The 144179-nt window shown below is 38.7% G+C and overlaps 5 protein-coding genes and 3 long non-coding RNA genes across 11 annotated transcripts in view; 4 read left to right on the forward strand and 4 right to left on the reverse strand.

The window, feature by feature from the left end:
- Positions 1-6840: 6840 nt before the first annotated feature.
- asip1 (agouti signaling protein 1) lies at positions 6841-37369 on the reverse strand. Its single transcript, XM_023286976.3, has 4 exons — positions 37029-37369; positions 8852-9026; positions 8695-8744; positions 6841-8000 (listed from the first exon to the last, which is right to left on the reverse strand). Exons 2-4 carry the CDS (start codon positions 9018-9020, stop codon positions 7836-7838), a joined length of 384 nt encoding a protein of 127 aa, XP_023142744.1. The 5' UTR covers positions 9021-9026; positions 37029-37369; the 3' UTR covers positions 6841-7835.
- A 6853-nt stretch (positions 37370-44222) lies between these two features.
- Positions 44223-73731, reverse strand: LOC111579631 (uncharacterized). 3 transcript variants are annotated; one of them, XR_008601575.1, is made up of 7 exons: positions 73608-73731; positions 71410-71518; positions 70855-70942; positions 58904-58959; positions 58349-58548; positions 46526-46662; positions 44223-45509 (listed from the first exon to the last, which is right to left on the reverse strand). It is a non-coding gene; the product is annotated as an uncharacterized LOC111579631 (long non-coding RNA). The 3 variants fall into 3 exon arrangements; XR_008601576.1 differs by lacking the exons at positions 44223-45509; positions 46526-46662 and adding an exon at positions 52266-57602; XR_008601574.1 differs by lacking the exons at positions 44223-45509; positions 46526-46662 and having other exon boundaries at positions 52264-58548.
- Positions 58843-59850, forward strand: LOC129348854 (uncharacterized). The gene is made up of 2 exons (XR_008601577.1): positions 58843-59506; positions 59621-59850. It is a non-coding gene; the product is annotated as an uncharacterized LOC129348854 (long non-coding RNA).
- LOC129348855 (uncharacterized) lies at positions 60142-69687 on the reverse strand. The gene is made up of 2 exons (XR_008601578.1): positions 63674-69687; positions 60142-63493 (listed from the first exon to the last, which is right to left on the reverse strand). It is a non-coding gene; the product is annotated as an uncharacterized LOC129348855 (long non-coding RNA).
- A 13485-nt stretch (positions 73732-87216) lies between the features above and the next one.
- Positions 87217-92999, forward strand: ap5b1 (adaptor related protein complex 5 subunit beta 1). The gene is made up of 3 exons (XM_023284861.3): positions 87217-87567; positions 89308-90102; positions 90922-92999. The coding sequence occupies exons 1-3, from the start codon at positions 87430-87432 to the stop codon at positions 92824-92826; spliced, it is 2838 nt and encodes a 945-aa protein (XP_023140629.2). The 5' UTR covers positions 87217-87429; the 3' UTR covers positions 92827-92999.
- A 66-nt stretch (positions 93000-93065) lies between these two features.
- Positions 93066-97527, reverse strand: c5h1orf50 (chromosome 5 C1orf50 homolog). The gene is made up of 5 exons (XM_023278556.3): positions 97368-97527; positions 95513-95628; positions 95342-95428; positions 95099-95230; positions 93066-93849 (listed from the first exon to the last, which is right to left on the reverse strand). The coding sequence occupies exons 1-5, from the start codon at positions 97414-97416 to the stop codon at positions 93664-93666; spliced, it is 570 nt and encodes a 189-aa protein (XP_023134324.2). The 5' UTR covers positions 97417-97527; the 3' UTR covers positions 93066-93663.
- Positions 97528-101196: 3669 nt separating this feature from the next.
- On the forward strand, positions 101197-115421 carry p3h1 (prolyl 3-hydroxylase 1). Its single transcript, XM_023278524.3, has 15 exons — positions 101197-101757; positions 103111-103263; positions 103946-104135; positions 104253-104384; positions 106228-106367; positions 108067-108156; positions 108274-108326; positions 108436-108563; positions 109226-109353; positions 109455-109550; positions 110607-110757; positions 112436-112553; positions 112645-112720; positions 113548-113688; positions 114561-115421. The coding sequence occupies exons 1-15, from the start codon at positions 101296-101298 to the stop codon at positions 115053-115055; spliced, it is 2553 nt and encodes an 850-aa protein (XP_023134292.2). The 5' UTR covers positions 101197-101295; the 3' UTR covers positions 115056-115421.
- Positions 115422-134804: 19383 nt separating this feature from the next.
- cldn19 (claudin 19) overlaps positions 134805-144179 on the forward strand; it is a 14277-nt gene continuing 4902 nt past the window's right edge. Inside the window, exons 1-3 of one of the 2 annotated variants that reach the window (XM_023278544.3) lie at positions 134805-135543; positions 141377-141541; positions 141870-141954. In XM_023278544.3, coding sequence (XP_023134312.1) covers positions 135321-135543; positions 141377-141541; positions 141870-141954 — 473 coding nt within the window. In that variant the 5' untranslated portion in view covers positions 134805-135320. The remainder of the gene's footprint in view (positions 135544-141376; positions 141542-141869; positions 141955-144179) is intronic. The other variant, XM_023278536.3, reaches the window with a different exon arrangement.

A 144179-nucleotide genomic window follows, 5' to 3' on the forward strand; every position in this document is an offset into this window, starting at 1 on the left:
GACACCTGTGGCTTATAGACAGGTGCGGCTTATATATGTACAAAAATGTTTTTCTTTTTAAATGTAGTGGGTGCGGCTTATATCCAGGTGCACTCAATAGTCTGGAAATGATGGTATTTCAGTGTCTCTTTCAGGCCTGTCAGAACTCTGTTTTCCAGCTGTGAGTGACTTCTTTCCCAGCCAGATGCCTCAAAGAAGCCTCAGGGAAGCACATGTGGAGTGTTTTACTGCCGCTTTTGTGGTAGTTGTAAATAGCAATTGCAGATTGATTTATGTATGGGTCGATTTAGTACTGCTCCATTAGTGATGCCTGAAATAATGGCCGCTTGTGATACAAGTCAGCGCTGATAGAGTTGAAATGTGCATCAATCTACTAGGGCTCCAGCAGGGTGTGAGTGCGCACTTTTTCCCTCACTTAATACAGACGAATGAGTGGATGAACAGCGTGCTGTGTTCAATAACATATTTCGCTCGCTACCTCCCTCTTTAAGGGCGCAACACTTTTACCCACTGAAGTTTATCTGAGTCATGTACCTATGTGTAAATTTTTATTTTTTTGCAATTATTAAAAAATGTGACTACATATGAAAACATGCACCATGCGTCTTTTAAAATTAATTTATTGTGCTTTCTAGGAATATTACCTGATGAAAGTCCTGTGTTCTTATCATAAGCGCATCTGTTTGAATTACAAGCCATTAGAGCATAAATGAAATTCAAATAAATAAGCTTTTCAGTAAATATGATTGAATTACAGGAATAAACAACGTTTTGGGAGTAAAATTTTTTTAAAAAGAGCAAATCTCCACATAGACAGACAAATCTACAATATTCATATGCATGCAAATGACTTCCAACACTATTAAAAGCAAGAACATATAATTAGAAACTCTATGACAGGCCTAAAGCTTACATAAATAATAAAACTCTCCAGAACAAAAAGAGTTCATGTGAAACAAGATTTTATAGTTTATGAGTTATTTCAAATCATTAAATTAGCAATAATAATGTCAGAGTTATATGTTTTTGTGTATTATGACAGATGTTCGGGCAAAATATATTTGACTACTCCACTTGTATGAACTGTTAATTTGTGTTTTTTTCCCTCAAACTTTAGCTGTTTTCTTAAATTACTTAAAGCTGCAATATGTAAATTTTTGACTGGAAAACAAAAATCATAGTCATCAAAGTACAGAAACAGCACTGGTTAGAGTCACCAGTGATCCTTGGACTAGTTTCTGTACTTGTTCTGCTGCATCTCAGTTTTGGATTTGACACAGTTGATCTCAGCAATTTTTTACAAAGCCTGGGACACGCCATTGGCAGTAAAGGAACCACACTAAACTGGATTAAATCATATTCATCAGACAGATTTCAGTTTATTCATATTAATGATGATTCTTCAACCCACACCACAGTTAGTCATGGAGTTCCACAGGGTTCTGTGTCAGGACCAATATTATTTACATTGTACGGGCAATATTATTAGGAAACACTGTGTTAGGATCCTGCTCTAGCCCTGCCCTTCTTTCCCTTTTTCCTCTTTTTCTTCCTTTCTCCCTTGAGTCCTGATTTGTTTCTGTGTTGACCTGTCTCTCTTTGGCTCCCTCTGTCTGTCACCTCTCCTTCATGTCTCTCTCTCTCTCCCTGTCTCTCACCCTCCTGCTTCACCTGCTTCACCTGCCTGCACTCTGGTTTGCTGATTGCTACAATGAGTTTCAGCTGCAGCAATCAGGTCACACCATTCACCTGTTCTCCACCTCACCTCCACTATTTAAACCCTGCTCATTCATTCACTCCCTGCCGGATCATCGACCCACATACCCTCAAAGATTCACATTCCCTTCTAGATTCTGTTGCCCTCTGAGATTGAGTAACCCACATGCATTCATGGACTCTGTTTTTGGACTCAGTTTTTCCTTCCCCTGGATTTCCCTCACTCGGACTCAGTTCTTCTTTTGGATTCTCGCTAGCCCTGCTTCAGTCTCCAGCCTGTGTTTCCTGTCATGTCTCAGTCTGCCCCCTGGATTCCCTAAGCTTGTCTCTCCCCCCCCCCGTTGTTCGTTCCTCCATCTTGTGAGTACCCCTCTTAGACTAGTTTGTTAATTCACTTTAGTTTTGTAGACTTCCGTTTTGTAATCTTGGTGTTGGTTTTAGTACTGTGACTTATTTAGCATAGATTTGGTTTAGTTTCCCCCCTGCTCGGTTCCCCATTTTCTGTACAGGTTTAGTTCCTGTTTTGTTAAATAAAAACCTCTTTCCCTTGAACCTCCTGCTGGCCACTATCTGTGTCTGCACCTGGGTTCTCTGACTCCTTCCTCGTAACACACTGCATTAATGTACATTGTTACGCAGACAACTCTCAGCTATATTAATCTATGAAGCCAGGTGAAACTAATCAGTTAGCCAAACTCCAGCCATGTCTTAGAGACATAAATGCCTGGATGACTTATAGACAAAACTGAAGTTATTGCATTTGACCTAATCACCTCAGAAAAACATTATCTATTCAGATAGTTACTCTTGATGGCATTTCTGTGGCCTCCAGTTCTGTTGGAAACTTAGAGTTATTTTTGACCAGGATATGTCCTTCAACTCGCACAGAAATCTCTTGGGCGACTTTCTTTCGGCTACACATTACTGTCAAAATCGGGAACATCCTTTTTCAGTGTGATACTATAAAACTAGTCCACGCATTTGTAACCTCGAGGCTGAACTATTGTAATTTTTTTATTGTAAACAATTAATTTCTTATCAGGATGTCCCAATGATTGTGTTGATCTAAAATGCTGCAGCCAGAATTCTGACAGAAACCTATTTCTCCCATATTAGATTCTCTTCATTAAAATCCAGATGCAAAACTATTAATGACCAAGCTCAGTCATATCTCAAAGACCTCATTACACCACATTATCCTAACAGAACACTTTGTCCTGAGACTGCAGGTTTTCCTGTGGTTCCCAGAAATTCCAGAAGCAGAATGGGAGGCAAGGCCTTCAGTTATTGGACTCTTCTTAAAACTTTCCTCTTTGATAAAGCTTCAAGGTGCTCAGAATCACCTGAACCATCCCTTAGTTATGCTGCTATAGATTTTAGACTGTTCGGGGATTCCGATGATGCAATGACAGCCTCTCCCCTACTCTCCTCTCTCTCTTTCATTTAGTAATACATCATCGTTGCATGACACTGGCTTCTCTTCTGTCTCCTGCAGTTTCTGTTTTGTCCTCCCAGCAGGTGTCTCTGGATCTGGAGCTACACGTCTCTGATCTACAACCACTGGCCTCATCGACCTCCAAAGTCTTTTATTGGCCTTTTATGCATTCTTCGTCTGGTCTAAATCTGCTAACCTCCCTGAGCCTGCTTCTGTAAGATTTTTCATTTTTTTGTACTTCCTGATAAAGGGAAGATTTTTGGTTCTTTCCATCTGTCGCTTAATGATTGGATCATTTGGATTAGAAGAGAATATGTAAGAAACTTTAGATATGTTGGGTTTCTCTGTATTGAATGTGTAAGGTTTTCACCTTACAATGTGAAGTACTATGAGATGACATATGCTGTGAACTGGCGCTATATAAATACAGTTGTAATGAATGTTAAGGTGTTTTTCTGAGCAATATCTGGCACAAGAATTTCCTTCGGGGTTAATAAAATTATGTCTCATCCTTAAACTTTTAAATTCTTATTGCTATTGGGCATCTGACCTTTGACTCTGCTACATGGTCTTTGCTGTTATCATGTATTATAAATGATGTTTACTGAAATGTGTTTGTCATAACGCTGCGATTTTCATTACGTACTGGAATATATGTCCTGTTTCTAGACTTCTAACATTGCTCCCTTTGGAATAACTATATTTTTCTGTTTTTTAACTGAACTGACTTAAATGGATTTTATGTCAACCAGGATTAACACTGCCAGCAAAAACTATGACTATATGTATAAACTATATTAAAAACTGTATTTCTGGATATGTCATTTTTAAAAAAGAAATCAGTGAACATTTTAAATACAACCAAATACACTATTGTTCAAAAGTTTGGGGTCACTTAGAAATGTCCTTATTTTTGAAAGAAAGGCATTTTTTAAGAATGGCCCCAAACTTTTGAATGCTAGTGTGCGTCCTGAATGAAAACTATAAAATATTAATAAACAGTAAAGTAAAATAATATATTTCACCTGTAGAATCAAACACTGCATATTCCCATTGTCTAATAATCATCATTTTGCACTTATCACTTGCAGTGCATTATGTCTCTTTTTAGTGATTGAAGGGTGAATATAAAAACAGTTCTACCTGCAATCAAATACAATAAATACGAACAACAAAACCATTGTGACAAACCACCAAAACAGATAATAAAAATCACGATGAATTACAGCGATGCTCCGATCAAATACTAATTAAAACATTTTCAGGCTAATAAAAGACAGAAAAACTAAACCAAAATGAAAACCGGGTGATGCAGTTACCACCAGAAATGTCAAGAACTGAGGAGCTGCAGGAAAAGCCTGGATCAACGTCGCTTCGTTGGTGGTTGTTCAGGGATGAAAGGCTTTGTTTCTATCATTTAAAGGCCACGGTTGTCGCTAATGTCTCATTTTTCAATATTATTGATATTCTGCTGGAATGTGGAAATTCATATGTTTATCATAACGCATCGATGGCTTACTGGAATGTTGAGGCTCAAATGTCCCAGTAAATGTGTCGGCTACCTGCCCAAAGAGTCAAGGGAGTGATTTAAAATCAAAGGAAAAGAGCTGAATTTACTTTCCACAGTAACAAAAGACAGATGGTGAGAAAAGAATCAAGAACAGATTAAGCAAGATAATAAATGATGTGTAGGTTGAAAGAAAAATGCTTCCTGGACATCCAGACTCTTTATTGTCCACTTTGTTTTTATTAAGAGGAGGTTCAATGACGTGTTTTTGCAAGGTGAATATCCAGCACATTTTTCTTCTTCATCTTGAGAGGAATCTACCAAGATACTAATAACTCTATTCCACTGCACCATTGAGCTCTAGTGACTAAAAATAATTTAAAAACTAATTAATAAACCATGCTGTTGCACTGGGTGACATGCATAGTCAAAAAAATAACATTTTTCTTTGACTTTGATGAAAAACATCATGAAGTTAAGCGAAGATGTGAAGACGAGTTCATAAGGACATAAAAGACATACACCAGCAGTCAAAAGTTTCAACACATCTTCTCATTCAATGGTTTTTATTTAATTATTTTATACATTGTTGATTAATACTGAAGACATCAAAACTATAAAAGAATGCATATGGAATTATGTTGTAAACACAAGTTGTAACCTTCAGTATGAATCTACAATGTGGAAAATTATGCAAATACATAAAAAGCATTGAATGAGAAGATGTGTCCATACATTTGATTGGTAGTGTAAGTCACAACATGTTTTATATTTTAGATTCTTCAAAAAATCCCCCCTTTGCTTTGATTACTGCTTTGCACGCTCTTGGCATTCTCTTGATGAGTTTCATGAGGCAGTCCTCTGAAATGGTTTTCCAACAGTCTTGAAGGAGTTCCCAGAGACGCTGAGCACCTGTTAGCTCTTTTGTCTTCACTCTGCGGTCCATCTCATCCCAAATCATCTCAATTAGGATTAGGTCAGGGAACTGTGTCATCTGACACAGCACTTCATCACTCTCCCTCTTGGTCAAATAGCCCTTGCACAGCCTGGAGGTGTGTTTTGGGTCATTGTCCTGTTGAAAAATAAATGATGGTCCAACTAAAAACCAAAGCACAGATTTCCACTGGTCTAATGTCCATTCCTTGTGTTTCTTGGCCCAAACAAATCTCTTCTGCATGTTGCTTTTCTTTAGTAGTGGTTTCTTAGCAGCTATTTGACCGTAAAGGCCTGATTGGTTCAGTCTCCTCTGAACAGTTGATGTAAAGATGTGTCTGCTACTAGATTCTGTGTGGCATTTATCTGGGTTCTAATCTGAGGTGCTGTTAAGTTGCCATTTCTGAGGCTGGTGACTCGGATGAACTTATCCTCAGCAGCAGAGGAGACTCTTGGTCTTCCTTTCCTGGGGCAGTCCTCATGTGAGAAAGTTTCATCGTAGCGCTTGATGATTTACCAACTGCACTTGGGGATACATTCAAAGTTTTTGTAATTTTTCGGACTGACTGACCTTCAGTTCTTAAAGTAATGATGGACTGTTGTTTCTCTTTACTTAGCTGACTGGTTCTTGCCATAATATGGATTGTTGTCAAATAGGTCTGTCAACTGTGTACCAACCTGATTTCTGCACATTACTGATGGTCCCAACCCAATTAAAAAGGCAAGAAATTCCACAAATGAACCTTGACAAGGCACATCTGTGCAGTGAAAACCGTTTCAGGTGACTACCTCATGAAGCTCATGGAGAGAATGCCAAGAGTGTGCAAAGCAGTAACCAAAGCAAAGGGTGGCTACTCTGAGGAATCTAAAATATATTTAGAGTTGTTTCACAATTGTTTCTTTCTGCTACATAATTCCATATGTGTTCATTCGTAGTTTTGATGCCTTCAGTGAGACTCTACAATGTAAATAGTCATGAAAATAAAAAAAAACCATCAAATGAGAAGGTGTGTCCAAATTTTTAACTGGTAGTGCATGTATGACGAAGCTTTTTATGCATCTGTGCATCACTTATTGGAAATGTGGGATGACATGATTTCCTTTCCTCTCATAAAAGATGGTCCAGCTAAAGGTGAAAACAAAGGACGTGTCCAAGCAGCTTTTCTTAGCATTGAGAGAATTTGACCAACTCTTATTATGCTGCTGCTTTGATAACTCCACATCATTTCATTCATTTATGTCCACTGGATTTGTCTTTTTTTTTTTTTTTTTAACCATTTCCCATTTATTGTCTATGCATGCAGATGTGGAATACATTCTGGAGTTACACTAGCTGCATCTTATTTGCATATAATTGTGAATTGTAATTTCAGGCTACTTTTTGCAAATCAGGGACATGGAGCCCAAATCGCCGCCTCTGGAAACTCCTGAAAAACTAGCTGTTGTCCATCTATAATGACAACATAGCCACATAGTTTTGGTGCTTAAACCTACCAGAAAGCGAATGAAAACTGAAAATGAACAAGAGAAAATGGAGACAGATGGTCTATCATCAATCACAGAACGAGTCCCAGTTTTCTGGGTGAAAGTCTGGTCACTTGTTTAAGCTTCCATATTCTAAACTGGCTTCCTTTTCTATGATGTTATTAGTGACAAAGTATGCTTTTTTTCAAAGCGAAGTTACATTGTCCTCAAAATGAAACAGAAAATGAAGTTGGAACATAATTTTGAATGGGTCGTTTGGTGAGAGGGACTTAGTCCTAATTGTGGTGATTTTGTTTGTTTTTTGTCTTCTCCAGATTCCTGCCTATCCCAGACTTAAAGTATCTAAATGCTTGATACTTGCTCTGCTGACGACACAAAGAATACCACAAAAACAGTCATATAAGACAAAGTGCAAGCGTTTTATTCTTACAGTGCTTTAAAAAATTTTGAATACCTACTGTATTTAAAATACAAATTTTCAGATGTATTTGTGTAAAAAATAAAGCAATATATAAAATTGCTTGAGCGAAGATATTCTGTTTATTTGTGCTAAAAGAGCAAAGGAAAATTAAACCTTGTTTTAAAACTTATTAAGCTTTCAGAAAGTTCACTGCTTTGCAGTCCTCTGCCATAAAGTGCTTCCATGCAGTGAATTTTAGGCAAAATAATGAACCACGGTCGAGGAGAGATCCACCTCTCTCAGTGCTCCCCGCAAGTGGTTTGGCTTAACATGAAGTCTTGTTCTGGTGAGCTGGTGGTTCAGCAGTGGGGGTTTCCCATTCGGCAGTAGCAGACAGTTCTGAAGAGCCGACACTGGCAGTGAGCACAGTAATCACAGCAAACATTGCCTGGAGATTTGCAGCTTTCCCAAAGGGCAATGCAGTTAGCAGGAGGAGGAGGACGCTTCCTTGCAGCAGATTTGTTCTGAGAGAAAGATGGAGAGAGAAGATCTTAAAATTACTGGTGGGACGTGATTTAAAAAATGTATCTAATTAATTAGAGGCTTTGTAATTAATTAATCATGATTAATCACAGTTTTGACGAATAGCAATATTTGACACAAAAAGCAAAATTTTTCAGTTCAAATAAATATTGGTTGACAACTGAATTGGTGAATAGACATATATGTGAACCTATACAGCAAAAAATGTTTCATTTTTTATTCATCTGTGCATTTTTTTCATATGTCTGCTACATTCAAAGATTACTGCAAACTCAAAGTGCAATTATAGCAATTATATTCAACATTTTAAGACTTCGCAATATGGAACCTTTAATATGGGATCCATTTGTTGTTGGTTAGTTTAGACCCCAAACCTATGTGATTAGATTTAGGAAAATAGCATGGCTTGAGTTAAAATGTGACTCTTTCACAATATGTTTGAAGCTTCTCCTCCACTTTCTGGGGTACCAGGATGAAAATCCTGCCAAATTCACTGTATGATTGTTTGACAAAGATATCTTGATTTAAAATGTATTTGTGATCTGTCAGAAACAGTCGTAATCCGGGAGAATAAATGGTTCTCTCAAAAATCTAATTGAGAACACAGTTTAGTTTTGTAGAAAGACAACTTTTAAAAAAACAGCTGCACTTTCAGAAACCTTCCATCAGGCCAACCTTTTTTTGTTTGTTTGTTTTCTTGTTCTTCTTTGTTGATTTCGGTAGCGCTGAAAGAGAACATTAGAAAAATAGATAATAAAGCACTGAACAGATACAGATAACCTGGCTTTACAAAATAAGGTGCACATGCTTCAGTTCATCCTTGCAAACGCACCTACAATAACAACAGGGGGTGAGGCTACATCGAGGTCTTGAGATAAAGCTGTAGTTGTGGTGATGACCTTCTTGTCGTACAGACTGTCATCAGGGATCATGTAGGCCGAGCTGAGGAAGTATTCTGTTGCGGCGAGGACAAAGCAGCCGAGCAGCATCGAGGCCTGCATCTTTCTCTGGAACAAAAGTAACAACAACGAATGCATGTTATAATAAAGTTCACCAAAAGCTCAATTATCACAGGGAAAAAATTCTAAAACACAACATCTAGAAGACTTTTCTATCTTAAAATCATCAGCTGGTTTCCATTCGGCTGCTGTAGGCACCATATGAATTAAAGGAATTTCTTGCAACATTGCTAACAGTCCTGCAATGCATTTTTCCATATAGGTTTCATTCTCGCAAGCATCCATCCATCCATTATCTATACACCGCTCAGTCCTCACTAGGGTCGCAGGGGGGCTGGAGTCTATCCCAGCTGACTTGGAGTGAAGGCAGGGGACACCCTAGACAGGTCACCAGTCTGTCACAGGGCTACACATAGACAAACAATCACACTCGCACCTACAGGCAATTTATAATAATCAATTAACCTCAGCATATTTTTGGACTGTGGGAGGAAGCCGGAGTACCCAGAGAGAACTCACGCATGCACAGGGAGAACATGCAAACTCTATGCAGGAAGATGCCAGGAAGGCCAGGACGCGAACCAGGGATCTTCTAGCTGCAAGACAGAAGTGCTAACCATCACACCACTTTGCAGCCCTTCTTGCAAATGTATTTTTTCCAAATTTTGTCACAAAGTACAGCTGAGACTGTGGGGATGCCTTTAGGTTTGGAGACATTTGTTCACAAACAAGTATGCAGATACAAATTCTGATCTGGTAATGGCACTATAGATCTCCCAAGTCATTAGGACTCATCCTCTGGTGAACTTGAGTGATTCAAAATACCAGTAATCTACTTAATTCATATTCTAGTCGAGACAAATAGGTCAGTAAATATTCTCAGGGAACCAAAATAATCCTCATTGTGACTTTGTAGAAAGATTTTTTTGTTGTTGCTGGCAGCTGCTTGCCACCTCCGTTTAAACCTGTTTGATTCTTTTTTTCAAGGTCATGCTCTGTCGCAGACTACCAAGGTAAGACTTCGTCTTTGAGTCCCTCGGTGGGATAAAGCTATGAAAGAACAATAAACACTTGAATGTTTTGCTCGGGTTTCAGAAATTCACCTACACGTCTCTCCGATCATTCGCATTATACCAGCCATGTGTCTGATTGGAATTTCGGAGGCAGATTTGCAGCGAGTTGAGTCCTGATCCGTTTGAACTGTTCCAATATGAGCTGCCATCCACTGAATCCCCATAATGAATGCCAGGTGGAGGTTTGCTGAAAAAAAAAAAAACTAGTTCCTGATGCTTCTCAATTTTTGTTGCCGCTAACTGTGTGCTTTACTTTGCTGTGAAGCTTCTCTGTCTTTGACATTTGTTGTTGTACACTGGTGCTACCATTAACACTGGCTTCAACAATGCTGCTGCCTGCAGGCTGACGTCTGCTCTGCTCCGGCAATAGCAACTGTCTCCTTGTAGATAATGATCTTGTTCTTTGGTGCAGCTGCTGAAAACATGCAGCTTACAAATAGTTCCTGCTTTGGTGGTCTTGTACTTCCAAAAACTATTGTTAAATCACTCATCATGTGGCTTTTTTTCTTTAAGACTGCAACATCCATCAAACAATACCCCCTTTTTTTAAACTATAGCTTCAGAACTAAACATCTGATGGTATGATGTGTTTTGTACGAAAAGTGCATAAAAGTGCTTGTGTCCTTTACACTTTAGCACTGTTCCACCAGTCCTGTGAGAGACCTTTTCGAAGCGGACATCCACGGTTTAATTTTTCTTTTTTTCTCTCTCTTTTTTTTTTTTTGTAAAAGGAAAGATACCACATTTAACCCTCCTGTTAGGTTCATTTCTCAGGAACAGCAAAAATGTTCCTGGGTCATGTTAAATTGTCCAAAAGTGTCCAAAACCAAAAAATCCTAACAAACATTATTTATATCTCATTGTTAACTCCATCACCAATTATTTCTTTCAATATTTTGTGCAATAGTGATCTTTACCTCTCAAAGTTCATGGTTCAGTGAGGATAATTCACTCATTTTTTGTAAAAAAAAAAATGCATGCCGAAACTTTTTTCTTAATGTGTATTGAAAAGATCTACATATAGAATACAATAGTTTTAGATCACACTTTTTTAAAAAGTTTTATTTTACATTTTGAGTTTTTTTTTCTTGTCATGGAATTGATAAATTAACACATTAAGACATCTCTTCTGTTCAGGATGAGTTTGCAAATATGTAAAATAAACTTTAAAATGGGTCGATTTGAATTGCAACAAAACAGGAGGGTTAAAATGAAAATGAATAATTAAATTAATTCCTTAACCAGAACACACTGGAGGAATCTGAGAAGGATTCCCCAGGAAGTGCAGGAAGGCACTATAATGATGAATCTGGTGATCCTGCTGTCACAGACAGTGACTTTGAATGAACTGTGTTGTGACAGTGCTTCGTGCATGATATCAAGCACACAAACACTGATACATTATGTTTTGGACCTGGATTTAACAAAGCAAATAGGTAAGAGCCTTCCATTGGATAATGCAGATGGAAACAACTTATTTAACCCCAGCTGATGCAGTGAGGAGCTTCTCATTTCTTACACAACCATGTTGGAAGACAGATCCTGTGGTCATGGAAAGGATGTTAATCTGTTTCAGAAGAGTTAAATTATTGGCCTGCATCAAGCAAAGAAAAAAACTAAGGAGATTTCTGAAACTATTAAAACCAGGTTAAGAACCGTCCAACGCATTATTAAAATCTGAAGGATAGTGGTGAACCATTGTCTTCAAGGAACAAATGTGGTCTGACGAATCCAGATTTACCCTGTTCCAAAGCATCAGGGTAAGAAGAGAGGTGGATGAAGTGATGCACTCATCATGGCTAGTACCTACCAGCCTGTGGGGGTTTGGGTTATGATCTGGGGTTGGTCAGGTTCAGCAACGTTATGTTTCCAAAGAATGAGGTCAGCTGACTACCTGAATATACTGAATGACCAGGTCTTTCCATTAGTGGAGTTTTTCTTCCCTGATGGCATGGACATGTTCCAAGATGATGATGCCAGGATTCATGGGGCTCACATTGAGAATACGTGGTTCAAGGAGCATTTTCATACATGGATTGACCTCCACAGAGTCCAGACCTCAGCCCCACTGAGAATCTTCGGGATGTGCTGGAGAAGACTTTGCACAGCGGTTCGGCTCTTCCATCATCAATACAAGATATTGGTAAAAAAAATTAATGCATCTCTGGACAGAAATAAATGCTGTGACACTGCAGAAGCTTATTGAAACAATGCCACATTGAATGAGTGCCATACTCAAAGCTAAAGGCAGTCCAACAAAATATTAGGGTGTGCGACTTTTTTTTGGGCTAGGCATGGTAAGCTATCTGGGCTCCTGCACTATTGGGGAAAGGAACATCTGGACTATGTGGATGAATACATGGAAAAGGTGCACTACCAATATGAGATCTGCTCATATCCACTTGGATATCAGATCTAACATACAAACCTATGATCTGTGGCAAAATGAAATGCCATTTGACTTTAACAGACTGAAAATCTTCTGATAAAAGGAAGTGATCAGATTATTGAAGAGCTCGACTCCAAAGAAAGCCTTGGTTTCTGTTGAATTATTAAGGTTTTTCCTTCTATTTAAATTGAATTATGATTGTTTAGTATGTATTTAAGAGGAAGGAGCTGATTTGGGGTTTTTCAGTCATGTGTGACTTTCGCACAGAGTGTTATTTCCACAATGTAAATGAAATGTTTGCTGCACGTAAGATGTACATATGTCATTTTTTAGGCAGATGTTCATACTATAGTTTGAAAGTCCAGCAGTCTGAAAAAAACACACTAAAATAAAATACTGGAGGCTTGATAGGATGAAAACCTGACAAAATAATGATGTAATTTCAGCTTCACACTTATAGATAATGTGTTTTTGTACGACAGATGTGAAAACACCCCTGTGCAATATCACCTAGATTGTCTCACCTCTCATTTCTAAGTTGACAAGTAGAGTAGTTATTCTTGTGAACAATCACAAACAAATACTGTGGTAGGATTATATGAAAACACAAGCCTGAAAATAATAACTCAGTGCAATGAAAGTGACTATATCAGTGGTCGCTGACATCAGCTGGAAAACCATTAGACCATTGGTCAAAGTGTAGGAAAATGATCACAAAGTGAGCTGTGAACAGCAGAACTTTCTTAATGCTGGACCTGGGCTGCATCTATCTACCACAGGTGCACATGGAAAACAATTACTAGAGGATTGGAAAAATCCTATTTTGAGACTTCAGAAAGATGGAAACAGATATAGGAAGTCGACCAAATAAATATCAGCTGAAACACAATTGCAGTAGTAATCAGGAGGTACAAAACACGTCACAGTACAACTAATCAGAGCTGCAGTGGCCCTTATTTTAAAACGTGCTATCTTTTCTCAATCCAGATCTTTAAAAATAGCTTCAGACTTGGCACCTCATAGCAACGAAAACTAAAGTTTCTGTCAAACCTCAGTCAGAACAAAGGACATCATATCAGCCTCTGTGGAAGGTCTCTGAGAATAAAACACTTGAATGCTCTTCAACAAAGTTTATACTTACATTTTAAGACTGAAAAGAATCATGACGAATATTTAAAGCACACACTTTGGCCAGATCAGATCAGGATAAATTTGTTCAGATGCGATCCAGCATGTTTGCTGGGAACCTGGCCAGGACTGCCACAGTGACTGCACAGTCCTGACAGTGAAGCATGGTGGTGAGAGTGTGCTGATATCTGGCTGATGGCGTTTATAGATAGCCCTATGAACACCTGTGGATGCACCAAAACACTTGCTGACAGGATGACTGCTAGTCTGCAGATGCTCAGCAGAAGAGAAACAATGCCGCATCATGAGTTTCCGAAGAAGCGAAAAGTCAAAACCATGTCCTGTCCAGGCCCTTTAATAAGCAACCGTCTGGGTATTTTAAAGAGAGATGTAAAACAACTTCTTGTCTCTGAAAATTAATGCATCACTGATATCCTCGATGCTGAGGACTGAGTCCGCCATCAAAAGCAAAGGTGCTCATTAAAGTATTTAATAAATAAAAGATTTCATAGCCAGGTGACCTCAGTGTTTTTCCTTAATGCATTCAACTGGCAAATCTCATACAAAGTGCTCTATTTAAGCTACCCTCACTGATTCCTCTGCACCCTAGCTCCTCCTTTTCATGCTGATTTAAACAACACCATGTCTGTCGTCATTGCTGCCAGCTTTGCTCTGCAACCTGGGAGGACTTCACTGATGCTCTCCCTGCATGTGGATAGGCAGAGAGGTTCTCGACCACAGCAATGCCATCAAATAGAATTACTGCAGATACAATGATACATTTCTCTCACTGAAGTTGTCCTGACTTTTGTTGCATTGAGTTCAAACTGTGGAGCCTGTACGTACAACACAGCAAATCTACACTGTCAGTTTTTAGTATTACATAGGAGCAAATACCCTCCTGTTGTATGCGATTACTTTAATACAATTGCACGACCTGTTTCATACTGTAATGTAACTAAAACACTGCAAAGATGGATTTCCAGCTCACTCTTTAATACCCATTTATACCATTTAACAACAACAGCACATTCACATACATGCAGTATATTGAAAGGCATAACATCACATTGTGTTTGTTCTGTGTTCTGAAATGCATAAAGAAAAGATTTGAATTTGTTTTGCATATCAAAATTGACTTTCAACATTTTCTAGTTGACAGTACAGGAGGTACTCAACAAACTTCAGTCACTTTTTGGGAATAATTTCACATGAAATTGTTCATCAGTTGGGTTTTAGGGTTGCTTATGAAAGTCTGGTTCACAACTGATGTCACAGTGCTGGTGGTGCACTGGACTGCATTATACTGAAATATTTTGAATAACTTGAACATACATGAGAGGGCTACCGCCCACTGCGACCATGGACATAAAGTAGAATTATCACCTTTCTGCTGTCAGCAAAAAATGAAAATGTGTAAATGTAATTTTTCCCAGAAGTGCGTAGAAAATTGCACATGTGGAAAAGTTTGAAACATGATTCCCTTTGATCTCCTTCATGTGGAATCCCCTGTTTTTATGAGTTTGTTTTGCAGAATATGAATACTCTGCCCGTGTGTGGACTTAACTGTGAGTCATAAATCTGGGTCAGCACTCCCCTACCTGTTTCCGTTGTTGTTGTCATGATTCCTGCTCCACCTCCTGTTTCTCTCCTTCATTCTCCCTCCTGGTCTCTCCTTCTTCCTCCTGTTCTCTCTGTATCTGTCTGTCTCTTTTGATCTGTCTCTCTTTGGCTCCCTCTGTCTGTCTGTTATCTCTCCCTCTGTCTCTCGCTCCCTGTCACTCGTCCTCTTGCTCTCCCTGCTTCACCTGCCTGCACTCAGCTGATTACTGCAGGTGACACGCATTGCAGTAATGAGCTCACCTGCCCACGATATCACCTGCTCACTATTTAAGCCTCGTTCATTCACATACTCTCTGCCGGATCATAAAGACTCACATCCCCACTTTTGGACTTCGTTTTTCCCCCCTGGATTACCCCACAGAGACTCTGATCTTCTCCCTCATTCTTGCCCGCTTTAATTCTGTCTCCAGCCTGTTTGTCCTGTCTCGTCTCCGTCTGCCCCTGGATTCCCTCAGCCTGTTTTCCCCCTCTGTGTTCAGTTTCCCCCATCTTGTGAATACCCCTACGGTGGCCGAGAGGTGCAAACCAAATTTACATAATGCAAAACACTTTTACAACCTCCAAGACAAATTTACAAGTGACAAAACACTTTTACAAGTCCAAAAACACTTTTACAAGTCCAAATTTAACCGGAAAGGGAATGTCCCAACTCCAGGGTTGAACCGGATGTGACAATGAGGGGCAGCTAATGCTACTTTTGGTGGTTGTTAATGGTGAACCAAGCGAGCGGGTGATGTTTTGCCCGTTTTGTGGGGAACATATGAACCGATTGACGTGGTTTTGTTTTTCGTGGGGTTGGTCTTTAGAGTGTTTAAATAGCGCAGATCAGACCGACAGAGTGCATTAGCCACTCCTCGTTGTCACTTCCAGTTCAACCCCGGAGTTGGAACATTCCCTTTCCGGTTAAATTTGGACTTGTAAAAGTGTTTTGTCGCTTGTAAATTTGTCTTGGAGGTTGTAAAAGTGTTTTGCATTATGTAAATTTGGTTTGCACCTCTCGGCCACCGTATACCCCTCCTGAGCTTGGTTTTGTTGGTTCAGTTTAGTTTTGCAGACTTCTGTTTTTTGTATTCGTAGTATTGGTAGTATTCGTAGTATTGGTTTGTTGAGTAGTTTGGTTTTGTTCTGTCCCTGTAGTTCAGTTCTCCATTTATGTATTGCTTTGGTTATCTGGGTAAATAAAACTCATTCATTTATTCACTTGTCTGCCAGTTTTCTCTGTGTCTGCACTTGGGTTCTCCAGCTCCCCCCGTAACAGTTGTATTTCAGGGTTATCATACACGAGTCAAAGTTTTCTCTCTTAATACCAACATTCAGAAATAATGTTGGCATTTTTCGGTCCAACTGAACTGAAAAATAAATTGGTCACACAAGGTCGGTGCTGCAGACAGCAACATAAGTAAACCTCTCACACTGGTTAAATGCTCGCAATAGTAAAAATACTGTAGGATTAGCTGTTCCAAACCACCGGAACATGAGTCTGTCAAGTCTATCTGTACTGTTTTCTTGTCTTCCAGCAAGAATTGTGGCTCTCACAGACCTATTAGTTTGTCTTTAAGAAGTCCTCCTATTCTCCACTCATTACCTGTGCTAACTGCACCTGTTTGAAGTTGTTACCGATATAAAAGACACCTGCCCACACACTCAATCAATCGGACTTCAACCTGTCCACCATGGGCAAGACCAAAGAGCTGTCTAAGCACACCAGAGACAAAATTGTAGACTTGCACAAGGCTGAGATGGGCTACAGGACAATAGGCAAGCAACTTGATGAGAAGGCAACAATTTTTATTATTAGAAAATGGAAGAAACTCAAGATAACCGTCAATCTTCCTCGGTCTGGAGCTCCATGTAAGATCTCACCTCGTGGAGTATCAATGATAATGAGAAAGTTGAGGGATCAGCCCAGAACTACACAGGAGGACCTGGTCAATGACCTGAAGAGAGCTTCGTCCACAGTCTCAAAGATTACACACTACGCCGTCAGGGATTAAAATCCTGCAGCGTGTGCAAGGTCAATCTGCTCAAGCCAGCGTATGTCCAGGTCCATCTGAGGTTTGCCAGTGACCATCTGGATGATCCAGAGGAGGTATGGGAGAAGGTCATTTGGTCAGGTGAGACCAAAATAGAACTTTTTGGTATAAAGTCCACTCACCGTGTTTGGAGGAAGAAGAAGGAAGAGTACCATCCCAACAGTGAAGCATGGGAGTGGAAACATCATGGGACAGGACGACTGCATCTTACTGAGAGGGGGATGGATGGGGCCATGTGCTGCAAGATTTTGGACAACAACCTCCTCACCTCAGTAAGAGCATTGAAGATGGGTCTTCTAGCACGACAATGACCCAAAACACACAATCAGGGCAACTAAGGAGTAGCTCCGTAAGAAGCATTTCAAGGTCCTGGAATGGCCTAGCCAGTCTCCAGACCTGTACCCAATAGAAAATCTTTGGAGGGAGCTGAAACTCCACGTTGCCCAGCTACAGCCCCGGAACCTGAAAGATCTGGAGAAGATCTGTATGGAGGAGTGGGCCAAAATCCCTGCTACAGTGTGTGCAAAAGTGATCAAGAACTACAGGAAACGTCTGACTTCTGTAATTGTAAACAAAGGTTTCTCTACCAAATATTAACTTCTATTTTTCTATTCTATCAAATACTTATTTCATGTGATAAAATGCAAATTAATTATTTAAAAACCATACAATGTGATTTTCTGGATGTTTTTGTTTAGATTCTATCTCTCTCAGTTAAAGTGCACCTACGATAAAAATTACAGACCTCTCCATTCTTTGTAAGTGAGAAAACTCGCAAAATCTGCAGTGTATCAGATATTTATTTTCCCCACTGTATCTAGTTTTTAAATGGTAAGTTTTATCTCTTATTTATTCTTGGGTTACGAGACTATGTGTAATATAGTTTTGCTCCTGGCTTGTTGGATGCAACTCTTTAGGACAAGAATGGGCAAAAATAATGAAAAAAACTTCTGCTTTAAATGGATTTACATGTTCCAGAAGTACTGTTGCTCATTCGGTGGCAGCAATAAGTACTCATTAGTAGATTTTTAATTTAGAAAATAAAAAGCAGGAGATCTTGTAACCCTTGTTGCTTCAGGGCCCTCAGTATAAATCTGACAATTTAGAATTTAACTTCTGATGAGTGGTAAACACACAGCTGTGAAAGCTATTATTCTATGAAAATGTTTGGAGTTGATCCATTAATGGGTCTATTTATTAAAAAAAAAAAAATGGTCATTTACTGTTAAGCCCTGCAACTGAAAATGCACCACATCATCCCTTTTCTGCTGTGTTTGTGTTGTTTTTTTTCATTTCCATCTGTCGATTTATCACTAAAGTTCACTAAAGCATGTAAACAGTAAACTACTAATAAAGGCAGTTAGCAAAACTGAAAAGAACCTGGACTGAATTCTGGATTGTACTCGTTGTGAAAACAATTTGTACATTTATATTTATTGTGCATTTGAATCATGTTGAGAAATTGAGTGGAAGGTTTGGGTCTGGCTTTGTTTAACCTGTAAGTACAGCTAGTGTTGTCCTTAAACATACTGGGACACATCCTTCAAGTCAGTATTCAGTAGATGCGATTTTGGCCTGTGTCATTAACTCTCAATCAGCTTTGCGCATCTGGAAGCTGTAGTTTTAGCCCATTCTTCTTTGCGCAAGCTCTGTGGTTTACACATGGATCATGAGGGAAGAGCCCTTTTCATGTCCAGCCACAAATTCTCAGATGGATTGAGGTCTGGGCTCTGACTTAGCCACTGCTCTTACTTTGTTGTTTTTATCTTTAAGCCCTTTTTCTGTAGCTTTGGCTGTACTCCTTCAGTTATTGTCTTGCAAAAATCTAATCTTTTCCTGCGGACTTCATCGGGTTGTCCTCCAGGATTTTCGGGCAGTTTGCTGCATTCATTTTCCCCTTTAGTTTTACAGGCCCTTCAGGTCCTATTGCTGAGAAACATCCCCACATTATGATGCTACCACCACCATGCTTCACATCATGCTACCACCACTGTGCTTCACATCATGATGCTGCCACCACCGTGCTTCACATTATGATGTGTAGCTGAACATGTAGAAATGGTAGAAACTACACTTTATGATCAAAATTGCACTCGTTAATTTAGGGATATCAATTTAAGCTAAGTCTCAAAGAGACTTTGATTAAAATTAAGTTGATCAGTCTCATTCTGAAAGTCAGAAACTCTGATTTCATTGACCTCCAGTTCCCAAAACAAATAAATACACGGTAGAACCGATGATAATTATATACAAACATTTATTAACTAATTCTATGAACAAACAACAAACAACAATGACATGAAAACAACAGTGAATAAATGAATGAATAAATGCAGATAAATAAACTAATGAACTGTGATCGTCACTGGAAGCAGTTGGTAGAAAAGATCATGAATTTAGAATGACTTTGAAAATTGGAAAAATTTTGTAATTCACCCGTTTAGCAGAAGGAAAGTGATACTTGCGTAGCCTTTGTAGTAGTGAGAGGGAGGCAGCTGCAGGATGTGGAGCTGTGATGATCTGCTGGATGAGTCAGTTCAGGAACGCAGAGACAAGAAGGCACTTTGCCAGGTTTGGATTGCAAAAGTGTGCTGAAGTAAAAACACTTAGAGTCAAAGCTCATAGTTATCAAGAAAATATTTGCGCTGTGGCAGTTCCTAAGTAACTTCTTAAGCCCAGTTGCATTCTTCTAAGAGTCACCTTTTCTAAGATCCTTTGTTACAAGCCCATTCTTACAAGCCCAGTTACAAACCTAAGTTGAATTTTTCTAAAAGCCCAAGTTACATTCTTCATAAAGCCAAGTTTTCAAAAGCCCTCAAAAAGCCCCAAAACAAAAATAAAACTAAACCAAAAAAACTAAACCAAAACTAAGTTGCATTCCAGTTATTTTCCTCTATATAGAAAACTTTGGAGCCAAATGCAAATCAGCATCATGGAGGAACAATCATGGATGTGTTCCTCCCAGTGGGTGGTGTTGAGCTTCACTGTCCAGGAGAGGTCAGAGGCCAAATACCTTCAGAACTTATTTTCAGTTAATTTCTTAAATGTAGAATTCCAATTGTTCAATATTTATGGTGATCACAGATCTGAAATAACATTGACTAAATGATTAAAATGACACCAAACACAACATGTTTATCTCCTATGGTTCCTGAGATAATAAGAAAATGTGTAAACTTAAGAATAAACTTACAAATTGTAGACTTTAGGCTACATAAAGGTAAACTTATAACATGGTTAAACATAAAAGCATTATACATTAACAATAAGAAAAAGAAGACATAGGGAGAATATATTCTTAGAGTAAAAAGTCTCTCTGTGTCTTTTATGGCTGTGGTCTGTGACAGAGAGAGGAGAAGGTGTTTGTGTATCATATGTGTGCATCTTCCACAGACACTTCAGATTTGATGTGTTCTTTTTCCATCCTGGTCCTGATCAACCTGGTATCAGAGACTGAGTCCAGATTGTCATTCCGATGATGGTGCATTTCTTTAATGTTCTGATTTAAACTGTTCTATTCACTCCTGTGTAGAAAGTTCTGTGTGTTATGCTGGGAGATCAGAAGGTCAGAATGCCAATCCTGCAGAGGTGTGGTTTTTCTCACAGCTGACACTTTATGACCCTCATCAGATTCTAGTGGAGGTAGGATTCATCCTGTTGTCTCCAAAAGAGCCCTTAGTGGTCCTTTAGTAGTAAACATCCGATCAGCAGATGTTCCATTTGGAGGTGAATTTTAGGTTAGCTGTCTCCTGAAATGGTGTCTTAGCAAATTTACAGCTTTGAGGGAGGGTCTTTGGATCTTTGTGTGGTGCTCTGGAATGTTCTGCTCCTTAGTACGCTACAGATGCTGCCACCACCATGCTTCACATTGTGATGCTGCCACCACCATGCTTCACAGTGGGGATGGTGGTGTCTGCCAAAATGCAGTGTCTAGTCAGATGGCCAAATAGATCAACACTGGTCTCATCAGATTAAAGAATGGTTGGCTTAAGAGTCTCTCCCATGTCTTCCGGTGAACTCTAGACTTAATCTGAGCTTTAAACAACAGACCATTTCTCTTTGTAACTCTCCCAAAAAGCATTGGCTTATGAAGAACAGTTGTAGGCACAATTTGTCCAATCTCAGCCACTAAAGTTTGTAAGTCCTTCAGAGTAGTCACAGGTGTCTTGGTGGCCTCTCTCATTCGTCTCTTTCTTGTACAGCTGGTCATTTTTTGAGGACGACCTCATCTAGGCAGATATACACATGTGCCATAGTCCTGTTTCTTATTGATGGATTTGACAATGTCATTTGAAGTATTACTTTGTCTTCATGGTGGAGTTATATCCAGAAACACTGGTTCACCAATGACTGGACCTTCCAGATACAGGTGTCTTCATACTATAATAACCTGAGACACTTTCACTGCACTCAGATAATCCTCATTTCATTAACTGTGTGGCTTCTAGCACCAACTGGCTGCACCTGTGATGAATTAAGTGAGTTACTATAAAGGGGTGAATATTTATGCAATAACTTATTTTACATTCTATGTTGTCATTAATTAATATTACTGTTTTTGACATTAATATTTAAATAATTTTTCATTTTTGCACAGACGTCTTAAATTTTTGTGAAAAAAATGCCCACGATTCAATAGTTTAACAGTAAATTTCAATAGGAAGTCGGTCCTAATTATATAAAATTATATATCACTCATTTATGCATTTTTGAAATGACCAAATTAATGCTTAGGGCAAAATAAAATTTGGTGAAGTTTCTCCTCAATCTTGATTTATGTATGATATTTTGGAATTGGTTTTGAGTTCAGCCCTGACCTTGATAAATGGACCGATAAAATGAGTGAAAGTCACACCAGATGCAAAGAATTTCACACTTCACTGGGGCTCCGAGGTTCATAAAAATGTGACCTCTCCATTTTCTGCTGCTTTGGAAAACATTTCCTGGTACAAGTACACACAGATTTCACAACCACAATGGATTCCATTATGACAAGCAGATTTAACCATAAATGAATGCATCAAGGACATGACAGCCAAGAGTCTGTTTGTGTGATATATTTGCACTATCATATGTCAGGGCAAACCGGCTGACTAGCAACTGCAAAGAAGACTCTAGAGAGGCCCCATGAAAATTAATACTTTCGACATTTCACTAAAGATGTGGAGTAAAAATAGGGAGCGCTGCCTTGGAAAGATGATAGATAACAGATAGACAATAAGACAAGGTCAGGAGAATCAGGTTATTCTGTTAATAAAAATAATACACACACACACACACACACACACACACACACACACATATATATATAAAAACTCCTGCCTCTGTCTCTCCTGGTTTATTTGCTATATATGCTGAATGGAGAGCTCCTGTTGGGCCCAGTTTACACACATTCTCGTCTGAAGCAGTTAATATATTGATATAGTGTTAATATACAGCTGTTACATATGTGTTATTAATTTTACCGAAAAAAAAATGGCACATATTATTGCTATATATTTAGCCTAAATTGTATTTTATACTGTCGATTCACAATTTTCTTAAATAAAAGCTCAGAATTCCCTAACATTGTCCTAATATTTCCTTTTCTTGGCAGTTTTTTTTTTCTTCTGATTTTGGGTCCCATCTAAATGTAAAAAAAACTTCAGATTCCAAGCTGAAGACAACTGAAAATGTGTTGCTTGAGTATTAAATAATTTTTCAAAAAATGTAATTCCCTGTTGAATATTTGTTAATAAATATGTTACATGGGCAGTGACTGGATTTAAACATGTCAAATACTTGACACATGCACATTTTTCAAGTTTTAAGGATTTATATTATCTATCTGACACTGGAGAATGGTCTGACTGCACTTCACCATAATTGCTACAGGAGAAAAAAAATTCTATTTGTATTTTTTCAAACCAATCAGAATCATCTTGAAAGCCCAGAATGCAGTGATAGTGTCCCTGCAAATTAATGAAAATGTGTTTTGGTGGAATATTTGCATGCAAAGAGGTGAAAAATGCCATATGTCAAATGATAGAAATCAAAGGAACCAAGAAAGCCTATCTTATTGCATCATCCAAATCCCTGCAATTAAGTGTGTAAATTGTTGCTTGGAGGTTGTTGTAGGTCATTACAAAGAGGGTTTTGTCAATGGTAAATGGCACAGATAGCAGAGTGGTTTAACCCACTTTCTGTAGTTTTTGAGAAAAATGGGCTCAAAGTTTTGTGCTTTCAAGAATGGTCGAACATTTGATTTTTTGTGGGTTAGATCGGTCTGCTTATAATCTCCTCAACTAATCTGTCCAATACTCATATGATGTTTTAAAGGCAAAAACAAAAACATAATTCTAGAAAACTTCAATGACGCAAGAATGTGATTTTACTGTCAGTCTGTGGCGCTGTGGAAAACAACTGACACTAAACAGAATTCTAGTCTTTTTCAACAGCCTTTCTTTTGGCTCCCTAACTTTACGATTCTGACATGTACTGCCTATATGTATAAATTATCAGCTTTTACTATCAAACTGAATCTTAAACATGCATTTAATTAGCTGATCCTCATCTGTGTAGAAAATGTGGTTTAATTACACTTTGTGATTAAAATTGCATTTATTTGTCAAAGACGCCACTGAATGTAGCATTTGGAAAGTAATTACTAATAATTAAGAACAACAACAGAAATACGCGGTAAAACTTGCGATAATTATACACAGAACATTTATTATTCTGCCAAGGAACAGTGGAGTTATGTCACGATAGTCGTATGTTTGTCCGTTTGTCTGTCTGTCTGTCTGTGCACAAAATTACTCAAAAATGGAATAACTGATTTGGATGAAATTTTCAGGGAAGGTCAGAAATGACACAAGGACTAAGTGATTAGATTTTGACAGTGATGCTGAGTCGAAGCTCATAGTTGCAAAGAAAACAATGGAGAAGCTTAAAAACCTCAACTTTAAGAAAAATAGATAAAGAAGCCTGAGAAAAACAGGAGGTAAGAACCCTTAATAAGCTGTTGTTACATAGAACAAAAGCCCAAACTAAGTTACAAAGAAAAACACATTAAAAAGCCCTGACAAAGTCAAAAAATATAAAAAGCACAGGAAGAATAGTAAAATATTAAAAGGGACACCCGTTGCATTTCAGACTTTCTTTTCTATGGAATGCTTTGGAGCCAAATTCAAATCCGCATCTAATTAATCATGAATGCTTTCATCCCAAGGGTTGGCCTTTAATACTTTAACATATCATTTCAGTTTTTTAAATATCTACAGTGATCAAAGATCTAAAATTCCACTAAACGATTAAAATGACTTCAAACATGGTATGTTGAACTCAATCGGTTCCTGAGTAAACAAAAAGGTGTAAACATGCAAACAAAATGTATAATTACAGGATGCATTACAGTCAACTTGCAATATAACAAAGAATAATATACTTTCAATAGTAAGAAGAATGAGACTTAAGAATTATGCATGTTTCGGATTAAATGTCCCTCTGCCTTGGATGGTGGTGACAGAGAGAAGTGAGATGTTTGCATCTTAATCGGTCCCAATGTTGGGATCATTACTGATGATGATGATGTTGGATTTCCTTAATTTTCGGATTTACCACTGTTCAGTTCATTCCTGTATGTAAAGTTCTGGGTGTTAGGGAGGAGAAAGGTCAGGAGGTCATAGTGAAGAATGCGACCTCCTCTTCTCCAGAGGTGTGGTTATGTTCAGGATCGACATTTTCTCTCCAAGATGGCCGTAAATGGTTGTTCTGCATTAAACATCCGATATGCAGATGTTCCATTTGGATGTGAGTTTTGGGTCACTCCAATGGTTTCACACCAAATTTACAGCCGTGAGGAAGGTCTCTCTGGATTCTCGGTGTTGTTTTGGGATGTGCCTGGCAGCAAACTGTTGTTCTGCTACTGCAGTTATTAGAAAAAAAATATTTTTTTAAAAACATTCATTCTTTGTTGACTATGGCAATTAAAAACACAAAGAAAAATCCAACATTCTTTTACCCATAAAACCTGATAAACCGCAGCTCTTAAATCAAAGATTATTGGGGTTTCCAAGGCCACACAAGAGAAAACATCTGTCCAACAACCTGTGTGCTTTGTCTGTTTGGACAGACACGCACACATATTTCCTCAAGAAACATGTCTGGAAAAGCGGAGGAACAAAAACATTGGAGCGCCTCAGGGTCCTGGTTCTCATTTCACAATAATTTTCAGTAATTTCCATCCCTGTGGAAGTTTTAAAAAACAAGGTTATTTTGCAAAATTGATCGGTTCGTTGTGCTGCTGGCTCCACTTCCACACACGGGCCTGCATCATTTTTATGTCTTCTTTAAAAAAAAAATAAAAAAATCAGGTTTTATAAAGAAATCAGAAACAGCAGGAAAATACTCAGCGACCTGCAATACATCATCTAAAGTTTGGTTCTGTGTTTGTGACAGCAGGAATGCAGTGCAGTAGAGCTAAAAAGATTTTTTTGTATTTATCTGAGCAAATAAAACACATCAAAACTAAACCGTTCACTCTGAAGTTTTTATGTCATAATCATAACTTCATTTTTATTCACTTTATAAATAAAAAAGCGCTACACTTGTATGACTAATAACTGCTTATCCTTTAAGGGTGTAAAATGTGTAACAAATAATGACATTAATCTACAGTTAGAAGCTAATAATGTATTTTAATTTGTTTGATTTAGGACCTGCAAAGACATAAAAGTTTTATCAAGTTATTGGGTTTCTTAGCAGGAAATAAACACGCACTTTGGCTCAACATCTGCCGGTTTAAATGTTGTACATAAACCAAGGGTATTCAACTAAAATTTAAAGAGGTTCAGTCAGAGAGAATTTATTAAAGCAAAGGTCTGGAACATCATGATGTCTAACTTGAGTGTGATATATGTTGATGTAACCTAGTAGTTTTATTTGCGTCTGTATGTAATCAGTAACTGACCGTCAAATCAAATGAATTCAGTTCAGTTCAACACTGCTGTAAATAGTGGCCAAAGCACTTTATGTTTATGTTATTAAGTGTTTATGTTATTAAACGAAGAAAAATTAAATCTGTTCATGTTTCGCTAGTTTTCCTGTGATTGTAGGTGCTCCGTTTATGCTTCAGTTGTTTATTTTTCATGGATGGACGCATTCATGTTGACTCACGTACATCGTAGGCTGCGATTCAGCTGCGTTTTCATCGTACAATATGCACAGAGCAAACTTCACGTCGTGGCCAAAGATTATTAGATTCATGTCGTACAGTGTAGCACGCTGTGAACTTAAAAGATTGTTAAAATCACACAGTGTATCCCTGCTGCTTAATGGGAGAACTGAGCTGCAGCTTGTCCTGCCAGTATTTTGAATCGTGGCCTGAATGGTGTCAGGTTCATTCTCAAACACATTTTCAGCTCATTGGTGAGTCTGCAACGATATTTAGTTTTGATTATGTTCATAGTTGTGAAACCTTCTTCCTCTCGTCTTCCTCTCGGTGTTGCTTTACTTATTTTTCTTTTTTTGTCTGTTCACTCGTCTGTCTCTCGCCTCTCAACTGTTTTCTGAACGCAGAGCTTTAGCTTTAGCGTCTGCCTCGCAGAGACTTCAGTGGCTGACTAGTGTACTCGTACGTAATTTGTCTCCATGTTTCCTGAGCTGATAACCAACACTGTAAACACTGGAAATGCTACGGCCAGTTAGTGACCCCTGACATAAACTGTGGAGGCTGGACTTAGCCGAACTAGAAAGGAATTTGTCAAGCTTCACACTCCACAGAGGACGATGTTGTGGCTCAGAGTTTTTACAGGAACTTTTTTTTTCCTTCTGTCCACGCTCCACCTCTCCTCTCAGGTTTATGAAATTCAGCCACTAGTTTCCTTGGTGATGCAATAAGAACACACTCATTACATTTTAAAACTGAAAAACAAGCAGAGGAGTTGGAGTCTTTACCTCATGCTGCTTAGAGAAAAAAAAGAAGTAATGATTGTTTTAATGGGTAACAACATTTTGTTCGACTTAAAACTTCTCTCCTCTGGGTTTTTGCTGCTGGAAAGGATACTGCAAAAGTATTTTAAAAAACACTCCACAGGAAACCCATAGAAAATAGCCTCTGGTGGTAGAAATTGTTCTGTTTCTGCCACCGTCTTGTCCAAGCAAGAGTCCTGTGATGGATTCTAAAAAAACACAGATTTATTTATTGTCTTTTTAGGATGATCAGATTACTTTCTTTACACACTGAGCTGCGACATCGGCCTCTATGTGGTGTGAAGCTCGACAAAATCCTTTATAATTAGCAAAGTTTAAACCAGTAAATGTTGAGCCAAAGTGCTTTCCAGTAGAGAAAGAAGAGAAAAATGTGCAAATTTAAAGTGATAACAATAAACTTAAAACCGCACAGTATCGTTTATTACACTCTCTCATCAGGTATCAGGTGCCAAAGAAACAGATTTTTGTTAGTTTTTTCAACACTAAGAGTGCAAATCTACTGCATCTGTAATTTGTAAAATACACAATTCATGGTAAATTCCACCTCATCCCTCTGATAAACCTTCGATATTTCCTTCTTGTCGTGCATTTTGTCCTACTTTGTCTGTAAATGGGTGTCCATGTGGTGGAATTTCTGTTTCTCCAACATTTTTAAATGAAGCACAGCCTTCAATTTGATCATTATTGGTTCTTTCATGGTCCAGTGTGAATATATTTACACACAGGGACTGGTTTCCTTTTCATTTTTTGTTGTCTTTGTGGTTCGGTTTAAGGATCTTCAACAAAAATACTTCTTGCACTGAAAACACTCCTGAACTGTGAATTATTACAAAAACTACTCATTTCTGTTACGTCACAGCTTCATTGAAGGTTTGGCTAAATGCGTGGCTCATTTTAAGGCCTATTTACAGACAACCGCTATTACCTGGGGACTTCTAGTAATTTGTAATAACTGCAGATGTCTTCTGTGATCTTAATCAAATCTGCAAATCTATAATTTGTAAAGTAACAATTTCAACACATGGAGATCCATTTCCACACAGAGCAGGCTAAGATACATGACAAACCTGGAAGGATTATTGGATGGATGATGTGAACTGTTTTGTACCTGTAACAGATTCATAACAAATACTGGCATTAATGTAGTTAAAAGCCGAGAATGCATTTTAATTTGTCTGATCTGTGACGTACAGACACACAAAAGCTTTATCACGCAGAAAAAAATGGGTTTAAAATACACTGTGCCCTAAAAAGACAGTATTTAAATTTACTTTAAAAAAAAAAACACACTTCATTTGACTTTTACTTGAATAAAACTGTGGCAACAAAGCAACAACTGATTAAACCTGACAACTTAGATGAGTTTTTCTGTGTTTTATTAAATACTTTTTAATACCCTTGCTTCCTCTTTTAACACTTTCAGTTTGAGTTGCTCGATTGAACAAAGTGTCATTGCCCACTAAAACGTCAACGATTTATTATTTTTGTCTCTATGCAGCGTGAGGTAAAGACTCCAACTCCTCTGTGTGTTTTTCAGGTTTTAAAATGCAATGAATCTGTTTTTATTGCCTTACCAAATTGAAACTCATTGTTTATGTCTATCAGGAAAATAATGCAAAAAAAACTAGCAGTCAAATAAAGCAGAAGTGGAGCATGGATGAGGGAAGAAACCATTAAATCGTGGATCCAAACCATTTTGTTTGGAACTGGGAACAGCAACTTCAGCCTCCAGCTGAGTTTGACAAATTCCTTTCTAATTAGCCAAGTTCAGCCACCATTATTTATGCAACAACTTCATTTATCTACTAAAACACATTTTGGCTCAACATCTGCTGTTTTAAATCTAACAATCTAACAAATTTAAAGTTTAAATGTTAGACTCCAGATTGTATAATATTATTACGAGGAAAACGTGATTTCATTTGCAGAAGATTATATGGGAGTCATTTTCATTTGTGCTTAATCAACATTAATTTCAGTACGTTGTGAAAAATATTTCATATTTTCAATCCTCAAATGCGATTTTTTAACTTCATATGCAACATTTCATTTTTATGAGCAGAATTTTGATTACATGTTCAATATTTCACTTTCATTCACGACATTGCCAGTGCAATATTTCATTGACATCTTATTTTCTAAGATGCAATATTTTATTTTTACCTCATTTTCCGGTGGAATATTTCATTATCATGTGTGATATTGCTTATTACCTGCCACCATTACCTTTAACTGTGTGTTCACTGTTGTATTTTAGCCTTATCTCTGCTTATTTTATTTCAGTAACGTATCATACGTTTTTTCGTACGATTTTCCTTCTGCATGAATACATTTTTATCTTATTATATATGAAGTGTCAATTTTATCAAAAGCTGTCATTTTTTTTTAAATTTACCAATTTTCCAATCTGTCAGCGGGTAGAATTAATTATCTTCAGCCCTATTCAGACAGAACTTTAGTCACATGTAGTAACTGCAGACAGAATCTCATGCTGCCACATCTGTAATTTGTAAAGTAAAAAAAAGTCCTCCAGAAATTCCACTACACGGAGACCCTTTTCCAGACAAATGCTTCAAACGAACGAAATCTCAAAGGATTATAAGAGGAATTGCAGGCTGTGGTAAGGAAATGTCTTCTTTTGTTTCAGCAGACTAGAGAGCTGTCATGTGGCATCTGTATAATGTCAAATCTGCAAATAACACCAGTGAATCTGTCAGGCTTCCCTCATCCCATGCGAATAGTGATAAAATTATGCGACCAAAGCTGCTAAAATGTCTTTTTACTGTTCTTGCTCCTTCACACATCACTGGAATTAAATAGAAATGTCAGCCTCAGAGTTTCTTCACTGTAGCTGTCAGCGCTATTTGATTCTCCAAACACACATTTTGGCCAAATATTAATTTTTAACAACTTACAACCTTGCAGCCTCAAAGAGGTATTTAGCTTGTTTATATCCTGAGACTTTAGGTGGATTCCAACAATGATCCTGTTTCAAAGCCAATAAACCCCAACAAGACCCTTTCGTTTCAAGTGCTGGAATTTTCACCAAAATACGACCAGATACAGGAACTTTATGGGCTTTTTTTTTTTTTTTTTTTTTAACGAGAGCTGCAGACACCCTGGAAACATGATGACGTGTGAAGAAAATAGCCGTAGAACTGAAACAATGTGCTGCAGAGGTGGTGGGAATTGTCCAATAAAATCCGTTGACTTTACACAGAAACATGTCATCCTTTTCGAATAAACCTGCTCAGATGAGTTTTAGGTTTTTTTGAGAGATACGAGGTTCTGGTACAATTGTTCAGGACACTCATCGATTGACCAAAATAGTACTTCACAGCTGTCTTTTTTCCCCCTTTTTTGGACTTGAAAAGTGTATTTTTACTCCGCCAAGGAACATGGCAGAGGTTATTTGACGATTGGCGTTGGTCCGTCTGTCCATTTGTCTCTCTGTTTGCAACATTACTCAAAAATGGACTAACGGATTTGGAGGAAATTTTCAGGGAAGGTCAGAAATGACACAAGGACCAACTGGTGTTGGCAGTGATGCGGCTTATAGTCTGTATCCTTGCGAGCTACATGGTGTCACTTAAACTATGACAACAAATGAACCCTACGTCAGCTGTCTGTTGACGATCACATGATTACGATCCTACTACAAATCCACCATTGCGGACTTATTGCAACTTCTCCATCGGAAATGATACAAGGAACAATTGATTAAATTGTGGGGGTGTTTCTGAGTCCCATCAATTCCAACCACCTGCTACATATTTAGGTCACATGATTCAGTATCCGTACATAACGTACACATGCGTAACACACGCCCTTGCTCAGCTAAGGTCATTTTGTTTTTGGGTACATCTATATTAAACGGCCACATTCTATGTTGCCATGATTTCTGATCATCAATACCTAATAAACAAATGTCGCATTCAAAAAAAAAAAGTGCTGCATTTCTGACAATGCCATATGAGGGAATGAACAACCTCGGCGGAGTACTGTGCTTTCTGAATGCTTTTCTAGTTGAATATTTTCTAGTTTTAAACTCTTCTGAGAATAGTGTTAACGTTATATTCTTCCGTGTTAATAATTGTTCATCATAGATTGTAGTTCTAATTGTGCAATCAGTCTTAAACATATTGGGTAAAGAAACTCCAAAATTCAATTACTGTCCTTTTCCTCTGTTTCCGTTGTTCAGATTATACAGCTGCGACACACTCTAAATGTTGCTGGAGATGGTTCATCATCTGCTCTCTTTGAAGAGCTGCTTCAAGTGGCTCAAATGAGAAACACATTTAGTGAGATTTTCAAACTGTTTTAAAGGTGACCTGGTTGGTTTTAAAGTTTTTCCTCTCTTTGTACTTTGTGTTGTGAACATAGTTTGCTGGGCTCTACTGGTACCTCCAGGTTGGATTTATTTCGCTCTTTATGGTGGTTTTTTTTTGCCACTTTAATCTTTACAACTTTACAAAAACAGGTTTTGTTGTGTCCAAATACTGTTCAAAAGCTTGGGGTCGCCCAGACAATTTCATGTTCTCCATGAAGAGTCACACTTTTATCCATGTGCTAACATAATTGCACAAGGGTTTTCTAGTTACCTATGTAGATATTCCATTTAAAATCAACTGTTTCCAGCTAGAATAGTTATTTACCACATTAACAACATCTAGACTGTATTTCTGATCCATTTAATGTCATCTTCATTGAAAAAAGCAGCTTTTCTTTCAAAAATAAGGACATTTCTAAGTGACCCCAAACTTTTGAACGGTAGTGTATGTAAAAGATTTGAGTTCAAAATGAATGAATCAGTTTACAGATCACATGATTGCTTCATGAAGTGTACTTATTGTTCTGGTGTAATAATTGAAAATCGTATGTTCCGTGTCCCTGTATTCTGCATTTTTATCTATATCTATCCATTTTTGTCACACACACACACACACACACACACACACACACACACACACACACACACACACACACACACACACAGACACACACACACACACACACAGAGTCAAAAGTTGACACCTTCTCATTCAATGCTTTTTATTCGTTTGTATTATTTTCTACACTGTAGATTAATATATGAAAATTAATGTTTTTTTTGTTTACAACATGATTCCATATGTGTTCTTTTAAAGTTTTAATGTATTCAGTATTACTCTACAATTTATAAAATAATTAAATAAAAACCTTTGAAAGAGAAGGTGTGTCCAAAATTTTGACTGGTAGTGTATATCCATTTACACCATAATATACAGTGGTTCCTCACTATATCACGGTTCACTTCTCGTGGTCTCACTGTATCGCGGATTTTTGGATTGGGTTTGGTTCCGTGGATGCTTCGCTATATTGCGGAAAATTGCAGTACATATATCTTTTCTGTAGTTTTTATTGTGGCGAGTTGCATTGAAAACAATCAATGAAAAACGCATACCTGCTTCTTATATACTATATAACTGTCAGATGCTTTTATTTGGACACACACAACAATATAAATGTAGCAGGAAGTCATCAAACTCACTACACTTCACAGTCACAGTCCTGACAACATGGCACTTAAGCAAACTAATTAGGCTGACTAAACCACAAAAACACAATAAAACGTAAATACTACTAACACTGGAACACTAACATAAACCACAATAATGACATTTAAACTCCCACCACACCGAATTCCCATGGTGCATTGCAGCACAACAGTTCAGTCATAGCGACCAGCGTACAGCGCTGGGCTCTGATTGGCTCAGAGACCGTAACATCAGTCTCCTCCGTCTCCCCTGAGTATAGTGCATATGGTATAGCAACATTCAGTATCCGGTCTGTCCGTCTCACACACACGTCTGATCGCTGCATAGTGTTGCTCTGCGGTGATGTGAGGTGTGTGGGGAGGATTTATAAAGCCTTAAAATATATATCAACAAGAAAAACACTCAGAGAGCGCAATACTCCGCCAAGACTGTTCATTCTCTGACCTTGTGCTGAACACAGGTGTGTGTTATGCATGTGTGCGTGAATCGCCTGACCTAAATATGTAGCCGGCGGCGACAATTGATGGGACTCAGAAACACCCCCACAATTTAATCAATCAATTGTTCCTTGTATCAATTCCGATAAGTCGGGACCGGTGGATTTGTAGTAGGATCATGTGATTGTCAGCAGGGAGCTGATGCAACGTTCACTTGTTGTCATGGTTACAGTGATGAGGTGCCGGCCGCTATATCTTGGAATGAGAAATCTTAACAAATCCTTGGATCCAGACAATACGTCGCATCACTGCTAAAATCTAATCACTTGGTCCTTGTGTCATTTCTGACCTTCCCTGGAAATTTCATCCAAATCCATTAGTCTGTTTTTGAGTAATGTTGCACAGGACAGGCAGATAGCTGATCGTCACATAACTCCGTTTGTGGTACAGCGGGTGAGCTGGTAAGAGCATGGTCCGTGTTTGTTGTGCTGCGCAGTGCATAAAACCTGCAGAAAACTCTCCTTTCATGCTGGGGATGTTTAGCATGGAAGACAGCAAAAGATATAAGCATAAAAACGCAAAATAATTGTACCCGGCCTGACCTACAGCCCTGGAGACATCTGGGTCGACCAATATTTAAGGGTTACAATATGGTCGCTACTTCGTGGATTTTTGTCTATCGCGGCAGGGTCTGGAACCCCCGCAATGGACGAGGGAACACTGTACAGCATATCAGCTGTTTCTAAAATCCATCCAGAGATGAATCTTTAATTTAAAATCTAAAAAGTAATATTTGCGCACAATTAAAAAATTATCTTCAACCAACAAGCCACATTTAAACTGGTAGAATTTGTTTTTCCTCTAAAATCAAAGGTATTTTTGCTGATTGGCAGCATAAACACAAGTCTTTAATCTGATCAATTATAAAAATCAAGTTGCTCAAATAAGTATTTCTACTTTATTAAAACTAAATATTAAGTGGGATGTACTTAATTATTATGAACAAAAGATTTTGAATTGCTAAATAAATAAAAAAAAGTTACTCTCGTGTTCAGTAAATCAGGGAGGACTTCCTCAATAATCAAGTCAATTTCATTTTAACTTTAAATGACACCAAATGTTAAGTTGATGTAATTACCACCATTATTATGTCCATTAAACCCACTAAAACAAAGCTTGCATCTTAAACAGTTTGTCTAAATCAGACTTTTTAGAGTGTACTTTCCCATAAACACCAAAGTATTGTACATGTTTTAGGTGACGCTGAACATTTTACAGCTACATGTCACATAAGCAGAATAATGATTCCTCATGGCAGAAACTCTCAGATTTTCTTCGTTATTCACCAAGAAATTGCATGTGAAGAGAAAAACCCCAGATACTACTCCTGTGTGGTTAAAACATCTGGAAGTAGTTCCACAGGGAGCCAGAAGTTAGTCTAATTAAGAGCATTTTTGGGAAGGCTAATAGCATTTCCTCATCATTTAAATAGGTTTATATGTTGCAGGTTCTTTAAATAAACACACAGGAAAACAAAATCCCTAAATCCCTGGAATAACGAGGATTTGATGAAATAATGATTCATGTGGTTTATTTTGATACTTTCCATTTGATTTGAAGAATTTAAACGTCTAGTAAATGAGAAACCTGTTTTTTGTGATAGTGTCTCAATCCTGCAGGTAAACTAAAGGAGAAAGTTACTCTGTCGGCCTTATACACAGATAACTGGGTTTCTAAATGCCTTTAACATGCCGATACACACTCACTTCAAACAGCAGAAAATATGGCTGCGAGGTCAAAGCTGCGGGAGCAAAAAACGGGTAACTATACACACATTAGTCTGTCCTGGAAACCATTACTTTAAAAAAGGATCTGTGACTTGCTGGTTTCTGAAGAGAAATCTCAAAAGCAATAAACACCTTCATCATAACAGGCCTGTTTGCACTTTATAAAATGGTTCATAGTTGATTTATTCTGTCTACACTTTTTCCTAAATTCAAAATAAGAACCACTTTTTTTTTTTTTTTTTTTAGCCTTTCTTGCGCCATACACTGTTTCTGTCCAGATAGAAAATCGCTCCACTGTTGGAAGCGTTTGCCAAATACAGAACGAAACTTTTGCTGTTACATTAAAATAACCAAAAAATAAATAAAAAAGTTTTAGGATGATAAGCTCGAACACGTGTTTTCCACTGAAAGACCGAATTTTGTGTATTTTCTGCAGCAGAATGAAGGAGAGGACTCGTTAAATGAGTGATAAGTGAAATTTTAAATGAAAGGCCACAGCAAGTTCACATCTGTTCAGCTGCACTTTTTCAATCAAAATGTGCGACTAACAGAAAATGTGTGTGTTAATGTGCTAATAGCTGGTTAGTGTCCAGATGATACTGTAAAATTTCAGGAAATGGCAGGAAAGGTTTTAAATTCAATCAAATATAAAGCTGCTCAGCAAAATTCAGCCGTTTACCCACAATCTCTCCTGACAGCAAGCGTCACATAACAAAGGATAGTCAGTTTTCACAGCGTTTGTGGTGTTAATATTCAGCAAGCTACAGCAAATAATGTTTAATTTTATCATTATTAAGCATTAAACACAGAGTTTATGGTTTATAATCCGCTATAATGCAGACGTTTTACAGCTAAGTCCTCTTGTCGTTTTCTCACATAATTAGAAACTGTTTGAGAGCCTCACTAGCATGAACATTTAAGGATTTCACATGCAAACATTTTGTAGTAACAACCAAGCAAATCATTTTATTCTCGCTTATTTCAAGTTCTGAAAAAAGATAGAAAAGGATCTTTGGAGAATCTTTGTGCAGCACTTTTAATAACGCAACAAATCTATAATATTTTTATTTTATTGGAATGAAGCGTAATATGTTTTGTTTTTCACTGAATTTCTGTTAAACTTCAGTTATGAAAAAGTTCTTTTATGACCTATAACATCTAAAAAAAAGCATTTTGACAGCTTTTATCATGGTAAATGTGTATGCAGAGCTACAAGAAGACTGTTCGTATTCTAACACAGACTAAAAGTCACTGCAGATGTTCCATTGTGCTGCAGTGGGTGTAGATGGCACAGTCTATATGATTCCTGTGCAGGTTTTCATCTCTATACAGAAATCTGCTTTTTATACCATGATAACAACAAGCTTTTCTCATTTAAGTTCCCCTAAAATGGCCTGCGATGAATACAAAAATGTTGCTTCTTTTGTTTTCCCCATTTTTTAATTCATTTTCAGGCTGGAAACCTCCAAATGTCCAACAAATAACGGATCAAGGTGGTACAGTTGACAAGATGGAACCCCGGAGCGCTTTGAACAGAACTGGGTGAAACTCTGTGTTTTCTACGATTATCACTGCACGTCTTGCAGTAAAGATGTGAATTTACAGTGAAATGACGTGCAAGCAGCTGCGGTGCTCAGCGATCATTTTTAACCCAATTGTTCTGGTTCACGTCAAGACGCTCAAAAGTCACATCTAGCAACATTTCCAAACACTGAACAGGACTGATAAACTATCAGTCGTTTTTCATCACTGGGCCCAGATTTTAATCGTAACTGTAAAATGAACTGTACCTGCAGCGCTTCACCGACCAAACTCTTGTATAACGGATGCTACACAGAGAAACTTTTGAGGAGCTTTTTTCAAGCCCACAAACGCCGACTGAGACTTCATTAGGCATTTTCAAAAGGCATTCAATGCCGAGGCGATGCGGTGATGCAGCGAAGCAGTGCGTTCCAAAAATTTCTCACACATACTTGAGGTCTCAGACGCCGTTTTTCCTTTAGAGTCTTAAACGATTTCCTGGAACTGTTTAAATGGCACAAGATGGGATCAAAAAGTCCATTTGTCTTACCTGTAGGTTAACCAGCTGTTTGTTCGTACGTCAGTCTCTGAGATTTCTCACGTTCCTGTAGCGTTTCACTCTCCGCTCCTCGTCTTGCCCCCCTTTATTCTAAAAATGTTTGCGTTTTTAATTACTCTGCTTCTTTGGTTCACAAGTCACCCCTCTGCTTTTCTCTCCTCACTTCACTTCTGACTTTTCCCCCCTTAAAGTATCTCCTTTTTGATTTTGCTTTATCAGACTTTTCTCTCCTGTCAGTGTCTTTGCGCCTCTGCTTCTCTTTCTGTGAAATCTAATTCGATCTTTCTCTCCCCCTTCTTTTATCCCTGCCTGAGTCCTTGTACCTTCCTCTGCTGCTGATAATAAAGACATACTGGGAGATTTGTACTGGAGGCGGGACCAGTGCTGTGTTTTTTGGGGGAGGAGGGGGTTGGAAAGGTCAAATTATAGCAAGAATGGACTGATAAACATGAGGCAGACCCTCCAGTTACAGCTTTTTTCAACTGCTTAAGCACGATTTTGAATAGAGGACCCAGTTTTTCAAAACACTACACACAATTAGCACAACCATACACACAATTAGCAGAACACCTCAGATCCTTTGCCAAATGAAACAGTCTTGTAAAAACTATACACTACTTAATCAAAATTATATTTGTTACCATATGAAAACACACACGTTTCATGTGACTTAATTCTGTCTGAACCAGTTACACACTGCTGTACTTAATCTAAAACACTTTTAGCAATTCTACTTCTCAGTGATTTGAGTAATGTAAGTGAAGTACACAGAGAAAGTGCAAATGGGCAACACAGAAAATTCACCAAATACAACACAAGACCAATGCTGCAGAATGATAAAAATATAATTTATTTCTCTCTATATACCAAAATCAGTCAAAATTTCAACAAAAGATGTCCATGCTACAACAGTAGTGTGCACAACAGTAAAAAATAAAATTACACACACAAACAAAAAAATGTACTATAAAAAAATATGGGGGGAAAAAACTGACAAAAAAAGGAAAGAAAATCCAGCAGGGAAAATATTAGAGATGATCTCTTCGACGAGCTGAATCAGGCCAGAGATTTTTATCGACATCACAGGCGATATCTTCATTAGCAAGACAACGAGGGAAGAACAATCGTGCATGTCGATTCCATCCTTGAATGGCTATGATGTCAATTTGGTCACAGGCCTCCTCCATCGCCTGAATGAGGGGCACCTGAGCCTGGGGCTGGAGATCATAAACCTTCCACCACCATGCTGAGGAGAACTCCTTGACTGGATTAAGAAATGAAGAGTATGGTGGAAGGTAGAGCACAGAAAACCGAGGATTGTGCTGAAACCAGTTGTGGACCTGTGCAGAGCGGTGGAATGATACATTGTCCCAGATGACAATGTATAGCATCTGTTGTATTTGGTTCACTGTGAGGATGTTGTGCAGTTGGTCCAGAAATGTCAGAATGTGAGGTGAGATATAAGGGCCCATATTGGCATGACGGAGGAGGACCCCATTCTGTGTAATGGCAGCGCAGAGGGTGATGTTACCCCACGCTGCCCTGGGGCATTGATTATAGCCCTGTGGCCAATGATGTTTCTGCCTCTCCTTCTTGATTTTGTGAGGTTAAACCCTGCCTCATCAATGTAGATAAACTTGTGTGGGATTTCTTCAGCATCCATCTGTAAAACTCTCTGTAATACAGTGAAAGACAAGGCTGTGTAGTTTAGCGTGGATCTAATACACAATAAATTTAGGTTACATGTGCAGTGTGTAACATCCCAGTGCTAGAATTAACAATACATACCTCCACATATGCATGCCGCAGCTGTTTGACCCTTTTCAGATAATAATGCTAATCTGGTCCGGTGTTTTGCTCCTTGAGTGTAAGGTTTTGAAAACTGTGTAATGCTTTTGATTTTAGTGTTTATGCAATCAAAAAAAAACTAAGTGCAGCTGATGGAAGGCATTACCACTGATCCCTGAGCTGTTTTAGAGGCTAATAACCTTGACCTTCCTCTTCCAATCCCTTTCATTTGCTTGTGATGTGCAGTTACTTTGTTCACAGCAGTGATTTCATGCATTTAGCAGAATGCCTTTGTGATCGTACAACATAACCCGGGGCACATTTTGAAGAGAACACACCAAGTCTAAGCAGGTGTATTCACAATGGAACCATGAGTAAATCTGTACTTTGGTTATTGTGCACAATAATCGCCAGCTTATTTTAGCTTGTTAGAATGCTAATCTTTGCAAATTAACACAAAGTTCTGGAAATGTAACTATTTTTTGGTGTAATTAGCTATAAACCAAAATCGCAGGACCATTGCGTGATGAAAAAGCAAAGTTTTTGCAGTTCAGTTTGTCTCACCCAGTGTCATCTAGAAGAGGCTCCAAGACCCTCTACAGGGTAAAGAGGGTACAGCTGATGGACAGATGGATGCACCTTAAAATAGAAGAGAATTCCTATATTGTCATTGCACAGTGTAAAATGAATTTAAGCAGTGATCCTGTCAGTGCAAGTACAGAAGGAGATATAAAATCTAAAACCTATGAAATCTATAAATTTTTTTACCATATTCGGTCTATTAAGAATTATACAAAAACATTCCCACTTAGAAATGTCCTTATTTTTGAAAGAAAAACATTTTTTTCAATGAAGATAACAATAAATGAATCAGAAATACAGTCTAGTCATTGTTAATGTGGTAAATGACTATTCTAGCTGGAAACTGCTGATTTTTAATGGAATATCTCCATAGAGGTACAGAGGAACATTTCCAGCAACCATCACTCCTGTGTTCTAATGGTACATTGTGTTAGCTAATGCTGTTGAAAGACTAATTGATGATTAGAAAACCCTTGTGCAATTATGTTAGCACATGAATAAAAGTGTCAGTTTTCATGGAAAAACCATGAAATTGCCTGGGTACACACAAAAGAAATGGCTCAAAATAGTGCAAAAAAAAAAAATACACACAAGGTGCAGCTGTATGTAAATATGTGGTTTCAAGAAACAAATACAAACACAGGTGTAGGTATTTCCCGAGTCTGTAAATGTAACAGTGAGCAGATTAAACAACTAGGATGTTACTGCGCATATTTATTCGCATGTCGAACTGAAACCAGCATCTTCTCAATCACTTCAATCACAAATGAATCAAATCCCAGGAGGAGAAGCTGAGTGAGCATCGGATGAGCCACAAAGTCAAGTCTGACGAACCGAGAGCTGCAGGAGGCAGAAACCGAGCTCTTGTTGACATATGAGTAAACTACTATTAAAAGTGTAGTGAGCTTTTCTTTCTTCTAGAACAGAATTTGAAAGTTGATTTCAGCCACCAGATTGTCTTTAAAGATTGTGAAAATACAGTCAATGCATACTACTAATTTAGTATTAAACTTTCTGCGTTTTTCAACATGACTGCTTAATTATCATTTAGAGAAACTCATTGTGAATCATTGTAAGTTCATTTAACTTAAAAACATAAGTTTCCCTGCTGCCTTAAAAATGTGAGTTAACAGCACTTTAGTTGATTAATTAGTTCATCATGTACGTTATGAAAGTGTAAAACTAGCTCAGCTAAATTAATTGAACTTAAGAAGACAAATTCAATAAACTTAAGATATTAAGTTGAATCAGCTAGTCACACGTAGTTACAGAGTTGCTTTCCTTTTATATTTTCTGCATTTAACGCATTTCTTCTTCACCTGCTGAAGTCATTTTCTATCAGAGTCAATACAGAGAAAATTCTTTAGGCTGCTCCTGTTTACAGTGATATAATTGGGAACTGAATTCAGTACTAACCTTTGTTAGGTCAGAATTGTTTGGATCATTATGAAAAGAAACAACCGTAACTCAACTTAACAAAGACAAATAACAAGTTTCTATTGTGTCTCTTTTATCCAAACTACAAAAAAGAAGAATATCTGAGGAGTGTTAACTGTCTAACATTGCATAATTTATTTAAGTCTTCATTTAAAGCCAAAATGTCACAAGTTAGTCATAAGAACTCATATTTTCAAGCTGTAAAATGTTCTTAAAGGGAAAATAAAACATTTTATGTTCACTTAACTACAATTTAGCAAAACTCATTTGTTAAACTAGAAAATATGTCATGATTTGACTAAATCTCCTTGGCGATGCTTTACAATGTAGTCCCTTCTATTTATGTGAATGTACAGAGGAAGAACAAACTGGAGCTATAGGTCAGCTGCTACATTTAGCAGGATATAATATCATATAGAAATATATAAAAAGATTATTTGCTTTGAGGGCTGCACAGTGGGTAGGTGGTTAGCACTTTTTCCTTGCACCTAGAAGATTTGTGTCCCGGCCTTCCTGGGATCTTTCTGCATGGAGTTCACATGTTCTCTCTGTGCATGTGGGTTTTCCTCCAACAGTCCAGAAACATGCTGAGGTTAATTGGTGATTCTAAATTGTCCGTAGGTGTGAATGTGAGTGTGATTGTTTGTCTGTATATGCAGCCCTGTGATAGATTGGTGATCTGTACAGGGTGTCACCTGTCTTCACTGTAAGTCAGCTGGGATGGACTCCAGCACCCCACGATCCTAATGTATGGTGTATAGATGATGGATGGATGGATGGATCAGTTCATTATGTCTCGCTGGAGTCATCTAGAGGGAAGTAATCTCAGTTGTGATGAGCTGGTTGTTTGTTTGTACAATGTGAGGTAATAGGAGTTTACTCTGTGGTTGTTTTCAGTGATCAATCTTCTTCCTGTGCTTTGGCTGATTGAAAAGTTCATAAAGTTGGGTAGTCTTGTGTGTAGATAATAATGCCGGAGTCTCACGCTGCCGCTTGTCTTTTTATTAATCGAGTGTTAATGATGCTGTACGAGCCATGTGTAGACTACTGTTTATAAAAATTAACACAAAAATGACTCTTTACAACTTTAAGCCTCACCAAGTGGTTAGAATGTTTTTAAATTTAGTACCTCTGTCACGTAGGAGACGTTTGAGTCCCGTTTCTCTCTTCCTGGCATCACTCCACTTGTTTCTTTTCTCTTTTTTCTTCACCGGAGAGACTCACATGTTGGAAATCTTTCCTTCGGGCTTTCCCTAGTCATTATACTGGCATCTCAGAATGAATGTAGTACTGATGTATTGATGGTAAAACTCTACATGCTGCGCCTTTTTAATCATAGGTCAAATGTTTACCATATAAATAGAGCATTCCTCCTGGACTTGTGTATGAATCTCTTGTTCAGATGAAGTAGCAGATCGAAGCGATCATCACTTGGTTGTGCTTTCCAGCAAAATACTCCTCAAAATGAACTCCTCTCTTACTCCTGCACATCTGTATTTCACCGTGACACAGACAAATGGGACAATTGGGGACAGTAGGAAAAAGTACTCCAAGTCCTCTCGCCTGCTCACAGAAAAGGATCCATCAGGCGCCCGCCAACCCCTCGGTCCGTGCCTCTGCCTTGTCTGCAAATCGCTTAAATCCCAATCCCAGTTCCACCCACACATCTATCCTCACTATATTGCTGCTTTCTCTCATGACTGAATGGCACATCTTGGGCACAAGAACCCTGTAATCCTTCTACAGGAGGAGCTGGAAGATAAGCCGAGGCGAACAGGTGCTATACTGGTCGCCGGGCAGAAGGTTAATCTAGACCTGCCAGATGAGTCAATTTCTTGAGATAAATATGGTGTCATTTAGATTCTGTCCATGTGGCATGTGTCCTGTGTTCCGTGTCTGTAGGAAATTAACCCAAACATCTCATATATTACTAAAACAGCTACAAAGTGAGTCTGTTAGGTTGCAAAGTGACATAAATGTGCTGGTGACTTTGGACTTGCACTTATGACAAATCAAGAGTTTAAAGACTGTGCTGCAACACAATCAGCCAAGTGGATTTTATAGTATTTAGACTCTCACTTAGAGTGTTTGGAAGAAATGTGAAAAAAATACAATGTTTTAGCACTGAAGAGTTAACCCCTTAATGCCTATTGTCGTGAATTTGCAACATACCACTTTCATTCAGACTGCAGCTGAGATAGCGTATCCATTCCCTTAATGCTGGTTTGTGCATATTAATACATACCTCAGAACCTTTTGCAAGCACTGGTTTCTTGTAGGACCAATCGGAGTGGGACCTAATTATTATGTATCTGTTATTATTATTATGTATCTCTTTTATGTGTACTAGACAAATTAACAATCTCCACTTATTTTACCGTCAGCTGGAAAGCAAAAACATGCAAAAGTTTTTTTAAAAATGTAATTATAAATAAGGCGTTAAGTATTAATGTGTCTTATTTTCAACAAATCCCACAAAAAGAACATACTGCTTCTTAGACCTCCATGCACCCTGATGCTGAACACAATGACTGGCTCTTTCATTATAATGCACAGTTGCACTGTTGTTTACTTTTGAGGAAACTCCACATACGCTGCCCCGCTGCTGTACTCACTAATGCAACACTTTGCAGGTGAAAACAGCCCCCAAGACATTCACCGTTTATTGTTGCTTGAGTAATGTTTGCTATTAACTGCAGTGTCCAGCTGCTTTGGTTGGTTACTCAGATTTTCTAAAAAAAAGTCATATTGTGTTATGTCGTACTTTGAGTCAGAAGGAATAAGTGCATTATTAGAAACTGGGTGACAGGAAGAATAATACAGAATAATGCCAGCTTAAGTGTTTTCTCTGCCCTTAGATGTTTTATATTTGCATGCTGTAGATGTTGCATTTACAATAGCCGAAGGTTCGAAGGCTTCTTGAACCTTGAGTATTTGTGAAGTCTGCTTCAGGCCTATTTCTGTATCTATGAATCAGACACTGTCATGTGCAATTAATTATCACATTATGCATTCTCTTAACACTGTGTATCAATGCTTCTTCATCGGGGCAGTTTGAAAAACATTTGTTAACATGGCTTTGATTGGGTGGACTACAGATGTGATATCTCACCCTAAGGTTTCCGTGACGTCAGTGTCTACCTCCAGCTGTTTTGTATCGTTTCCATCTGTGAATCACAGTAGACGATCGTTGATCATTTTTCACACGTTGTTAACTTTCGTATGTGTGAGATGCCGTGCTAAGGTTTCAACACTGTAAACAGCAGCAAGTATGTCTTGTCATAAGTGGAGCAGTGAGAGAGAGGAACTGGCAGTCGCTCTCCTGTTCTCTCACTGATCAAGGACTAAAGGGTGATAAGAAGGAAGCACACATTTCATGATGCAGTTTCTTTAATTAGTCGCCAGAGTCTTGAGAAAACAAAAAAGAAAAAAAGAAGAAGAAGCAGGGAGAGGAAAGGAGGTAGAGATGGAAGGAGATGAGGTTGTTAATTCCACTGCTGTCTGCTTGCATTTGAGTACTCATTAATCTGAGACAGGGCACACCCTGTTGTCTTGCTGAGCATCTTTTATAAAAGCCAGCATTAGCACTTCTGCTGCATTGAGAAATTGTCAGTGATGTTTCACAGGAGAGATGTGCTGAAAGTGAGAGAGAGGGAGACGGATGCCGCCAGCATACTGAGCCTCTCTGCTCACGGCCTCCCAGCCAGCCAGTGAATCCATAACACTTTTCCACACAAGCGGAGCTCCTGGACTGTGACCTTCAAAGTTTACCACGAATACCAATCAACTGTGACCACTTCAACATTAAATGTATCGTATTACAGTTAATTGAGTTATTGTTGGCAAAGATGAACGAGCTCGCTCCATTTGTTTCACCATTAGCGCTGATGTGATATCAGGAACGATTTACAGATAGTTTCTTTTCCCTCAATGAGAGTAATGTAATCTATGTTTACAGAATACATCTCCGTGCACTAAAAATATCCATTGTAATTAGAAACCAGGCGATTAATTAAATGCACAATAAGTCAATGGAAATCGAACAAAGGGTTATGTTTGTGTCATTAACTCAGTGCAATTGGCAATTCGTATGCGCTGTGTTGAGCTCGTGAACATGGTCTACGCATGCACGCCTAGTCATTACCTCGGCCACTCAATTCACACAGCAAGAAATCTCAGCAAAGGTGAACGAGAGGCTCAACCTTTCTAACCATCAATCATCACGGCTGCTCGAGGAACGCTGGAAATGTGGTGTCTTTATACATGTATGTGTGCGTTTGCATTGGTGTGGGGAGAGTTTCTCCTCTCCCAATCCTCTCTCTCCTCTCCACCCGAGGCATTGGCACCTCCTCTTCTCCTGGAGCCTTGTCAATAACACCTCTGCCACCTCCGTTCTGCCCAGAGGAGAGCACCACTCAGCTGGGTCCAGGGTGCAGTCAGACCCCCCTCTCCCACTGCCATTAATCCACTCCTTTGCCAGACAGAATCCATCTCCCCTTGGCACCTGTTTGACGGAGGGTAAAAACAGGGATGAAATAGCAGGGCGCGGATCAATCCCTTCGATCCCAGCCTCCATCCCAGCAGTCATTCATCAGCCAGTGGTTGTTGTTGTTGTTGATGTTGGTGTTGGTGTTGTTTGGCCTGACACTGCCCCATGTGCAGTCCCTGAAAATGGAGCAGCATGAATTATTGTTAACAGAGGGATACATCAAAGCATGACATTATATGGACAGCTTTTTAATAGATAAGCAAAAATAAATCAGTGGTATTAATTAAGTTGTCTAATGCGATTTTTCCTCACTCTGACATTTAGAGCAAAAACAAATAGTTAATTGATTATCAATAAGTCAGCAAACAAAATTTAATGGCGAAATGATTTTAGTCATTTTTCATCCACAAATCGTAAATATTCTCCGGTTTCCTATTAAATGTATTAAATATTTCCAGTTGTTTATCTTCGGTTTTGACTGTTAGTCCAACAAAACATGCAGTTTTAGGAAGTGTATTGTAATCTGACAATGTGTAATTTGCACATTTAACTATTTCCTGACATTTAAGTTAAAAAATCACACATCAATCTATTAATTGCACGTCATGTGACAAATTTTACAAAGATAAATTGAGATAAAAATAGTCTCACAAAAACAACAGCTACAAATTTTCCAAGATTAGTTTATTAGTTGAGGAGTATAGTGTCTGAAATAAATTAATCAGATGATTATTTGTTTTTTTCTACTGACATAATATAATTCGTGTTTAAACTTCTTAGAATTCCCAAAACACTACTAGTCAAAAGTTTGGACACATCTTCTCATTCAATACTTTTTATTTATTTGTATTATTTTCTACATTGTAGATTAATACTGAAGATTAGCACTTTTTTGTTTACAACATAATTCCATATGGATTCTTTTACAGTTTTGATATCTTCAGTATTAATCTGCAATGTATAAACTAATGAAATAAAAACCCATTGAATCAGAAGGTGTGTCCAAACTTTTGGCTGGTAGAGTATGTCTGTTTAACTTTCCAAGGTTGTCAGGCAAAGATTTGAATTGCCCAAAGAGAAACTCTGGCCTTCAATTAGAGGTGATGTGAGTTCCACTGTATGTATTTTTTTCAGGTACCTGTATGCCCTAATGCCCCTGCCACTATGGCCCTTGCTTGTAATGATACAGTACCTGATGCAGTGCAGCTACTGCTGACAAGTTGGGACCTTGGCTTTGATGTTTGTCCTTTGTTTGTCCCTGGTAACACACTGCAGGTTTACAGTGACTGGTGAAGGGTAAGGCAGCGGCTCGCCTCTAACACCACTTCACTGTGGAAGTGGGAAGAAAAAAAAAGCCGTAAAAGTGGTCTGACATGTGTGTGATTGCATATGATGTAAATACATATGTACGTGACAATGTGTGCACATATAAAGATCATACACAAAAACACTTGCAGGAATAACAACACATTTTTGACGTGTGGATAAAAGCACATTTGCTGTGTTGCTGAATAAATTGGTGCTGGAATCACAAATGAGCCTTGAGTGCAGGAAAACAAATTGGTCATCAAACGAAAAGGTTTTAAAAAGATGAACTCCGATTAAAATAATTTCATAAACACAACAGCTTACAAAGTCCAAGTGTCTGACAGAGTGGGAGGTTAATCCTTTGTGGTTTGTAAATAGTGTTTTGGATTACTGATTTATAAACAAGACATTTCAGTGCTCCCTTGCTGCCGGCGGTGACATGCTTCTCACATCTTATGACGATGGATGACACGAGCACACACACTAGCCAAACAAAAGAAGGAGCAAACAGAAAAAAAACAGAAAAAGAATGGAAGATTAAGTCTGATTTAAAGCCTTGTATTGCACTCTTTAGAGTAATGGCTGTACTGCCTATTGCACACATTGCAACACAGAGCCACGAACATCTTAATGATCCCAAGGACCGTTCGGTCACCACACAAGAAGAATCAGTCCTGATGCACATCATCAAAAAGTCAGAAGAAACAGCTACAGCCAAAGCTGGTCCACATATGGTCCTGGGTGACCAAAAATGCTGTGAACCTAAGATAGCAGCCTTTTGTTGGAGGGATGAAAGGACGCATTCAAAATGTACAAAAACCGCAGCTTGCAAGTCAGTTCTGGCACTTTTATAGAAGAGTTAATGAAAGGCATCAATTTGCCCTTTATTCTGCGCCCTGATGGATCCATGAGCATGGTGAAGAAGCTGCTGTTTGTGTAGAGATACACACTGGTCCAAACGCCTGGCACGTGTTCACAACGGAAATCTCACAAATTGTTTTTTAGCTGGAGATTTAATTTTGCAGCCATTTTAAACTGCAGCAGTTTTGATATTGGCATGTATTCAAATGACTGAGGCAAGTGAAACAGTCACAGTGCTCAACCCACTGAGAACCATTCTGCAACTTTGTTCAGGGTTTATCTTGCTTGTGGATTTGGTGATGGTTGTATACCCATTTGGTCTGTTGCTGTTTTTTTCCAGAGAGAGACAGAAGTAAAAAGGGAGAGAAAGAACCGAACATTTCTGTTTGGCACATGGTGTTTGACATACTCACATATTCATACAGTCTGTATTCTCTAGTCTAAGTGTAACAAGGACTTTGAATTTATGAATATTACACATCCTGATCATACGAAAGCGTGTTTCCGTTTGGGTACTTTAAAGGCCCAATATAATAAAAACTGGTTTTATTGTGTTTGTTATAAACCTAGAGGTGTAAAATATATTCCTCAAGCCCCTCCTCAACTAGTTAGCCTCACAGCTTTACAGGTAAGTAAGAATTTGACCCAGGTGCAAGCATGAATGATGTAGATGTTTGTCATCTCATCTCAATGGGTGAGATTGAAAGCAAGTGTATTCCTCAGAATGTCAAACTGTTCCAGCATTTTGGTTAATAAACCCTTGAGTCCATTCTTCTGCAACTATTATTGTGTCACTTTAAAACATAAGGTATTTAGACGGACGGACGGACGGACGGACAGACAGATAGATAGATACTTTATTAATCCCGAGGGAAATTCAAGTGTTCAGCAGCGTACATACAATATAAAATAACAAAAAGGCAGGTTAGTAACATTAATATTAAAGATTAGAATATACTCAGCAACAAATTCAATTAAACCTAGTCCTAAAGATATAGTACATGCATTGTTTGTGCATTAGTTACATCCTGTTCCCTCTCAATTACATTTCCAGTAGCAGAACTGCTTTTGATAAGCCACCTTGAAACATGAAGCATTACCTCATGGGTAACTGTCCTCCCGATTGAGCAAGAATGGGCAATGTGTGCTTGAATGAAAAAAACATTCATTTCCATTTTCAAGCGTTTTTTTTCTGCTTCTTGTTTTGCTTTTGCTTCAAACTACTTCCTGTCATTCGCTGTTCATTACTTGTGCAATCCACTGTTGAAGATATAGACAAGGTACTCTCACTGGCTGCATGCTGCCTTTGAATAAACGACTGGGGCTGATTTGCCATCTGGAATATGAGGAAGGGTAACTCAGTTGAAGTGGTAGAGTGGGTCAGACATTTATTTTAGGGTTGGTAGTACTGTCCACATTTCTAAGCGGAATTAAACAACATACAAAAGCAAAAACACCAACCATGGCCTAATGAAAGAAAGGGATAGGACAAGTTTTTACTGTGAGTACTCGTCATAGTTTAGACATACTAAACAATGACATATTTGGTGATATATTGGACATATATACTAAACTATGACATTTGTTACACATTTTGGACGACAAACTATGACATGTTTCCCACATTTTGGACGACATGCTAAACTATGACGTTTTGGTAACATTTTGGACGACATACTAAACCATGACGTTTTTGTCACATTTTGGACAACATACCAAACTATGACAGTTTTCCCATATTTTGTACGACATAATAAACTATGACATTGTGGTCTCATCTTGGACGACATACTAAACTATGACAATTCTGTCACATTTTGGACGACATACTAAACTATGACGTTTTTCTGATATTTTGGACGACATACTAAACTGACGTTTTTGTGATATTTTGGACGACATACTAAACTATGACATTTTTATCACATTTTGGACAACATACCAAACTATGACATTTTTCCCATATTTTGGACGACATACTAAACTATGACATTTTGGTCTCATCTTGGACGACATACTAAACTATGACATTTTTCCCACATTTTGGACGACATACTAAACTGACGTTTTAGTAATATTTTGGATGACATACTTAACTATGACATTTTTGTGATATTTCGGACGACATACTAAATTATGACGTTTTTCTGATATTTTGGATGACATACTAAACTATGACATTTTTGTCACATTTTGGACGACATACTAAACTATGACGTTTTTGTCACATTTTGGACCACATACTAAACTATGACGTTTTATGGACGACATGCTATACTCTACAAACTTTTAGGTCAACATTCAAAGATTTAAGATGGAATATTCCTTTAAAACAACCTAAACTTCATGTTTTGATCATTATCAAGTGAGAAACCTCAATCCAGACTCCTCGTAATGACGTTTGAGATTAATGTTGCTGTTATTTGTTTAGTCCAGACTAAATGACAGAAATCCACAACTGTAATTTTATTTCAGGACTCGGTTATGAAATGTCAAAACAATCCATGTGACTCTAAAAACTCAAGAGCTTTACAAACTCTAAGATTAAACTCTCCACAAGGATCCAAAATAAGTTGCACTTCTACATGAGAGCTTTAATTATTCTTCATCTACTTCCTGAAAAGTTTGGTCAATAAAAAAGACAAAAACTAATATTTTCAGCTGAACTAAAGACAGACTTTGTGATTTTTCTGCTCACATGTTGTGTTGTTGTAAACTTACTCTTTCAAATAAATATCCTCCTAACCCCCTGGAAACCAGCGTTTGTCCTGTTTTTGTGTTGCTCCTCGGCGACCCTAGACAGCCGGGTTGTAATGTTTTTTGAGCAACACACCATACTATGATGTTTTTACAATGAGGGTTCTACTATGGAACCAGTTTGACATGTTCAGGTGTTCTTTGTGTGAAAACTCAGAGATTTCAGGGATCAGAAGGTGGTTTTCAACTTTCTTTGTTAACTTTCTGCTTCAACTTTAAACTAAATTTCCTTCACTAAGCCAGCCCTCTGGACTTCCAGTAAGCTGTGTTCCTATTGGCTGTCCAGGTGGCTGCTTGGTGTTATCAGGAACACCTGAGCAGCTCAGTGTCTTCCTGCTTTATTTAGCTGCAGACAAACATTTCCTCTGCTTCTCTTCACCAGTGAACTGGGTTTGGCTCCTTTGCTTTAGTTTGTTCTTTAGGTGTTGGCTTGCAGCTTCCAGCAGTAAAATAGGCTTTAATGTGTTTCTTGGTGTGTTTTAGGGCTTTGTACTGGATAGTTGTCTTGGTAAATGTGGTTCTTTAGCCACAGCTAGCACATGGTGCTAATGTGTGCAGTGATTAGTGGATTTGCTGCAGCCGAGTTGTGTCTTTAGCTTGGCTGTAGTGAGTCTTCAGAGGTTTTTGGTCAGACACATTCTGTATTCTTGTTTGAGAACCAACGTTGGTTGTCCAGAAGGTAAGAGTTCCTGTCCTGATTCTCTGTTCTCAGAGGTTCTCTGGTAGGCTGCAGGAGACTTTAGCCTTTGGGTTGTGCTAGTTTGGTTTTTGTATGGTTTCATTTGGACGACTATCTTGAGGCCCCTCCATGTGGTTTAGTGAGGTTTTCTGCAACAGTTCTACAAAGCAACCTGCAGCAGAAGAGACTTTGAGAGTTTTTAGGAAGTTCTGGAGACCAGACTTTAGAGCAGCAGAAACATTTGTCAACAGTTTGAGCAGGAGAAGGTGAGCTTCAGAGTAGAAATGAGGAGAAGGAAACCTTCTTGACCCGTGTGGTGAGGTCCTGTACCAAGAGTTTGAGCAGGTTGTGAATAATCTGTAGTTCTTTGGTCTGAAAGCACAGGAAGAGTTGACTCATTAAAGGAGAAAACAGGAGATGTTGGTTTTTCTGTCGCTCTGCAGTTTCCTTAGACTGAATATCAAGTTTATATTTTAAATGATTTCCCATGTGACCCAAGAAGACTTCAATAAACTCCCTCCATCCCCTGGACACAACACATTTTATGACCATGTTAAATCTTTTTTTAAAAATACGTTTTTGACTTTTAATCATAGTTTTAGCATAGGTTTTTCTCTTTGCTTGTTTAGTTTTGTAATCTGTGTGAAAGGTGCTAAACAAATAAAGTTGAACTGATAAACTGAATAACTGACTAACTCATGATTGTGACAACAGAAGTGTTTTCATTGTGATTTAAGGGTTTGTTTCATTTTTAAGGTTGGGGTTAAAATCTTGACAGAAAAAAGATTAAAGAAATAAACTACATTAAAAAAAGCAATTAAATCAAAGGAAAAAGGCATTTAATACAATAAAATGTTTAAAAAGAAAATTAAACATTAAATACAATTGAGTTATATTAAACAGACAAAATATTTAATTAGATAATTAAACAGAAGATACAAAACATGTAATTATGAAATTAAACAAAAAATTTTAAACAAAAATATTAAACATTAAAGATGAAATATTTTACATAATTAAACATTTAAAAAATACAAAACATTTAATTAGATTATTAAACCTTTAAAAAGACAAAACATTTAAATAAAAAATGAAATGTTTAATCAGAAAATTAAATCTTAAAGACAATAAAACTTTAAATAGGAATTACACAGAAAATACAATGAAGCATTTAAAAAGAAAATTAAACATTCAAAGGTGGTAAAACATTTAAAAAGAAAAACCTTAAAGATTTAATCGAAACATTAAATATTAGGAAAGAAAAACAAACTCAAACAAGTCGATAAAACATTTGAAAAAACAACAAACATTAAAAAGACAAAACATTTCAAAATCAAATCAGACATTAGAACAGAATAAAAGGTGAGAAAAGAGCAAAAATAAACATTTAAGAAGAATCAAACTAAAGACAAAACATTTGACAAGATACCAGTTAGACTTTAGAAGATCAAATTAAACAGAAGAGACAATAAAACAATCAAAACGAGCAAAAACAGATAAAGATCTTAAAGCATTTTCTAGTCTGAAATGAAAACATCAAGTTGTTTGTTCAAACATTTCCTCTTTCTATGTTCTTGGTTTGATTGTGGACAGATTTACTAAGAACTCATTTCAGAAAACTGCTTTCCAGATAAAGTCTACTAGTAGTTGAAGGCATTTATCAAACTAATGTTACCTTCTGATCCCCACAAACTTTACTGTTCAGTGAAGAGAATCAAAGTTTGTTGAGGATTTCTAAAAAACCCACAGGTGAAGGTCTGAGAAGAACTCAGATGGATGGTCTAAATGTGAAATCAAGACTCATGGTCACAAGTTTTAAGGCTTCTGTTAACCAGAAAGTTCAAACTAACAGAGAAGTACTGAGAAACTTTTAAAATTTCAGTCCTCAGACTGTCTAAAGGTTCAAACTAACAGAGAAGTACTCAAGAACTTTTAGGATTTCAGTCCTCGAACTGTGGAAAGGTTCAAACTAACAGAGAACTACTCAGGAACTTCGAAGATATCAGTCCTTGGACTGTCTGAAAGTTAAATCTACCAGAGAACTACTGTGGGACTTAGAAAATTTCAGCCCTCAGACTGTGTGAAAGCTCAGGTCCTGAGGACTCGGGAGGTCTGGAGGCTTTGGAAAGTCTTGGAACTGAGGGTTCCACCCTCCAGCACAAAGGCCGAAGTCCAACCTCCTGAGAAAAACGGTCGAGATGAGACTCGAGTTGAAAAAAAACTCAAAACCGACAAAAACTAGATGACAAATGCGCAAAAAAAAGAAAAATTAGTATCTGAGCAAATAGCTCAGGGGGATAAGAAGAAGACTACCAAGTGGAAGGTCGCAGGTTCAAGACCCACCACTGGCAGTTTTCTTTCTTTGTCTTTGTCAGGATTTTCAAAAACTTTAAGAAGGGTCTGGTCTTGAACCAGCGACCTGCTGCTCCATAGACAAATCCTTAACTCACTGAGCTACAGATCAGATGAAAAGAAATAATTTCGTCGTCCCTTTGGCATCGTAGTTTCCGTTCCTCCACATGGGTGGAGCCAAGGCGGAGTCTGGGTGGAGTCAGGGCGGAGAGTAGGCGGGGAGGTGGGTGGGGAGGTGGGTGGCGGCCTTCCCCCCTCTACTCCCCCACCTCCCCCACCACCCACCACACCTTCCCCCGCCCCACGAGTTCTTCCAGTCCCCACAGATTTTCCCCAGTTTCTGGAGTTTCCACGAGGTCAGAGGTAGAACAAGTTGTCATGAAGAGGTGTTGAAGTCGGCCAGGATGGACTGACTTTTTACAGTGACTAGAAGGAAGATGACTAGAAGAGCAGGTCTTTAACCACCATCCATAAAATCCATGGAGTCGCTCCACAGAAATGAAGGGACGTCAACTTTTATCAACCTCCATCCAGATGTTCAACTTCATATCTTTACTTTGACATTTTTAGCACCACAAACCTTTAGTATCACACTTTATTACCATTTATAAGGACTTTAATGGAATCCACCAGCAGATTTAGTTTTTGTTGAGACACTGCAGTATTTAAAACTCTTCCTTCTATTTGACCTCATGTTTATTAGTTTTAGTGGAGAAACTTATTTTAATTGTGTATTAGTCTCTTAAAAACCAAGTAATAAATTGGATTAGTCAAGAGCTTTAAATTTCTTACTGTCATATTTTTAAAAAATATAAAAATAAAGCGTCTTGAGACAATTTGACCTGTAATTGGCGTTATATAAATAAAATTGAATCGAAACTGTATGTATCTTGTAATGTTGGAGTAATTCAGCCATATATGTTGGAAAACACATTTTCTTTGTCCATTAATCCGTTGATTGTTTTCTCCACTAATTCATTTCTTGTTTTGGTTTATAAAATGTCAAACCCAAATATATTCAGTTTACTGTCATAAAAACCCAAAAGATTTACATTTATGATGCAGGAATCAGGCAGTTTTTCACTTTTTATCTTAGTTTATTCAGAAAGATAGTTGATAATGTGTGAATTGTTGCAGCTTGTGAGCCGTAGAAGGTTTTAATCTTTGGGGCCGAGTGTCAGAAAACATTTAGAAACCAACATCAACAAAACACTCAACAAAGATTTGAACATCAGTAAAGGGAAATCCAACTTTTGCATGACAATGTCTAATTAAAGGACATTTATTTCCAACGTAAATGTGTGATGTTCATCCTCTGGAGCTTTCTCTTCATATCGTCTTCCACCTGGACTGGTTTGGTCGGGAGCATGTGCAACAAACATTTGAAAAACTGCACTTTAACATCAATGAATGACACTGAAGTTTAATCTCTACATAAATGAGACTGAGTCTGGATGTGCTGCTCTGTCATTAAGTCCTAAGTTTAGGAAAAGTTAAAACAAAAGAAGACAGTTCAGATAAGACTTGAGAATGAGCTTATTTTGAACAAACATCTCAGACTTTCTGAGCTTCAATCTCAATCAATCTTTATTGGCCATTGCACACTTTCCTATACAACGAAATTTCATTCGAGCTGCCCTGCCAATGACAGCTCCGGCTGCTGCGCAGTGCTGCGCGCACCTTTCTTGAGGAATAAAGAAAAAAGGACATGTTGGGATCTGGGTAGGGATAGCAGAGGGTAAATGGAAAAAAAAGGCTCATTGTACCAAATGAAACCTCCAAGCACCTCTAGCAAGATATTTTAACAACAAGCAACTCAAGCGATCCAGAAGTTGGAGAGAGTTAGCTTTAGCTGAGCCAAAGAACATGTGGGACGCTAACCTAGCAAACATTTCAGACTTTTCTCTGTGAATTCTGAGAAATAATTTCCTATTTAATGACAGAGCTACACATCTTAACTCACTCTCATTAAAACAGACTCTAATTCAGTGTCATCCATCCATGTTAAAGTGCACTTACCCAAAATGTTTGTTGCATGAGCTCCAACAAAACCTGTCCATGTAGAAGGCCAATTTGACAAACAGGAAGTGGACGAATCCAAGCAGATTTAATAGAAGGGGGAACCGGACTGTACTAAGTGTGGTCCAGTATAGAGGGGTGTTTTGTGGGTTTTTAAGGCTGATAATGATTATTAGTGAGACATTTGCAGTAGATATTCATTTGCAGTAAATGAAAATATTCACAGTTTTTCTCAGTTGATTCTCAATTCTCAACACTATGTTGAAAAAAAAAAACTGTGATTTTTCAACATGTTGTAAAAACGTGCCATATGATGAAATAATGTAAAGGAGGCAGTGAAAAACACTCCAGAAAGGTTTTCTTTGAAAAAAAAATCATAGTGAATTTTGGCGCAAAAAAACGCCATAGTATCCAAACTAAACTATGACATTTTTCTCACATTTTGGACGACATACTAAACTATGATGTGTTTTTTCCATATTTTGGACGACATACTAAACTATGACGTTTTTGTGACATTTTGGACGACATACTAAACTATGACATTTTTTTCACATTTCGGACGACATACTAAACTATGACATTTTTGTGATATTTTGGACGACATACTAAACTATGACGTTTTATTCACATTTCGGACGACATACTAAACTATGACATTTTAGTGACATTTTGGACGACATACTAAACTGTGATATTTTGGTGATATTTTGGACGACATACTAAACAATGACATTTTTGTCACATTTTGGACGACATACTTAACTATGACATTTTTGTGAAATTTTGGACGACATACTAAACTATAACGTTTTTGTCACATTTTGGACGACATACTAAACTATGACATTTTTGTCACATGTTGGACGACATACTAAACTATAACATTTTTGTGATATTTCGGAGGACGTACTAAACTATGACGTTTTTGTCAAATTTCGGACGACATACTAAACTATGACATTTTCGTCACATGTTGGACAACATACTAAACTATGACGTTTTTCCCACATTTTGGACGACATACTAAACGATGACGTTTTTCCCACATTTTGGACGACATACCAAACTATGACGTTTTTGTCACATTTTGGACGACATAATAAACTGTGACGTTTTTCCCACATTTTGGACGATATACAAAACTATGACGTTTTTGTGACATTCTGGATGACATACTTAACTATGACCTTTTTGTCATATTTTGGATGACATACTAAACTATGACGTTTTTGTCATATTTTGGACGACATGCTAAACTATGATGTTTTTGTCACATTTTGGACGACTGCCGAAATGTCCAAAATTTCACATAAAGATGAAAGAAAATGGTTCCACGCTGTTGCTGTCTAGCAAAGGATGTGGCTAAGCTTAGAAGCACCTAGCTGGAATGGAGACAAGCTCTGACAGTGTTTCCTGAAGAAAGGAATTAAGGACAGTTTAAGACAGAAGGGTGAATTTGTGTTCAAAATAAGGCTGACATCTGAACATAAATAAAGGCTTCATGAAACATCAGGAGCTTCATCATCGTCTGGCTGGGGTTTGCTACATTGCATGACCTAAATATGTAGTGGGTGGCAGGAATTGATGGGACTCAGAAACACCCCACAGTTTAATAATTTGTTCCTTGTATGATTTAAATGACCCAGCGACAAAATGTGCCAAACTGAAAACACAAACTGTCAGAGCAAATAATTCAGTCAGGAATGACAGTGAGGGTGCTTCTCACACTTCCAGATCAGGTATGAGTAATTTGCAGTGTGCCCGAGAGTAAATCCCTCCCTCCAGGAGTGTCCTTACATCACTCCAGCTTACATCTTTATACACAGTAATAGTGTTCACCAAATCCAACTGAACTGTTCCACAGATAATTTTACAGTGGAGCATTACTTCATATTGCGGCTGCTGGGCTGTTTTTTTTTTTTTTTTTTTGGGGGGTACGCAATGACATTCACAATTGCAGCATTCTCGTACCTCAGCTGCAGCATCTGGTTCTCTTATTTTTTTAATTTATCTTTTAGATTTTATATCACGCTTATAGAGTGTCTTTTTTTAATTCTGTTTTTGATGGTTGTGTTGTCTGTTCTTTACCTCGATTTCAAAGAAAGCCCTGCACACGAATTTCTATGTGCCTAACCTGTCTGCTAATGTGTACAAATAGCAAATAAAAATCTTGAATCACAGGCATGGACACTTGACACACTGTCACTTGCACCCAGGTTCGCCTCTTCCAAATGGACCTGGTCACAGATCGCTGCACTGTCTATGTATGGCACGCAGCGTTCACAATAGCCTGGTGTCATGAAATAGAGAATGAAAAACATGCCAAGTCACTTTGTATGTCGTCATTACACATTTTTAGGTTTTCATGTCATTTCACCCCATGTCATCTCAGTAAGACACCCTCCCCTTTTCCTCTTTGACCCCACATTTGAATTATTTATCAGAGCAGGAAACTGCAAAAAATGATCAAATTTACATCTTTTTCACAGGCCTTAAACTAATCGTATGCAATGCAGGGTTCCATCAGGAAAATTAACCAAATTTAAGCTTAAAATCATGATGTTTAATCCAAATTACTTATTTTAAATTTCCCCGAAATTAAACATTTGCACCAAACTGATTGTATATAAAGCAAAATATTCTGTGCCCGTCAGAACAGTTGAGAAGTCATGATTCACTCAACCAAGAATCACATGACCAAGATTCAGTGACTGTTCAGCTGAAATGCAGGCTGTGTGAGCAGAGAGGAGAGAGCTATGGAAACTAATTAGAAATGAGAGCAGTAAAAGATATACACCAATCACTCACAGCATTAAAACCACTGACAGGTAAAAGTCAATGAACTGGATTCTGGACTACACTGCACCACATTGAACCAGGTCCAGACCAAAAACCAGAGAGCGTAGGTGGGTTGTAAGTTGTCTTACAAAGGCTAAAGACTCTATAAATCACAATTTTTGATATGTAAAACCATTATTTTTTGTAAAACGGCGTTAGTTTTAAACCGACAACTCAATAAGGAAAGTATGGTATTACCTTGCTGACATGTATTGACTGCATCTGCAGTCTTCTTCAGAGCTTCATCCGACGTGTGATGACAGGTCCTTTTTTATTACGTGGCCAATCTGACAGATCTGTCAGAATCTGTCAGATCGACCATCCCCCTCGCCATCCGGGGGTCTCTGAAGGATGGAATCCCAGGTATGCGAGCGGGTGTAGGTCCCCTCTATGGAGGACTAAAAGTGCCAAAATTAGATAAATTAAATACGTCATTAAATAATTTATTAAATATGTCATTAATTAATTAAAATTGAAATCAAATATGTCATTAATTAATTAAAATTGGAATTAAATACTTAAATGTGTTATGAAATAAATACATCATTAAATAATTAAATATATCATTAATTAAAAATTAAATCAAATGTCATTAATTAAAATTGGAATGAAATACATAAATGTGTTATTAAATATGTCATTAATTCATTAAAATACCAATTCATTTCAAGTAAAAGCCATATATTATTATTTCACTATTTAATTAATTATTTCATGGTCCTTGTGTCGCAGTGGATCATGAATTTATTTTACCTGTCAACCTCGTCCGTCAAAGTCGGTGGGCGGATCCTAACACCTGATTGGTTACCCTGCACATCAAGTCAAGGCAAATCGATTCCAGATAATGGATTGATGCAGAGCTTGTGAACACATTCCGATACACTGGGTGGCGCTATTGACCTCTACGTTGGTTTGGATACTCTATTAAATAAAACTTTATTGGCAACCGCTAAAGACTCGGTCCTCTACCCCAAATGTTGATACAGCGCGGTGCAAGACGAAAGCCGCAATTCCACAAGCATCTACTCGGCGTGGTACGGTTCGCCACTATTGTATTTGACTTGGCTCGTCTCGGTTTAGTTGTTTTTCCATATAGCCTCATCGTGGGTGGAGTCGTCATAGCACGGCGAGCCGAAAGTCCCTTAACGTCATTTGCGCGCGACACAAACATAACGGAGGCGATGGTTCACCTGCTGCTCAGTCTGTGGCTTTCTGTCAGATTCAGAGTAATAGAAGAGTCGGAGAAAGCTGAGAGCGACGAGTCGAAACACTGAGGAGACACACAGGAGAGTTTGGGAGGCGATACAGCAGTATCAAGCTGAAGACAAGAGGATATGAACGAGACGACATATGAGGGTAAGCTAATGCTAGATCGCTAGCTATCGTGTATCAGTCCTGTGAACGACCCTGTAATGGCTGCAGTTTGTCGCTATTAGGTATTAAAATATGTATTCTGTGTATGTGTTTCAGATGCTCTCTGATGAGACTTCATGGGATTTACCTGAAGCAGCAGCACATGAGCCTGCAGTGGCACAAGGTGTAGAGGAGGAGGGCAGAAATGTACAGGATGCACTGATGCACTACGTGTCATGCAAAAGTTAGAAGTTATTCTTCTTGTTATAATTCTGTTTTTCTGTCCCCGGACCGCTATTGTTTTCTTTAATGCAATTCTGTCAATAAACTTTTGTACCTTTTGCAGATGTGTCTATGCTATTGTTTATTTGTGAAGGTTAGAAAGATTAAATGAGAAATTAAACGCCAAAACATTTAAACAGCTGTTTTAAGAAAATTCCAGTTTGATAAATCAGTATTGCTTTGGTGTAATTCAGTCAACGGAATTATGAACCATAAAGTAGTTTGTGTTAAAACATGTTAAATCCCATTAAACACAAATACATTATTAGGGAATACAGAATTGTTTGGTTCAGACTGTTGACTCTTTTCCTACCAGTGTCTTAACAGACAAAATGAAAAGTTATGATGCAATCACATAAGTCACAAAATAGTTCATTAGTCAGCAGCAAAATCAAAACTATTTACAATGTGCAAAGTACAAACTGTGGTGGGCCTGTCCTACAGGGGAGGGCTAAAAGTAAAACTATACAACTACAGGTGCTGGTCATATAATTAGAATATCATGAAAAAGTTTATTATTTCAGTAATTCCATTCAAAAAGTGAAACTTGTATATTATACTCATTCATTACACAGAGACATATATTTCAAATGTTTATTTCTCTTTGATGATTATACCTGAATACTAACAAAAATCCCAAATTTGGTATCTCAGAAAATTAGAATATTGTGGAAAGGTTCAATATTAAAGACGCCTCTAATCAGCTAATTGACTCAAAACACCTGCAAAGGCCTTTAAATGGTCTTTCAGTCTAGTTCTGTAGGCTACACAATCATGGGGAAGACTGCTGACCTGACAGTTGTCCAAAAGACGAGCTTTTTCATGATATTCTAATTATATGACCAGCACTTGTAAATCTCAAGTCTATGGGAGGTGGACTCGCTCACACTCGCCGGCTGCCCACTGCCTACCCAGCTACCCCAGCTGCCCCAGCACTGCCTGCCCCACCACACCCAGCACTGCCTGCCCCAGCTGCCCCAGCACACCCAGGAATGACTGGTTGAAGGCAGTATTCTGGGCCATCTCCTCCCGCTGCAAGGCCACTTCATTCTCTCTTGCCTCGCTGAGGCATCTTTGCTGCCGGCCTGACATTTTAATCACCGTTTGTGACAGCACAACAGAGAAACAGATGTTTTTACTCCAGCTGTCTTTTTGACCAGATAAACTCTTCCTGGCAGCTGATGTTTTGCTTTATTGATTGCAGTTTTTGACCAAAGACATTTTTTTTGCTCAAGCGAGCACTTATATAAAGACATCTGGCATAAAGTGAACATGATCGCAGTCATCATTTTATGAAAATATGCAGGAAAACAAGACTCTTGCAGCCAAGCTAATGGCTCTATGATGCTGTGGTTTGGCGCAATAGTACTTTGAGCTGGAAGCTAACCTTAGCATGCTTGTAATTATATTCAAAAAACTTCATTTGTCCCCCGAGGCAGTTCAAAATGAATGTGAATCTTGAATGATACCACTACTCTAGCAGTGCTGATAGAGATAATGCTAAGTGAAATGCTAATATGCTAATTTGTTGCAGGCATAATGTTTGAGTTTTTTTTTTTCATCTTATTGCATCTATTCATTTCTCTTAGATTTGTTAATTTCCACCATGAACATCAACAGTCATGGGTTGACAGTGCTTCTTGATTTAGACACGACTGTTTGAACAGAATGTCGTTGCTGTCCAGTTAACAGTTATCAAAAGTTTTCAGTACCAAGCAAAATATTCACCAGATGGGGCTAAATGAACTACAGTACGGTTTCCCTATACAATAATATATTGTGAGGTCTTACCCTTTATACGTGCCCCAAGATGACTTATATTGTAAATTGAAATATTTATTTATACATGTGATTAAATGTGTTGTTGGATAACATTTTTAATTCTTTAGCCAGCTCCTTAAAAGAGGTGCGAGCCTTTATTGTAAGAGCATGTAACAGACATAAACAGTTTAGCAAACTGCATTAAATCTTCTAGCTGCAAGGCAACAGTGCTATCCACCGAGCCACCGTGCAGCCCCAAGTCTGAGATACTAATTCTGTAAATACATGCTACTGTTATTTGAATATGTGTTTATTTACTCCAAAATGAGAAAAGATTTATTCCAGATTTCACTGCAAACCAGGCGCAAATGCATAAACTTTAAGACAGAAGAAAACTCCAAATGCAGAAAAACATCCAAATATAATGGAAATGAGCACAATTAACAGCCAGTAAAGCTTATATTACCACAGTTTAAATCTTGGTATGTAGACTGCAAAACAGCACACATATCTGTCTTTCAATAGGCGGATTCACATGAGATAAGCAAAGTCTGCATTTTATTCAAATTTATTAACATTATGTGATATTAAGAAGCTGGTAATGGTTGAGGATAATATAGCTACATTTATGGATGGGGTCTGTCTCTGCATGATATACTACCATTATTCATACAATACACTATCCACTAAACAGTTTAAGTAAAAATGTCCACTCTGAGTGGCTTCAGTTTAATATAATAACCTGTAATGTTGCACAGTTTGATTTACAATCTTAAAAAGTGACTTAATCCGCACTGGAAAAACAACTCTATGAAACTGAAAAAGGCACCAGACATTACTACAGTCCGTGCTCTTTGTAGATAAATTTAGAAAATTATTGTGCATACTTTTTCCATCCCCTGGCTTTTTTTTATGTTATGACAGTTTTCCTCAATTGATAAGACATCGTTCCTGAAAAATAGCACACATTTCCCAACACACTGCACACTGTTTTTTTTTTATTTGAACACAGTTCACAAAGCACTGGACACTTGTGTCAAAAGCACACTTTACTGTCAAAACTTGAACTTTGTTTTCAAAATTAAGACACACGAAGCAAAAGTAGGACACTGCACTGCTAAATACAAAACACTCTTCTCTCACTGTTTTCACATGAAGTGTAAAAAAAAATGATACAGGCCTCAAAAATGACAACTTAAACACAAATGCATGCTATAAATAAATCAGACGGGGCCATTGCAGTGCCTGACTGTGCATTATAAAAATAAAGCACTGTATTGTACACAGTATGTAAATATTTACACCACGTCTGCATCAGTTCTTTCAGCCTGGTCAGGCCACAGGACCTCATCAACATCACAAGCTATGTTTTCTCTGGAAAGAAGGACCTAGTGTGTCTGATCCATCCCTGACATGCATCAGCAGAAACATCACCACATGACAAGACCAGTGATTGCAAGAGATTTTCCTGAATGTATGGCTGCCGCTCATATACCTTCCACCTCCATGTAGAGAAGAATTCCTCTATAGGATTCAGAAAGGGAGAATATGGTGGCAGAAAAACCACAATAACTTGAGGGTTCATATTGAACTGTTACCGAATCAATAGTCCTCTATGAAAACTAACATTGTCCCAGACAACAACAAAACTGTGTCTTCTTGCCAAACGCCCTGCTGCACCCATGTCAGTAGACCCTCTAAGTCCATCTAGGAAAGTCAGCAAATGCTGGGTGTTCTATGGGCCCAGAACTGCATGACAGTCAATTACTCCATGATTGCTTCTTGCAGCACAGAGGGTTACGTTGCCCCACGCTGACCTGTGATGTTCACTATAGCCCATTGTCCAATGATGTTTCTCCCTCTTCTCCTCCTCTTGGCCAGGTTGAAACCAGCCTCATCCACATAGATTTATTCATGTGTATCATCAGAATCCAACTGAAAAACTCTCTGGAACAAACACACACAAAACAGAGAAAAAGTCAGTCATGTACACTTTCTGTAATTTTACCAGCACTAGTGAACCAGAATTATGCATTAGATTTTTTACAGTACTCTCAGAACATTTCTGACCGCTTGTATTGTTCCAGTATAGACATGTCACTGAAGTGACAAACAACATTTACATACCATGTAAAGTGGTCCAGGACCAGGTGCATGGGCAAGTCCAGGTTCTGGTTCTGGTTCTGGTTCTGGCCATGGTCTGGGTCGTCCACGTCCTCTTCTTCCAACATAACCTCTTGCTCCTCTGACATCCATTCTGAACAGCTAATTCTGCTTCCCAGCAGGTTTTATAGTGTACACTTCATTGGCAAAAGTGTTTTCAGTTTTGATCTGTTGTGTCTTAATTGTGACAGCAGTGTTGGAACAGTGTCCCAGTTCTGCTTCCTAGTGTTCACTTTTTGAAAAATGTGTGCTATGAGTGAAAAAGTGTGTTCAAATGAGCAAAAAGCGTGTTCAGTCTTTTGCAAAACGAGTGCAAGAGTTTTGGAAACTGTGTGCAAACCAAGAATAGTGTCCAAAGTCTGGACAGCAGTGTCCTGTTTTTGAGAAATGTGTGCAGTCAGTTGGTGGCTGTGTGCAGTGAATGGAATTTAGTGTCTTATCAATTGAGAAAAACTGTAGTAAAACCTTTCTTTTAGTCACCACCCTGTTGTTGTCTTCCTGTTTTGTTGCAGCTTCAGAGCCGAGTTGTAACAATTATTATTATTATTATTATTATTATTATTATTATTATTACAACGGTTAATAATAAAGAGCAAGACAGATTCTGCCTTCCGACTCAAACCACCTCCAGTGTCTCTTTTTTTTCCCACAGTAGCCGATAATAATAATGCTAATAATAATTGTGGCGGTAGTAGTGATAAATATTTATGGTGTCACCTCAAAGACAGATTAAGAGACTTTCTCCTGACTTTATTCCGGGAAACAGAAATAAGACAGCGGGGTAATAAGTTTAGGAATATGTGCGGTTACTCCCTTCTGTGAGTGCACAGCGAGAGCACAAAGCTCGATGACAACACCGTGACCACAGAAGTGCCGTATGCCGAGGTGGTGTAAGGAGGACACAACAGATCTGACATATGGATGTGTTTATGGACACATGGTAGGTCTGCCTGAGCTTTCACCGCTCCACTGAAGCTCACGACGTTAGCCAAGAGTGAAACTAACGGCTGCCACTTCAACTCAAACCACATTAAAACCTGATGCTGATCTGCATTCTGGCCCATTTACCTCAAGCGGAGTTCTCAAAGAGTCTTTTTGTGTTTTAAATTTTCACTTCTTCCCTTTTTCGTTGGAAGCTGTTCATTGCCATCATAGCACAGCATCAGTTCTCAGAACATCGGTTTTGCATTTCTTTTGCTGAAGATGACCTTTTAGGATAAGAAATGATGTGCAGAAAAGCATCAGATTATGCTTTCATCACATTAACAGCTTATTTCTCCGGCAGCCATGTTGATTTATAGGCCTGACAACAGCAAAAATGTCAACTATGATTCAAAAAGTCCCACAATTATATATTGACCCATTTGTTTTGTTCCTGCACATTATTGTTTTAGTGATTAATGGGAAATGGCTGTTTTAAGAGATTGAGATTTTAGCAGAGTTTGTTGTTTCTGAAGTTAGTCTTTTTTTTAAAGGAAGTTCCTTCTTTCCGCGGTGAAACATGGGAATACTGTCTGGTAAAAAAGCAAAAACAAAGAGGGGCTGCTGAGCGGTACACGGATACAAGTAAACATCTGCACAGGCAAACGCTCTGAGTAAACCAACAGTCTCATTCTACAGACAAGCAAACAAAATGTAAGTGGACAAAACACACACACACACACACACACACACACACACACACACACACACACACACACACACACACAAAGACTTTCAAATGCCAAATTTTTCACATGCAGCCTGATTAGCGTGTTTCAACCATGATCCTTACGTTCATCGTAAAAGCACACGTATGTCAGAAAACACAAACTGCTAACAAGCATCTGTTTGTGTTTATGAACGTCTTAACATCCAGCGCCCATCAAAAAAGAAGAATGTTTGACATGTTTAAAAGGTGGAAACGGTTCTTGAAGTTATGCCGCTTTGTTCTTTGCCAAAGTTCAGATAAAGGAAAGTACCTTTACAAACTTTGTCTGAAAGAAACAGAAATCTGTTTTGATTTTTTTCTGCAGTCAACTGAATGCATTAAGATCTTAAGATTATGTTCTGTCATAATAAGATTTTTTTATATTATATTCCATGCTTCTGATCTTAAATATTCAAATTTATCTAATTTGACCTTAGCTTTATTAACCACATGAAAAAGTTATCATTCACATAACGATAAAATAATTTCAGAAATTGTCACAGTGGTCATTATTATTATCTTCTTTCTTGTTTTCTTGTATTACGAGCAACAACCACAATGATAATAATAACAAAAATAATAATAAAGCTATTTAGCAGAACAGAATAAGTCAATATACAGAAAACAAAGAAGGTGACATTATATCACAACTGGCTTTCTTATTTTAAGAAACTTATTTGTTTGATAAAATCTGTGTTAGACACATTAGAAGGCCTACAAGCCAAGGCAGCTATTTTGGGAACCCTCCATTACACCCTGGCTCTTCTAAAAAAAAAATAAAAAATAAAAAATAAAAAATAAAAAAATGGCTTAAACGCTTAATATATCACTTTATGCAATTTGTGCTACAAAATGTAATCAAAAAAATAATAATGTCACAGGTGTAAACGTCTCACTCTCCTAACCTACACTCCCCACTGGAGAACACCCTCCTCCTTCTACTTTTCTCTCTCTCCCTCTCTATATGTCTCCCTTTAGCTCTCTCCCCCTCTCACACACTCACCCCCCACACTCTCACTCACACTCTATGTACCCCCCATGTTTATTGTGCTTGTATGTTTTATAATGTGTTTGTTGATAGTTTTCCAGGCAATGATGTGCTATTATATAATGTATATATAGATCCTGACCTGCTGTATACATCTCTCTCCAACACTCACAGCTCACAGACAGCAACAGACAGCTCACAAGGATACACACAGATGTTATATTATATTGCTACATACTCAGTGACAGAACATCTTCTCTCTCTATGTTCAAGTTTAATATCGTAGCCTGGAATGTTCATGGCATACGCTCACAAACAAAAAGAGTTAAAATCATGGATTATGTCTCTAAATTAAAAGCAGATATTTTGCTCCTCCAAGAAATGCATTTACTACAGTCGGAAGAAAAATGTTTATCAGACTCGAATTATAGTATTATCTTTTCATCTTGTTATAACAGCAGACAAAGAGGGGTCTCCATTCTAGTCCATAAGAGAGTACCATTCACTTTAAACAGTACAGTAACGGACTCAGAGGGCAGATATATTATTATCCAGGCAACAATCTTTAATAAATTATATTGTATTGCAAACCTCTGTGCTCCGAATAATGAAGATCCAGCCTTCTTTCACACTGTTTTCTCTCACTTAGCAGACTTATCTGATAACTCAACAACTATTATCGGTGGTGACTTCAACATAGTTTTAAACCCTTCAGTAGATCGATCTAATAGTCCAATACATGCAAAACAGTCACAATCAGTTAAAGTCATACATGATTATATGAAAGATTTTGGACTAGACGATGTCTGGAGACTCAAAAACCCAACAAAGAGGGACTATATGTTTTTCTCTGCGGTACACAAAACATTTTCAAGAATTGACTTTTTCCACTCAAATAACTCTATCGCACATAAAGTTACCACTAAAATCCACCCAATAATTATCAGCGACCACGCACCAATATCTCTCTGCCTGCAAACAGATTCCATCCCTAAACCTCCTCAGACTTGGCGCCTCAACATCTCTCTACTCAAAGACCCAGAATTTGATCGAGTAATAAGGAGTGAGTGGGCAGACTTTCTAAAAAACAATGACTCTAATGACTTATCTCCATCTTTGCTTTGGGAAACTGGAAAGGCCGTAATCAGAGGTAAAATAATATCATACACCTCGTACAAGAAAAAAAAAGGATCTACAAACAGAGAAAGAAATTGAAGAAAAAATTAAACAACTTACAGAGAATTATGCAGTAAATCCAAGTGATCAATTATGCTCCAAACTACAAAATGCAAAACTACACCTCGATAATATCCTATCCAAGAAAACATAGTTTTTATTACAACAACTAAGATATAATGATTTTGAACACAATAATAAATCAGGAAAATTTCTGGCGAACCAACTCCAGCGCAATAAAGAAAAATCCTTCATAACAGCAATTCAGGATCCCTCAGGAAAATATACTCAGTCACCTCAGGAAATTAACCAGACCTTCTATAATTATTACCAGAGTTTATACTCAGCAACAGTTAACCCAAACAAAGAAGACATTCATAATTTTCTAAACATCACATTTTCTAACAATCTAAACATGCCCGAACTAACGTCAGATTACAGAGACATATTAGAAGCTCCATTGACTATCAAAGAATTACAATGTGCATTAGACAGTATGCCAGCAGGTAAGGCACCTGGTCCTGATGGTTTCCCTGCTGAATTTCTTAAACATTTTTGGTCAATGTTAGCACCCCTTTTCTTCAGGACAGTGACAGAGATTAAAAATAATGGTTATATCAGTCCGCACATGAATACAGCTGCAATTAAATTATTACTGAAACCAGACAAAGATCCTACGCTTCCCTCCAGCTATCGACCTCTGTCACCAATAAATACCGACATCAAAATTATCTCAAAAGCTCTCGCCTCCAGGCTGGAGAAAATCACCCCGTCAATAATTCACTGCGATCAAACAGGATTTATAAATGGCCGACACTCCACCAACAATATCAGAAGACTTCTAAATCTAATCTCTTTGACACAACGCCACAACAAAGAAGCTATTGTTATGTCACTGGACGCAGAAAAAGCCTTCGACAAAGTTAATTGGTCCTTTCTCTTTGCTGTGCTCCACAAATTTGGCTTCGGAGAATCGTTTATCCAGTGGGTATCAGCTCTGTACAACTCACCCAAGGCTAAAGTCACCACTAATGGGATCATTTCACAAAGCTTCAGTCTGCAAAGGGGAACAAGACAGGGATGCCCACTCTCTCCCTTATTGTTTGCGATCTTTATCGAACCATTAGCAACAGCGGTACGTCAGAACACCAATATCAAAGGTATCTGCGCTCTGGAGTCTGAACATAAAATTAACCTATACGCAGAAGACATTTTACTTTATCTACAAGAACCCAAAACTTTAGTAAAGGAAGTATTTAACCTCATCACAACCTTCTCGCGTCTTTCAGACTACTCCGTCAACTGGTCAAAATCAATTATATTACCTTTAACAGAAAACTCGTGGAATCCCGCAGTCCAAAACTAGCATTACTCTTTTTCCACTGGCAACATCAGATATCTGGGCATAAATATTTCCTCCAAACTCTCAGAACTAGTTCACCTGAAATTCACTCCACTTTTGGACAAAGTCTGTGATGATCTGAGGCGTTGGAACAACCTCCCCATCTCCCTTTTGGGACGAATAGCTACAGTCAAAGTGAAAATATTAGATTTTTGAGCAAATAGAGGTTTGTGAGCAAATAGAGTTATTTTATTGACATCTATGTTCTAAGACCTGATAAATCACAGTTGTATTCAGGGGTGTACTGACAGAGAAATTCGCATCTAGACTCATTAAAAATAAAGAGAAGATTATGAGACACACTGGGACTGTAAAGCTTCATGGATATTCTGGCGGCCCGTCAGGATTTGTCCTGGTTTTACCTGCATCTCAATGACAAAGAATGTTCATTTTCACATTTTGAACATAGAGGACAAATGAGTTGAGAGATGGGTGAAAGAAGCCGTCTACAGTGCTGAACGACTTTATTATCTATCTATCTATCTATCTATCTATCTATAAAAACGAGAAAACAAATGTTTTATAAATCTTTTTTCAAACTAAAAATTGTATTGTTATTTATTAGGCAAATAACAAACTGCAACAACTAAATAGTCCTTATTCACATATATTAACCAAAAATCTTAAAATTGTGTAGTTTTACAAATATTAAGATATTAAGAATGTATTCCAACTAATGCTATCTGCTGAGATGCCGTTGAAAGTTCTGGAAAAATGCAGTAAGTCAGGACCTTGAGTTTTTTTTTTTAATATATATATATATATATATATATATATATAGTTATATATGTGTATATATATATATATGTATATGTATATATATATATGTATATATATATGTATATATATATATATATATATATATATATATATATATATATACATATATATATATATATATATATATATATATATATATATATATATATATATATATATATATATATACAGTTCTTAACCTGATTTTAGTAGTTTCAGAAATCTCCTCAGTTGTTTTCTTTGCTTGATGCAGGCCAACAATTTGACCCTTCTGAACCTGATTAACATCCTTTCCATGACCACAGGATATGTCTTCTGACATGGTTGTTTGAGAAATGAGAAGCTCCTCACTGCATCAGCTAGGGTTAAATAAGTTGTTGCAGCTGAAATGTATTCATCATTGCAGTAATTATCCAATGAAAGGCTCTTACCTATTTGCTTAGTTAAATCCAAGTGGTGACTTTTTTTTTTTTTTTTTTTTGGACAGGCCGTGTCGTTTAATAATTTGAAAACTGGTGAGTAAATTCACCTAGGGTAGTTTTAATTCACCTAGATATTGTAAAACCTTTTCACTATTTTTTTACTCTTCTTACTGCCGAAGTAAACTGCAAACCCGCTGAGGACCCCGAACATTATCACCATTCCACCCCTGGATACATGTGATGCACTGTGGCAGGTTGTTTACAAATGGATTCTTATCACATTGCCACACCTCTCTATCTGTGTGTCTCCCCACTTACAGTCATCTCTCTGTTCCGCCAGTCAGAGCATGTTTTCTTTACCTCTCTGCCTCGGGCTAGTTTGTGGGTTACACTGATTGTAAAGTAGTCCATGCAAAATGACCCTACTTCCCACTCAGTCTGTTACCTCAGTAAACATCTTCCTAATAACTTTCTGATCTCAATCACTAGTTTTAAGTCTCCTTCAATAAAGCACAATGTTTATTTTCAAGTATAGTTCCATTTAATGGAAAATAGACAATAAGCAGGCTATGCTTGTGAGCGTAGCTGCCTTGGTACTGGCAAGTTGCAACCATATGTACATGAGTTATTTCTTATGTTTAGACAAGTACGGGAATTTAAGAGCAATGTTTTATAGAAAAATTGCATCTGAACTCAAGTAAAGGATACGTTTTCCGTTCAATCCAGAGATCCGGAAATCATCAATCAGGTGCACAATTCTCTCACATTTAGGATCTTTGGGGTCACTGTCCCTTACCTGAAGGCCATATATTAAATACATTGTGATAAAAACAAACAAACAAACAAAAAAAGGAAATACTTTAAGCCTCAGTGATGAAGCCATATTGGTGAATGTACAAAAATAACAGTGAATGGATTAAATTTTGCATTTTACAACACCATTACACACACGTATAGCTAGCGCTTTTCCAGCTGTACTACATGTGTATTGTAGAACTACTCTCAAATGACAAAAATCTATTAAATTCATTTCTAAAATGTAAATCCACGTGGTCACACTGATGCATTTCAGAAGTTTGATCTCATCCAGTGCTATCTCTGTGAATGTTTCAGCACTCTTCACCACCTTCAGAGCCACAAAATGCCTCTTCCTGCATGCAAACAATTAGGAGTTGGGTTTGTGTGTAGATTGTATCATATATTATCACTATATTAGGTTGTTAAGCTATAAATGAAGTGTCAGAAAGTCAAACCTGTACTTACACCATATCCCAGCAGAGCCACACAGTAGAGAAGTGACCCCATCCTAACTTTTTAACCACTTGGTAACGGTCAACGAAAATTTCTCCGATCTCCATGGGGTAGTAACCACCTGCAATCCAATTTAAAACATACATAAAGTGAAGATCTTAACTGTATGCGTTGTCTCTGACTATGCCATAGTCAGCTTATGGCTGGCTTTGCCATCCTCGCTGTTTTTATGAGGATATACAAATAAAATAAGTTTTTACTGTTACCGCAAGTCATATGTAGGGTTAGTCTATCATTTGGATTAAAAAAACAATAATACTTGATTTTGTAATAAAGTAAAAATGTAACAGTAGCACCTTTGAGGAAGTTAACCCCCACTGACATCATTTTCAAAACTCTAGCTAAGATTTCTGATAAATTATACATACCACCATTTAGTTCAATAACGTAAGTTAGCCAGCAGAAAAAAAAATAAAAATGAAAAGCATTATTTGTCTACAAGGCTAACTAGCTGACTTTATGGTAAGCTAATGGTGATTAGGCTATGTTAGCTTACCCTAGCACTAGCAAGCTAGCTAGCTTCTGGAAGCTAAATATTTCTGTTGATTAGTAATTTAATAATATTTATATTTCAGGGATTCGGTGATACTGAAGTTATTTTAAAGCTGTAAGCTTAGTGCTGGGACCATCAATTCTAAATTAACAGGCAGTAATGAAAAAGTTTTTAAAAATGAAAGAAAGAAAAACATGATTTGTGACGATGACAAGAAAAACACATTAGCATGAAAAGCACCGCTGTTTTTTGTGTATTTTTTGTTTGTTTGTTTGTTTTAATAAGGATATACAACCCAAAACTTTCTACATGGGCTACAAGGAGGGTTAAATAATCATTTGAACACAAAAAGCCCCCAGCAAATTTATATATTTTGTAATATGTTAAAATGTAACAGTAGCATTTTTAATGAAGTTAACCCCCTAGTGACATCATTTTCAAAATGTTTTAAATATTTCTGATAAATTATATATACCACCATTTAATATAATAACATAATAGCTATCCATCGGTAAATAAATGTAATATTACCATGTGATTATTGTTTTTTCTAAAAGTCTAAATAGCTGACATCATGTGAAGCTAATGACAGCTATGCTACATTAGCTTACCATAGCGCTTGCGAGCTCGGTAGCTTCTGCAAGCTAAACATCCCTACTGATTAGTAATTTGATAATGCTTATATTTCAGGAATTCAATGATAATGAAGTTATATCAAAGTCATAAGTTTTGTCCTGGGCCCATCAATTCCGAATTACCTGGCAGTAATCAAAACTTTTTTTGTATTGCTTTGTTTTTTAAATGAACGCTACTGTAGCACTAGCTAGCTAGCTTCCTGGCTACTGCAGGCAAACAATCCTGTTTATTAGTAGTTGGATATAGTCTATGCCAGGAATTCAGTGAAGTTTTATTAAAGTCATATGTTTTGTCCTGCATCTGTTACCAGCCTCCAGCCTAGGGGTGCCTGGGCTGGTAGCGTTGTTGCTTCACAATTCTAAGAAACTGTGGAGCAGTAAGGAACAGACACAATTATCTGTGTGTGACCGCTGCAAGCGTCATTTTATTCTGCCACTTACGTGGCCAAAATGCATTTCTAAGACACTTAATTTCAAATCCATAGTCATTTCTAGTCATCTGAAACATATTTATGCCACACCGTGTACATCTCATTCACATAAACATTAATTAACATTAATTATGGAACTCATCTCACACAGGGTTCTTACATAAAATGCAACAATTGCAAGACCAGTGCAAAATCACAAGGCGGCTGCCCTTAATGCACTACGGCGCGACAACATCATATAAACTTACTCTATTTTCACATACAACTTGTAACAAGGCAACAAAAGACAGAACGGGTGCTTCAGTATTACATCAGGTTCTGTTAGTGTTACTTTGTAAATCATTTATCTCACAGTATTCATAAAACAACACAACATTTCCACACATTGTCACGTCGTGGCTAACGGCTAACTCAGACATATTGTGGTCACTGTAAGCTAATGGCTAACTCGGACAATACCTTGTACACAAACCATGGTCAAACTCTGTCCTCACGCACTTGTTTTGCACACCAGTAAACCGGGATGTGTAAACAAACTCGAAGTGAAACACTGGCTCATATTTAAATGATTTAACATCACGTTCTACGTACCTGTGGCGCAGTAAGGAACAGACACAATCTGTGTGTGACCGCTGCAAGCGTCATTTCATTCCGCCGCTTACGTGACAGTACGCTTCAGTGGTGTTTCCCTTACTGGTCCTGGCACTTGGGTGACACCTACTGTCACAAAAAGGTTATGACAGTGACCTTTTGACATTCTCATCTGATTGAAAAACAATTTATCAAAATAGCTCTACAACAATGTATTATTGTGGTTTTTTTTTTTTTTTTTAAGGGGGGTGTCAGCTTTTCTATAGTACTTTTAATAGAGGCTTTTTCCCTTCCTCTACACATCCATCAATTCTGAATTAACTGGCAGTAATCAAAAAGCTTTTTAAAAATTCTAAAATAATTTAACTATGAGTTATGCAATATTTATCTTAGCCGTATGCATGTACACTGCTAATGCAAGACTAATATCAATATTTTAAAAAATAAAGTTAAGAGATCAATCTTATACGTTAGACAATGACTTAAGAGACAATCTTAAAATTCCAATAGTTAAAAAAGTAGTTTTGTGATTCCCGTTTAGGTTATGTTGTGTTTAAATTGTTTGTGGTGAGATGGTTTTTAGTTTTTATGGTGGTTATGTGAACAAGTTGTACAGCTCAGAACAGTGAATGAACTTAGCATATAATGTAACTTAAACTATCTCTAAAAGCGTAACCTGGCTGCTACAAAATTCAATCAATCAAATCAAATAAATAATAACTTTTTTAAAATAAAAGATACATTCACTGCTGATATTAAAAATGCATTAACATTATAACACTTAAAATAATGAGGCTATGATATAATATTAAATAATATAGTTATCATTGCTGTGAGCAGTTTGTTACGGCTTTGTAAAGATTTACGGACACTGGGCCTTCTTTATTGATTTTTAAGGCTCTTTTTACTCCCTTACATTACTTCATTGCTGTCCTTGTGTCTCCTTACCATACACACTCAAATGATCACACTAAAGGTGCAGCTGTTTTTACTGAGCTTGGAAAATCCACTTTTACTCTCTGTGCACCTGCAACCTGAAATAACCTACAGAACAATCTTAAAGTCTGAGTCATTGTTATCCTTAGATCAATTCAGGCTTCAGAATTCATCTCATTTTACTTCCATCTGCTCATGCTTCAGTTGATTCATTTGTTTTTAAAACTTAAATGCTCTTATTGATATTTGTCTTACTTCACTAACTTTGCTTTTCATTATATTGGCATTATTATCCAAGTTTCTTATTTGAGTGCCTACATCTTTATCTTTTCTTACTCAGCTAGAATGTCTAAGAGGCTTCCATACCTCGTTGAGTTTAAATAAAGGCTGAAAGAATAAATAACTTAATGAAAATGATCAGCTCTTTTAAATACTGAAAATTATTAGGATAATCTTTTCTGCTAATACATTTAAAAATACTGTTAAAAGTCTTTATCTATTCATGCTAGTATTATACAGTCTGTCTAGCATACATAATTTAAACCTTATAAGGAAATATGTGGTTCAAATTATAGAACATATGATACAAAATGAGAGAATACACGTTAACTTTTTAAACATAAAGCGTAATTTAGGTTCAAATAAAGCCTTTTCTTTATTTTAGCACCAATGCATAAGAGATGTTTATATCTATACTGCAGGCAACTGTAAATCGAATAAATGAGTCTCAACGCATCAGAGATGGTGAGAACAGACTGGAATCTCTTGAGTAATATTAAATATCAGCTTGACTTAATTTAAAAGCATTAGCTGTGGTTTCCACTGAAACAACTCTCAATAATAAAATCAATAATTCATCTAACAACAAACACATGAGCTGTGCATAACTAAATGTAAAATCTCAGACTCTCACTGTTTCTGTGTCAGTTAACAAAAACTTTTACTCGTGTCATGCTTTAGACATATATGATAAATATTTTAAAAAGCAGGGCAGCAAGAAAAGTTAATTACACACTTTGTTCAGAAAGACAAAAACCGGAAATGTTGAAAAACTGTGCGAGTTTTTCAAATGTGTTTTAATTCAAAGACCACATAACAGTTTTAAGAATAATTGATCCCAAAAATTCAAAACATTTTTACAATTACTTGAGGAAAATATAACACAAATAAATCATATTCTATGTCATAAAGTTTAATTAGACAAGAACAAAAATGGAAGGTCATTGCTTAAGAAGGCTTAATGCATTCTATCAAACTGATGTGTGGCATCAGTAAACGGACTTTTGGCTACAACACAGATTTCATTTGAGGATATCATTCTGGAAAATACATTCTGTAAGCATATTCAGGAAAGTTCTCCTCTCAGTAACCTTTCAACATGCTGAATCTGAAAATCATAACCAACTTCTTGCTGTGTGGAAAACATTCTCCGTAGCCCAAGTGTCTTGATGAACGTGTGACATTTGAAGCTCTTTCTTGTATTTTCTTTTAAAATTGTCCAGACTAAGTAAAAAGTGTGTACTAAGCATCGTCAAATATAAACTCAGTCCATCTTTTTGGGGGGTAGCGAATCTTATTAATCTATGATAATTATTCTTTGAAAGTTACACCAGAATAGCAGTGATTTAAAAACTATCCCAACCTTTTTTTTTCATGTCAACACTGTCTCAAAGTGAATGCAATTTAGCTTTAGCATTGACAATCTGAAAAATTATTGAATTTTTTCTGAATATAATAAAAATAAATAACATGAAATGTGCATCGCATTATGTCAGAAATACTAAGAGATACTTATTCTTTGCTGAACTGATGATACTGTTTCATCTTTTGCAGACTTTTCAAGTACTTATGTTTGGATCTCAGAAGCCTATTAGTGTTTTCCATGTAGTCTGGCAGTCACTACCTCAGATGTCTTGTTTTTTTGTGGCGGCTGTTTTCTTTTGCTCTGGAAAAAAGCTCCAGTAGCAACAGCTGTTGTTTGAACAATGCCCCCCTAGTGAGCCAGTTCTGATTGAATCTTGGTGTACCTTCATGCTATTTAGTCTAATAATTTCGGTCCGTCATAATAAAGACAATGAGCACACATGTACTGTGTTATTTACTGTCCAATTCAGTATTGAAAACTTTCAGAAATTAAAACTACCTATAAGGGTGAGTATGTTTTTTTTTTATACTCTGTACTCTCTATAGTATTGTATTCCGTCTATTGAAATTGGAGTGTAAGGAAAAATAACATATTTTATTGACTCCTTGATCAATTATTTTAACTACATAAATAAGATGGAGATTTCGTCCAGCACTGCAAAGCAAAATAGTAAATCCTATGAGGAATCAGACTGTTGCTAAATGAACAGATTATGTATTTTTTTTAAAATAGCAAAATGCTACATATCAAGCAAACACTGAAAAAAAAAAGAGCAACTACAGTGTATAGTCATGTTTAAAGCTATTATTAAGCTTCAGGAGGCAATGATTTGGTGAACAATCAAGCAGGAAAGTGCAGATATCCAAACTAAAACTAGAACTAGATCTGTGAGGCATGTAAAGTGAACTGCGCCCAAACAAAAACAAACTACAACCAATCAAGTTTAGCATATTTGTGTCCAATGAATGCAAAGGCAGAATGTAAACTTTCTAGTTGAGAGCTGTTATGGTTGCTGATGTGAGGGACTCACTCAGACAGTCCACTCCGCACCCCAGACTCTGAATGATTCAACTGCTGAAACACAAAATGACGTTGGTATTCTGTTTGGTTTAGATGTGAGCTTCAAGTGTCACAGATGTGTAGACAGGAATTAAATTTTCAAACCTGCATAGATGACTGGTGGTTTCTCACAGTCTCGTTGTAAGACTCTTTGCTGCCTCTCGCAGCCTCTGGATTCCAGCTCATCTACAACAGCACAACATAAGAAAGTAAGAGGGAACCACAAATCAATCCTAAATATGATGTGGTTTTATCTACAGCAGAATGACAACACAACAACCAGTACAAGCAATTAGGAAAAAAGACACAAGACCAAAGTGATTGGACACTCACTGGTGGTAAATTGCTGTCTTCATCTTCATTGCCAGTGAAGTCCAAGCCCATTTGTGACCCTTTGCTTTTCTTTAAGCCTGACTTCAGACTGTATGTGTAGTGAGGTCTGGGTCTGCCCGGCAGCACTGGACCATCTGGCCCGTAGTCACTTTGTCCCATCTGGAAAGGCAACAAATGTCTCTGCCAAATGTAAGCAGAGGAATGTTTGAAAAATAAAACTGCTACGGCTTGACTAAACTACTCATTTACTCTAAAACCAAGGCAGTCTTACCATCGCCTGTCTCTGACACTGACGGAGACGACACTTCTGCCTCTTCTTGTTGCTGCCCCCGAATTTGGGTTTGTCTATGCAGAAATCCCACGTGCCGCAGTCTTTCCTGCAGAGACAGGCCTTGTATTCGCCACAAGAACGACGTTTCCGCTTCTTGTGCCACTGAAAAACACAATAATCAGACTATTTTAGCACAAATAAAAAGACAATGTGCACCATCAAGTGAACAAATCAATAATAATTAAATCTTTATGTGAAAGATTTACGGAGGGGAATGGGTATTATAGTAAACAGGTGCCTGCTTATGAGCACTTAGCTCTAATCTTGTTCATTGTAAGGTGCCTTGGTTGAATTGTAAGGATTAACTAAAAATTTGTGAAAAAATGTTTAGTATGCCGTTGCTGCAACTGCTGCTGTACTCTAAGATTTCTTTGATTTCTGTACAGTCCAGTTAGCTTCTTGTAGCTTCAGATAGGTTTTGTGAGATCCTGCTGGATCCTGTTGGCTTCTATTATCTTTTGTTATTTCTAGTTAAGTCCTTGGCTCTGGTTAATGCTTTTAGCTCCAGTATGTTTTTTTCCAGCTCTTGTTAGCTTCTTTTATTTATAATTAGCTCCAGTTAGTGCCTATTAGCTAGTTACTGTTACTTAATGTTATCTCCTAATAGCACCTGTTATCATCTATTACCTACAGAAAGCTTGCTTTTGGTTAATTTAGCTTCTTTCAGTGCCAGATCATCAGGAGGAATGGATCTGCTTACCATACAAGTGCCCTTAATTGGCAAGAAGCTCAAAAGTTCGACCCCAGGAGCCAGATTTTAAGAGTTACAAGACAGTGGTTAATGCAGCACAGACTGCTAAAAGACCCTTTGCCTGGATTGATGAATTAATGTGTCCAAGAAATCTGGACATCTGGGCCTGGGCTCCGGAGAATTACATCCAGCTCTAACTGGACTCTGGCTCTGCTTAATACAGCCCAGCAGGTACAGTAAATAAGACTGAGAGGGACCTTGCAGGAACCTTGGTTGTAAATAAAGCCATGCTCGATCCATGTTGCACACTGTTCTGGCTTGGCAGGGAAGCTGAAGCAACATTTTAACAGAAGGCGCTACTCAAGGACAGACAAAAGCTTTTTTATCCTGATGTAAAGTTCAGATACTCCCGGGACAATGTGTCTTGGTGTCTTGGTGTAGCAAAGAAACTGATTTTAATTACAGATTAATATGAATATTCATGTGTAAAAATGATAATTCCTTGTCACTGTAAGGTGCACAAAGAAAAACATGCCATGACACGATGACATTTGTTTGGCTGCAGAACACAAACATCAAAGGGCACATTGAACATTTTCACTGCAACACAGAGAGACATGTGAACTCTCTGTGACTGCTTTTAGAGTCCCTGAACCTCTTTTCTTCTTAATTCCCTTCCACTTGAGTTACACAACCCACAGATGCCACATCGTGTCGGGCAGAACCAAAGGGGATATCTTTCCCCTCTCGCAGAATTGCTCAGTGGGTTTTAAGCCGAGCTCCATCCCTGCCGGTAGAAGCAGGAGGGTGCAAAACGTGGAGGCAGAGAGAGGACATGGCTTACAATGATCTATCTGACCTATATGGCAACGTAAAGCACATACTTACCATAATTTGACATGTGTACGGGTATTATCTGCTGGTGGTTTTACATTATATGAATGAGATCTATATATTAGCAGAAAGAAAAATCAAACCATCTATCTATACAAACAATAGCTGAGTTTGTCCTGTTAAATAATCTGGGGAAATTTAGAGGCTCTTCCAAGAATAGATCTTGATCCCCATCTAGTGGTAGAGATACAGAATCACAGAATGCTTCATAGTTTTTCTCAGCAATTAATGGAATAGAATAGAATTTATTCATGACGAAAATATAAATAGCTGCCACTGGATGGTGCATTGATAACAAGCTGTGAGCAATAAAATAACAACATTAAATAACAAAATCAAATGCACATATAAAACAAATCTATATTTAAAATGACAACATCTGCAAAAGAGGCAAGATATATACAGAGTGGGAGGTAAATGAAGTAAAACAGATAAATAGAACAAATATGATCAGGAGATTGCACAAAATCAGCATTTGAACCATTAAAAGTTTCACTGTGCATTCAGGTTTTCAGGTGTTTTGAGTTCAGGAGTCTGATGTTTGTCCTGCATTTTAAGGATCTGAGTCTCTTCCCTGATGGCAGCAGGCTGAACAACTGCTGGCCAGGGTGGGTGCTGTCACAAATGAATTTCAGTAACATTAACAGACGTAGTTTTCAGTCTTTCATTCAACTCAGATCAAGCAAGATGCAGCGATTCTTTATTTTCAATTAAACAAAAGCAAAGCCAGTTTGAAGTCTTAAAATTAGCAAACATCCATCAGTAAAAATCTGGAGCGATTTCTCTCAGTGCATCAGAATAATAACAACAGAAATGGTAAAACTGTATTTACTTTCCACATTTCAAGCAAAACATCACAATCAAATGTGCTTCACAAAAGACGGACAAATACATATATAAGAGGAGATGCAAGAAACAGGAACATACTGCAAGATGATGCGATTGTTCAACACCGTTTGCTGCAGAGACGAGAGAGGTTATAGGTTTTCATCCAATCCAATCACCGCAGCAGCTGATTTCAGTGATTACACATCCCTCTGTGACTGAATATGTGCAAGAAAAATCACTTGCTGGAAGAAGGAGCTGCAGACTCCCATGGTGGGATTTTAGAGAACAAAGAAATGCAATCAACAAAAGGTTCAAGCAGAGGTTCGATTTAATCATTTCTTCACTGACAAAACCTGTGATACATTTTGCAATTTTGCAATAGCATTTTTGTGGTGAGTTTCTAAAGAGATGCAACAAGATTCCTGTTTGGAGGAGAAAGGAAGATTCTGTACAAAATGCTCCAAAAATGTTCACCTCTCAGACTGTGATGATGGATCACAATTAAATCTCAAATTTTATAGACCATACAAGACACACAACAGAGAGGAGATGCATTTACAGAAACACTTGCTACAATTGTTCCACCTGACTATAAGCAACACTTTTATAAAAGGAAATGCTTGTTCTATGGTAATTAGTGATGATCCTCTGATACCCGAGGCTTCGACACATGCGCTGTAGCTCATGAAGCAAACGTATCGAGCCACTGTGCCGAGGCGTGGTTTGGTCACGTGACTCGTGACGTTTGAATCACTTCAGTGACGTTTGAAGCACTCAACTGCTTCGAATCACCTGATTGGTTCGGTTTGTTATGTGAATCACTCAGCGGGATCGAGTGTTCCGGGATAGGAGATCCCTATTTAGTGTTGTTCATTTGAATTGTTTTTCGCAGAGTAGGTTGTTTTTGTTGCTGTTGATGCCGTGATTTGCTTTGAGAGAGTAGTATGTCAGATTTCGTATTTCGTAGAGAATACATACATAGATAGATAGATTTTTATTTTTATATATATATATATATATATATATATATATATATATATATATATATATATATATATATATATATATATATATATATATATATATTCCCAACTCACCACCTCCATGCCACAACACCTGGCACAGAACCTTGTCAGGTGCTTAGCTGACAGACTACAAACCAAAGAAAAGAACAGTTCACTGGCTGTTGCTACACTTGTGGCTCTGCAGTTCAAAACTTTTGGATTCACCAATCAGAGTGGCAGCCAGTGTGAAAGAACATTTAATAACAGAATGCACAACAATTAACATAAAGAATACCAAGCAGCAGTCATCTACGTCACAAGCACCACCACAGCCTCGTCCTCCACCACCAGCAGCACCTTCCACAGGTATTCTTTTTCTCTTCTGAATAGGGAATGACTGACATTTCTGGTGATGATGATGATGATGATCTTCAATATTTTTCAGTTCAACTGTGGAGCCTATTAGACGAAGACGCAAGTAGAACCTGGCAAATGCGAAGCGCCACAGCGAATGCAATTGTAGAAAGAACGGCAGACCCACTGGCTTACTGGGCAACCCACAAAACTGTTTACCCAAACTTGTACAATGGAGCCAAACATTTCCTGTGTACCTCAGCCTCATCTGTGTCGTGTGAACAGGTTTTTTTTTTCTAAGACTGGGGAGATAGTGAGTAAAAGAAGGAACTGCTTGAGTCCCAAAACTGTTGATAAATTATTTCTCAATAAAAACTCATAACCAGTTACATAAGCACACCCTCTTTAATGACCTCTTTACCAATAAACCCCAAGACATACTTTGCCAAAATCCATAATAATCCACAAAATCTTTATTTGCACCTGAGTACTTCTCTGTTAGTTTGAACCTTCAGACAGTCTGAGGACTGAAATCTTAAAAGTTCTTGGGTAGTTCTCTGTTAGTTTGAACCTTCAGACAGTCTGTTAATGTTTCGATTAAATCTTTAAGGTTTTTCTTTTTAAATGTTTTACCAACTTTTAATGTTTAATTTTCTTTTTAAATCCTTCATTGTATTTTCAGTGTAATTCCTATTTGAACTTTTATTGTCTTTAAGATATAATTTTCTAATTAAACATTTAATTCTTTAATTAAATATTTTGTCTTTTTATTGGATAGGTGTAGTGAGAGACAGACAGGAAACGGGGGAGAAGAGTCGGGGGAAGACTTGCAGCAAAGGGCCACTAGCGGGACTCGAACCCGGGAGGCTGCGTCAGGGACCAGCCCCTGTACATGGATCACCCGCTTAACCCGTTGAGCTATATGGGCACCCGTGTTTTGTCTTTTTAAGGGTTTAATAATCTGATTAAATGTTTTGCATTTTTAAAAATGTTTAACATTCTTCTTGTTTAATTGTATTTTTTAAATGTTTAATGATGGAAAATACTTTATCTGTAATTTCTAATATTTGTATTTTAAAAATTTTGTTTAATTTCATAATGACATGTATTGTATGTTGTTGAATTATCTCATTCAATATTTTGTCTGTTTAATATAATTTAATGTAATTTAATGTTTACCTCTATGTTAAGCGGGTGATCCATGTACAGGGGCTGGTCCCTGACGCAGCCTCCCGGGTTCGAGTCCCGCTAGTGGCCCTTTGCTGCAAGTCTTCCCCCGACTCTTCTCCCCCGTTTCCTGTCTGTCTCTCACTACACCTATCCAATAAAAAGACAAAATATTTAATTAAAGAATTAAATGTTTAATTAGAAAATTACATCATAAAGACAATAAAACTTCAAATAGGAATTAAACAGAAAATACAATGAAGCATTTAAAAAGAAAACTAAACATTAAAAGGTGGTATATGTACATATAATTTAATTGTATTTAATGTTTAACTCTATTAAACTTACAAAATACTGAATTAGATAATTCAACAACATACAATACATGTCATTATGAAATTAAACAAAAATTTTTAAATACAAATATTAAAAATTACAGATAAAATATTTTCCATAATTAAACATTTAAAAAATAAAATTAAACAAGAATATTAAACATTTAAAAAAATGCAAAACATTTAATTAGATTATTAAACCTTTAAAAAGACAAAACATTTAATTAAAACATTAAATGTTTAATTAGAAAATTACATCTTAAATTTCTTAAATCTTTTTAACAATAAAACTTTTTTAAAGTTTTATTGTATTAATTTTTTTTGCTTGATTTAATTGCTTTTTGTTATGTGGTTTATTTCTTTAATCTTCTTTTTCTGTCAAGATTTTAACCCCAACCTTAAAAATGAAATAAACCCTTAAATCAGAATGAAAATACTTCTGTTGTCACAATCATGAGTTAGTTATTCAGTTTATCAATTCAGCTTTATTTGTTTAGCACCTTTTACACAGATGACAAAACTAAACAAGCAAAGAGGAAAAACTATGACTAAAACTCAAAAACATTACTAAAAAAAAAAAAAACATTTAACATGGTCATAAAATGTGTTGTGTCCAGGGGATGGAGGGAGTTTATTGAAGTCTTCTTGGGCTCACATGGCAAATCATTTAAAATATAAACTTTATATTCAGTCTAAGGAAACTGGAAACTGCAGAGTGACAGAAGAACCAACAATATCTCCTGTTTTCTCCTTTAATGAGTCGACTCTTCTTGTGCTTTCAGACCAAAGAACTACAGACTCTTCACAACCTGCTCAAACTCTTGGTACAGGACCTCACCACACTGGTCAAGAAGGTTTCCTTCTCCTCATTTCTACTCTGAAGCTCACCTTCTCCTGCTCAAACTGCTGACAAATGTTTCTGCTGCTCTAAAGTCTGGTCTCCAGAACTTCCTAAAAACTCTCAAAGTCTCTTCTGCTGCAGGTTGCTATGTAGAACTGTTGCAGAAAACCTCACTAAACCACATGGAGGGGCCTCAAGATAGTCGTCCAAATGAAACCATACAAAAACCAAACTAGCACAACCCAAACACTAAAGTCTCCTGCAGCCTACCAGAGAACCTCTGACAACAGAGAATCAGGACAGGAACTCTTACCTTCTGGACAACCAACCTTGGTTCTCAAACAAGAATACAGAATGTGTCTGACCAAAAACCTCTGAAGACTCACTACAGCCAAGATAAAGACACAACTCAGCTGCACCAAATCCACTAATCACTGCACACATTAGCACCATGTGCTAACTGTGGCTAAAGAACCACATTTACCAAGACAACTATCCAGTACAAAGCCCTAAAACACACCAAGAAACACATTAAAGACGATTTTACTGCTGGAAGCTGCAAGTCAACGCCTAAAGAACAAACTAAAGCATTGGAGCCAAACCCAGTTCTGTGGTGAAGAGAAACAGAGGAAATGTTTGTCTGCAGCTAAATAAAGCAGGAAGACACTGAGCTGCTCAGGTGTTCCTGATAACACCAAGCAGCCACCTGGACAGCCAATAGGAACACAGCTTACTGGAAGTCCAGAGGGCTGGGTTAGTGAAGGTAATTTAGTTTAAAGTTGAAGCAGAAAGTTAACAAAGAAAGTTGAAAACCACCTTCTGATACCTGAAATCTCTGAGTTTTCACACAAAGAACACCTGAACATGTCAAACTGGTTTCATAGTAGAACCATCATTGTAAAAATGTCATAGTATGGTGTGTTGCTCAAAAAACATTAGGACCCGGCTGTCAGGGGACAAACATGTAAGAAACACGAGAACAGAGAGAACCCAACCAGTAGGTCACAGTTTATCATCCCCCAGTCATCTCCTGAAGTCCATATGGTGAGAGACATCAGTATCTGGTTGTTAATTTACCAGAGGATGCTTATAATCATGCTGATGTGGTCTGTACTCTACAGTATTTTAGTGACTCAATAAATGCCGAAGTTGTTTTTTTTAAATGCTTTTTAATAGCCATAAACATTTAATAGCCTATATGTAATCAATAAATGGCCTTTGCCTATCTTAAGAAAAATTCACTCAGAACTCTGATATGTTAACAGTACTAAATAAATCAATAAATACATGCATACACACAAAAATAAGTTAATACATTAACTGTGTTAAGATAAGATTTAGATTTTTTAAAAAGTTGTTTATGTTTTTGCAGAATCCAGTATTACTCACTGGTTGGTCATTACATTTTGTTAGTTTGATTTCACTGTTTAAAATGATGCCACCTCTTTTCAGACAGAACCTGTGATAATAAAACAATACAAAATGTTTAGTTCCGTGTTAATAAAGCACTTAAAGCTTTAAGTATGGCTAAATGCTTTTTTCAAAATTAAATATATCACTCCTTAGGTGGTAGTGGCCCCAAGTTCAGTAAAGTTGGAAAGATATTCACAGATTCGGACTTCCAGCATCAATAACTCATTAGATATAGGTTGTCAAAACATAAACAGTGCCTCTTTCCCATTGTTGCAAGGCAGACAATGTGCTACAAGCCCAGTTTTATCAAAAGTAGCTGTCTTTCAAGCTACAGGAATAACATTGGTGTCTATGGAGTGAACAGAGTCCGTCTGCAACTTGCAAAACCGCTGCAACAGTAAAGAGAGACAAATATTCAATAACTTCACTCTTATACATTGTAGTGTCACTAAAATCACTGCAGCCTTCAACTGGCTCCTGTTGACAAAGTGTTTTAACAGAAATGTAAATGCTGTAATTTGATTCTTTTAATGAACCATGTAACTTGAATGGATGTGATGCTGGTGTGACCACAGTGCACACGTCTGATGTTGCTCACAGTGGTCCAAGGGACGCTCAGGGAGTTTGTGTGTTTGCTCAGACTCATGAAAAATTACAGGGAACATTGTTTGGGACTCAAGCAGTTCCTTCTTTTACTCACTATCTCCCCAGCCTTAGAAAAAAAAAACCTGTTCACACGGCACAGATGAGGCTGAGGTACACAGGAAATGTTTGGCTCCATTGTACAAGTTTGGGTAAACGGTTTTGTGGGTTGCCCAGTAAGCCAGTGGGTCTGCCGTTCTTTCTACAATTGCATTCGCTGTGGCGCTTTGCATTTGCCAGGTTCTACTTGCGTCTTCGTCTAATAGGCTCCACAGTTGAACTGAAAAATATTGAAGAGCATCATCATCATCATCACCAGAAATGTCAGTCATTCCCTATTCAGAAGAGAAAAAGAATACCTGTGGAAGATGCTGCTGGTGGTGGAGGACGAGGCTGAGGTGGTGCTTGTGACGTAGATGACTGCTGCTTGGTATTCTTTATGTTAATTGTTGTGCATTCTGTTATTAAATGTTCTTTCACACTGGCTGCCACTCTGATTGGTGAATCCAAAAGTTTTGAACTGCAGAGCCACAAGTGTAGCAACAGCCAGTGAACTGTTCTTTTCTTTGGTTTGTAGTCTGTCAGCTAAGCACCTGACAAGGTTCTGTGCCAGGTGTTGTGGCATGGGGGTGGTGAGTTGGGAATATATATATATATATATATATATATATATATATATATATATATATATATATATATATATATATATATATATATATATATATATATATATATATGTATATATATATATATATATATATATATATATATATATATATATATATATATATATATATATATATATAATCTATCTATCTATCTATCTATCTATTCTCTACGAAATACGAAATCTGACATACTACTAACTCTCAAAGCAAAAACAACAGCAAAAAAAAAACAATCTATTCTGCGAAAAACAATTCAAATGAACAACACTAAATAGGGATCTCCTATCCCGGAACACTCGATCCCGCTGAGTGATTCACATAACAAACCGAACCAATCAGGTGATTCGAAGCAGTTGAGTGCTTCAAACGTCACTGAAGTGATTCAAACGTCGCGAGTCACGTGACCAAACCACGCCTCGGCACAGTGGCTCGATACGTTTGCTTCATGAGCTACAGCGCATGTTGTCGAAACCTCGGGTATCGGAGGACCATCACTACCGCTGGCTATCTATTCACGTGACACAACACGGAAGTCGCTGGTTGACCCACAGTGGATGTTGGCTGTTTGGGCGCAACAGCCTCGTTTAATTTTAAAGTAACAGTTGACCGGGCAGGGAAAGCTTTGCAAAGTGTTCTTGAGATGATAGGTTTACGTTTTTAGAGTTGAGAATTTACGCGAAAATGGCGGCGAACTGGGCCGAGAGGATCTCCGCTTTCTCTCGCAGTCCGACTCGCTTCCTCTCCGGGACAACCGCGGAGGCTTTCCTGGCGGAGCTGCTCCGGGAGCTCCGGGACGACAGAGCCAGTTACAGCGTCAAGGTAAGTAAGAATACCAAAACAGCGGAATTTAGTGCAACTTGTGCTTCACAATAATTAGTTCAAGCTAAACTTTGAGGTTGTTGTTGGGGACTACTTTTCACTGCAGCCCTGAATTGAGCTAGTGGAGGTAACTTCAGGTTACATTTCTGGCTTCATCGATCCAATAAAGTGAAAGTATTCTACCATTGAGGCAAAGGTTTTGACCACGAAGTGATGTATAATGCAACAACAAACAGACGACTGAATGTGAACTAACATCAGCCTATCAAACTATCCAGATAGCTAACAGCCAGGTGTATTCATGATAAATCAGTGACAGTGGAAGCTCAGGACTTTACCCAAGGAAATACCACAGTGTAATGAATGGTTAAACTGTAGCTCATGAACTGAGACTCTGTTTGACAGGTCACCTGTCTGAGAGGAAGAAAAGAAGTTGAAGCTAGATCCTGATCAAACCTGTGTCCATGTATTACTGCTGTTTTCCAATTTGTCAACGCTATAGTTTTAAAACGTATGGTTCCTACTGCTGTCTGATACTGCAAATACATAAAGTCTGGAACAGCTGGAGTAACAAACTAACATGTTGGTGTCATGTCTGAATCAGCACTGGTGTCACTTTGGACACTTAGGTCGAACAAAGTGGCATCTCTGAATCATTTTCAACACAGCACAAGTCTTAACTGTATCACATTATTTAATAGTCACCACAAAAGACAGCTACTTTCAGTTGAGTGAAGCAAATTGGAGAAAGGATTTTTCCACATTTCTGTGCCAATATTGGTCCAAAAACATCACAGAGAGCAAAAGACACTGCTGCTGCTGCAAAAAAAAACCCAGAAGACTTCATTCACTTTGTTCACAATTTCACATTTATTACAAGCTGAAATGTCTATTATTATAAAACTTCATGCGATTAAAAACACACTAATTGTTGTGATTAACAATACTCACAAAAAGTTAATGCATTTTGTTGTGTTTTGTCTTTCTAGAAGATGTTAACAGAAGCTTCCAGCTGTTGTTCAGTCTCTCCACTGAATTTATGAAATACCTGCAGCCTCAAACAGCAGCAGAATCTATGTGTCATCTCCACAGTAAAAGCACATTTGCACACACGGAACATTGGCAGGAGTAACTTCATGAAAATCTTACAATATTAACATATAGGGACAGGATAAATCTAGTTTAGGATCTAACACCAGCAGCTGTTCTCAGGTTGAGTTCTGAGCTCCATACATGTGTTACCAAAACATGCATAAACTAGACTGTGAGTTATGTGGGCCGTTTGTTATCATTCTGTTAGTTTAGATTTAGTCTTTTGTTTATTATTGTGTTAATATGTATCATACATCACTCAATGTTCTGTCCAATCTTGTGTGAATGACACATACTGTGAGTACCCTGTCTCTCACTGTCAGTGTAGTGGGTCTGTCTGAATGAAACTATGAGGAACAATAACGGAAATGTCTGAATAATAGAATGCTACCACTTTAACAGTTTCATGAAGCAGCAATTTTACACATTCCATGTCTGGAAAGCTTAATTGAGAGCAGTAACCTATATCTGAGCATTCTTGCCTATTTGTTGTGTAAGAGGCTGTTATAAAATTAGTGTTTTTTTATTTTTCTACTTTCAGCATGTGTGCAGTTTCTAGTGTTGAGTACTTAGTATTGTCTTTTGTGTTTTATTTCTCCAGTCATGTGTTGAATCTAATCTCTGTTGTTCTTCTCGTCTGCCTCCCAGGTCCTCCTGTTGTCTCCACTCTGTGAACACCCGACTCTGCTGTGTCCTTCAGACTCTGTCGGGGAGGAAACCGCCCTGGAGCTCATGTCAGTGTTCGCCCAATGTCCTCCCAAGTTAGTCGGTTTTCGTTGCCACCTCCTCCTGGCTCTCACCTCCGTCCTCATCTGCACTTCCTGTGCGAGCGGCCGCTCTCGCGCAAGCCAAGACTTTCTGGATTTGCTCCTTCAGATAATCCAAGACCCCAGCGACCTCCACAGCGATGGGTCCCTGCGTTCTATCTGCGCTACAGCCTGCGATTGCCTGCGGGAGCTGGAGGCCTGCTGCCCCGGCCTCCTCTCCCAGCGACTCGAGCTCTTGTGCGGCCTTCGGCAGCAAGAAACCTCCAGACTTCACCAGCCCTATGCAGCACTTCAAACGCTGGTGTTGAGAAACGCAGTGTATCAGCTCACGCAGGAGAAGGGAGCAGGCGCCGAGCATCTTAAAGCTCTTCTGGGAGGAATTACATCAGTCGCGTGGGAAGCAGACCAAGACTCAGGCCTGATGAATAACAAGGACTCAGCTATACTGTCCTCTCTTATCCTGGGACCCATGGGTGTGGTGCCGACTCTACAGACCGGACCGGATTGTAAGGAGTTGCGATCGGTCCTCTCCTCACTGCTGGAGGAGTCTTACCTTCTCACTCCTCTGTGTCAAGCTGCACTGCTACATCGACTAACGGAGGTGGTTGCCATGGTGCCGGGCATCCCTCCGGCCATATTCAGAGCTCAGCTGCTGCGGCTACTGGGCACCAGCGAGGTTAGTGTCAGATTAAATGAAGTTACAAAAAGGTCCAGTTTGGTGGTTCATCTAAATAGAAATATTTCCATTTCTGTCGCCAACATATTTCCCCAGTTGTTTGTTTTGATATTTTAACTTCTGCATCCACCCTAATGTAATGGAGATGAATGAGGTACAGTTAGTTGTGCTCACAGAATCAGCAAATTACAACAAATGTAGCAATGCGTTCAATAGGCATCTCCGAAATTATAAAAATAACATTTTCTTATAATTCATGATAAAACTCAAGTTAGCTAAAACTGCCAGCTAGGGCTGCAACTATCGATTAATCGTCTAAGCACGCATGAAAAGTGGAAGTGAGCGCACTATGCAACAGAAATAACTGTCCTTTATATATGTGTTTTATACACACAATACAGCATGGACATCCATGTATCGTCTGCTGTGTTGTAAGCGCGGATGTCTGTCCGTGTTCAGCGCTCCGCCCAGACAGTTATTTCTGTTGCATAGTACGCTCACTTCTGCTTTTGATGCCGTAACGTGCTTAGACGAATAATCGATTAATCAGTAGTTGCAGCCCGATTACCACCTATTATCTTTGTCACTTTTTAACTTCAAAGTACCTTTTTCCTGTATGTTGTAATGATCAGTTTTCCACATTGCACATGATGAAGTCCTAGTTGAACCACTCAGAAGTTTCTAAGCTAACGATATAATGAATTCAGCAACAGATTTTTTTCTATATAGACTCGCGTAGTATAAGTTGTATAAATTTGACAATTACATTAAACAGTCCATGGGTGAAAACTTGATGTAAATCCATTGTCCTCCCTTTAGGTTTGCCTCCTTCACGCCACCCTGCTGATGAAGTGCGCATACACAGACAGCCTGTTCAGCGCCGAAGACGAAGCTTTTATCCTCAAGCGGCTGGTGGTTCTCTCCCAGCACCCACGTCTGACTGCACCCGAGAAGCTTTTCTACATGGACTGTATCCTGCACTTTCCAGAGAACCGGCCTATCGACTCGGGCGACGACACCCTCCCGGTGCTGCTGACTCCTCGGCTAGCTTCGGCTCTGGCGCCCACTGTGTTCAACGACAGCGCCACCCTGCTGTCCCGGTTCAACCTGCTGTCTCTGGTCCACCTGGAGGAAGGGGAGGAGGCGGAGGAGGGCCAGGGGCTGGAATACCTCTACGAACACCTCACCTCACTGCTGTACATTGTGGAGAACAGAGGCAGCAGGGAGATAGTCGTCACCTTCTTCAGAGCTGTCTTCCTCTTCCTTTTTTACTTCCACCATGTCGAGCGCTATTCGACCAGCCTGACGGAGCAGCTGTGCAAGCTCTACCTCCACCACACCCACCTGGCCCCGCACCTCATCAACCTAGCCGACCAGACCCAAGACAGACTGTCCGAGTCTAACTGGGCTGTGGGGCTTCTGACCGCTCTACAGAAGGTCATCACCTCGCTCACACAACTCAGCTTAAAAGACCTAAAGTGGCACCTTAAGATGCTGGGCCGAGTCGCAGAGGAAGGAGAAATCCCCCAACGCAACACCCTCAGCTTCCTGTCCAGAGTCATCACGCCTTCGTTCTCCTCGCTGTGTGAAAGCGGCGACTGGCGTCAGGGAAACAACGTGCTGGGTGTTTGTCGCCGCCTGCTCGTCCACCCCAGCCTGGATTCTTTGCTCATCCCTCTGGCCGATATCCTGCAGCATCTCGCCAGGTGCTACAGGGACACGGACATCCAGGACCACGCCCGACTCTATTACACCCTCCTCACCACGCTGTCGAGAGAGAAGCTGGCCGGAGTGATGATGCAGGGTGCAACCGAGGGAGGACGGGAGGTCAAGAAGCGATCGCTGTCGTCCCTCATGTCTGAGGGCGAAGAGCTGACGAGCCTGCTAACCATCCACCAGACTGAGAAAGCAATATTCAGGCTGACTGAGGCCCAATCAGACCCGCAACAAGAATCAAAAGAAAGTGATTTACACCAGGATAAGGTGGAAAACTGTGCAGAGGAGGCAAATGCAGCACTGGAAGCTTACAGAGCTCAATTCAGTGACCCTAGCTTTGCCTCAGAAGTCACTTTAAAGTACCAGCTGGCTCACACTGTTGGTCACGACTCCCGTTTCGATCAGCTCTTCAGCATCCGCCTCCACTTCAGCCTCACCGACAATCACTACGAAAAACTGCACGACATCAGCGTCCCGTGTCTTTTCAGAGAGAGGCCGTCGCCCGTAGTGCAGCTGAGACTGAAGCCCCGGCAGCCATACCCCACCACCCTCCACGCCAGCGCCATCTTCACCACACAAGACGGGATGTCCTGGCACACTGCCGTGCCCGACATCCACGTAGCTTTCGAGCAGACCTTCATGCCTCTGCCTTCACCCCAAACCTGGGGACAAGGTGGGAAGCTGGGTGTGTTTGAAGGATTATGGGAGGAAATGTGTACCGAGAAAGAGGAACGTGCTATCAGTCTTTTCTGCTGCCAGCTAGAGGAGGCGGCTCTAAACGCGTTAGTGCGGAAACGCTTCCTGCCCTACCTTGTATCAGACCCATCTCATAAAGATGAGCTCAAAGTGCTTTTTTTCCTCCCACCACAGTGCCACATACTGCTGAAGATCATGTCCAAGGAGGATGCCGTGCATTTCAACATTGCCACAGATAACTGGCAGCTTCTTCCTCACATTGGTTCTTACCTACTGACAATCACAGCTGCTCAGGAACACCCTCCCAGCTGATCATGATGCGGCTCGCTGGCTCGTTTTTAAAGTACCAGAAATGCTGACTTTTAATATCGACATTTTGTCAACGGAATATTAAATTGATAAGAATGGTTGATTCAAAATAAAATAATTGCACTTTATTATTGCCATTTTCTTTACGTGAAATTAAACAAATGTGTGAAAGTAAATATTTTGTAATTTATTTACCGAATATAGTCAAAACAACTGAAATTTTATCGTTAAGAATCTTTAAATAAAACACAAAATACATCATTTATTCGAGCTGAACAGGATCTCACTCATAGTTGTGATGTACAAAATGAAAGTTAGAGATACAGAATGTAGGACATAATAAATATACTCTGCGGAGTTTTTAAAGTTTAAGACTATCAAGGAGAAATATTTCTACAAGTGCATCTGTTTTTCTGCTTTATTAAATCATGCATGAGCTTTGCATTTTGCTATCTAATGCAGGGTCTGTTAGCAGTAATATGCTAAGAGACGTAGCATTTCATTTATTTAGGGCTCAAAACATTAAATTCTGCTTAGATTTAGCTTGTCAAAAGACTCCACTAAATCTCATCTTGGTGCTGAAAGTTGGTCAGATAACAGCTACATCTGAAGCAGTTTCTATCACGGGTCTGAAGTGAAGATTTTAAATGTATTTGGTAAGCATGTCCATGCACAGGCTATCCAGTCCCAGTCGCATATTTCAAACTTTTAAAAAGCATCTGATATCAGCGACTGAAGAGTAAACAGGATAAGAAAGTCACAGAAACACTGTGTGAATCTTTGATATCAGCAGTTTCAATCCACATATGCATGTCTGATGTCCTCTAAGGCGATAGTTCTTCATTCAGTGAGGCCTTTAAAGTTGGGTCCTGTGTACGACGGTAAGGCAGTCTGCTGGCTGATAAGTTTGTCCATGATGGCGATCTCTGCGTCCCTCCTCTCCACCTCGTCTACGGGGGTCCAGGACATGTCGTGTTGAAGTTTGAATGCGCCGACGAATGGATGAGGGCAGCTTGGGCCCCATTCCTTCAGAGGAGGGAAGGAAAAATTACGCTTAATGAGTTTAAGCACGCAGAGAAGAAAACTGCATTAGTTTTCCCTTGAAGACGCCACATGTTACAGACATATTTTTCAATTAATAGCCACAGTAATTATCTAGACTACCATTCAAAAGTTTGGGGTCACTTAGAAATGTCCTTATTTTTGAAAGAAAAGCATTTTTTTCCCCAATGAAGATGATATTAAATTAATCAGAAATACAATCTAGAGATTTTTAATGTGGCAAATGACTATTTTAGCTGGAAATGGATGATTTTAATGGAATCTACATAGGGGTACAGAGGAACATTTTCAGCAACCATCACTTCTGTGTTCTAATGCTACATTGTGTTAGCTAATGGTGTCGAAGGGCTAACTGATGACTAGAAAACCTTTGTGCAGTTATGTCGGCTCATGAATAAATGTGAGTTTTCATGTAAAACATGAAACTGCCTGGGTGACCCCAAACTTTTGAACAGTAGTGCACATTTATTTACATAGATAGATAGATAGATAGATAGATAGATAGATAGATAGATAGATAGATAGATAGATAGATAGATAGATAGATAGATAGATACTGTTGGAAGTAAAATGACAACCATTTGGGTTTGGGACAGTTGGTCAAACAAACAATTTTAAGATTCTACTCAGAGCTTTAGAAAACTGGCTTTTGTCACTATTTTCTGAACTAATCAATTTTTTTTAGTGAGACAGAATTTAACCCTTTGATGCATAACATGGGTCAAAAGTGACCCAAATCCAATGGAAAATGGGTATCTCCTGATGTGGTCTATGCATCAAAGGGTTAAAAAAAAAGGAAGAGTTGTGGCTGTATTTCATTAAAATTCAGAAAGTCACCATCCCCAATGACATTGCAACTGATTATGAAATTTATCTTTGAAAAAAAAGTTTGACGTTTAAGAAATTCCTTTGATCTAAAAATCTGTTTATGTTTTCAAAAGCATGTAGTCATTCTCTAACCAGCCAAATCCAGCCTAAACTGCCGCCTGGTAGTTTATCAGCTCCCTTCACCTGAACTTTGTACATCAACATTACATACTGAGGCCCACAGTGTGACGTCCAGCACTGACAGGTTATTGCAGGATTCTCCCTGAGGGTATGTTGAGTAACAGGTGCTGTGTATTTTGTAACTCCTTCCTGCTCACACAGGCTAACATAACATAAAGGGAGGCTGAACAAGCTTATGTCAGTATCTGATCAGTGTAATGCAAACCTTAGGAGAGATGATGGAGAAGTATTTCTGTCCAGATGGTCGTTCGTAGAGGTAATACATGGTGCCTGGCTTCTTCACAATGTTACAGGCAGCATGGTGGAGGTCAGCATCTCTTTTAGCGTCTTCTAAAACCTACAAGGACAGAAACAACCACAATTCAAGAACAGTCAGGATGAAAAACTAAGCCGACTTGAACGATCCCCATCAGACTTTTGCACTGCCATTTTTGTTGATGCTCTTCACCTTTCTCGCCTGTTCTTGCAGGTATTTGATCTGATCAGCGATAACCGTCAGTCTGTTGCAAGCGTTGGCTTTTACAAAATCATCTCCCTACAAAACATAACAATCATTTCAGGACTGTTGAACAAACTTGACAGCAAATGACAATTAAAAAAGAAACAACTTTGGGCACACCTTCTGTACTTGTGCTGCCAGGGCCACCAGGTCCATGGGGTCTCCCACTCTGGTGGTCTGGTAAGAGCTGACCAGCTCCAGCCCACTGGGGTTGCTGCTGCTCTCAACCAGCATCACTGTAAAGAACACACAGGTAGAGTTTTGTCACAGGTGTGTGTCTCACAGTATCAAAACTACTACAACTACAACTATCGGTTGTACAACAACAAGACAAGAATAAAAATTTTGTCATGTGACCCCTATTAACCCTAATTATACGTGGCAGTTTCATTATTTCCTCAATCATATTGAAACTAAACAGCACTTTTAAGAGAGAGGTTCTTTTTTTTCAAAAAAAGAGAAAAATTCCAAAACTTCTTTTACGGAAACTTCTGAAATATGAGCATCTTAGTTTAGAACATTTTGTTCCTTTTCTCATTCACAGCTATGCAGGTGTGTTTGTTCTTCTTGTAGCCTAGAGCACTTTTCCATTTATCATTATCCATTTAGTCTGATTTAAAGATCCTGTTTTTTTTTTTTTTTAACTTTATTTACAAATCTGTGTTTATTAGCATGTAGGCTCCACATGTACACAGCAACATGAGTGAGGAACAGGAGAGAAACACTAAAAAGGAAAAGTTGTTTGCAAAAAGAAATGCACAGTAAGTTGTATGGAAATATTTCAGCCATAGAAAGAATGATGTTGACCAGAAACAGCTTCTGCATTTCTTGCCAACACAGGTGGCAACACAACTAACTTGTTTGGCCATTTAATTCTATTGTTTGTCTTTTTCCATATGGCAAAAAGACAAATCAGACAATGTTAGTTTTTTTTTTTTTTTGAAATTGTACAGTACTTCAGAAAAAATACTGTGCTGCAATAGCAAGTTTTTTATTTATTATTTTTATTATACATTATTATTATTATTATTATTATTTAGAATAACTGACAAACAGGTATTATCTCTGCAGTTGTTGCCACCATAGAGGGCAACACATCTAATTTGTTCTACCATTTAAATCAGCACCATAAATGGAGCTATCCTTATCATTTGGTTTAAATTCCATAGTTGATTTTTTTCATGTGGCAGAAAGAAAAATCATGCAATGTCAGCTGTTTTTTTATTTTTAATTTTTTATTTATCATGCGGCTCTAGTTGCAGCAATACAGTACTTCTGAAATAATACTATGTTGCAATAGAAAGTTTTCTGCTTCTTAATTTATTATCCATTATTTTCTATAAATTTTATAATGCAGCTTAGCAAGGAGCTCAGTGTAAATTCAATAATTCTGGTCTTAAAACCGTAATTTGAGTTACAATTTCTTAACAAATCTGCCATTATATCAATTTATGTAGACAGACATGGAGTAGAGTAAAACTGGGGGCTTTGGAGATCCCGCAGGTGGTAATTCAGGCTTTAATCACCTTTTTGTAGTTTTCTAGTACTCCAATACCTGCAAATTTGCACCTTACTGTAAATACCAACAATATTTCCCCCTTCTCTTTTATTCATCCCCCCCCCCAAATACCTGCATTTGTGCCACCTTATTTCTATTTGCACGTTCTTTTGTACAATACCTATCTATTAGTAATGATTGTATTCTATGATTGTAATATGAGACTAACATTAATTTCGTTGCGAGAACAGCCAGTGACTTACAGCACATGTTCTGCAGCCATCTGACACATGCTAACTCACACATTAGCTTTACGTTACAGCTGTCAAGCACATTTAAATTGCCATTAATGTGACACTCTGGTGTGAGCGGTTCTAATTTCAGACACATATTAACTCGGACACAGTTTTGTTACATAATGTTAGTTTTTGCTGGTTTGACACGACTTTTACAGCGAGTTACTGGTTTATTTCTTACCTGTGGTGGTTCTGTCGGGCTGGTTCGGTAAACTGACCGTCCTGTCCATGTCGTCCTGCTTCAGTTTTTACTACAAACTCCTCTCCCTAAAAAATATATACTCTTTCAGCCCAACCTGCCGGTTTTGTAACCAGCTATTATTCAACTACAATTACCGAGGCTGCAGGGGTCCTAAATCTCCGCCCCTATTTGTCCAGTAGTAGTCCAGAAATATGCCTGTTCAAAATACATAAAATAAAACCTTTTTAATTCAAAATTAGTCGTTATTGTGATTACATATTTTTATAAAATCATAAAAAATATGTGATTAAAAAGTAAACGCTTTTATGGTGTACTCTATTTCATGATTATAACTTCTAAAATTTCAGGCTCACAACGAACAGCCCAGCCCCTTAACATAACGTTAAATCGTGCGGTTAGATACCAAGAGATGCAGGAGCTGAAGAGTGTTATTACGACCAAGTTGAATTCAACTCTTCAAATCAACTTCCAGACTTTTCCAAACATTTAGCATGTAACCTTCTTTTCATTGACTTTGTTACACAGCTGCAGGATCCAAATTGAAAGGTTTGTTGTGCGCAATTTTCGCACGTGGCACAACAGGAAACACTTCATTATTTACACCTGACGTGTCACTGTCATGTTACATAGTCCTATTTACCCCCAAAGTTGTTTTTTCTTCTAAACTGCTTCACAGATTCACAGTGAAATCATATTTTTTTTCTGTACTTTTTTTCTTTTAACATTTCAAATTACAATATAAAGTTTTCTGTTTTGCTGCTTTGATACAATAATATTTGCAGTAGTATGTAGGTATAGAACTCAGTGTTTTCTGAGCCATAAATATCATACAAATGATAATAATTATAATGATATTAACATGTTCTCCCATTGCGGTGTATTTAAGTGTAAGCGTATACACTGGGACAGTTATATTATTGTTCTTTGATACTTCACAGTGCTTTATGTGAACTTTTTTCTTCTTCGGATTCCTTTGACATGTTTCTTCCAAATTATCAGGAGCTACAGAAAGCATAGAAATGAAATAAAACGTACATTAGAATGCCCTGACTTCTCTCTTGTGGAATCTAGCTATGCAGAGAGTTTTTATTTGCGAAAACTGGCTCTGAAATGCCACCAATACAGTGGAGATGAGTTTGTGGTACAACATTAAAAACTAAAATACCAAAAAAATTCAGCTCTCCAGAAAAATTCTGTGTTACTCTGGGCAGCCAACAGAACACTGTGTACAGTTTTAGCTAGAACTACTGTCCGATAAAGACATAGTTCCATCAGAGTTATGAATTGCAATGAGTGAGTGTGAATGAGGAACATCGTAACACACTTTGGGTACAATAAAAGTAGAAAAACACACACTGGGAGAATCTAGCACGAAGATGTTTGCTGCAGTTGTGAAGCAACACTTTTTTTTTAAACAAATGACAGGAAAATATGGGTTTTGGGGGTGTTATCATAAGCAGACAGGAGATTTCTAAAATATACATGACTGTTTTGGGGAACAGACTTTATAATACTGTTGTTGATACTGTAACAGTTCTGTGGCTCTTATATTTGGTAAATCCTAATAAAAGACATGTTTCTGAGATCTATTTCCTCTTGTCATTTGCAGATTTGGCATTAAAGTCAAATGGACTAACCCTCTATTTGACTTACAGACCACAGGTTCATTTTGTTTAGGTTCCATTCAAATTTAGAACAAGAAAAGATTTTTGTTCACACAGTACAAAAGCTATTCTCACCTGCTCTGTGGTGTTTTGCAGATTCAGAGCACTTGAAAATAAAATCTGCTACCATAGACTGTATATAAAAGATGGGCATAGTTTCTGGGTCTGGAAAATTAAACTCAAGCTCAACCTTAAACTTACATCCTTTCTAACAGCCACCAGGTGGCGACTATTTGCTTGTAAAAAGAAGTGTGATTGTACTGCGGTCTATGAGAAAATGAGCCTATTCCTCACTCGATCTGTTATCTCAGTAAACCAGAGTTGACAAAGGCCTGAATTATTTTAGTTCTGCGCTACATTGCTGTAAAGTTGTAATTTATCATATTGCTTCCATTTGTTTGGGTGTGTTAATTACTTGACACATCTCAGGAAAGGTTGTATTACTGCAACACAGTGGTACCAGCTATTTCCTTTAATAACTAATTGTTCAGTTTATAAAATGGCAGAAAACAACCTGTCATTATTTCCTGGAGCGGAAGTCAGCAAATTTAAATTGCTTCATTTTGTCTGTCAACATTCAGAGTTTACTGAAAATCAGCACAAACTCACATTTGAGAAGCTGCTATTTTTCCTTTCAAATCAGCTAAATATTGAATCATTATCTCCATTATTGTCATGTTGGTTTGGCTGACTGATGAAATAATGAAATTGCCATGTATAATAGGTGTCAAATTTAGCTGGCTAACATGTTTTTACCTCAGAACTCTTCAGGTTGCATTTTGCGTCAAAGTTTATTTCAGTTGATAGCTGTGACCTGGTTAAAAAAATAGATAATAGGAGAAAAAAATCAAATTATACATGCTTTAAGTATTGTTTGTTGCTTTTAGAATTGATTTTAAGATACTTTTATTGGTTTATAAAGCTCTTAATAGTTCATATTTATCAGATTTGCTTTGATCTTATGAATTCTCTGGAACACTCAGGTCTTCTGGTAGTTGATTTTTAATTCATCTTAAAGTCAGAGCAAAAACCTGCAGTGAGGCAGCATTTTATTGTGGCTACACCTCTGGAACACACTTATAGAAGACCCGAGGGCTGCAGAGAGTGTTGATGTTTGCAAAGACACAAGTAAGACCTGTCTCTTTAGTCTTCTGGATGATTTATTACTCTTCTTAGAACTATTTTTTTTTATTGATTTCTCTATTTATTCACTTATTTATATATTTTAGACTATTTGATGTACGGTATTACTATGATCACTTCATTTTTTAAAATAAATTTTGACTTCTGCTTTGTCCTTCATCTATCTATCTGTCTACTAACACTGTAAAAAAAAAAAAAAAAATTACATTTAAATTCCAGCAGCTGTGCTTGCCAGAACGCTACCACAAAATTACGGTAAAAATGTTCTTCATAAACGGTAAAGAAATGTATTGGTACTATTGATTTTACGGTTAAAAATGTGCTTCATTCCATTTTTTAACTGTAACAAAAAAAGTTTTAATCTTTAAAAAAAAAAAAAAAAAAAAGTTTTACCCTAACCGAAAGTTTGTGCCATGACACATGAAGGATTTTTTTACCTGAAAATAAACAGCCTAAATTCTAAATTACTAATTCATTCTGTTAAAAAAAATCCAGAAATTACTGCAGATATTAAGGTCCAGGCAGAAATTACTACTATTAATAGTAATGAGTGCTAGTGCTGCTGATTTTGAAAGAAACAATGTTTTGCCTCATTAACTTGGAAATACTACCATGAAATATGTTCTTTAACTGTATAATTACTTACTATCTGTCTGTCTGTCTGTCTGTCTGTCTGTCTATCTTGTTATTTAGGATGGTGTCTTCTCAGCTTCTCAGTCCTTATATGCTTGAGTCCTTCATTTCTAACATGATGTTGGGAATTGTTTCGTTTTATTGCATTTTTATTGCTTCTATCCATAAAACTTTGTGTCACATCTCATTGTATGTAAATAAAGTTTGATTGATTGTTTGGGAGTAAGAAGAAAACTTTGTCTCTCGCCGTTTTCAATAATTCATGCACAAGAAGTTGTTGACTGCTCCATGCGTCTGGGTACATGGGGGTGTCTGGGGGAGGTACCGGGGGGGCTCATCTGTTCAAACCCCACCTCCAGACAAGTTCCTGCCAGAGACAGCAGCGGTGACACCTCCTCTCTCTGCCGGCTCCTCGGCCTCAGCTCCTGGACTGCGTCCCTCTGCAGGGCCCGGACATTTTCACCACCATGGAGCTTCTTTACGCGCTGATATTCCTCGGCGTCGTTGCGCCTTTTTGCGCGTCGGACTCGAACCTGAGCAGCCACTCGGTTCTGGAGCCTTACGATTTCCTTTTTGACACGGCGGTGGAAGCCTACTACAAGGGGGACTGGCTGACGGTCATCCTGAACATGGAGAAGGCGCTGAAGAACAAAGCTACGGTCCGCAATGCGAAGGCTCAGTGCCGGATCAGCTGCGCCAACCAGAGCGCTTTCGGAGAGCCAGTGGCCGGCCTCGGAGTTCCCATCCCGGGGGCTGGCTCTGTGGAGGATCTGGGCTTCTTCCAGAAAATCCTGAAACGGGCGGATTGTGTGAAGTCCTGCGAAACTGAGAAACTCGGTTCACCAACTTTGCATCAAGTCAGTGAAGAAGTGGAGCTGGAGTTTAAGAAGAGGACTCCGTATAATTACCTGCAAGTGGCATATTTTAAGGTATAAAACAAGCTGGAAGTATGAAACCTGGGGCTGCATCACGCACTGCAGAGATAAGAGTTTTCTACTGTAGCTGCACACTAAACATGGCAAAACTTTCTCAGACTTTCTTCTTAGAGGTTCAATTAAAGCTGCAGCTGATGTGGAGCCGAATACTGTAAATGTCCCAACCCCCCAAAAGCAAGACAGCCATGCCACGTCTTAAGGTGGAGTCAGCTTCAGAGCAGCGTTAGGATGTGAGGATTTTAAAGGCCCAGAGTGCTGCTTTCAATTGCTGTTGCTCCAGTTTTAACTGAATACTTTCCCCCCCAGCTAGACAGTTACCGTTTCCTTGGATTGTTATGTCTGTAGCGCAAAACCTGAAATCACCACAACAAAAGCTGCTGCAGGATTGTAATCAAATTATGTGGATGTTGAAGGAATACAGCATTATGTCAAATACAGTCAGTGTTTAATTCTGTAATAAGCCATATGAAAATGTCCCTACAGTGTCAGTAGAATTATGAGAAAATAGGCACAACTCTTTCTCAATAAGTGGAAGATATCCAGAATGAGAGGCACTAAAACATATTCCTGCATGTGTGGTTTTGCCATGACTTTTGTGATTGTCAAGTCTGTGTGAACTTAATTCTACATTTTGTATTTTTGTACTGACCTCTACAACTTTCAGACAAGAAATAATAAGCCGTTTGCACACATCGGCTACATAACGTTGCTGGCTTCATCATTTAATCAAGAGGATGGCATTATATCATTCATACAGACATTATTTTTACTTTAATGTTCCTCACAGCTTCATTCAGACATATCCACCACTGTGACTGAGGGAACCCCTGATAAGACAGAACATCAAGTTATATATAATACATAATAATGCACTCCTAAAATATTAAATCCAACAGCAGCAAGTCAAGTTGTCCAAGTAACTAATAGCCAAGTTTATTTATGATTGCCACAATCACTGAAAATCTGTGTGACGACATGTCTGAGTTGGAAAAAAAGCTCACATTGTGATCTGCAGTTCGATCCTGATCAATCCTCTTTGCATGTCAGGGATGGCTTTTAAGTAAATAATGAATTACTGCAACAATACCACATGTGATAATGTGCTCAATTCTCTCTCTTTGGAGATGTTCATGTCAATCCTCCTGCAGGTGTTCTGACATGAGGATTCTGTCAGATTAAGGAAAAGGTCATGCATGTCTTAGAGGAGCTTTAGATTCACTTGTTATAGGGGTGTTGACCCTGTTGCCCCCTGACTTTTTGCGTCCCTTCACTTTTAGAGTTTTGAGCATCTTTTCTCCAGGTGAATTAAATTGAAGAGTGTGAAGTGAACAGCTCTGTGGTTTTCAGATCAATAAGCTGGACAAGGCAGTGGCAGCTGCCAACACGTTCTTCCAGGCCAACCCAGACCACATGGAGATGAGACAGAACCTGGAGTACTACAAGATGATGGCAGGAGTACAAGAAGAGGACTTCAAGGATTTGGAGGCCCGACCACACATGGTGAGAGCAAACTCCTTCTCTGATGCGTTTAAGCTCTCTTAGCCTCTTGGCTAGACTCTAGACGCACCTGATTATCTGTAGTTACTCTGCCAAGGAAATGGGGGGAGTTATCTGATGATCGGCGTATGTTTGTCCTTCTGTTTGTCTATCCACCCGTTTGTCTGTCTGTCTGTTAGCAACATTACTAAAAAACGGACTAACGGATTTGGACAACATTTTCAGGGAAGGTCACAAATGACACAAGGACCAAGTGATTAGATTTTGGCAGTGATGCAGCTTATAGTCTGGATCCATGGATTTCTTAAAGATTTCTGTATCATTGCAAATTAGCGGCACAGCGTCACTGTAACTATGACAACAAGTGAACACTACGTCAGCTGCCTGGTGACGATCATGATTGTGATCCTACTATAAATCGACTGTTACGGACTTATCGGGACTTATCCATCAGAAATGATACAAGAAACAATTGATTAAATTATGGAAGTGCTTCTGAGTCCCATCAGTTGCTCATGTTTTAATAGTTTGATTCACTTTATTTCAGAAATCTTTTGACATTTTGCCACATGAGTCATTAGAACTCCTCTTTTTCCCTGATTCACTTAACACAAATGGACCCCTGACAAATGTTGAGCATTTTTATATTATATTGCCCTAGCAGTGATGCTTACTGTCTCCTCAGGCTGAGTTTCTGCTGGGGAAGAGCTACTACAGCGACGAGTCATTCGGTCTGGCGGCTGAACACTTTGAGGTGGCCGTAGAGGAGTACTTCACTGCCAACAAGGAGTGCAGAGCTCTGTGTGAGGGCGCCTATGACTACGACGGATACAACTACATGGAGTACAGTGCAGACCTGTTCCAGACTGTGACTGGTGAGGCAGTGCATCCTTGGTTTGTGAACAGAAGCAGCAGTAATTGGAATCTTTTGAACTGCAAAAAAAGCTTCATACTACAATAATGATTAGCATGAATGTGACTGTGTGCTTCAGACCACTACATGCAGGTTCTGAACTGTAAGCAGCACTGCTCCGTGGAACTGGCCTCAACCGCTGGCAGAGACAAGCCCTTTGAGGATTTCTTGCCTTCGCACTTCAACTATCTGCAGTTCTCCTACTACAACAGTGAGTCAATGCTGGCATTTATTTACTGCCCTTAATAATAATGTGAAATGGGATCAAAGCCTAAACATACAGAGATTTTCAGCTGTGTTAAGATATATTTTTTGAATATACGGAGCCTCTTATGAAGTCAGACCAGCATCCATCCATTCTTTGTAGTGTGAAATCTGTGCAGTACAGATGACTTTGAAATGGCAAATAAACAGGTTTACCTTGTAAGTTGCATGGTGCTACCCTTAACAAGGCAGTCAGACATTTACCTCCACGTAACAACCAATTAGCATCATTAGGCATTGGAAAAATGAATAAGATGGAGAGTGGTTCACCAAAAAAATACCACACGTGAGCACCATCTATCAGGATTGGTTAGCCATTGTTTTGCATATCAAAATGTCACTACACATTCAAATAGGAAACAGACATTGTTCATTGCACCATTTAAGTTTCCTTCTTGTCAAGAGTGAAACAAGAAATCTTCTGCATGCAGTGATATCTGATTTAATCAGTGATCAATAAATTTAGATATCCATTTTACATATATATACCAATATATACTATATAGCATGCGAAACGCAGATTAAGTTTGTCCTAATACACAGTATATCAATCAGAAAGCTTTATTGTCATTCTACCCAACAGTACAGCGAGATTTGCTGTGCAACATCTAAAAAAGAACACTATGCATACAGGATTAAATGTCTGGTTGAATATTGCTGCATGCAAGCTAGCATGCTTTTTTTTTTTTTTTTGCCATTTTGGCCCACAATCCTCTGCACAGTTACATCATATATGCTACAGGCTCTGTCAAAAATATGGGTATCTCCAATTACAAGGACAACCAAAGTGAGAGTATTCAGGGTGAAAGTGGAATCCGTCTTGCTTTATGGATCTGACTCCTGGTCACTAATGAAGACACTCTTAGAAAGAACTGATTAGACTTATACCAGAATGTTGTGGATGGTACAGAACATCTCTTGGAAATCACACTTCACCAACAAGTCGCTATATGGCTCACATCCACGCTTGTTAACCATCATTAGGCAACGTAGACCAGCCCTTGATACACAACAGAGCAGCTGGTCAAGTACTGTTATGGAAACCTGATACTATCAGAAGCCCTGGCAGGCTGGTCTGGAAGGCTAAGAACGTTTCACCGCAATGTTGGCCAGAGGGAACTGGAGGAAAAACTTTATTCATGTCACTGATTCCATTGGATACAGTTAGAAAAAAAATAAATAAAAAATAAAAAATGCTATGGTGTCTTCGCGATACACAAGCTAGAGCAGCTGAAAAGCACACAGACAGATGACAGCTCATTTTTCATTACAGATCGAAAGTGTCAGAGTTTACAGTGCAATATTATGACAGAGTTTTATGCCCCAGTTGTATGCATACGGCATGAAACAGTACATACTTTGTAAGGGCAGCTGTAGTACATGCTTATTATAAAAATAAAAAGTATGCTAACTAGAATGTTCTGTATTTGTAAACTTTGAAGATTTACATGTTTTGTGCCCACAGTGGCAGGATCCATAAAACGCATCCCATAAAGTAGCCCTAAGCCAGAGTTTTAAGGTCAACTTTTAAAACAGACTTATTTTTATTTAACAGTGGTCGTCAGGAGGACATTCATATACTCCAGTGAGTTCATCACTGTCCTCAGATTTGGCAAAATCATTCCAAATCACATGATGATAAATTAACCGAGCCTCATGTGCAACATCAGTGGAATGCTCCTTTAAAAAACAAAGAGGAATGCTCCTGTAGTGAAAATGTAGATCTTCATGTGCTAAAATGCAACAGCAGCACCCGATAATATGCATCTTGCCCTGTTCCCTCTCTCCAGGTGAGAAATATGAGCAGGCCATAGAGTGCGCTAAGACCTACCTGATGTTCCACCCCGAAGATGAGGTGATGAACCAGAACCTGAACTACTATTCTGCCGTGCTGGGCGAAGACAAGGCAGGAACCATATCAGCCAGACAGGTACAGTAACATTACATTTAATAGTGACTTTCATCCAAAGAACATCACTGTGAGTGCAGCTATTTTTAGGTGGGACTTATCTTAGTCCATAACTCTCAGCAGTAAGTCAACCTGCACAAGCAGAAAAATTGGCCTCCATTAGCATTTAGATATACTCAAGGGCACAAAAGACATAAAAAAAAAATCTCTGATGGCAATCAAAAACACTTTTGCTACTTTTTAAAGAAGTAGTCATTACAGTTATTAATGTAATTGTCCCTATAATGCGCCAATTGGAGTGAGTCATTAGACTTATTGATCGATATTAATGATTCAGTGAGTATCCTGGAGTGAGCATTTTTACGTTTCACAACTAGTTTTTTGGCCTGTAATCTGCTTTTTTGAAATGCCCTTAAGGTGTTTGTTAGGATTCAGATGTGGACCTTGAACTAGAAAAGAAAAAAAAAAGTATATATATGTATGTATATATGTATGTATGTATGTATGTATATTTTTTTTCTATGTTCACTTATATGAACCACTCAAATGGCACATGATAATGAAACATGTTATCATCTGTATCATTCCTTCTCTTCTTTAAACGCTCTTCCTTCATTTTGCTTTTTAAACTAATGGTAGTTATTATTATTATTATTATTATTATTATTTTCTTTTCCATAATTAACAAAAAGTTTAACTTCTATATCTCACTTGAGGTATTTTTAATTCTTATTTTTATTTTTTTTTTAGCTTTGGACAATGTTTTTGATGTCCAAATTTACCTTACACACAACGTGGATATTGGCGCCTCTTCTCCCTCAGGAGAATTTGACGAATCATCCAAATCATACAATGTTGGAGAATTTGGTCTATTTCTTTATGATTGCTTCTTCTGTATATCTTATTTATTGTTTTGTTTGTTTGGTTGATTGGTTTGTTGGTTGGTTGTGTGGTTGGGAGTTGAATGTTTTAGGTTTGTCGACCTTTGTCTGTACATGTTTTAAAACCTCTTAAAATTCTATTTAACGAAATGGAAAAGAATCGACGGCGCAGAAAATTGTGTGTTTTACTTGGGACTGCAAAAACACAGCTAAATGCTTTCTGTGTAGACTGTAAATACTGCTCCATACTGCAGTGCCCCATTGTTTTTACAACTATTGACAAACATCAAGGCCAAATAGTGGAACTGGGTCACACATTCCTTTGTGTATTTTGGCTGCTTGACGTTTTAATTGAGGCAAATTTGTATTCATTCACAACTGAAAATAGTCCTGAACCAGTGCACTTAGTTTTTAGCAATATACACTAAAAACTACAGTCCCCAGCAGTTTGATTATATTATTGAAAAGTGAAGACTTCTGTCTCCTGGTGAAATATTGTTAACAAATAGCATATCTATGTATACTTGTGTCATTGTATTTTCCTGCCCTAATTATCCAGTTTAACTTTTTGAGGTCATAAGAAAATGTTCTAATATATTTTGTGACATGCAGTGATGGGAGCTGCTTCAGTCTTGATTAGAGGCTTCAACATGCACCAATTAGAAGCTTTCTGGGGCGAAAAAATCCTCTAAACCACTTAGTTCCGAGTCATACACTTTTCACTTTGGCAAAAACAGTCTTAAATCAGGGGTACGATGATTAGCTTTTAGTCAAATGTGGATTTAAAGGCTTTGTTACGGCCTGTAACTTTCATATATTTTTAATTTTGTAATCCCCAGGTTGTGAAACAGTACATGCAGCAGTCCATATTGGAGAAAGAGCTGCTCTACTTTGGATATGAAGCCTTTGGAATCACCTTTGTAGATCCAGTAAGTGAATAAACCATTATTAAACAATGTATCTTATCACGTTTTGCACTATTTATGCAGGGCTAAGAGATAAATGTAGAATTAGAAATGTGAAGTTACTTTCATGTTTGTTTTAAGGACACATGGACTCCTGAAGACGTCATGCCAAAGAAACTGAGAGACAAACAGAAGTAAGATTTCTTTCACTGCCACGAGCACATCTGTGCCAGCTGAGTATTAATTTCCCATTAAAATGATACTATGGCCTCCGTCAATCTGTCATCTGTCTGTGTGTCTCAGGGCCGACAGAGAGACGGCAGCGAGGATCACAGAGGAGATAGGAAACCTCATGAAGGAGATCGAAACTCTGGTTGAGGAGAAGAAGAAGGATTCTACAGATATGGCCAAGATCATAGTGCCGCAGGAAGGTGAGTGAGAACAAAATGTTTCTGCAGGTGGTATCAAGTAACCTGACAAAGTATACTACCCTTAAACTCTTCATCTCCTGTTAATATTTTGTCAAAACCTGGGTTAAATTCATTTTTAAGGAGCCTTATTAATTTGACCTGTTATAGTCTCTGTCTGGATTGCTGTAATGTTGAGTTTTGATATAAAGCAAAGGTAATGTGAGAGACATTTTGTGTTTTTGGTGGCAAACTTTGGTACTTTGGGACCAAATAAAGGGGCTGAAATGTACAAAATGCCTTCCCCAAATTCCTTCACAAAACTGTAGGTACTAGTACCTTGTTTGCGTGTGCCATAGACTGATTATAAAATATAGACTGTATATAAAGTACAGAGAGTCTACAATACAATCCTATCAATTTAAATGACTCCATACAGTTTAAAGTTGTGCTGTGATACAGAAAAATTACTAGGTCCAGGGTTCTCATTCAGACATGAAGCTGACATATTCAGATTCTGCCAGATTAATGAAAAGGTCATGCATTTCTGAAAAGGACGTAAATTGTCACTTGTTACAAAAGTACAAAATGTCTAATAGTGAAATATCTAGTAACCTGACAATGTATTCTACCACTAAACTCTGCCAGTCTTTGTTATGTGGTTAACTCTTGACTGCGTCCGCTAGGTGGTGCTCTGCCGTTTGACAACATCAAGGTGACGATGACGTCCAAGCAGCTGAACGGCTCCCAGCGGGTGCTGCTGGATGGGGTGATCACTGATGACGAGTGCAGGGAGCTGCAACGCCTCGCCAATGTGAGTCACCTGAAGATTGAAGCTAGCTGTTCTTCTACCTGCTTTCCATTGTGCCTGTCAGTTTGTCATGTCAGTGACTTAATGCTGTGATTGTCTTCCAGGCAGCTGCTGCGAAAGGTGACGGCTACAGAGGGCGGCCATCACCACACACCCCCAATGAGATGTTCCAGGGAGTCACTTTCCTGAAGGCGGTCAAGGTCTGTAGCATAGACTGGATATAAAATAATTAACGCTTCCCCACATCCTTTTACTGTACATAAATGAAGCCAAAATATCTCAGAAAAAGGCGTTACCCATCTCGTGCTGGTGACGTCATTTGCAACCAGTGTCAGAGACTTCGTATCAAGGTGCTACCTTCACCCACCCCTTGAACTTCACGTAGCCCAGTAGCTGCCATTGATTGTCTTGGACTTTTCTGGATGCTCGCTGATCATTTCCTACATAACAGTTCAGTAACTTCTACCTGTCCAGCAAGCTAGTAGTTGGAGTCACCAGATGTAGACTTTGTGTATAAGTCTGCCATTGGTCTCGTTTTTCATATGGTTTATTGTCCTACATGATATTGTTTTTAAGATCATCTATGAGAAACAACAACTAAAGTAGCAATTAAATAGCCACTTTCATGATACTGGTCGTTTCCCTGTATGTAAATAGTCCACCATTACAATTGCTTCAACGCTATTTTGAATGAACACCATTGCTGCCTGCCCCACCCAAGACAATTGTGATTGGTTTACGGAAATACCATCAACCTGTAGCAGAACATTAATGAGGTGCAACCAGGCCATTCTACATAGCACTAAATAATGGTCTAGCTTTGTGAGACTAGCTGGCTAGCAGCATATGAATGTTTTGTTTTTTTTTCCTATAGATTGGCTGTGCTCTGAGCCTGCCAGCTATAACATTCAGATTAGCCTACTAATTAAGTTAGCCTTCAAAACTCAGTTAAGTTGTTGAACTAGGATCAGGTTTCCTTTAGATCCTTCAAATATACCTGAGTAGAGATTACTGGAGAACAACTCATTTTGTAGTTTCAACCGGATTAATCCTAACTTGTACAGTTAATGAAAGGAGTAGTCCCTCCATGTCCTTGTGTACAGTTTCTGAACGAAGGTCTGCAGGTGTAGGTGCTAATTTATTGAGGGGAAGTGTCAATAATAACAACACTGACCCTTTTTCACACTTAAGCAAACATCAACATGACAAGACTTCGTCTCACACGGTTTTCGTCCTTGTGTTTCTGACTCCCACAGCTCGGACAGGAGGGCACGGTTCCGCTGAAGAGCGCTGGTCTGTTCTTCAACCTCAGTGAGAAAGTGAGGAAGGTGGTGGAGTCCTACTTCAGCCTGGACACTCCACTGTACTTCTCCTACTCCCACCTGGTCTGTCGCTCTGCCATTGAAGGTAAGACAGGCACTGATGGCATGTCGGTGTTGTCTCTTTGGTAGCGACTAATCTGTTTGTCTATTTTTTAATTTGGGATTTTGTCTTCAGTGTTGCTGGAACTATTAAATCTATAAATCATCTATGACATTTTTAGCTATATCATAGGAAACTTCCAGTCTTATAAAGTGGAGAAATTGAGTGGAACCAGGACGGCAGGAAGTATTTTTCCCACCTCAAGTTGAAAGATATGTTTGACTTACATATTGAAGTTTTTAAAATCAGTTTAATTTAAACAATGACAAAAGACATAATGTGAACATCAGAATTATATCAAGTAATAACTTGAATAACTGTGTGTCTAGGCAGATAAGTAATTCACAACAGTATGTACAGAAATACATTCAACAAAGCTACAGTAATTTCCCAGAATACTTTGGGTAATACTGTGGGTTCTAAATATTTTAGCTTTGTTTCTGAGGAACCATGTGATTTCTTGAAGTGCAGTAGGAAAGGAAACCTCAGGCCACCACAACAGCTCTGACCCATCGGAGCATCAACTCCACAGACGACTAAATGTGTCTTGTGGTATCAAAATCTGGAGGTGGGGCCTCCAAGTATCCACATATACTTGATCAGACTGCGATCTGGGATTTTTAGAGGTGAAGTCACCACTTTGAACTGTTTGTCACATTCTTCAAACAATTCCTGAACAATGTTTGCAGTGTAGCATGGAGTATTATCCTGCTACAAGAGGGCAGTGTCATTAGGCAGACCATGTAACCTTTCATAGAATCTGTATTCCCTGATATCTGTGACCTTTTTCAGCAGGATAATGTGCCGTGCCACAAAGCAAAAATGGTTCAGGAATGGTTTGAGGAGCACAACAACGAGTTTGAGGTGTTGGCTTGGTCTCCAAATTCCCCAGATCTCAATCCAATGGAGCATCTGTGGGATGTGCTGGACAAACAAGTCCGATCCACGGAGGCTCTACCTCATTACCTCCAGTACTTAAAGGATCTGCTGCTAACATCCTGATGTCAGATACCACAGCACACCTTCAGGGTTTCTAGTGTAGTCCATGCCTCAATGGGTCAGGGCTGATTTGGCAGCAAAAGAGGGACCAACACAATATTAGACAGGTGGTCATAATGTCGTGCCTGATCGATGTATCTATGTGCATATTTTCACTTGAGCCAAAAAAAGAAAACGTTCAAATTTATGATCATGCCCAATCCATTGTAAAATTAAGACAGCATGCATGTATTTTCTTGACCCCTAGAGGGCAGCAGAACACAAAACACTGACTTTTATAATTGTTCTCTGTAAGTTATCTCTATAAGTTGAGTTTGTTGTCCACTGTGACTGCAACGCATTTGAAACTGTCCACTCTTTCAGCAGTTTCATGATACTAATGAGAATAAGCTGCTGGGGTGACATGCTACCCATGACTATTTTACCTGTTTTTTCTGACAACTGAGATGAAAGTGGTTATGCCCACACCACTGAAGCAGTGTGCAAGAACATTGTAGTAGTCAAGACCAGAATGCGCTTGCAGATTTATCTGGAAGGGTGGCTATGCAGCTTTAATAAAGATCCCTCAATTTTGACATAACAGGATCTAGATGCAGTGCTCCTGGCAGGTGATGGATCCGAATGTGAAATGCTCTAACTTCTCTCTTCACTGCTGTTTACTCAGAGAAACAGGAAGAACGCGATGACCTGAGTCACCCTGTTCATGTGGACAACTGTCTGCTGGTTTCTGAGCTAAACGAGTGTATAAAGGAGCCTCCTGCATATACACATAGAGACTACAGGTGAGTTAACACATAGAAATGCAGTTCCTCCTTCATCCACACAACTCTGATGATGTGCATCTGCTAACATCCTGATGTGTCTCTCCTGCAGTGCTATCCTTTATCTAAATGATGACTTTGAAGGAGGAAACTTCATTTTCACTGAGCTGGATGCCAAAACAGTCACGGTAAATGTATTTCTAACTGTTGTTTAAACAATAAACCATTATTGCCGTTATGTGCTGTGACTGAAGCACATTATGGCTGGCCCTGACTGGAGTTTGCCAACGCCATCTACAGGTTTCTGAGAGCACAATCAGATAGACTCTGTTCTAATGAGACAAAAGCTGAAGTGTTTCTCCAGACATCCAAGCATTCTGTTCGCAGGCACTGCTTATCACTTCCTAATAATGTCCCTTCAATGAAGCATGGTGGTGGCAGCATCATGCAATAGGGGAACTTCTCAGAAACAGGGACAGAGAGACTGATCAGTTCTGAGAGTAGGATGAATGCACATGCAAATACACAAAGGCCCTTAAAGAAAACCTGCTCCAGAGTGCAACAACTTGATTCTGGGGAAACCGTTCACCTTTCAGCACCACAGCGATTCATACAGCCAAGACAACACTAGAGTGTCTTCAGGGCAAGTCTCTGAGGGGCCCAGCCAAATCCCAGACAATGCAACACATCTGGAGAGACCTGAAGATGGAAGTTCAGATGCTTCCATCCAATGTAACAGAGCCTAAGAGGAACTGTCAGGAAGAAAGGGATGAGCTATCTAAATCTAAGTGTGCACTGTCTTTAGAGACTTTGGGAAAACTGGAACCTGCTGCCAAACGGGCTTCTCCAAAGTACTGAATTAAAGGGCCATATTATGCACAAATCCTTTTTTTAAAAATTGTTTTTCAACATTACTACATATCCCAAGTGTGTTTAGAGATGCATGAAATACAAAAAAAGCCTAACTTTCAGTGTTATTAAATGTTGCATATTGTGTGTTTTCCTACCTTCCCAGGCTGAGGTGCATCCACAGTGTGGTCGTGTGGTTGGATTTGGAGCAGGGAAGGAAAACCCTCATGGCGTCAAAGCCGTCACCAAGGGTCAGAGATGTGCTGTAGCACTTTGGTTCACCCTGGATCCTGCTCATGAGGAAAAGGTATGGATGACCTCAGTAAACTAATGTTACCCAGGTTTGGGTTTTGGTGTATCTTTCGTTTATTCAGTCATTTAATGCACTGAAGAGAAACAAAAAACTTTTCATTTTATCCATTTGTAGTTTTCATCAACAAAGGAAAATCTGTTTTTCCTGTTTGAAAGTGGGTAGTTTAATGAACAAAACTGCTTTTTTCCAGCCAAGGTTAAAATCTTTATTGTCAGATTAATCAGTAAAAACTGGCAACCAATATCCTGTGATGGGCATAGCAGTGACCATGGGTTTTCTGAAGTATTCCCCACAGATAAATTGTTTTGTTAAACAACAGTCAGATGGTACTCCGCCTTTTCCTAAACCAATCCAGTCTAGTATTTGTCATAAAGTACCCTTCTTTTTTGATTAGGTAGCAATTGCAGCTGTCTAAATGTAAAATTTAAGGTAATACACACAGTCGATCATTGCTGCTGCAAAGAAATATCTGGGTTGGTAATTATTAAATTCAAGAATAGATAATTGTGTAGATTATAAGCCATTCATGAGTTTGTTCAGTTTGTAAGGAGGAACTGAGGAACCAGTAGTCGTCAAACTCAAATTTGCATAATCCTACCTGTCACTGTCTGCCATATTTATTTACTTTCTATAGCTGCCTCTGCTAACTCTGAAATTTCTCAGCTATGAGCAAAGAACACCAAATGTATTGCTGTTGGCTACAAGAGTGAACAAAAGAGTCTTCATGCACTTCCAGCATCTGAGGAACTAAAGATCCAGTGGATTACTTTTATTTTTGATAGCTATGTCAGATATCAAATGGGAACCTTTAACTGGATCATGCTGATTTCTCTTTTCCCTCAAATATTTTCTTTTCTGTCCTGTAGGAGAGAATTCAAGCTCAGGATATGCTGAAGATGTTTTCTACTCCTATAAATGTGGAATTTAGCAAAACGGAAACAACTGACACTGTTGAGTCTAAGTCGACTACAACTGAGCCTCCAGCACAGGCTGACCAGGAGCCAGCAGATAAAAAACAAGACGATAAAGCAGCAGAGTCGAAGCCAAGTACGCCAGCAGACCCACCAAAGGATGCACCAAAACCAGGCAGCAAAACAGTCACTAAAACCAAAGCTGCACCTAAAGCAAAGGCTAAAACTGGAGACCAAGCAAAGGCTAAAACTGGAAACCAAGCAAAGGCTAAGATGGCAGACAAAGCTAAACCTGCCGCTAAAAAAGATGGAAAACAGACGGTTAAAACACAAGCCAAGCAGGTTGCTAAAAAGGACACAAAAGCAGCTGCGAAAAAGACAGTAAAAGTCACAGCCAAGAAGGACTCAACATCAGCGTCTGACTCTGAGAAGGGCAAAGACGAGCTGTGATCAAACAGTGACTGTCTCCAAATGGGGTCTATTTTTCTACTATTCTCTACAAGGTTTTCTCTGTGGGTGGTTATATAAAAACTTAAGGCTGTTTAACAAAATTGTTTTGTGCCTTTAAATTAACTGGTTAAGGTGGATATCACTCAAACTGTTGCCGACAATGTGCTCAAGTGCCCGTGATTACTGTAGCCATCTTTATTTGGCACTCGCTGTAAAGACTGCACATATTTTTATTTCACTTTTAAATCTGAGCTCTTTTTATTGTGTTTTATTTGTGATGTTATGGAACTAAGCAGAGATGAGTGAACGTGGGAGAACCTTGAATCGACTATGTGAATCAATGTAATAAAAAGTGCTATTTCTAAACTTTATTGAATCTTTATTTAAAAAAAAACAAAAAACAAAAAAAAACTCATGCAGTACTCAAAGTCGACATTGGGTGGCAGCATAGCAACATTTTTGAATTATTTGTCTCATGTTGTCACTGTACATTTAACAAACTATAACAATTCAATTTGGAGAGGGCATTTGTGGGGAATCCTGCTTCTGTTGCGCAGCAATCCGTTTAAAACTTTTATAGCCTTAGCAGTCATTGCAGTCTATTTATGAATCTGTCTTCTCTTTCGACACTACAATTCAAGTTGGATTTCTGCCTTCTAATATAATATAGCTTGAAATAAATCCCCTGCAAACAGTAAAAAACCTTGACAGTGAGTTGAGATTTGACAGGCAAATTGCTTCTGTTGTCAAGGCTAGCTTTTTCCAGCTACGTCTCCTCACTAAAGTCAAGCCCTTTCTTTCCAAACGCGACCTGGAGAAGGCCATTCACGCTTTTATCAGTTCTCGCATCGACTACTGTAGTACACTTTATTTTGGTATCACACAGTCCTCACTACGTTGATTACAACTGGTCCAGAATGCAGCTGCCCGTCTTCTAGCCCACACATCTAGACAAAGTCACATCACCCCCATCCTCTCTGCCCTCCATTGGCTCCCGGTCCATCATCGCTTTGAGTTTAAAATTTTAACATTTGTTTTTAAAGCTCTTCATGACCTTGCTCCATTATATTTATCTGAGCTTTTAACCATCCACCGCCCTGGCAGAGCCCTCCGGTCGTCCACTCAGATGGTGCAGGACGTGCCCAGGTCCCGGTACAAGCAGCGGGGTGATTGTTCTTTTTCTGTTTCCGCTCCGAGACTCTGGAATGCACTTCCACTGGAACTTCATGTTATCACCGACCTGTCGCTATTCAAGTCCAGACTAAAAATTCACTTTTTCAGCCGTTCCTTCAACTCATAGCACCGTTTTATTTTCATGTCATTCCAAAATGGCTTATTTCTATGTTACTGATTCATCTGTAATGCATTTTGGTTTTATGGTTTTTATGGTTTTCATGGTTTTATGGTTTTGTAGTCACCAAATTGTTTTGTTTTGTTTTATCATGCTGGTGGAAAGCACTTTGGTCTGCTTTTATTTTGTTGTAAAGTGCTCTATAAATATATTTTGATTGATGTTTGAGGATGTTCCTTTCAGATTTCAGAAGAAGAATTAGAAAACACTCTTTCGATGATACATCTTTCTTCACAGTGAAGCTCAAACCTCCAACAGAAGTAAAAATTGACCTAAACAGATTTTTGGGTGGATTGGCACTAAAGGTTACAGTATTGATCCATGTTATAAGGATAGTACTTTCTGTTTTTCTCACTGGGCCAGAACTAGTAGAAAACACATCAATGATCCATTTCTAGTGGTGGAAACATAGGAATTTCATCCAAGTATTGTACTTAAATCAAACTTTTAGCTACATGTACTTTACTTGAATGTTGCGCATTGGACCACTATCATTCATGACGTCATTATTTTGACAGCGTCATTCAGAAAAATGGGGGGAAAAGGCACAGCTGTTCCAAGAAAATGTCCTTTTTTGGACTTTATATTGGTTGTAAAAGTGTTAATTATGCATTGTCTTGTTTGGAGCAGCATTCTGTCATATGCTGATGATGATGCAAATGCAGAAGACCTCAACAGACTACAGCCAGTCCAGCACACAGCTGGCAGATTAGTTTCAAGAACCATGACAGTGAGGTTCCCTGCAGGTTTTAAATTTCACTTCTGCATACAAAGAAAGTAGTTTTATCAGGTAGGCCTCATTCATTCTCTGACCAGCTGCAGTATTCTGATTAAACACAATTATTTCACACAGTATTACAACATCCCCTCTGTCACAGCCCTTCTTTTTGGTCTCTGCCAACTCCTGAGCTAAATTGCAAATTTCAAAAATGCTCCTCTATCTTTATCAACATGTTGCTCACTTTATCTGTTGTTTGGTGCTGATCATGTAGTGTACAGTAGAACTTTAGGACAAGCTTAGGGAATCCAGGGGGCAGACTGAGACATGACAGGAAACACAGGCTGGAGACTGAAGCAGGGCTAGCGAGAATCCAAAAGAAGAACTGAGTCCGAGTGAGGGAAATCCAGGGGAAGGAAAAACTGAGTCCAAAAACAGAGTCCAAAAGCAGAGTCCATGAATGCATGTGGGTTACTCAATCTCAGAGGGCAACAGAATCTAGCAGGGAATATGAATCTTTGAGGGTATGTGAGTCGATGATCTGGAAGGGAGTGAATGAATGAGCAGGGTTTAAATAGTGGAGGTGAGGTGGAGAACAGGTGAATGGTGTGACCTGATTGCTGCAGCTGAAACTCATTGTAGCAATCAGCAAACCAGAGTGCAGGCAGGTGAAGCAGGTGAAGCAGGAGGGTGAGAGATAGGGAGAGAGAGAGAGACATGAAGGAGAGGTGACAGACAGACAGAGGGAGCCAGAGAGAGACAGGTCAACACAGAAACAAATCAGGACTCAAGGGAGAAAGGAGGAAAAAGAGGAAAAAGGGAAAGAAGGGCAGGGGCTAGAGCAGGATCCTAACAATTTGAATGGAGACTCTCCACTCAGAGTTAGACCTTCTATAAAGTAAATGTCCACAAAAACAAACATAATGAGTTACAATCCCATTATGTCACAGTGTAGTTATAAGTGAATTCAAGAGTGAGTTGGAGCTGCAGGTTTTGTCACTGGAAATCGAAATACTGAAACTGGCAGTAAAGAAGCAGTAGCCAAAGATTTTAAAGTGTTGCATCACAATTTATTTACTGCACAAGATTCAGCTCAGAGGAGGTCTTTTGGGAGTCAGTTTACCCCTCTGCTTTAGGGCTTGTGTGTTGGTCCAAGGCTCAGTGAACAGCAGAGGAGACACTTTGCCCTCGCCGAAAACCCAACTCACTGATGAATTTTTCATGTTTCTCTGCTGAATTGCAGCAGTAAACCCCGTCATCCCTCTTTGAGAGCAGCTTGTCCACAGGTTGCCACATCATCTTAATGTGGAAAAGGTACCTTTACCTAGTTTTACCATTGAGCATGACTGGCAAGTGCAAGCCGCAATACCTGACGGTTTCAAATTCAAGTAGCTCCACAGTGAAACCCTCTCACTATGGTGTGGAGTTTATTTGAACAACAAGAATCACATCACTTTTAATGGTGTCATTGGCATTGTTCCTTGTGAGGTTATAACAGTAGTATCCAAACTGTACACAAGCTCCATTTCTGAAATTGCAAAGACTCAGAAATCACAGATCTTACAGTCACTTCAGCCTGGAGATGAAATAATAGCCAACAAGGGTTTTCAACAACTCTCATCCTAAAGAAGTCCACTCAGCTGGGCAAAGAGGACACTCATAAAATCCAAGTTATTAGCCATATGAGGAACCATATGCAGGGTGAAGGAGCGCCACATTGAGGGATGGGCTTGTTCCTCCTCCTGCGGATGGGACAGTCAATCAGTTGTTGCCCTAATGTCACATCAGAAAGTCAGAAAGTCAAGTATGTCTGTAGGGAAACAAATGCAATGTTGGGGACAGTGTAGATGGGCTGTAAACAGAACTGCTTTGTAAAGATAATGTTCACTGGTTAAAGCCAAAAATGAAATATATACAAAATTGTCCTGGGATTTTGTTATTCCACTGTGAATGAAGGTAGAGGCAATTACATTATTAATAATGATGAACCTAAAAGCACTCTGTAAAAACTCGCCTTTTGCATTAGGCAGTAAAACCAAAAGCATAAATTAACATTTCCATCTCAGCTTGATAAAAATCTAAAAGGCCAAGACTAGATGATCTAATCAGAGTATCATCAGGCTTACATTATTTATTAGATAACTACATGCTGTTCTTCCACAGTCCTTTTAGAAATGTCTGCTGTAACTTCAGCGTAATGCGTAGGCAGCTATGACTCTGGGATATGCGATGTGATGTCCGTGTAGGTTTAGCATGTGGATGAAATCATGCCGGCAGAGAGAGGCCATCTGGACGCACACTCATGCACACTATGGAAGCCAGAATGGAAGTAGTGTTAGAATACTCAGAGAGCAGGACGGAGACGTTTGACAGTTCGGCAGCTGCCCTACATCTGAAGCTCGTGCAGACTATGTGTCAGTCTGTGAGTGACACGTAGGTTAACATTCCTTCAAACTCTGTTCAAACACTCTCTTCCTTTGAAATGCATATGGTGCAATACAAAACCACACACACACAACACCCACCGGTCCACCAACTCACGTCCACGCTCATGCATACACTGTAGCTTCGGTAAATGCTTGATTTTAGTTTGATTGAGCTCATAGTGGACTTGCATAAACCAACTCCCAGCCTCCTACGGCGTAGAATACATGAACAGGATCCTTCTGAACACTCTGCTGCAGTGTATCTGTGTGTGTCCGTGTGTGTCATACTGTCAGTGCTTCCTTTGTATCGTCTTACTCTTGTTTTCCGTTGAAAAGAGGCAGAGACGCACACACAGGCCACTTTGTTTTTCCCGTGTATTTGTGGCCTATGGATTTGAGCATTGTTTCGCCAAAGGAGAGTGGGAGGGAGGCGCTGACCGGGGTGGGGTTGGGGGGTTGAGAGTACAGTAGACAACGGAGGTCTGGTCCGTGATTGGTACAACCTCACGGCCGTCTCTGACTGTAGCGCCTACAGCCGCACCCAATTTCAATACATTTTCATATGTGTCAGAATTTCATTATCTTTACTCTTACAACACCACAAAGTCTCTGTGTGCGTGCGCGTAAGTTGCTTCATAGCCGGCCCTTGTTGCCATGGCGATGCGGTGGTCATGGAGACAGTGGTGGCAGGTTAGGGCCGGGCACAGCGGGGCGCAAAGGCTGAAATTAACTGTGACTGTGACTCTGGAGAGAGGAGAATAAAACAGCAGGCTATCAGGGACCGACATGACCTCCGTCTCACTGCTGCTCCAGGCTCCAGGCAACACATCCGAAGGAAACTTTCTATAGTTAGGCTGCAACTTTCAGGATCAGCCTTCCACTCGTCTCTGTAAAGCCTTGCTCAGCTCTCTGGGAGATGTTTTTGTGTTATTGTCCTTGAGTGAAGAAGTCATGTACACAGGGAGCACACTTTTTGTTTTGTCTTTTGGCCTGGAATAATACAATTTCAGTGGGAATATTTAACAGGCTCACTCTGCAGGCGTGTGAGATGTTACAGTACAAGACAAAGTCAAACTGTATGACAGTTCCATAGCTGCTGTCAGTCCTGCCTCTTGTCTAAAACCAATCTTGTGTTAGAGGGACAGTAGGGGCCTTTGTTTTGACAAATGCCTAGCCAATGACTTCAGCTCCGCTATGAACTGTCTCCTTATTCTCCTATAGGACTGGGATCACGACCGTACCACTCTGGGCATGGGACCACAGCTGAGAGGGATCTATAGATTGGGCCTGTTGCAGAGGTGACAGGAAAAAAAGAATCTTTTTTACAGTCCATTCTTTGCGATACATTTTATTCTTACACTACCATTCAAAAGTTTGGGGTCACTTAGAAATGTTCTTATTTTTGAATGAAAAACATTTTTTCAATGAAGATAACGTTTATTTAATCAGAAATCCAGTCTAGACATTGTTAATGTGGTAAACGACTATTCTAGCTGGAAACAGCTGATTTTTAATGGAATATCTCCATAGGGGTACAGAGGAACATTTCCAGCAACCATCACTCCTGTGTTTTAATGCGACATTGTGTTAGCTAATTGTGTTGAAAGGCTAATTTATGTTTAGAAAACTGTTGTGTAGTTACGTTAGCACATGAATACAAGTGTGAGTCTTCATGGAAAACATGAAACTGCCTGACTGACCCCAAATTTTTGAACAGTAGTGTACATTTATTTACACTATTCAGATGGATTTTGTACAATCCAGTATGGTTAACACAATATATTTTACCATAGTTGTGGTACAAGTTCCCACTAACTTACATCACTATGTTGATTTTATAACAATGTACAAGCTGCTGAGTTTCCTTATTTGCAACAAGGAGTTTCCAAACCACCTACCAACTGCATCACTTACAAGTTAGGAAATAAAATTTAGATAGATGAAGAAGAAGCGGAACAGAAAATGAAGATAGTGTTTCTGATTCATTAGTGTTCATGAACGAGACAAGAAGTGTCTACAAGGACATGGACAGTGACAGGAACCAAAGTTTGCATACACTTGTAAAAACCTTGTAACCTTGTATAGTTTCCAATGACTCCTACAACTTCAAATTTTCTGTGATGGAATCATTAAAACTCATGCATCTTTGTCACAAAAAACAATCATGCATTTTTGTTCCGTCATAGATTCGTTAAAGGTCTTCTGGAAATAAAAAAAATCTGCTGGGTCAAAAATATACATACAGCAAATTCAAATATCTGGTTAAATGTCTCTTGGCTATTTTCAACTCAACTAGTTGCTTTTGATTGCCATCTACAAGCTTCTAGTTGTATTTCTTATGACTTCTCTTGATAGAATTGGTGCAGTTCAACTAAATTTGTTGCTTTCTGACACAAACTTTGTATCTTCATCACAGTCAACAGGTACTTGATAGGATTTCAATTCAGACTTTTTCGGAGACCAATCTTAAACCTTAACGTCAGCTCACTTCAGCCATTTCTTTACCACTTTTGATGTGTGTTTGGGGTCATTGTCTTGTTGGAACACCCAGCTGCATTGAAGGCCCAAACTTCTGGCTAACGATTTTAGGTTTTCCTGAAGAATGTGGAGGTAACTGCCCTCCTTCATTATTCCATTTACTTTGTGTAAAGCACCAGTTCAACTGGCACCAAAACAGCCCCAGAGGATAATGCTGCCACCACCATGCTTGACAGTAGGCTTGGTGTTCTTGGGGTTAAAGGCCTCAATTTCTCTCCTCCAAACATATTTCTGGTCATTGTGGCCAAATAGCAAAAATTTTGTGTCATTTGAACACAGAACTTTCCTCCAGAAATTGTTTCCTTTGTCCATGTGATCATCGTCAAACTGAAATTGAGCCTCAGGGTTCCACATCTCGAGGAAGAGTTCCTTCTTGCATGGCATTTAAACCATGGAGGAGGCAGATGGCCTGGCAAAACTGTATTTCTTCCAAATCAATGCAAATCACACCATACAGCATCTGTTAGCAATAACTGCTGTAAAGGAGATGGAAGATTGTATTGATTAGATGTAGATCTTGTTTCTAAAAATGCAGGTACATTTACTGTATCCAATGTTATTGGAAAATTTTTGTTTTTGTCTGTCACTGAGTTAGTAAATGACAGCAGTCCAGTACTTTAAAGGAGCTGTTCAGCAGAACTGGGTACTGTTGTGTTTCTGGGAAGGGATTAGTCTGAGTGTTTGTTCAGCACTGTGCTACGGAGTTCATGACCCTAACTGGCTAATGACATTTTTATCAGCACCATAAAGCAGAATGCAGAAATAATGACTTATTGTGAATTTCATTCACATTATGACAGAAATGCACAATTTTTGTACAAGTGAAAGCAGAGCAGCAGCATAATGTGTGTGGAAGGTTCATATACTGAGTATGCTGAGTGCAGGGATGTATGAAATGCTGTCCTGTGAGGGGGCATTCACTGCTCTTTGGGGAGCAAGTTTACTGTTCTAGGGGGTGTTTCCGGGAGGTTAAATACTACATTGACACTGAACATACTCCTTTTTCTCCCTTCCTCTCCAAAAGCCAAGCATTGAGCCCGGATGCAGCGGTCTAGCACCCACAAGCCCCTGGGGGCGGGAACAGCGGTGATTCCTGGAACCTCTTTTGTCCCATCAGATGAAGACGTCTTTGCTGGTTGTTATGGTGAAGGTAGGCCGGGTGACGCTTGGCTAAGTGCCACTCACTTACAGAGAGACAGATGGGAGAATAAAGCTGGTTGGGGGCAGAGGAAAGAAGGATGAAAGTCCAGTCAAAAAAAGATCTTAGCATGGGGTCAGACAAATGTACACAGCATAGGAGGAAAAAGTGTTTTTACCTGTTCATGGGACTGAAAGTGCGTACGTTGGTGGGAAAGATAGCAAAAAGAGGCAGTGAGAGAGACGGAAGGGGGATTCTCCTTCACGAGACAGCAGGTACATGACACATTTTTGGAATAGCAGCCAATAAAAAGGTGCTAAAGAGTGTGAGAAAGGTTTTGTAGACACTGGTGGCTAAACACTAAGCTAAACACTCCCAGCCAGTGTTAACACCTTGTCACTGACAGACTGAAGCTGTATTACAATTTAGATTGGACTTAAAGTGAGAATTTTGAAAGTATTTCCAACAATATTTTAGTTGTACAGATAGTAATAAGACATGCCTTTGCTCATTTCAATAAATTTGAACCTGACCTGACCAGTAGTTTAGAAGGATTGTTAGCTAACAGTTGGTAAACTATTTCTATAACTGGCATTATCGAGTCACTTTTTGATTTAAAAATTTTCATCTACTTGAGTCACTCCTATGCTATATTTCAACCCATCACAGCCTTTTCTCTCTCTCTATGGTTTCATCACAAAAGAAATCAAGCAGTAAATAAACCACAAAGCTGGATAACAATACCAAGGTTTCCATTAAAAAAAAAACAAACTTTATTTTGAAGTATCACAATCCTAAAAGGTAGGAGAAACAGCAAAGTTCAAAGAAACCTTCCCAGTTTCACAAAAAAGTTTTTTGCGGTTACTTAAGGTAGTTGTTGACCTTTTCATTAAAGCTGTAGTGAGCTTCATGGGAGATAGAAACACCTTTCCTCAACAAAATCCAGAGAACATTTAACTCACTGATCAGCTGTTTCCACTTCTTTTGTAGTCAAAATTAATTACTTGCTGCCCATTTCAACAAAATTCCTGATGACTTCTCTCTATTTTTCTCTCCCACAAGGACAAAGTCCTTAGTTTGTCTTTCTATTTTCCAATATTTCAAAAATTCACTTCAAATTCACTTGACAATTACATGGAAACATGGGAAATTAGTAACATTGACCATTGCAGCAACATCCTAAAGTTTATTGGGTTATGCTTCAGTGTTTAATTTCTCATGATTCAGCTTTTCATTGGTGAAAGGAGCAATGAGACATTTATCTTTTTAAAAATTACGCAGTTGATATGTTATTGCATTCAGATGCTTTGTTGAGTTACAGATGTGACATTTTCATAGGATTTATCTTTCCTAAAACTACAGTGTTTAGACCGACCTGTACTAGGATTCTGTAGTCAAAATAATATGAAGCAACGTATATTTCTTGGATTGATTTTATTATCAATGTCAACCTGCCTGCTTTTTTGGATTCCTTTAACTCATTAGGAGTCTTCCAATCTAATTTTGTAATCTTCACTTTGGCAAGCTAGCAAACATGAAAACATGATACTAGACTTTTTGTGTTGTCAAAGTCAAATTTTAAGGGGATTTCTGGAAGTTTCTTTTTTTTTTCTCACGTTTCCCACTTAAACCCTCAGTCCCTCACCAAGGATTGCTGGATGTGGGAAAAAGTGCTGGTTTCAAGCAGGTGGGACATAGTTGAAAATGAGCAGTGAGGAATTCGACCTACTTCTCTTGTGATGGGAAAAAAGGACAACAAAGGGAAGTAATGATTTAAAAATTCAAGATCACTGATTATGATTTACTTTCATTGTACACTGCTTTGTATTTTGGTTCAACTACATTTTATAGGGAAACCTTTTAATCGACAACATTCATTTACAAGCTTTAATTAGAGGTACTCAAACATATCATCACGATCTGATTAAACTACCCAACTGTATATTCCTTTATCTGTGTTACTGGTAGCTACTGGTTGAACTATAGCAAGGAACAGTGCAGCATGGATGCATAAAGGAGAATTACCAAATTGTACGATGGTGCCTCATCATTTAGAATAGGCTCAAAAAATATTTTGTAGTTTATAAGCATATTGATTGAATTTGCACAGAAAAAGGTATTTTTTCTGCTTTAAAATGCCATGTTGTATGATGTTATCACATCAGTAATATATATTTTTTTAGGATTTTTTTTGTCATGAAAATCCTGTAAATAAATTAGTGGTGGAATAAGGTCACCTTTTTCTGTACACCCTGCTTCAGACTCATGCGCCCATACACCTGACAGTTGCAAAACTGTTGCCTTTTACATGTAGTTAATGGAAGAAACCTTGACTTCAGTTACCTCTTTACCATTTATTCATACAAATAAAAGTAATAATTAGAGATGTATCAACTGCTTGAAACTACAGCGCAATATCAATGCAATAAATAATATTAATTTCAACTGCAAAAATATGAAAAGGACAATAAATACATACTTTTAGACCACAGATTTACCTTTCTAATGCAATTTCAACATTTAAAGTTCACAATATCACCTCTTTGAGAAGCACCTAAAATCTAAACACCATCACTAACTTTACATACTGTTGGACTAATTAGTGGTTACTTAAAACTTATTGTGTACATACTTGGGATCCCCACGAGTTGCCATTGCCCCCCGACATTGTTCCCGGCCACTCTACAGTGAGCACATAGGAAGGCTGCTGTGAAAAAAGCCATGAAAAGGCAAAGTTGTCTGTAGATTGTCAGCACATTTTGGAAGAAAAAGAGGTTGCGGTTCCCACAGAACAACGAGCCAATCATTGTGTAGCTGCAGACTTTGAAGTTTTAAATTTAATGGGGCACCTACTGAGTCCGCATACTGTGTAAGTTGGTCAGTCTCAGCCTCAAAATCTAAAAGAATCCAACAAAAACAATTAGTGTTGGTTTTTAGCTGGTTCAAAACAATTTGCTACTGGCACAACTGCATAGGGGGCAAGGTGAAGTCACATATCTGTAAATGTATGTACGGTTCTGTGTTTAGTTGCACCTGTGGATACCGAGTTTTGTCATTATTGATGTCTGTGTGTGTGTGGTAGGAGCTCAGTTAGACCCTCATTCCAACAGTAGCCAACACAATAAGCAAAGCATAGACAGACCAATCAGAAAGTTTTATATCATGTACCACAGTCATGTTTGACTGCTACCTGCACTGGACATAAAAAAAGCACTGCACTTTGCTTAATATAGGTAAAAGTATTAACAGGAACAAGGCTGTGAAACGGAGGCTGATGAAAGGCTGCAGAGGGTGAAGAAAATGGGGAGTGTGTGGTGGTAAAAAGGAGGTTCAAGAGGCGGATCGGGGTCGAGGGGCTGTTCCATGTTTGGTTAAGGCCAGATGGCACGAGAATGGCGTCTGTAGCCCCCTGCTAGCGAGGGCTGGGAGGAATGCTCGTCTTTTCTTTGCTCTCTCTCAGTGAGTAGAGATTCAGAGGACTGTGGTAAAATAGTGGATTAAGTCCCACATTCCCTTTTTAATCTCTCTATAGTCGCCCTCAGCTGTTCACCCTCAGGCCTCTGCTCCTTCACCTCCCACTGCCTGTCTGTTGACGTTGGCATACAGAATACTCACACATCAGGACCACAGACAGGCACTGTGACCTCGTCACTCAAGTCATTTTCCCACAGATTGGGACTGAAGGTCATCTTAACAAACCATTTACAACGGTGTGTTCACACTGTCACTGCGTCGATAGTGCACTGCTTATTCTAGGATGCATGCATTTCATTTCTCACAAGGATTCCAGGGCAGATTTCCAACATCTTTGTCAACCATCAGAAGTTCAATTCAGTCAGTCATGAAGCTGAGAATGTGCATTATGGGCCAAAGATGCTGGAAAATAATGAAAAACAAAACTGAACTTGGTATAGGATAACTCAGTTTATTTACAAATTCATTTCTTTAAATTTCAGATTCTTTAAAGCTGCGTGGTTTTGCTTTGGTCGCAGTTTTGCTTACATGTTGGATATTTATTGGCTGGTTTTTCTTCACTCTGCAGTATGACTCATCCCAAACCACCTCATCCAGATTCAGATGGCTTCAGGTGGTGGCCAGATCATTTGATTAACACTTCTTGATTGAACAATCCTGAAAATATGATTGGTGTCAGTCATGCTGCTAAGAAACTAATGACGGTTCCAAGAAGCTCTAACCAGATAGGATGGTGTGTCACTGCTGGTTAAGTGTTTAATTCTGAATAGGTCTCCATCAGAACAGCCTCGCAACACCATCACAGCTCCTTCTCCATGCTTCACGACGTTAACTACATGTGCAGGTACCATCTATTCATCGGCTGGAACCAAAAATCTCACATCTGAACTAATCAAACAAAACTTCATTTCCACTGGTCTGATGTCTACTCCTTGTGTGTCTAGCTCTTATCAAGTCTTTTCTCCTTCTATGTCTCCCTCAATATTAGTTTCTTTGCAGTAGCTCTATCATGATTTACATAGTTTTTTTCCCAACAGTTGATGTTAGGATGTGTTCGCTGCTTGAACTCTGGGAAGCTTTAACTTGGGTGCTAAACTGAGTTAATTGCTGATTTGTGAGGCTGCTAATTCTTACGAAAGACGGTTTTTGATTGGTGAAGAAACTTGAAAAGTTATTGAAAACTTCATGTCTTCACGTAATGATGGACTGTTGCTTTGGTTTAGTTAGTTACGCGGTTCTTGCCATAATCTGTATTGCTACAGTGGTTGAATTTGCTGTATACAAACACTGCCTCAACACAACACAACTGATGGCCTCAAAGACATTTAAATGCAATAAATTCCACCTGTCTGCTCATTTTTTGTTTACCAAATGTTTGCTCACTACACAATACCATATGTGTTATATAGTAGTTTGATGTCATCTGTTTTGTTTTACACTGTAGAAAATCAGGAAAGATTACAAAAATCCTTCAACTGTCCTTTAAAATCATCCCATTTTAATTTCTGTTTCTATCTTTGTATCACAACAATTTCTAATCAAAGATATGCAACAGTTCCACCTCAAAAAAATGTTCTGTTTTGCAAATATTGAATGAATATCGGGAAAAATTGCAGTTTCATTCACTTTTTCTAATTTGATATGTCTAGATTTCATACTAGAAACTAACATACACTCCCAAACTTTACATCTCCAGATGGGCTTTCTCCAGTTTGATAGGGAGCTGTACTGCTACAGAACACTCAACTATGAGGTCCCACTCCAGAGTAGAAAGGCTTCTTATCTTAAAAGCAGTCATTTTCCAGAACATAAGGCTACAATAAAGCTCCTTCCAGCTTCTGATAAATACACATTCAAAAGAGGAACCTTTCCCACCTCCATCACAACCATCACTGCAGGGCCACTAAACAAGTTCCTGCTCTCCGCTCTGTTGCTCTTTTTCTTCTTGTTTTTCTTTAAAGTTCAGTTCACAGTGCTCACAGGAATTCAAGGAACCGGATAGAGGCTGGACGTGCAGGTGCAAGAGATTTGGTTCCAGCAATGGTTTTATGCAGGGGGAGGAGGAGGTGGGTTATAAGGTGCCAAGACAAGGAGGGCAGGAAGGGAATGACGGAAGAAGACGAAACCGTGAGCAAGTGAAGGATGGCTAATTTATGTTGTGGATAAACTGCAGGAGAAACAGTGAGAATAGAGAAAGTGACAAAATATTCAAAGTCAGGTCAGTCAGTAATCTTTAATTTGTGATTTTTACGTCAAGAAAGAAAATTCTTTTCTCCAAACGTTTTCTTTTCATAATGAAGGTCCGTTTAATTCACATTTTAAAGTCCCTTCATTCATCTGTTACAGTTTTACTTGGTGGGGGGTGTAATTCCATTTCATTATTCTCTCATTAGACTTTTTGTTCAGTATGACTGAATTATATCCACAACTGTGAAATGGAGTTAAAAGCTTTGGAAAAGCTGGTGAGTGAACCCTAGGTCTTGTTATAACAGTTTTCAATAACAAGAACAGAGAGATTTGCCTCCATCCATCATTTAACCTTCTGGTGTGAAATCCCAAATTCTTCCCTCCTGGTTTGGTAAAGAAAACCAACTATAGCCAAGTTTGCTGACAACAGGTCAAACTAATGGTGTATTTTAACAAAATCTGCCAATGCTGTAAAGTTAGATTTTAATTTATTTTTATTTACGGATAACATATTGCATTTGTTTTCACTGTCCGACAATAGTATACATTTCTAATGCAAAATGACGCACCATGTGCAAAATTACATCACCGCAGACAATTGTAGTTTCATTCCTGCTGGGGTCAACCACCTACTACTGTATAAAGAGAAAAAAGATCACAAAAGACAAAAGAAGAAATGGTGAACAAATGGGAGGGCAGCCTGCTAGAGCTAATTAGAGTGATAATTGGGGGCCGGAGCATGCAAAGGCAACTGGAAGGGGTCGACAGGACAAGGAGAGTGGTAGATTCAGGAGAGGGAGGGGAGGGTGAGGATGACAGGGAGGTGGATGGTGGGAACAAGACCTGGGCCTTCCCCACACTGAGGGTATGCTGGGTAATGGAGGGTAGCTGTCACTGCAGAGGTAAAATCACTAGAGCGGACTGGTAGAATTCCTTGCGGACCTAAAATCAGCATCCGGAAGAATAAATACACTTTTTCTAGGAAAACAGACAGACATTGCTATACATATCTACCGCGTGACTACTCATGCTGTCATACAAGAACAGAGTGCAGTCATCTTGGGTGCCCCGATCTTGATTCTAGTTACAGTAGGTCTATGGTGGTAGAAACCCCTGGGAGGTCCTGTGTCGTTGGGAACTCTCGCCTCTTGTTAGCCATTACTTGGCTACAGTCTTTGATCAGCTCAGCTGACTCTTAAGCTCAGCTTAGTGCAGCAAGGGTCTGGAAAATCTGGGGAGAAGGAAAGAGGTGAGAGGTGGGGAGAGTCACTGGAGAGAGGGAATAACTGATGGCACCCACTGAACCATGTGTCCTGTGGTAAGGGGTTGGAGGAAAAAAAGAAGAGGTGGAAAAGATGGAAAGACACAAAGATGATTGGGGATAAGAAGGTTGGAGGGTAAACAATCAGAGAGGATGGCAAAAGGAAGGGACTCCCTCCATTCCTGCCCCGGCAATCACACGCTACACTCCCACCATCACCAGGAGGTGCTGACCCAACAGCTGAACTGAATCCAGGCATGAAAGCAAAGTCGACCAGTGTGAGTTTAGGAAACGGTGGGATGAAAAGAATTCATAGAACGCGCTGCCTCTGTTATGTCATTAGATGTTCAAGACCTTGAAACATTCATGGAAAGTTCCCCCATCAACTTCTCACTGTATGTAAGATTTAAGCATCTAAAATGACATAATCAGAGCAATTAGGCCTCGAGTCAACAACAGCAACCGAAGCCAAACCTTCAGCTCTCCAACTGCTTTTCTCTACCACATTCTCAGTGTTGTTTCTTTGTGTGTCACAGCACTTGATGCTGCTGTCTACTTTGGGGAAAAGACGCCCTTGTCAACTCCATAATGAGCAGAGCCAACAATCTCTTCAGGGGCACTTGAGCTTGACCAGAGGAGCTCTCCTCCGAGCACAGACATACATTATTCATGTCTGTGCTTAGTTAGCATTCATTCAGATGTCACCTTCTCATGTGAGCTCTCTGGGTGAAAAACCTTAACCAGAAAGTAATTCTAGTTTTCTGTAGAGCACTACAAGATCTCTGGGAATATTGCTAACTCCTGTGCAAACTTGCATCCCAAGTGATATTAATTATATGGTACAATCAGGACAGCATACAAATTTTATTCATGTGACATCAAAGAGAAGCTGCTTCAGTGAATAACTGCTAAATATTATCTTCAAATGCACTAATCCAGCTTCTGCCTGTTGTGTTCTCCCCCACAGCTGTTTACATGTCCACATGTGATAGCCATGGCAACACCGCCTAATCTGATAGGCGTCTTGTGTCTTGATTATGTGTGCATGGGTATGAAACTGTACAAACCACATTTAGTGGTTTCCTGTTTGGGGAGATGTATATCAAAGGGATAAGAGCTGAGAGTAGGAAAGGAGTACATCCACATTGTAATGATGTTAGAGGCCACCCTGACTTTATAGGGCTGTTGGAATAAAGTCAAACAAGGTGACAGACTTTTGTTTGAACTGCTATTTGTTCACTAAAATTATTCAGTTTGTATTTAGGTATTTCAGACAGAAGGTGTATAGTCCCTCTCACTCTCTCAAAATAACTTAAGCTGTGGAGTAAAAGTGAGAAACACATGATAATGTGGAGACAACGTCTACTTTCACTTTCAAGTAATGAAAGGGGCATGTCAGGTACTTTTCCAGGTTTATGTTGTTATTTTTCCTTGGGGGTTCTACTGGTATTTATTTGCAAGACATAAGACAAAAAACCTTATTTATCTTATAATGAATATACATTTCGACAAGCTCCACAAATACTCAAATATTTTATCTTCTGTATGTCTGTATGAGTTTGAGCCACACTCCAAATCTGAAATATCTGTGTGGAGAACCCCAAAACCCCAAAGAGCAACCTGAGCAACAAAGGCTATGGAACAGACAGCTGTTAATGGGCTCCAGTTTAATCAGGTAGGAGAGGTAATGTTGCAAATGAGACAATTATAAATCAAGCAGTGTTTAAAACTGAAGCGTTGATCGATCAATTAGTCAAAAGATTATTGTTTCTGCTGTTGCAAAACATTATTCTCAGATGTGACAGTTTGCTTGTCTTAGTCTTATAGGGAGATTTATTATTTCTCTTCACTTAGACTGTTTCTTGGAGAAAGCAAGAGTTAATGATGTTGTTGCCTTCAGTGTCACTAGTTGCAGCCCATCAACAAACTGTTGCTTTCTTTTAATCATCACAGTACTCTTTCCCTCAGTAGACCAAAGTTAATAGTCTGAAAACATGCATAATTTTATCAGTGATCATATGTGTTTCAGGCTGTCCTTCCATTAAAAATGACCCTAGAGGTTGTTCGCGCAAACGGCTTACAAGGACTGCGACTCAGAGTTACACTTTATTGTTAAGCAACCACTAGCAGCTGTTTGAGACCGTAGACTTTATAACAAAGAAAGACTTGGACATTGTTTCTGGAAAGTGAAATCAGTGAGGAAGTGACTTAAACCTGCTACTACTGATGCTGTCACAGGGCCAGAAAGACGCCATAGCGAGGAGGTTGGGTAAGATGAATAGACTGGATTTGTTTCTTGTTTCAAACTGATGGTCAGCAAGATTTCTTTGAAACATTCCATAACCACAACTACATGTTTATTGTTCTAAACATTAATAACTGAGGTCCTCTAATCATAAAAAGTACTTGTTTAAACCTGAATCTTTATTTTTCCTTTAGACTAACCAAGTTGTTTTTGTGATTAAGCCTTAGTAAGACTTTAATATAGCATTGTCACATCATAAAAGACTTAAGGCCTCTTCACACTGTGCAGTTTTCAGCTGTCTATCAAAAAAAAGCCAAGAATCATAAGAAAAATGTGGTGAAATTTCTGATTTGCCACCCAAAATGGTGTGCATATTCTTACAAACCAGCCAATGAAAAAACTATAACTGATGATGTGCTTTCATACACTTTTTTCTATTTACTACTTTGTAATGTGGTGCTACAATTCAAGGAAACATTTGGTGCACAATCTGGCATGACTCAAATTGGTGTTGATAGATATTGTGTAGTGTGACTCAGATTAAAATAAAAGTTTTAAGATATTTGCAATATTTGCAAGATATTTTGCACAGGTGACATGTAATAAAGTTACACAAGTGTCACAAAATGCCTTCATTTCCATTTTAACAGCAATTTCTAACATGTTCATTAGGTTTGGTGGACTTCTTTGCCTTTTTTTCTGACAAAACAGGTGAATGTATGGGTGATAATTGAATGCAGTGAGGGACCTGTTTAGACATTTGGATATGAGGACTTACTCTAAGCCTGCAGACAGTGAGTACATTGCCGAGTTGAGTTTTCACTCGCCCCACCATAACCTCTCCAATGGGCAGCGTGTTGTTATGATTCCAAATCAGAAGGGTCTTCAAAGCCCACCGCCCCTCCTAACTGCAGACCTGAGCACTTGTTTTGCTTGTCTTTCATCTCTTTTCACCTCTCGGGCTCAGCTGACCTCCCCCGCCTCAAAATGTCAAACTCCCTCATTAGACAACTGCAAACCACAATGGTCCGGTCACACACAGCCAAAATATTCAAACCTATGAGAGCAGTGTGAATGAGAAAGAGGACGATAATAGACTAGGGGTGTTTGAACTTCCATGTATGGTTCTTTTCTGCCTAAATATGTGTGTATGAATGTGTGAGTGTGCAGTGAAGGGTTTTCAAAGACATGCGTGTCGCTGGATAAGTGAGGTCACATGCATGTTCACGCTTTCTGGTGTGTGTTTGATGTTCCGGTTGATCAAGCTCAAGTTCAAGTTGAAATGGTAGAAGAAATTTAAAAAAAAGAAGCAACCAAAACACTGAAAATACAAGGTCAGAAAGGACAAAGATGGAGAGTGCTAGATGTTCATCAAAATAACAGTTAATTATCGCTGATTTTTTGTCTTTGTTGGGTTTAAGTGTGCCGCAAAACAGCTGTGAGAATTTGTTCGAGAACATGCTTGTTGTGTAGACGTTCAGCATGTGCATGTAGGAGAGTGTGTGCAGGGTAGGGGGGTGAGACATGTCTCTTACAGATGTGAGAAAACAACCGTGTCTCTGAGAGTGAGTGTGTCGACGGTCTAATTGGCGCGATAGAATTATTGAATTAGTCCGAGGCGTATTGAGGCTAATTTAATGAGCTGACTTGACGGGGACCTGGTAGCGTGCGCAGTTGTGGGAAAACAGGTTCCTGCGCTCTCCACGGACACAAAAGGCCGGAGTGTGTCTGCATTTTACAGCTCGTAACGATGTACAGTCGGGTGAACTCTCGAGCGCTCTCTCTTCCTCGCTCTTCATTTGTTGGGGTTGCCGTGGTAATGGCGGGAGGCTTGCCTTGGCAGCCCATAATTTCCAGAGAGTCTGTCTGGATTTGACAAGTCCTTTTCAGCCAGGACATTGTTTAGATGCTGATTTACGTGCATTTGTTGCACTTTACCACCACCTCCTCCGCACCTCCAGCTGGGGGGAGGCAAAACTAGTAATGGATCAATGCTTTCAAAACCTCCTTAAACTGCATGTTGACGTTGGGTTTCGTTGGAACTATCTTGCAAGAAATGCTTCATTGTGACTTTATCTGAGGAGTTTTCCCCTTCAGAGTTGCATCTTTTTCTTGTTATTTCCCTCTCTGTTTGAAACAGTCCTTATTCTCCCCAGTCAGCCTATCCCTCTCCCCTCCCAGTAGGCGTTCCTACAACACGCTGGAGTCCAATCACAGGCCAGCTCTTTTCCCTATCCCTTCATGGTCAGCCTGTTGTGCTCACATGTTTTCTTTTTTTCTTTTGCTTTTCACTTTTTTTCAGCTACCCCTCATTGAGCCACTCGAGCCTGGAGCAGATGGAAAGATTGTAGTGGGGGGGAAAGTTAGTGAGAGAGAGAGAGAGAGAGAGAAAGTTAGTGAGAGAGAGAGAGAGAGAGAGAGAGAGAGAGAGAGAGAGAGAGAGAGAGAGAGAGAATTGGAAGAAGCCATGCAGAGAGTGAAGCAGCCCAGCGACGATGCTTGATGAACTGAACCGCTGACCACGAGAAACTCTTTCTTCCACTTTGAGTGATCTCCAGAGGGACCACGGAATCAGACAGGACAGTCCAGAGGAGGAAGACATCAACTCATCCTCCCAGCTGACGGGCAACAAAAAAGAGAAAACCCAGCACGGGACGTGGAAAAGAAAAGATAAGAGAGGTGGAGAAAGAGGACAGTTCTACAAATGTCAGTTAAAGCAGAGAGGCAGAGGGAGATGCTCAGAGGGACCAGATAGTGAAGAGAAAAGTCAAACAAGTAGCAGGTGTGCCCACAAGGACTCCTGTAACGAAAAGAAAAAAGAAAAAGAAGGGGCAACGCACCAGAGTGGTCCAGTTAAAAAGCCGTCACAAGTCAAGCAGTGAAGGAAAGAGCAGATAGAGTGCAGAGGGACTGAGCTATAGAGAAGGATGGCCAACTCAGGTCTCCAGTTGTTGGGTTACTTTCTGGCGTTGGGCGGCTGGATCGGCATCATCTCCACCACCGCCTTGCCGCAGTGGAAGCAGTCGTCGTACGCCGGCGATGCCATCATCACAGCAGTGGGTCTGTACGAGGGGCTGTGGATGAGCTGTGCCTCGCAGAGTACCGGACAGGTGCAGTGCAAGATCTTTGACTCCATGCTCTCGCTGGACAGTGAGTACGACGTTTGAATTTGGCTCAACAAACCCAGATTGTCTGACTTGTACTTTCTCTACCAACACTATCAAACTGTTCCTCAGTTTGACTGTCTTTAGTACAACTTGCCTTTTAATGATCATAGTTGGTTCTTCTAAATCCAATCTTAAGTTGGAGGGGAACCTCATGGGGGAACTTTCACTGATTAATTTGTCAGATTTACAATTCAAGTAAGCCGATAATCTGCTCTTATTGCATCAACATGAAAGGATTCTTTAATTCTTTAAAACTGCTTTCTTTCTTGACTGCTTTCATTTAACTTCTGTTTGGGTTTGATTCAACCTTTGGCTTTGTTTTGTCTGCTCAAACTTCCCGTAAGAAATATTTATGACGCTGGGCTACAAATCACAGCAGTTATTGTAGCTGGTTCATTCCTTTTGCCCACAATTTTGTTGTTAATCAGCAGCAAAACCAGAAGGAAAACAACTTCCTGAACCCCTAAACACTATGTGGGACGCATAAAGTTCACAAGCTGTAAATCTTACTCAAAATGCTGCGTCTTTAATGAAGTTCATCTCATTTGTAAAAAATTCCAAAACACTGAAGCACATAATGTGTGAGGAGTGGAGTGGAGGGGGAGAGGAATGTGGGGTTCAGACATAAATTAGCTCAGAATTATGAGCCTCCTGTCATCTCCAATTTGCAAGCAGGACGTAGTGACTCATAATTAATGGCGCACAGATTATACGAATCCATCCATCTACTGTCTGCTTAAATCATCCCATTAGAGAGTCTAATGACAGACTACAGTGGGCTGGGGCTGGGGGTGGGTGGGCTCAGTCAACAAAAAACAATGTGAATTTGACTAGTGACCTGTCCTGCACCCTGTTTTCACCCTAAGCCCACTGAAACAGGCCCAGATGCTAATGCAAACCTCTACAGGATAATGCGGTGCATAGATAATGGATTGGAATTTGTCTTTGTGGTTGCATCTCTTGCTGTGACACGCTTTTCTTGCAACAACAAACGAGGCACTTTGCAAACATTTTTGGTGTCTCGGTGAGTCATTATATCAACACAATTTCGGTGGCAATCTGTGCGGCAGCGCGCCCCAGCTGATCTCCCATCTCCTTTGGTATATTGCAGCAATAAGAACGGCGTATTGTCCTTGCACATGAATAGGGGCTGTTAGGAGAAGAAAAGGGCAGTGTTGAGCCAAACACCAGAGATATTCCCAGAATGCACTCTGTCCGTCGGTCCCCACACGCGCACATTGTTCCATTTGTCCATTAACACACCCAACAAGTAGAGATTAAGATGGCAAGACAAACACTACAGGAAATCTTTAACCACATGTTGCTCTGATCAAGCATTCCTGATCATTCACGGGGTTGTTCAGGTGTTTCCCCCAGACAGATTATGAAACAGGGCAGATTATATCATGTGTCTGGGTTTAGTGAAGACGCTGCAAGTCTTGATTAAACTCTGGTATTGGGGTTTTATCAAGCAGTCAAAGTTGTGAAGGAGCTATTTTCGCAGCAGGAGCAGCATGTGATGGTGGGTATAATTGTTCACCAGACTGTGCTGCGCTCTGCTGATGTGGCCAAGAAAGCGTAGTAGAAAAGTGTTGCAGGTTTAACTGAGCATTCTGCCCGAGACGATGATGACGTTCAGGATAATAGACGGCTGAGAGGACTGACTGTAATTTGTCAGGAGAGGAGAGTGTGGATGGTGGTACTGAAAGGACAGCTCTTTGCATCCAGAAACATCTGAGCACTGAGTTGAAGACGCTTTAACTGTTCTTCTGCCAATCTATTGTGTCACACTGAATGAGGACCTAGTAGACAACAGGACATTCATATAAAAGGTTATTTTTGCTTGCTGAGCTCAGCATTACATTCAGTTTTTGAAGGGACTGCACATTGCAAAATTTTCACATGTTGCAACTTCATTTACCATTTTAGATTATTTTGATTTGTTCAGATCCAGGAGTCCAATTGCCTGGCATTAAAAAGTAAAGCAAAGTTGCTAAATTCCACAAAAACATCAAAAGAAATTGTCTTTCAGTAGTTTCTAAGTTCCTCCTGAAGACATAAACCTTTAAAAATGGTTAAATAGAAATAATACATGAATTCAGGGACTATTTCTAGCTGCAGATTATTGTATATTTGGTACACCACTGATGGTGATTATGGGATTAAGTTACAATTGCTGATATGTTTTCCTCAACAATGAAGCTCGATGGTACAGAATAATATAATAAATCAGGCTTGGTGCAATCAAAACACCTTGTAGGGTCAGTTCATTGTTGGTTTGGGTATTTTCAAGAGGTTTGTTGACAATAAGAACAACATAGACCGTCACCCTGGAAAAGTATCCCTAATAGTTTTGGTCATCAGATTCAATGGTAACAATAAGTACTATTGCTTACAGATATTAAGTCTGGTGGGTGAGAAACTGTGATATATGTGGGTCCACACAGTTTCCAGTGGCAGCAGCTGTTATGGTTAGATAGGAAAAAATATCTCTGATTGTGTCATTTGTTGAATTTGACAGTTTCTTGACCCATTAGTATTATTGCATACTTGCAATAAGGGCTAACTAAAAACAGATTGGTTGATTGAAACTTAATATTTGCTAAATGTAGTTTGTGTTTTCAGATGAAATCGAAAGGCTGGACTTGTTAAATATGAGTGTAGTTGTACGATTGTGCAGTGAGTGGGCAAACAGATATTACGTACGAAACACTCCCAAGTGACTTCACAATGAGACCTTACAGTGCCTACACACATACACAACATATAACACACACACACACACACACACTCATTGAAAGCTAGTGGCTGGCACTGCCAACCAGTGGAAAGAGAGGGCCCAGTGGGTGAGCCAACCCACCCCGAACTTTCTCCTCCTCCTTCTAGCCTCTTGTTCACCCTAAAGGCCCTCGGACACCCTTGTGGTTTGTGACCGCCTGAAACTAGTCAGAATGGTGTCATTTAGCCTAAACCCCCCCACACACACCCTCAGAAGAAAAGAAGGATGCCCAAAGTGAATGAAAAACAACATCCAGCAAAAAAAAATTTGAAACCTCCCTCTGTTGAGGACCATTCAGATACTCCATCAAAAGGAGCTGTGGAGCCATAAATCAGACTTCAAAGATCGCTCCATCCTCTTCCCTCCATCTTAAGTCCCTTTAGATCAGCTTTTGAAATGCGGCTTCACTGCTGCACCCTGAATGATGGTGTGTGTATTTCTGTCACAATGACAAACGATGACTTTGGCTTCCTGTCAGGCTGTTGCTCAACAGATCTTTTCTAAAAAGATTAAGCTTTTCTGGGGCTGACAGTCCTGCACATTCTATTCTATTCTATTCTAGTCTAGTCTATTCTATTCTATTCTATTCTATTCTATTCTATTCTATTCTATTCTAGTCTAGTCTATTCTATTCTATTCTATTCTATTCTAGTCTATTCTATTCAAAGTCTATTTTATATATATTTTATCTTACCTGTTGTTATCGTTTTATCCCACGAAGGAGAGGCATTCAAAATTTCGTTGTACATATGTCCAATGACAATAAAGGCATTTGATTGATTGAGTGATTGATCTATTCTATTCTATTCTATTCTATTCTATTCTATTCTATTCTATTCTATTCTATTCTATTGATGAACAGGAATTCACAAGCACCTGTAAAGGCCAAGTATATTATGGCAGTCTTGAGTTTCCAATGATGCCTATGACTAATTTTTTGTGATGAATCAGTTTTGTTCTTTCATAGATATAATATTTCCAAAAATATGACAAAATCTGCTGGGTCAAAACTATACATACAAAAATGCTACTATTTGGTTTACCATTTCTTGGCCATTTTCCACCTCATCTAGTGCTTTTGGTAGCCATCCACAAGCTCCTGGTTGCATGTTTGACCCTCCTCTTCATAGAACTGGTACAGCTAAACTAAATTTGTTGGCTTTCTGACACCAACCTGTTCCTTCATCACAGTCCACAGAGTCCACAAAGTCAGGACTCTCAGGAGACCAGTCTAAAACTTGCCTGATTTAGTCTTTTCTTTACCACTTCTGATGTGTTTTTGGGATGATTGTCTTGTTGAAACATCCAACTGAGTCCAAGACTCAACCTTCTGGCTGATGATTTTAAGTTTTCTCCTCCTTCATTATTCAATTTATTTTGTGTAAAAGACCAATTTCACTGACAGCAAAACAGTCCCAGAGTGTAATACTACCACCACCATGCTTGACAGTAGATTTGGTGTTCTTGGGGTTAGAGGCCTAAACTTATGTCCTTTCCAAACATATTTATGGTCATTGTGGCCAAATAGCTCAGTGTTTTGTTTCATCCGGCCACAGAACTTTCTTCCAGAAGGCCTTTTCTTTGTCAAAATGATCAGCAGCAAACGTCAGTCAAGCTTTAGAGTGAAGCTTCTAGAGGAACAGTTTCCTCTTTGCATGACAGCATCTCAGATGATAGCGATGAAAAACACACTTGACTGTGGACAATAACAACTGTGTTCCAGCAGCTTCTAATTCTTTGCAGATCTGCTTTTTGGTGATTGTTGGTTGTAGCTGGCCATCCTGACCAATAGTCTCTCAGCAGGTGATAAATTGTGGTTTCTTCCTGATCATGGCAGTGACATAACAGTACCATGCACTTTATACTTACCAATAATTGTTTGCCAAGTTGATTTTGTGATTTGAAGCTACTTTGAAATGGCTTAAAGTGACTTTCTTGACTTGTTCAAGTCAATTATTTGCCTTTTCAGATCTTTGCTGAGCTCTTCAGACTTTCCCACTGTAGTGTTTGTGGCTAAGTCTAATAAATGTATCCAATGTTTTTTGACAGGCTTTGATTCTTGCCTTTCTCCGGTGAGGTACAAACACTGGCTAACACTTTATTAGAAGATAATGCCTGTGACCTTGGCTGTGGGATTGGTATGAAAAGCTTTCTTATTTATTGTAATCACCATGTTTGTCACCTTTCACCAGATATCAGAATCAGGATATAAGAATTTGTGTTTTCTACAACTGCTGGGAATTCAGCAATCCCTTCACTTGCTGTAAATAAGACACACTCTATCATTATTTTGACAGTGTTATTAGCATTGCTTTTGCGTTAGCACTTCTGTGAGCGGCTGTGGCTGAGGCAGAAACGTCTGATCGCTGTGGCGACAGCGCCGCAAAAACAATCTTGCTTTGTGACAAAGCCACACTAATCCCACTGTGTGAAACATGTAAAGCGGGACCTCCTACAGCCACTTCGTGCCAGAGAGAGAGCTTCATCTGTGTCTCTTCCACCTACAGTCATTGCGTGTGCGCTGATATTATGCACTCGCACATGTGTGTGTGTGTGTAAATATGTGTAAATGTGTTCCTCCCACTAAGCTATGTGTGTGCTGAGGCCTGTGTGGGCAGCGCATTAGATTTTTGAGACGGCAAAACCACAGTGGAATGATGTGGAGATGATTTGGAAGATCATTTAAGGTCCCAGAGCTTTGCCAAGACTGTCACCTCTGGAAAGTAAAAGGCGGGAATGACCCTGCTGTGGAAAGTAGGTCAGTCATACATTTATGGCGCTTTCAGTCGTAAATGCATGTGGTCTCCCATCAATCCTGCATGTCATGTGTCGCTTCATTCCATTATAATTATTACTGTTATGTCCAGAAATGTTTGTGTTTTGTTCCAAGTGATGCAGTGAAGGACTCTGTTTGTTTTCTCATCTCCCCATCACTTCCCTCCCCTCTCTTTTCTTGATTTCATATTTTCTGCTGTCCATCCAACATCCTGTACTTCCCCTGTGGCCCCTGCCTACTCCTTTCCTCTTCTTTATCTAGTCCACATCCAGACTTGCCGGGCCCTCATGGTGGTGTCGGTGCTGCTGGGCTTTATCGGCATCATCGTCAGCGTGGTGGGCATGAAGTGCACTAAGGTGGGAGACAACAATCCGGCCACCAAGACCCGCATCGCTGTGACCGGAGGAGCTCTCTTCCTGCTTGCAGGTGTGACTTCTGCTTGTGCCTCTTTCTGTTAATGTTTTGTTTAATTTGCAAGCCTGATATGCAGTATCTCCTGCAATCAGTGCATTTAGCAGGAGTGGTCAGGCATTTTTCTAGCCCAAATTTCTCACAAGAGGTCTTCTGGGTAATTAGAGTCCCTGTTGTAAACAGGAAGTGGTCATTTTGGAGAAATTAGTCACTGACCTCAGACATAAACCTTAATCCCCGGGGTAAAGATTACTAAATTCATTTGTGTGTTGTTGCATCTATAGGGGATTTTTGATGGATTAATTAATATTGAGAAATAATACACTTGCTTCTCCCTTCACAGGTCTATGCACACTGGTGTCTGTGTCCTGGTATGCCACTCAGGTGTCCTATCAGTTCTTCAACCCAAATACGCCGCCCAACGCCAGGTATGTAGGTCAATCAAGGAACAAATATGAAAAACTTCAATTCTGAAAAACCAGCTCTAACTACTGTCATTATATCAATATTTACCCAGAATACACTATATTCTTGCTCTCTATTTAACCTGACATAGCATGATTCTAATCCTAACATGAATGAACACATAAAAAGCAAACTACAACTGCAACAATAGGCCCAGTGTCCAAACAAACAAACCTGTCATCCTGATATTGATGCGAGAGACAACCAGTGATAAATGGATGTCATAGTTACAGCAGTTTTCAGGCTTGTCAGTTACAGTCATTGATGCTACAGAAAGTTTCATTGTCACTGTAATTTGGACATTTGATTTTTTTTTTTTGAGACAAAGGAATCAAAATGTATTTCAAGTGTTGGTAATAATAACTCATTATAATGACACATAACCTGCAATTATGGCTAATAAATAGTGTTTCCACCAGCTGCTTATGTTTACACATGAACAGCCTTGTTATCAGTTCCAAAACATAGCTAGTTACAATTAATTCCTAGTAATTGCTAACAATTCCAATTAGGGCTGAAAAATCTAGCCAGTTAAACATGGTAACTTTCAAATAATGACCATTTAAATAGCTAACACTGACATCTAACAGTAGCAAATTATGACAGATAAATTTGGTCAGCTTCAGTTGCTAAAAGAATTTAAAATTTCAGGTGTTTTCTTCAACTGATAGTTAAACACGTTATAATCAAATATCTTATTATTCCTTAATAAGATTCAAAATGTGCATTTTCTTAATTTAAATTTCATTTAAACTATTTAATGGCACATTAGTTATGCACAATATTCCAAAATATAGCTAATTAAAATGAACTCATATTAAGTTCAAACAGATCCGATAAATATAGCCAGTTTTAAATTACTAATTGTTTCAAATTATGGACAATAAAATGGCTTACACTGATGGCTAACAGTTGCTAATTATGACTTAGATATGGATGATTTCAGCTGCCAATTGTTGAAAATTATGGCTACTATAGTTACTAATTATTATTCACAAATTATGGCTAATATAGCTAATAATAGCTAATAAGAATATTTGCTAATAGTTTCTAATCATGGCTCCTCAACTGGGCCAGCTTTAGTTACTAACAGTTCTGAATGATGGCTGCTAAAATAGCTAGTATTAATTGCTAACTGTTGGTTTTAATGATTGATAAGCATGAAAGGATTAATTTGCTAATTGTTTCAAATTGTGGCTTATAAAAATAAATAACATTAACAAAAACATTGTTAAATATGGCTAATAGATATGGCCAGTTTGTGTTGGTAGCTGTTTAGCAAGTTGCCTGGAATTGGAATAAATGTTATTATTTTAAATATTTTACTCCAGAAGTAAAGCAAATGTTTCTTGTGAGGTTTTGGTATAGGTGGGAGCCAGATGGATATAACCTAAAACACAAAACATAGTGGTTTCTGCTATAATGCTTTAAATTAAAGATATTGATGTATATATAAAAGAGTCCCGTCTTTGAAAATTTAGTTTTTATACATTAATGTGTTTTTTTATATTCTAGAAAACACATCATGAGAGAAATAAACAGTCAGTGCTAGGGGCATTCCTGTCTTAGTATAGTGTACTAATGGCAGTCTCTAAAACAGATTCAGACCTCCAGGGTTTCATACAAAATAAAGAAAACAATCAGTCAACTTTCAGGGTTGGGCTTTCTGTATCATTACTATTTATCAGTATTCATTTTGATTCCAGTATTGAAACTTGCCACTGTGTTGTGTAGACTAGTTCTGTAGTGTCTGAGGAGAGTTGTAGGTGAGCTGGTGTGCCTGAACTGTGGTAAGTCTGGTGTTCATAAGTAGCTTTAATAGGTAGACATGAGTTTTTAAGAATGCAATTGACTTGCAAGGGATTTTAATATTATGCTATATTGCTGAATATTTCGTTGTTAGTAGGACAAAGTAAGATATTTATACTCAACAAAATTCTAAAGGTAGCATGTGACATTTATAAAATTCTATCTTTTATTTGTGACATAGCTGAATGAGTATTTATTGGAAGAAAGGATCAGATTGCCAGACATTCAGAGCTGGATGGAATTATTTTTTAGATGACAACTGGTGACGTTGTAGCAAAAGTCAGTTCTCATCTTTGTCTTGTTATTTGTGGCAACGTGTCGTTTGAATAAAGCTGCATTTTACTGAGTACTAGTCACACTATTCAATCATCCTTCTTTA

Source organism: Amphiprion ocellaris, chromosome 5 (assembly GCF_022539595.1).
Source record: "Amphiprion ocellaris isolate individual 3 ecotype Okinawa chromosome 5, ASM2253959v1, whole genome shotgun sequence".
Taxonomy (NCBI): domain Eukaryota; kingdom Metazoa; phylum Chordata; class Actinopteri; family Pomacentridae; genus Amphiprion; species Amphiprion ocellaris.

Coding starts and splice junctions, on each gene's coding strand:
- asip1 (XM_023286976.3), bottom strand. CDS start 9,020: ATGCAGGCCTCGATGCTGCTCGGCTGCTTTGTCCTCGCCGCAACAGAA. Junction 8,745..8,851: donor ACCCCCTGTTGTTATTGTAG/GTGCGTTTGCAA, acceptor GTTCTCTTTCAG/CGCTACCGAAATCAACAAAG. Junction 8,001..8,694: donor AAACAAACAAACAAAAAAAG/GTTGGCCTGATG, acceptor TCTTTCTCTCAG/AACAAATCTGCTGCAAGGAA.
- ap5b1 (XM_023284861.3), top strand. CDS start 87,430: ATGGCGGCGAACTGGGCCGAGAGGATCTCCGCTTTCTCTCGCAGTCCG. Junction 87,568..89,307: donor GAGCCAGTTACAGCGTCAAG/GTAAGTAAGAAT, acceptor TCTGCCTCCCAG/GTCCTCCTGTTGTCTCCACT. Junction 90,103..90,921: donor GGCTACTGGGCACCAGCGAG/GTTAGTGTCAGA, acceptor TCCTCCCTTTAG/GTTTGCCTCCTTCACGCCAC.
- c5h1orf50 (XM_023278556.3), bottom strand. CDS start 97,416: ATGGACAGGACGGTCAGTTTACCGAACCAGCCCGACAGAACCACCACA. Junction 95,629..97,367: donor GCCCGACAGAACCACCACAG/GTAAGAAATAAA, acceptor TGTTCTTTACAG/TGATGCTGGTTGAGAGCAGC. Junction 95,231..95,341: donor TGCAAGAACAGGCGAGAAAG/GTGAAGAGCATC, acceptor CTGTCCTTGTAG/GTTTTAGAAGACGCTAAAAG.
- p3h1 (XM_023278524.3), top strand. CDS start 101,296: ATGGAGCTTCTTTACGCGCTGATATTCCTCGGCGTCGTTGCGCCTTTT. Junction 101,758..103,110: donor TGCAAGTGGCATATTTTAAG/GTATAAAACAAG, acceptor TGTGGTTTTCAG/ATCAATAAGCTGGACAAGGC. Junction 108,157..108,273: donor GAATCACCTTTGTAGATCCA/GTAAGTGAATAA, acceptor GTTTGTTTTAAG/GACACATGGACTCCTGAAGA.